Below are 144,179 nucleotides of genomic sequence, written 5' to 3'. Positions count from 1 at the left end.
TCCAAGTGTTGGGGCTGCTATGTTTCTATGTGGTAGTGTATGTAAAGTTGCTTGGTAGTCTCCAAAGTACTGATCAGTGCATTGAAGATGTATTCAGATACATAAATCTGAATTTGTGGCTGCCAACAGGTCGAGCTTTGAGGGAGATTAGGGGCTGTTGACGTGTTGAAATCAGCTACTGTTGGTTGTTGGTTGTGCCAGGCAAAATCTGGTGAGAACTCAGATCATTGCCTCTTTCTTGGTTCGTTCTACAAGCTCACGGATGCCCTTAGCGATTGAAGTTTTTTCTCTACCCTCTAATGATGACGTTCTCTATTAATTTGCATATTTGTAGAGACACGTTGACAAAATTCTCTCTTAATCTACGTTGTAGCTTGGTGACATTCTCTCTTCATCTGCATAGTTGTAGGCTGCTTGTAGAAATATAAACTCATTATGCATAAAAGAAATACAAACTCTTTCGTACATACTACGGAACATTGTCAGACATATGAAGGGGGTAATACACAATAACATTCATGTCATTCCCTGGAAAGAATGGGCATTATCCTTCCTTAAGAAATAGGTGTGTGAGCCATGGCAAAGCTTAACGATCAAGCAGGAAGCTTACCAGATGTGATTCTTAAAATCTGGAGTAGAAGGAAGCACCTTCATTGCTCAACATGCTCAGAAATCTAGAAAAAAGAAACGAGAAAAACTACTTGCAAAAAGTAGCCACTCTTAAAGTACATAGGAATAAAAGCATACATCTGCATAAGCTAGCATCGTGCAGCATCCTCTAAAGACATAAAATGGAATTCAATCTGCAGTCTTTGATGAAGAGGAACCTTTCCCAATAGACCCTTATCTATGTCTATTTGAATTTTTGTCTTTCATACACCATAGCCAGTAGCTGTAGAGGATTGACTACAGTAGGGAAAGAATTAAGGCTGACATATAGGCAGCAGATCTGCTGCCACATGGGTAGCAAGTCTTTTTTAATGTATTTATTGGTGCATTGTATAGAGTAAGTTAAAATTATTTTGGCATGCTTTATGTAGTGTAGTATTATGATTTCAAACATGAAATAAGGGCTTGGTTCAGGAAGTGGTGTCTGGTTCCTGCGCTCACAAGGCAGGGGGCTAAGAGGCACCACGACCTAGGACCAAGTTTCTTAGATCTAGTTGACAAGCTGAAGAAATGTATGCTTATGTAGTGTAGTATTATGATTTCAAACATGAAATAAGGGCTTGGTTCAGGAAGTGGTGTCTGGTTCTTGCGCTCACAAGGCAGGGGGCTAAGAGGCACCACCACCTAGGACCAAGTTTCTTAGATCTAGTTGACAAGCTGAAGAAATGTATGCTTTATGTAGTGTAGTATTATGATTTCAAACATGAAATAAGGGCTTGGTTCAGGAAGTGGTGTCTGGTTCCTGCGCTCACAAGGCAGGGGGCTAAGAGGCACCACGACCTAGGACCAAGTTTCTTAGATCTAGTTGACAAGCTGAAGAAATGTATGCTTATATATTTTTTAAAAGTTTCTGTTGTGAATATGCATATGCATCATTGCCTGTGATGTGCTCTTTCTTTTTTAATGTATTTATTGGTGCATTGTATAGAGTAAGTTGAAATTGGTTTGGCATGCTTTATGTAGTGTAGTATTATGATTTCAAACATGAAATAAGGGCTTGGTTCAGGAAGTGGTGTCTGGTTCCTGCACTCACAAGGTAGGGGGCTAAGAGGCACCACGACCTAGGACCAAGTTCCTTAGTTGTAGCTAACAACTGGTAGAAATATATGCTTATATATTTTTTAAAAGTTTCTGTTGTGAATATGCATATGCATCATTGCCTGTGATGTGCTCTTTCTTTTTTAATGTATTTATTGGTGCATTGTATAGAGTAAGTTGAAATTGGTTTGGCATGCTTTATGTAGTGTAGTATTATGATTTCAAACATGAAATAAGGGCTTGGTTCAGGAAGTGGTGTTTGGTTCCTGCGCTCACAAGGCAGGGGGCTAAGAGGCACCACGACCTAGGACCAAGTTTCTTAGATCTAGTTGACAAGCTGAAGAAATGTATGCTTATATATTTTTTAAAAGTTTTTGTTGTGAATATGCATATGCATTATTGCCTGTGATGTGCTCTTTCTTTTTTAATGTATTTATTGGTGCATTGTATAGAGTAAGTTGAAATTGGTTTGGCATGCTTTATGTAGTGTAGTATTATGATTTCAAACATGAAATAAGGGCTTGGTTCAGGAAGTGGTGTCTGGTTCCTGTGCTCACAAGGCAGGGGGCTAAGAGGCACCACGACCTAGGACCAAGTTCCTTAGTTGTAGCTGACAACTGGCAGAAATATATGCTTATTTATTTTTTAAAAGTTTCTATTGTGAATATGTAGCTAGCATTATTGTTTGGTATGCATGATGTGATGTGATTATTCCTTTTTTAATAAGTTGATATCAATTTCATGTATGGTGGGCTATGATAAAGTTGTTCCATTTCTTAGATTTAGAACTATTTTTGAATGCTCTTTTGTTTTGATCCTACATATGGTTTAGGGATGGAAGGATCTAAGCATAAGGCGATTGATTTTGAGTTATCTAAAGGACAGCAGAAGTATGTCAATCAGGTCCTTCGAGATGAGCTTCTTGCAGAGATAAATAACATGAGTGCAAAGGAGATGGAGATGACCATAGAAAGCACTTCTAGATTGCATACTCTAAAGAGTAAAGTTGTTTTGAATACAAGGCGTCAAGTAGAACTAGATCCTAACAGGAAACACCTTGTAGGGATCACAAAATGGGACACTGATGTTATGCTATGGGTAGAGAGCAACATTGGGAATGTCTTGGCCCGGTTTAATGAAGCATGCGCAAGGAACCCAACATTTGCAAAGGATATTAATGAGGAAAAGATGCATTTATGGAATTCCTTTTGGGCTAAAAATAAGACAAAGGTTATAAAGTCGGATGTAAAAACCATACTAGCTGTAAGTTGGGAGAAAAAGTCAGCAATTGCTTTCGGAAGGGCGGAGGAAGTAGCAAAAGGAGAAGAAAGTGCAAGGATTTTGAATGGAAAAACACGAGAAGTACAAGGTAGTGATTCTCAAAAGCTACAGATTAGGGCAAGTCATATAAGCAATGTGTCCTTCATGATGTACATAACTAAAAATGAGATCCAAGTTGGTGAAAAGATAGGTTCTGGCACATATGGATTTGTCTACAAAGTACAACTCACAGGTGCTCCAGGATTATTACAGCATATATGCTATGCTGGAAAGCAATATAAGGGTGACATAGGGGATCGTACACGAGAGGCAAGGAAGGAGGCACAAATGCAAATTCGGCATCCTGTGCTTGTTCATGTTATTGCAGCAACTCCAGAAGAGCCCTTATGGACTATCACACCATATTTTAATGGTGGTAGCTTGATGGAATTCATGAGAACTTTACCATATGAGCAAGGCAGGTTTAGGCGCTATGTTGACATAGTCCTAAAAAGAGGCAAAGAAACGAAGGCAAGGGCACAAGGAACATTGGAAGATGTATGCACAAGGGAGCAAATAGAGCAAATTAACTACTTTAGTTCAAATGTGCACCACATTATACATGCACTCATTGCTGGACTAGCAAGGTTACATAAGGGTCAATGGATTCATACAGACTTACATCCTAGTAACATTCTGTTAGATTTCATAGCAAATGGTGCATGTAGAGTTGGCATAATTGATTGGGGGATGGCACTAGTTTCTTCAAAGACTAGAAAAGCTTTTAAGGATATGAAGAAGACACCTCTAGAGACTGACCAACAATTTACACAAAGGAAGCATAAGAAAGAGCAAGAGCATGCACGAAAGAAGTGGTTTGCACCTGAGCTTCAATGTTTTTCTAGGAGAGGTGTGTATAGACCTCAGTCAGACATATATGCATTAGGATGGATAATTATAGAGATTATAAAGTTTTGGGAAGATGCAATTGGGTATTTTGAACAGTCTCGCCACATGCCTGATAGTGCACTATTAAAGTGTATTAAAAAACATGCCTTTGAAAAGATGATGACTGAGAATTCTTTAGAGAGAATAGCACTTATGGATACCTATAGAATCCTATCAACATTTGGATGTAATGCAAGTCTAGCAATGCAACCCCTTGATGAGATGAACGTTGCTTTGAAGCTAGCAACATAGAAAATATACTCAGTCTACCTTTAAATGTTGCTTTGGATGTAATGCAAGTCTAGCAATGCAGCCCCTTGATGAGATGAATGTTGCTTTGAAGCTAGCAATATCTTGTTGTTGTATTCATGTGGTGGACTTATATTCATTTTGTATTCATATAGTAGATTTGTATGAAAATAAATTAAAGTATTTCTTCTCTTGGAAGGTGTGTCATACTTGATTTGCAACACACTTGAAGTGCACATAATTTTATAAGGATAAGAATTATTATGCTATTTTTTCAGCATGTGTTTAGAGAAAAGAAATTATGTTCTATTTTATGCTCAACTAATAAAGACATAATTTTTTAAACAGGTACTTATCATGGGAAGAAAGAAGAAAGTTCAAGCTCTAGAGAAAAATACAAAAATGACATCTTTCTTATTACCTTCTACATCATTGGGCACTAATATAAACATGTTTACAACATCAAGTACACCAGAGAATTTACTCTCAAGTTCATCATCCATGAATCATGAAGCAATTTATGGGACTCTTGAACATGCTCCGGGCACAATGCATCATGCTAGAAATCAATGTTCTAGATCACTACTTAACGATGATAGTTTTAATAGGGATTTGAGTTTTCAAGTCTTGGAAGCAGGGAAGATAGGATCACAAAACTGTAATCAAGGGAATGCAATTGGAATTGAAAATTCATCAGCTGGCACATCATTGACAAATAATGAGGTAGTGGATTTAATTGGATTGGAAAGTGGAAAAATGTCAGAAATAGTATCATCAATGTCAACACCAACTGAAGAAGCCATTGAGAATGCATCACAAGGTTGCAACTCTTCAAGTAAGCAGAAGAGAAAGAGAGCTTGGGATATTCGTAGGAATTTTCAAGAAGATTGGGTAGCCAAATATCCTTGGTTAGACGTAGAACAAGTGGACACTGGGGATGCACCAAAGTGGGCCATTTGTAAAATATGCACATGGGCAAGGAAAAAGGAGGCACGGTTACAATTGAGAAGCATTGTGGGAAGGTTTACAAGACTGTAGAAGATACAAGTAATGAAAAGAAAGTGATCAAAGAATGGGACAAGGAAAATAACCGCCACTTAAAAAATGAGATTGAGTACAATAAGTTCTTGCTTGCACAAGAGTCTAGCAGAAATAAAAGTGAAGGATCATTGAAAAAGCGTTGGGAATGTATCGATGATCAGGTTGATAGAGAAAAGATAGTGCAATTCTCAACTATCATGCAAATATTGAAGCAAGGCCACTCACTGATAGACTTCTCGGGTTACCAATCATATCTTCAATTTTTGGATGTTCCTAATTTGGCAAGCATGCATTGGTCAAGGAGTAGTGCAACAGATATGGCTAACCACATGAACCAAGTCATAATTGATGATTTAAAGGAGACTTTAAAACTTGCAGACTTTTTTTCTGTGTCATTGGATGAGTACACAGCTGTGGATACTACATCGTGGTTGGGAATGCATTTGTACGTGGTGGAAAACAATAAGAGAAAACCATATTTTTTACATGTACACAAACTTGATTCAGAATCCAATGCTAATAACTTAGTGCAAGTTTTGATCCAAGCTTTAAAAGAGTATGGAGGTGTGATAGAGTCTGAGATGGTCAAGAAACTTGTTTGTTTTGCATGTGATGGTGCTTCAGTCTTGCAAGGTTGTCGGAATGGTGTCTCTGTACAAATAGAAACAAAATATGCTCCTTACTGTGTTGGGATACATTGTATGGCTCATCGCACAAATCTAGCTTACAAAGTTGTGTCCACATTTCCATCAGTACAACGAATCGAGACGTTGGTTAAAAAAAGCTACTCTTACTTTTGCAAGAGTCTAAAAAGATACAATCAATTTAGAGTTATTGCAGAAGCAGTGGGTACAAAAGGGAGGAAGATTTTGAAGAATGTGGATACTAGATGGATATCTTTGGTTCAGCCAGTGAAAAGATTATGGGATGAATACAAGACTTTGGTCTATTTAATGCACATGGAGGTAGAAGAAGAGGTTGAAAAGGTAGATATTTTGTATCATAAACTGGCCAACATAGATTCGATATTGGGATTGTGTGGAATTATTCCACTTTTAGACAAAATGAATATGTTGAGTAAAATGTTGCAATCGAAGGATATTTATATCAATGAATATGTCAAGGCAATAAAACTCACTAATTTGAGTATAACAACAGCATATGATAAGAAGTCAAGCTCCAGTTTTCAAGATGAGAAATTGTTCAAAGATTGGAAAAGTTTAATAGACCTAGATGGGGATTCCTCACTTTTAACATGTGACCAGGAAGGATATGTTTGCCTTTGTGCAAACAATCGGATTTTCAGGATGACAAGAGAAAACAAATGACACAAAAGACTACAATACATTAAAAAAGAGGCTTTTTTAAAGAAAGTACAAACGGTGAAAAATGCCCTTAGTGAAGTTGCAAGTGCAGTGGTAGATGAGATTAGAAGTAGGTTTCCACGAAATGACCTAATGGAAGCATTTACCATCATATTTCCACATTTTTGGGTCAATGGATCTTATGAAAATATCAAAGCAGGTCTAAAGAATCATTTGGATGCTCTCAAAAAACACTTTGGACGGGACATTGACATGGACAATATAAAGTACAATGGTTTGTTGGATTTTGGAAAGCTTTATTCACAGTCTTCCCTTTTTGGAGAAGTCATGCACCAGCAAAGTAATTTAATGGAAAATGTTCAAATGCAAGGCTCGATGGTTCGGCTTTGGAACGAGCTCTCTCGCAGTACATTCCTACAAGATAACATTTCTGAGTACTTTAAGCTTGCAAATTTATGTCAAACCTTTATTCTTGGCTCAGTTGAGGATGAAAGGTGTTTTAGTACTCTCGGTTACTTGAAGAATAAGCTTCGTAATAAGCTAGATGATAACTTAGATCTTAGCTTGAGATTATATTCTTGTTCTTATGATGTTAGTAGCTTTCCGTATGATAGAGCATTAGCACTCTAGAAGTCAGCTGTAAAAGAAAAGGCTATAATTAGCTTTTTTGGACTATTTAAACTAGACTTTGAGAATTTTCTTCCCCCATTGGATTTGAAGGATATTCATTATCCTTAAACAATTTTATGTTTTGCATACTCTACAGTATCCTAAATGCTAGCTATTTCATGTATTTTGAAATTATGTAAAACGGAAAAGACAGAGTTTTTAATATAACTAGTTTTTAATATATTTGTGAAAATTGAAAGTTTTTTAAATGTCCTAGAATATTTAGCCAAGTTTTGAAACAAAAATTATAACAAAAGATATAATTCGCCAATTCTTTGAAACTTTTAAAAATAATTTATGAAAAATTTCGCTAGTATATTATAATAATATATTTCTATACCTTCGATAAAAACATCCCTGTATTGCATATGGTCATTTGTTGCCTTCACGCTATCCTTAATGTGGCAAATCCTTGCATTCATATTTTCAAATGATCTTCCCATGCAAGGATGTGCTGCATTGAGGATTGCGTGAAGGCAAGAGAGAGAGAGAGAGAGAGAGAGAGAGAGAGAGAGAACAATTGCTATTTCATTTCAGATCTATTGGCAAATGTGCTATTTAATGGTTATGGCAGCTAGTACCTTCCCTCAACCTCATCCTCCTTGCTTCAAACATTAGTTTTTGAATTATTATGATTTTTCTATGATGTGTTGGCTATATCCTATTGAGAAATTCCACATTCATTCGCAAGACTTGTTTAACCTAGATAGATATATGATTGAACTATGGGAGAGTTAATTGCACTCCACCCCAATTTTTTTTTCATAGCCTATAAATAAAATTTCAACATTTAATTCAATTCAAGCAATTTTTAATTTTTCAAATTTTAAATAGATGGAGAGAGCGAGAGAGAGAGAGAGAGAGAGAGAGAGAGAGAGAGAGAGAGAGAGAGAGAGAGAGAGAGAGAGAGAGAGAGAGAGAGAGAGAGAGAGAGAGAATCTGCAATGAAAAAAACAAAAAGCAAGGGTTAAATTGAGTGGGCATCTATATGTGTGTTACACACACACACACACACACACACCCCATTTTTTATGCACTTAACTCCTCTATATTGGAACATCCACATGTTTCTAGATTCACTTATGAGCCATAATAACACTTCCACTTCTTTGTGCTTCATTAAATGAATCCTGGTTGCTACTGTGGTTACGTAGAGCTAATTTCACGACTTTTAATCTTATTTAACTCTATAAAATTACCCCCTTTCAAAACCCTTTGTGCATTATCCTAGATTTAATTGAAAAGTGTAAATATACTCCCTTGTGCAACTTATTAACCTGATATGTTTTCCCCGTTTCCCATGATGAAACTAATCATGCTCTCTTTATGCTCTATGGCAAGATAGAAAAATTCTCAATATCGCCCCCAACGATCATTGGCTACCCAGATCAATGGTATGAGGACCCTTTTTGTGGAAAGGAAGATCTCCAAAAGGTTTATCCATGTTTGTTTTTCCTCTAAATTTTTTGAGTTTATTACACTTAGATGGGTCTTTTTGGAAGTTGTTAAGAGTTTTTATCCCTCTAAGGTATACATGTTTAAAATATTGGCTTTGCATGGTCTTATACTCAAAATATCTCAAAATGGTTTTATCGTCCTATGGACACATTTACCACTTCTTAAAACACTTCATGCATATGTCGACAAAGCAAAAGTTTTGTGCCCTTTTTAAATGATGGATTCCTAGATGAGTCACATGTGCTTACTATGGACATATCTATATGTCATCATCCAAAGATTAAATAATTTCTTTCTAAAGGTCTGAATCATATCCCCCCACTTCTGTCTAACCTTTTCATGGCAATTGAAGAATTATTTAAGGCATGGTGTGAGGTATGTAAGATTTTGAATATCATGCCTAGCACCCATCATAAAGACAAGATTAGAATGCTATGTCTTAAGATTATTGATAAACGGTGTCCCAATTGGAATGCTTCCCAACCATGATATAAAGATAAAGGCATAATGGATGAAGTCCAATATCTCACCACACATTGTTTTGTAGTAGGATTGGATAAATCACCACAAACACCTATGTTCATATGCAAAAGGTTATGCCAACTACTAGCAGGATATTTGGGAATCCATTTGAGGCTAGTTGTTGGAATGAGGATAACATTATGGCATGTATTAAAGAAAGACTAAGATCATTTGAATTAGGGGTAATGGATGCTTTAACTTTACCTTATCTTATGTGTAGCTTTAAATGTCACAAAAAGAAATTTCGATGGATTACAAATGCTCATGCATGTGTTTTCTCACATATTAGTGCAGTTATTAACTCTGGTCTTGCAAGCATGATTGATGGACTCAAAGAAGTGGTTGCTGACATACATAGTGATGCATGGAAATTCTCTCATAATAAGATTAATGCCTTTTGGATGATTAATAGCTCTTGTGACTTCTTGATTAATCTTCCTCCATCCATTTTTTCCATGGACACCTTTGATTTCTTCCAAGCATGGAGTTGGTGTGCAAGATTCCTTACATTCTTTCATTCCAAATTCTTTTCTTTTCTTTTGAGAGCTCCGTGTAGTTGGCGGTATAGCTATACGACTTGCGTTGGATTGTTATGTACAGGGGCAGAAAGGAGTTGTGCGAAGCTTGTTTTGGAGAGGTGAATTCAGACGCGATTGGAGACGGCGGCCAACCTGAGCCTATCGACTCCAGTATACGGTCGTCTTGTATTTGTGGAGAAGGTTGGGGGGTGAGAGCTTTGTCTGCGTGAGCCAATGAGCATCCCCTGTCTGGTTGATGGCTAGTACAAACAGCGACGGTCTAATCTGTTCTTTCGAGCTTCTCAAAGTGCAAAGAGGGGATTCGTTCGTGTCCGAACACCTGCGTGGCCTTCCTCCGCAACAGCCGTATTTCATTTTCATTCTCTTGAACGAAGACACATCAGATAGTCGCACTGCTTTGCCCAAACTCTCCGCTGTAGATCGCAAACTGGCTGCGCCACTCATCCGCTTCTGATAATCTTTGCTCTCTACTCCTCCTCCTTTCTCCAGGGGCAGAAAAATCAAACCGTTGAAAGGATCTGCTTCTTTCTCAAGTGATGCTGGGACTCAGAATCCCGAATAGTGATTAATAACATGGATAAACTTACGAATAAATCTAAGCAGTCTTCGCGTAGGCGTTCTCCCTCTTAATCCGGTCGTTTCCTTTGTAGCTGTTTTTCCTTTCACTCACCACAAATCACGCGCATCGAGGTGGGGGCCTGTTCATAAGAAACGTTCTGTGAAGGTTATCAGTGGACAACTTTGCTCTTACCATACCTTCACTTGATAATGAGGCTGTCGTATGCTTTTTCTCACTAGATGATCAATTGCCTTTTGCCGGATGAAAGATAAGGCATCTTGAAAATAGGCTGCGCATCGAAATGAATCTCTAGGCAGCACGCTTGTGTGATTTGTTGAAGCGGGAGGCTGCTGAAACAATGCCCTGCTGCAACTCCAGCCTGTCTCACATTTTTAGCTAGCAACCTTCTTGTTGGCGAGTGAAAAAAAAGGGAGAATTGGATTGATCACGCTACGTCAAGGCAACAACAATTCGCCCACCACTCAGTAAAAACATATAAGGGGTCTTTTCTATCATCTCGCAATGTGGTGTTCATTTTTATGACCGTGCTCCTATATGCAGGTGGCCTAGTATCATGCGCCGCAAAATGCACTATTCAAACTGCGTCTCCTAGAGCAGTGATCAAAATACCTGCAGACCTTAGCAAAGGCAACCGCCGAGCCGATGGAAACATGCATTTTGAAGAAAAACGCCCATGCAGAAGTCTTCGAGACAGTTTTGAGAATGTTGCTACACAAGGCTACGCCGAGGGTAAGAGTTTTTGACTCCATCTAATTCTTTTCAAATTCGCATCGACCATAGAACGTTCTTTAGGCACTCTTTCCATCTAAGTTTTTGCCAGTTTTCTATACTTTGATGTGTGTGCCCCATACCAGTACGTAAAATCCTACGCAGAAAAGGTACCTGCGGTAGTATGAAATGCACCATGGCATTGTACGTTGGTCCAACAAGCGAAGCTGTTGATTTCGAAGATTATATCGAGGATAGTGTATCTTCCACGATGTAATCACTGAACGTAGGGGTGCATAGCCGTAAATAATCCACTTGTATATATCAAACTCTTGAAATAAATGCACCCACAACAAATCGTGGTTTACTTTATTGGGTTGTGTGCACACCATTAAATAGGCAAGCATTTAACCCCTCCCTCCCCCCCCTCCCCTCAAAAGAAAAAACAAAAGTGATTATATGGTTCACACAATTTCAATCAACTACGTACAAGCACATGCCGCATTAAAATATGCTAGAAATGTCTCCGATAATTTTTGAAGTACATTTTCTAGCTCTTCGGAAGATCAGTTAAGGTAAAAGTGAACAAGCCAAACTCTCAAAATGAGGCACATGGCAAAGCAGTAGTGGAGGCGGGACCATCCAATCTGAATCCAAAGGCATTGGTACTCGTAATTCCCTAGGTCGACAAATTGAATGTGCTACCTGTCCTAGAAATCGCAGAGCTGTAATAGTACATCAACCATCGTTTCGCCTTTGAGGGGCATGCTATGGCTAAGTATGGGACATTTAAGGCATGAGATGCCACCTACCCCATATACATGGGTGTTGATTTTACTGACTCTGCTTGTTACGAGACAGTTACTTTACATGTTACCCACAACTATGTTTTTCAACTGAGAGAGATCATAGAAGTCGATGAATTCTACTGCATGGAGGGACCCTTGATCGCCAAAAAATCCCTTGGCAAGGGTGGGACATGTGATGTGACATTGTGTGTGGATGCCACAACTAGTGTGGTAAAAGCAGAGCCTTTTCATGGAACACTATACTTTGTGCCTGAGAAAACCATTAGCGTGTATGTTCCGTGGGTAATTCACAGCAAATGCAAAATGGAAAAGTCCCATTCACTTTGGCTATGGACACCATCGCTTTTGTGATAGTGAAAGTAGACTTGGATAGCCCCTCGATAGCCCTTCAACGGATGGGCCTAATCCAGAAGATCATGCTATAGTAAGGCCTGCCACCTGTGTCTTTGTCTACAGTAGTAAGTGTGCAAAAACTAAATTCCTAACACTATCTGCTTCGTAGTTGTCCTATGTAGCAGATTGACGCCTGCTTTTAACACATCTGATTCAAGAGTTCCATGACAGTGGTATTGTAATGTATGTGGCACGAAACATCTCAGATGCGTGTAAGACATGCTTTTGCCATCTTTGATTTCATAGTGCTTGCTGTAGTCCCAGAAGGTAGGCTCTGAGAGAGGTTGCTCGCTGCCTTTGCATGGCAGGTGTTTGACCTCGGATATGACCAAAAGGTAACATTTGTGAATAATTATTTTTGGTGGGGCAACCCTTCGTTGGCTTCTTCTTTTTGAAAATTGATTACCTACCTCTTTCATCAACCCACTCCCTTTGCCTTGCAGGTTAATGGTGTGCTGCATTTCAATGACTTGAACGGTCCATTGGTGGAGTTTCACTGCAGTGAATGTGCAGGCTCTCGTGTCAGCCATGATCCCTCCCATCCATTTTGCTACATCTGTGACAGCATCCAAGACATTGTTCGCATTTCTTTGTTGAAAGGCCGTGTGGTATTGCGCGATGGCTCCCACATCGACATGAAGCTCCGTGGCACATTTGTGGATGATGTACTTCGACGATGGCACCATTTTATTCAATACTACACATGTAGTGTTGTAGCAACTTGAAGCCTTTTGCTTGACCGTAAGCCTTCCGGTGATTTCACTATAAGTAGTGTAGATTTTGTTATTGCTTTCGATGCAGGTCCGTAGGCTTTAAATAGTATGCCTCCCTAGCCGGATTTTTCATCACAGGCATTTCATATTGTACATAGCCCGAAATAAATTGTGATGAAGCTCTCAAATACATGAAAGCCATGGCTGGAGCATATACATTCTGGAATAAAGTTTTTGTAATATTTGAAGTACTTTCCATTTCATTGTTCTCTTCTTTTGCCACTTTGAAAAGCATCCTTTCCTTCTATTATTTGATTCGTGAGACTTTTCGCTAACCATAACAGTCGACTTGTCAATAATGGAAACACATTTTAACATCAACTCCTTCAACTTATGTGGGACATGGACTTCATGGCAAATAATCCCAATTGTACAGACGTACTAACTATAGCAGCACACTTTCTTCATGGCCAAACATGGGAATCTATCCTTGCGGCATTGTGCGAGGACTTCGAGAATACAAGCCTCAATCACCTAACCTCTTTGGATGATTCGATAGGGCCTAATGCACTCCCTCGCCCTACACCGTGCCCCACAACAAGCTTATCATCAGCTGTTGAGGTTGTACAGACTTCTAAAGGCTTGCTACATTGTTGTTTGAAGCATATTCCGAAAAAAAATTCAGCAGCATTCATGGTGATCCACTGTGTAGAATCAGCCACGACTGAGGTCACCAAAATTGGCCCTTTGTCTGCAAGCCTGCGCCACACTATTCTCGTGGACAATTCCTGCTATCCTCTAGTGATGTCGCCGTTGATCCCAGCTACGACAAAGCGCAAATACACTGCTTGGACAACCAAAGATGAGGCAGCTTTGAAATATATCATGCACATGCATCTAGAGTTTCCCACAAAAGAGATTGCTGCATGCTACCTCCATGAGCACCCTCATGGGAGATACACTTTGCGAGGCGTGTGTGACAAGGTATATAGATTGTGGGCGACTGTGCCACTACCAAGCACTTATAGCCCCTAAGTGGAGACATTCATGCCTTCAGTGGAGGTGCTCATGTAATTGATCCAGGCAAGGGAAGCATGGATTATGGCAGAAGCACTACAGCACCCCAAAAAGGAAAAGACATACTTGCAGTGCTCAAACAATGTACATGAAAAAGATAGAGGACACTCCAAGACATGCATGTGCATGCTGTGGGTCACTAAGCTTCAATGCAAACTTGCAAAAACTGATGCACAAATTGGTAGACCTTCTCAGAAGCATGGGAGTTCACTTACAGGACGGATTGGAGGGTGAGAGATGCATTTGCTCCAACTATGCATGCCAAGTGAGCCAAATATAAAAGCCAAAGCTTTGCTTCCAGAACATGCACATCGCAGCTAGAACCAAGTATACATCAACTTTGAATCGGGTGGATGAAAGACTAGTTGCAATACGAATCCCATTTGCACAAATAAGGGAGCTTACATATGAAGGGCGACATGGGCTTAATGGCAACGTTGTGAATGTCTTCGCAGATATTGATCGAGCACAAACTGTGCTCCCCAGGTTTATCCTCGTTGTGCAATCAAACGAAAGCTGCAATACTTGCATAATTACATGAGCGGTCTCGTGCAACTAACATCCACAATTCGCGCGCTCCTTGAACTACTGTAAGCTCCACTTTACAGACAAAGCAATGTTCAGGTGAATCCACTTTGGCTGTCACACATAAGTACACTACAAGAGAAGCAGTTGAAGATGGCAAGGCAACACCCACACAGTTGAAGATGGCATGGAAGAGACCGTCAACACAGATACGCTTGTACATGGGCTATACACAAGCCAACAAGAAATATTGAAACAAATGGAGACAACTTCCAATGCTTGACAACAAAAAAAACAAAGACATTGCAATCTTTAACATTTACAAGTCCCCCACAAAAAGCACAACCAGACTACAACAACATCTGCACAATGTATTACAAACAATTCCAAAAACCACAACAAAATACATGGTAGGAGATTTCAATGTGGACTACAACACACAAACCAATGCAAAAAAACAACTACAAGACTTCATGTCACACTAACCTTCAACAAGTTGTAAAAGACCCAACAATGATTTACGGATCGACTCTCGACCACATCTGGACAAACGCAACAACAAACACCAAAAACACAAGGACAAAATATACATACTAGTTAGACCACTCCTTGCTATTCAGAGACATGGAAACACATTCAAAAAATGAACTTTACCCAACCAACATGAAAAACAAAAACATCCACGGGCAGGCCAATTGAAAAAAATCCACCTTGATTTATTTTATTAAAGAAAAATTAGAGTTGCAGTTGTTGGCCCGTATTTGCAGTCCACGTGCCGCCCACGTGTTTCTAACCGATTCATCCCCCTCTAATTAACGTCGTTGCATTGGGTCTTCATCGCCTCCATGGACTAATGGTTTTCCTTCATTCCACTTTCTTCAGCTGATCGCCCTGTATCGGATGTTCCTTCGTTACTGTGGGGATCTGTTCTCTTTAGGCTGCATGTCGGAGTTTTCACTGGTTAGCCATGGATCATGGCAGTGGCAGCGAGCTCGATAAATCGCTACTTTGATTCAGAAGTTGTACTCGGCAACGGCACAAGATTGAAGGTACAGACGGACGCGAGGGTGTGATTAACATCGGTAAAGTCCAAGCTAAGGCGTTGGTTATAGGTGATCATCAGGAAAAATACGGTTAGGAGCAGCGCAATCCAGCGAGCCTTAGTTGTAGCCTTTGATTCGTTGATATTGTATGAGTGACTGACCAGAGAAATATCGTGTTGAATGCAAGGACAATCACTAAAACAATTCAGTATGAAGAATGAACTGAAAAGCCTAGTGACGGGAGGCGAAGCTACTCTTAAAGGACTTCCAGCAGCTAATGGAAGATTTGTGCTATCAATATACAGCGCCGAAAAGAAAACCAACAATCCCTCCGTTACAATTTGCGAATTCAGTCTCCCGTCATTAATTGCAATCGTGTCTAATTAAGCATCTAAATGAGGCGTGGTATCATGTTGCAGGTTCTGTCATCCAAACGGCCTAGACCCGACAGTCGTGAAGGGGAAGATCGTGGTTTGCATGCAACCCAGCGATCCACCTGCAGTAGACAATAACAAAGAAGTTCAATGAGCAGGACGGGAGGGCATGATCCTTATTGATCAGGTGTACAAGGATATGGGCATTGGGCGTTTCGTTATGCCTAGCACTCTCATAGGACACACGGAGGGATGGAAGCTTCTTGTCTACATGAATTTGACCAGGTGATCATCAACTCTCTCGCCATGCACACCCCCAATGCCTTGCAAAAGCTGTAAAACAAAACGAGTTCGTCTACCTGCTTCGCTTCTCTGTTGTAGATGTCAAACGCCTTGACGCAATCTCGCTGCTCTATGTCAAAGAAGGTGTGGAAGAGAATGACCAAGCCATTGCGAATGTCATTATAGAGCTGGAAACTCTCCCTCACAATAGGGTAGAGAGCAATGTGCACCAGGCGATTCATCTTTGCAGCCCCAGTCTCGGCATGCAGGCCAGCAGTCGCTCCACGAAATGCTGAAGAGATGAGAACTTCTCCAAGAGCTCATTCATTGGGATGTCCTTCACCGCGCTAAGCTTTTTGGTCCCTGCGTTTGTTTATAACTCGAATAACTCGAATGAAGGCCTTTGTTTCTCCCGCGTTTCAATCCTTTGTCAGTCACTATAGCTTCAAATTCATGTTGTTTCTTTAGTATTTGGTCCCTAGATGTTGACATGATTTTTATTTAGGCCATTTGATACACGGTAAAGTGTTTGAAAGCTCCAATGGGAAAGCAATAGCTGCAAATGAACCCTTTAATCCGATAGAAAGTAATATACGTTTCGCATTAGTAGTTACTTTAGCGCATCAAAGCACACGTTTTTTGAAAGTCTTTATTTTCATTCCCAACTTGTACCTAGGCCTTTCTCCTCGAATGAGAGATGTAGTTCGTGCTCTGGCACAGGAAGGTATGGTGTCCGCATCAGGTACCTGCCTGATAAAAACATCATTTTTGAAACCCTCATTGATTACAAGTATGCCTTTGCTGTGAATAAATGAGAGTTTAGTGATTACAATACATTATAAACTTGAATTATGAACAAAAACATTCGAAACGTCAACAGACGTGACCCAAATTTTGTATCACTTTAACATCCCGATTGGGATCATAACAATATAGTTCGCTTCACCTATTCAGTCTCTCTGTGTATGCTATCTCCTCACTCATTTTATATGCAAGCACAGTTGTTCTTCTCACATGGTATCAGTTTTTGAGTAGAACAAACTCATCACCTTCCGCGCTCATACTGCAGTTCCTCTGATCCGGACAGAGTGAATTGCAGTGTCAGCAATCGAAAACACCGATTCTTTTTCCCTCAAAACAATCTCCTCTTCAGTACCATGGCCACTGCTGTAGCCCGCTCATACAAATTGGACAAACTAATTGGCACAAACTACTTGGCGTGGCGCGTCAAGATGGAAATGTGCCTTACATGCCTTGATCTGTGGGGCGTTGTATCTGGCACAGAGGTCAATCCCTCTTCAATAATCCATGCTCCTGGCACACCACCGATTGCCCCTGCTGCTCACGCGGCTGCCCAAGATGCCTGGAATCTCAAAGACCTTAGCACCAGGATGGAAATTATTTTACACCTGAGCGACAAACAAGTCCAATTAGTTCGAACTCTGCCCACCTCTCACGCAATGTGGGAGCATCTCAGAAATCAATATGAGACACAGACCTTCCTTCCCAAGTCACAATCCTCAAGAAGTTGATCAACCTTGAGATGAAATCGGAACAATCGGCTGACACCTTCGTTGATGAATGGCAGACAATGCTAGATAATGCCATCATCGCCGGACTGGTAATCCCTGATACGTTGCAAGTCATGCTCTTACTTGCAGCATTACCTTCGACTTGGAGATCATTTATCACAACTCAATCAACTGTCGCAAATCAAATAGTAGCATTACTTGCTAGCAAGATAAAACAAGAACAAACTATGAATGATCATTCGTCTAAATCGGCCAGTACAGTCATCCCTATGGCCATGAATACTAGACTCAATCGGAATTTTCACAGACCTTCTAACCAGTTCAACACATCTTCAAATTCAAGTCGAGATTCTCGCCAAATAAATCTGCCCAATCCTTCGAGATCATTTCCATTTCGAGGGACATGACCCAACAATTCTGGTTACTCCGCACCTTTCAGTGCACTTACTGTCAACGGCTTGGACATTTGGAACGTGAATGTCGCACAAAACAGCGAGAGCAATGTCCTCAGATGCATTATCAATTTGAGCAGCATCCTCAGCTGCGTTATCAGCCTAGAGCACAAGCCCGAATTGCCCAAATTAATGAATCCTCAATCTCAGATTACACAGATGATTCAAACTCAGACCAACTTCACCTCTTTGCTGTGACAATTCACTCCCCAACTCCTATTGATGATGAATGGTACTTTGATATGGGTGCCATGCATCACATGACCTTTAACAAAAACTGGCTGATTCATTATACCTCCCTTTCTAGTCCTCTTGAAGTGAGACTCGGAGATGATAGTACCCAATATGCTGAAGGATTTGGTCTCCTTCAAATTCATCTACCTAATGGCCAGAATACCACCATTGACAGGGTATACTATGTACCTGCACTAACACGAAACCTTCTTTCTGTTAGTGAAGCAACAAAAAATGGCTCCTTCATTGAATTCCACCATCAGCACTGCATCTTTCACTTCGTATTGACCATAGGACAAACCATCCAACTTACCTGTCAGCAACGAGGATGCCTTTACCCACTCGGAGTTGCAACAGGACCTGCACAAGCAAACAATGCTATTGCTTAGACCAATTCCCAAATTGAAACACTCCGGTGGCACTACAGACTTGGTCATCCTCATATTAATTCTATTCGAAACATGCAAAGACACAATCTTGTTGATGGACTTAACTTCCAAATTGCTCCAATCGATCTATGTGAAGGGTGTATTTTTGGCAAAGCTTATCAAATACCTTTTCCCAGATCCCATAGTCATTCACAAAGACCACTCCAACTAATACACTCTGATCTCTGTGGACCGATGCCCACCCGGTCACTCACAGGCTCTCAATATTTCCTTACCTTTAAAGATGATTGCACTCGGTTCACCATTGTAACCTTTCTGAGACAAAAGTCTGAAGTCTTATCTCACTTCATAGCCTATAAACAGCTTGTGGAAAATCAGCTCAACCTAAGCATCAAGTGTATCCGGACTGACAATGGAGGAGAATACATTTCAAATGACTTCAAACATTATTGTCAACATCATGGCATCCTGCACCAACTCGCGATTCCATGCACACCCCAACAAAACGGAATAGTAGAAAGAAAAAACAGAAACCTTATGGAATCAGCTCGAGCCATGATGAAAATGGCCGGTCTTTCAAATTCCTATTGGGAGGAGGCAGTCTCTACAGCATGTTATGCTCAGAACCGCTTGTTCACTACAACACTGAGGCATAAAACTCCTTATGAAGCCTGGACAGGTACTCGTCTTGGGGTAACTCACATGAGAATCTTCGGTTCACCTGCATACTCATATGTACCTACAGATAGAAGAAACAAGTTAGAGGACCGAGCAATCAAATAGATTCTTGTGGGCTATGGAGATCGATTCGGCATCAAAGCATACTGATTGTACAACCCGAGCAATAGATGATTCTCCTTCAGCAGGAGCATTTTTATCAATGAACTTGCCTTGCTACCTATCTCTCATACCTAGGATGAACCATCGTCCTCTCATCAACCAGCTCAAACGACTGATCAGGACCTAGAATCTTCATGCTGTGCAAGACTGCACCACACTCTGCAACAACAACAAGTTGAAGCCCAAGAAGAATAGGATGAGATGGATGACATGATTCATTTCGCCATCCAACAGATTGCAAACCCAGCTCCACCCGCCCAACCGGCTCCAGCACAAGTGGCACAAGGTCCACCTTCACCACCTGACTCGCACTTGTTGCAAACCCCACAGCCTCGCCCAAGAGCAAACATGTCACATCGCCATCTCCCTTCACCGAGATCCCCTACTCATACAATGCTAGATCCACCTTTCTCCCCACCCATGTTACGGGATCGAGCTGAACATCACGCAGATCAGATCCTTCCTCAGCCGCGAAATGGTTGGAAAGAGTGGCGGGACACACTGCGCACCACTGAAGAAGATGCTCAGGGCCAACTCAACCGTCCACGTGGCTGATTGCCAGATCAGGCACGCATTGGCACTCGCACATGCCTCCATGTGGACAGCCATGCCAACACCCATGCAACAGCCGTGGCTTCTCAAACTGTCGCCCCGTCACGTGCAAGAACGGCTCAAATGGATGCACATGCAACTGCCCCAAATACCGCCACGTGTTCTGAGCCCATGTCACCTCAACCACCATCCTCACTAGACTCTGCATTAGATTCGATCGAGCCGGCATAGAGAACTCGATCTATCTCAGACATCCTCGCCTCTCAAATGGATGCACATGCAACTGCCCCAAATACCGCCACGTGTTCAGAGCCCATGTCACCTCAACCACCATCCTCACTAGACTCTGCATTAGATTCGATCGAGCCGGCATAGAGAACTTGATCTATCTCAGACATCCTCGCCTCTGCAAATGTCGCCTCCCTCGCTCGACACTCCATCCCTGAACAACATTGCGACAATGATCCGTCACAGGTGGATAACATTTCGGTGAAGGATGCGTTATCTGGACCTGATGCTCATCTCTGGCAAGCAGCAATGGATGCTGAATTTGCAGCTCTCCAACAAAACGGCACTTGGACGTTGGTTCCCAGACCCACAAATCATAGACTTGTCTCCTGCAAATGGTTATTACGACGGAAGTATCAAGGTGATGGCACGGTATCATGCTACAAAGCACGGCTCGTTGCAAGAGGCTTCACACAAATCCCTGGTGAAGACTTTCACGAGACGTATTCGTCGGTACTTGGTATGACCTCCCTCCGAATTTTAATTGCTACTGCTGCTCAATTGAATTTGCATATACATCAACTGGATATCAAAACAGCATTCCTCCATGGTCATCTGGAAGAAGATATCTACATGGATCAGCCCCAACACTATGTTTCACAGATCCACCCTCAGTATGTTTGCAAGCTTCATCGGTCATTATACGGATTGAAGCAATCCCCTCGGCAGTGGTATTACCGATTCCATACATTTATGATCGACCATGGCTATCAACGGCTTCCCACTGACACAAATATCTACACTCGACACAAAGCTTGCTACATACTCATCACTACAATCTATGTGGATGATATCGTTATTCTCTCCAATGATCTTTGCATCCTGGAGCGAGCCAAATCCGAATTGGCCTCCACATTTGCAATGGTTGATGGAGGGAAGCTTCATTACTGCCTCGGCATACATGTCCAACACAATGAGCAGGAGAATTCTCTCATGATTCATCAACATCGGTTTACCAAGGAGGTCCTAAAGAAGTTCTCTATGCTCGACTGCCGACCGAGTCCCATTCCAGGAAATCCTGAAGAGAAGTTCTCAGTTGATGAAGCACCTCTCACTACGAAGGAAGCACGTGATATGGAGTCTATCCCTTATCAACAGGTCCTCGGCAGCCTTCGATACCTCGTGACATGTACCCGACCTGATCTATGCTTCATCACAGGGATGCTTTCTCGCTTTATGCAGAATCCCCATCTAATACATTGGCAAGCTCTTCAATGAGTCCTGAGGTATGTGAAACACTCCTCCCAACTCGGCATCAAGTACTCCAGAGCAACCACGGCATCCTCGACACGCCTTGGCTGGTCAGACTCTGACTGGAGAGGGGATGTGGATACTCGTCACTCGACATCTGGATATGTTTTTATGCTTACTGGAGGAGCAGTTTCTTGGCAATCTAGAAAGCAGACGTCAGTGGCTCTTTCCTCCACTGAGGCCGAATTCGTAGCAGCTGCAGAAGCTGCAAAGGAGGGAATTCGGTTATAACAGCTCTTACACGACCTTGGTGTGTTTGGAAAGCTCCCTCGATCACCATTTACATTGTACATGGATAACCAATCTAGTATAACGTTGATCTGCACTATGAAGCATCATGAAAAAACAAAGCATGTGGATTACAAATACCACTATCTCAAGGAGCTACATGAAGAAGGAAAGCTACTGGTGGACTATATGCCCACAAAGGATATGTGGGCTGACTTCCTGACAAAGATAGTACCACGACCAAAGCATGAAGCAAGCTGCCAAGCTATTGGCATGCATTAGCTATATCCTTTATACTTTCAATTTCTCTGTTTCTTAAAAGAGAGGGAGTGTGTGAATAAATGAGAGTTTAGTTATTACAATACATTATAAACTTGAATTATGAACAAAAACATTCGAAACATCAACAGACGAGAACGTCAACAGATGTGACCCGAATTTTGTATCACTGTAACATCCCGATTGGGATCATAACAATATAGTTCGCTTCACCTATTCAGTCTCTCTGTGTATGCTATCTCCTCACTCATTTTGTATGCAAGCACAGTTGTTCTTCTCACATTTGCATCTTGCACCGAGGAAGAATGGAGGTACATCCGAAAGCACCCCAAGCCCACATTGAAGACAGTGTTCCAAGCAGCAAAGCAAGCATGTAGCGAGGGTAAATTCTGATTGATTTCGCCCCCCTCTAATGTTGGTTATTACAAACAAATTTTCATTTTTTTTGCATGGTCCAGTTTGCCAAATTTCACGTGACAAAGGCTACGAGGCAAAAATAAAGTGCATAATTATTATAGACATTAGGCCGCCTGTGTTCGAAGAAGAAAGCGGCTCTGAGGTTTTGGAGGCTTAAAGGAGTTGCATCGCCACTATTGTTTTAAACTGTCTCCACAAAAATATTTCGAACTTCTTTGTTCATACTTTTTTCCTTTTGCTAAATTGCTTTCGCAAGCACCTTCAAGTTCAATATAACTTACGAAAGAATAAAAGAATGCCTCGTCCTTTAAATGCTTTGCAACACCAATTACACCAAGCATAGTTCTTTAGTGCGCCCAACATGTTTCGCATAATGTTGTCATTTCTTTCTCTCACAATTGACGCAAGCTCAAACGTTTCAATGTACATTGATTTCTTTTACAAATTTTATTTCTAGGGACGACATTGCAAAACAAACCATTCCACCTTAACAAATACATTTGGTAGCACATGTACTTATAAATGATTTGGATGTTGTGAAGGGAAACAAATCGCTTTTGGCCTCTCTAAACACTTCTGGCCATGGCTCCATCGTTGTGCCAAGATTCATCTTTTGCAGAACTGACTCGCCGTGTTACGGTTGTAGTACAAATGCACTCTTAACTTAAATGTCATGCAAAGAAAAACCTAAAAGTAGCACCCTCGCTCGATGCTTTTCTACAGCAAGCGCTTCATATGTTGTTTTCCAATCACCTTACTTTATTTTGCAACAAGCAGTAGTACCTTCTTGTTGTTTGCTATTGCATGGGAGCACTTCACAACATGTTCAGTCATTCATTCTCTGTGTATTCATATGACGGCCTATTGCTGACTCCAATTTTGCAATTGGGAGAGGCAGATGGTGAACAGCGCAAATTCCTTTTGATTGACCAATCGCTCCCTCTCAGCAAGCTCATGCCATTACTGCAAGCAAAAAGGAAACGAGCATACAACATTTGGACACAGGAAGACGAGCTTTATTTGAAAGAACTACTTCAGCAAAGCCAGGACATGCCAGCTAAGGGCATTCGAGTATGTATGAGCAAGCGCGCTCGAACAGCGGTCACGGTTTGAAAGCCACCTGCAATAAGATCTACAAGCTCAGGGATGTTGCTTACCGAGTAAGTGAGCCAGCCATGGTCAATGGAATGAGGCCATACACCCCACAGACATTCCAAGCAAAAAGTAACTCCCCCCTCGCCCGCCAAGATGTGGAAATGGACCGTAGGGACTCTATTTGCAAGGAGCAAGGAAGAATTAAAAAGGCACATCGTTCCTACCTTCAAAATATAGAGGACACACCCGGCTTTGCTTTCAACTCCTGCGGTTGCCTGACTTTCAAGGCAAAGTTGAAGCGCACAACAATCAAAATCGCCAGGGCCGAGGGCAACGATGAGGGATTGACCCCTCTTACAGATTTGATCAAAGAGGTCTGCGGTTTGTGTTACAACCGATTGAAGAAAAACAAAACACCGACACAGGCGAAATCAAAGATGCACATGTCCTGCCCACGACCCAATACTGCCTCACTCAATAAAGTGGAGGAGCACCTTATTTCAATAAGAATACCATTCGCACAAATCAGGCAACTGACTTATGAAGGGCAACTCGATCTCCATGGGAGTGTAGTGAATATGTTTGCCGATGCCGATAGGTCCCAGCAAGTGCTTCCTCGCTTCTTGTCCGACATTGCGAGATAGTCCCGGTAGCAATCAAATGGCGCATGAGATATGCACACAACTACATTAGCGATTTGGTGCACTCGTTGCTGACAATATGTGTGGTTGCTGACAATATGTGGGCTGAATGAAATGTTGGACACCCCCCTTTACATCGAAAACAATGTAAAAGTGAACCACACATGGTTGGAGCATATGCACAATGTAGAGTGTCTTGACAAAGACTCAACTCCAGCGCCTTTGGACATGGACCATGCGAACGTGCTAAATGAAGATGCGATAGACACTCTTGTACATGGCATTTATACATCCCAACAAGTTGTCGACGATGAAAGCAAGCCCATTGTGGTTGCACCTTCAGAGGGTTACTGCCCACTCGACCTATTTAAGGACAAACACTGTGAGGAGCTTGCATTTCTAACTCTTTTTTATGGGTGCCCGAGAGTGTACTGCACAACCGATAGAGCAAGTTACCAAGATATAGTCAAGTGGGAGCTACGCAACGAGGACCGACGATTTGCACTCTCCATTGAGAACTTGTTCATCAAGACAATGAAAGTGCTGGTGTGGTAGGTTCTGTCCTCCACATGGGTCCGACTGAGGAAGGCACAACTACAAGGAAGGACAATCGAGGCATAGACAGCAAGGACAGACACAAACATTGAGAGGCTACTGCAATCCAGAATCAGATTCCAAGACTTTGTATGCCTCAAGACATTGGCAAATTACAAGCAACGGCAGAAACAAAACCTCTTTGCCATGATCAGGCAAATCAGATCCTTGACATTCTTTGTGATGCTTTCTGTGGTTGAGAAATGATGGGAGCCACTTGTACGTTGCCTCCATAAACTGAGGGACATTGATTACGATGTCCAAGAGTTGACCACGATGGACCCCGTCACAACGACACAGTATTACGTGCATTGATTTAGGGCTCTGAAGACTTTGCTCTGACAAGATGAGAGCACCCTAGGGAGAATTGCCGATTTCTTCTTCATGACAGAATTTCAAAACAGAGGAAGCCAGCATGAGCATGGGCTGCTATGGGTGGATGGCACACCATGCCTCAACACGACCAATGACATCAACATTGCAGAATTCATTGACCAATGGATCACAACTGATAGCAGCAATCTCGAGATCACCCAATCTGATTTGCAGATGCACTGGCATAGGCAAACTTGCAAAAAGAAGAGAAAAGAATGCAGAATCGGTTTCCCAAGGCCACCCATGCGCAAGACCAAAATCCTGAGACCTTTGCCCAATGAAGTGGACAAGGAAAGGCATAAATCAAACTTCCTGAAGATAAACAAAGCTCTACATGACAAAATGATGGATGTGTCCACAGTGGAAGCCTTCCTCCAATCTTTGCCAATAACGGACGAGGACTACGAACTCGCGCTTAGGAGCAGCCTCTCCAAACCAAAAGTCTTCTTAAAAAGACAACCTAGGGATACCTACACAAACAATTTCAACCTACATTTGATGAAGCTTTGGGGAGCAAACACAGACATCCAATTTGTACTAAACCCCTACGGGGCTGTAGCGTATTGCACATCCTACATGACAAAGAGCGACAAAGAAACAAACATAGCAGTGAAGACAGCAATGGACCAGAGCATCAAGGAAAATTATCTAGCTAACTTCCACAAGAGAGTTTATGTACATGAACACAAACCCAATCGAGGAGAGAACACTGCTACTCAAGTGCAGCGCGGGCTCAACTGGAGCTCCTACAACCAGAAAGCATCGATATCTTCTTCGATGATATTATCACAAAGTACACCAAAAGAGCACCACTACTGCATGGCATATGCCTAGCTTCATTTGCAAGCAACTACACAGTGATGAAGGGAAGCACCCAAAAAGAAAAAGAGAGAGAATAATACGATTCAATAATTACAACAAGCACTAAGAACTCGAGAACCATTATAGAGAGTTGTGCTTGCTATACCTACCATTTTGGAATGGAGAGGAATTTTTGGAACCAGCACTTCCAACTTGGAAAGACATGTATGAGAAGCACAAACAAGTAATCGCTTTCAATCAGTCATTGTTCGTACAGATAGCCTGCGACCCTGACGACCTCGGTGTCTAGAAGCGACCACTCTATAGAAAACAGTAGCAAGGGCATCCCAATGGTATCAGGCAATGAGTACGACTTCAGACATGACATGCACCAATGCAGGGTGACAAAGAATAACAAAAGAATCCAACAGTGCAAGCAAAATGCAATTGCTAGTCATCATAAGTACACCCAAATCCGAAGAGGAATGAATGCAGAGCAGCGGAACATTGTGGACAACATTATGCTAAGAAAAAGGACAAAACCTGAGGAACAACTGCATTTGTTCATTTTGGGCAACGTGGGGTCAGAAAAAATACACGTTGCGTTGGTAATAGCGAAGGCCCTGCGGCTCATTACTCGCACAAATCAACTATAGACGTGGATTTGCCAAAAGTGTTGTTGCTGGCTTACACTGGGAAAGCAGCTTGAGCAATAGACGTGAACACCATACATGCGGCCCTACACCTGCCTTTGCTAATGAGCTCATACACGTGCCTGTCAGTAGACAAACTACAGGCACTGGTCACACAATACAACAACGTTCAAGCAATATTGCTGGATGAAATATCTCTGGTAGGAATCAACACATTCCTTGTAGGTAGTAGACATGCGAATGAGGGAGATAAAGCGCAACAACGACAAACCATTTGGAGGTGTTGATGTCCTGCTATTTGGCAACCTCTGCCAGGCAAGCCCCGTAAAAGACTTGTGGATTTTTGATGAGCGTGCAGCAACAACATCCATGCTGGGATCATTATGAAGAAACCACATAAAATACTATGAGCTACAAGAGCCAATGCAATAAGTAAGTGACGGAGTTCTTGGCAGTCCTCAACAAATTAAGGACAGGAGTGTAGACAGTGGGGGACTTCTACAAACTAAATGCAAACCACTATGAAGAACCCCCTGATAAAATTAATGTCCCACACCTATTTTACACAAACATCACCAAGGATAGGCACAACATGACTGTCTTTGAAAGCAATGAAGGAACACCACACATCCTTGTCGCAACCGATTACAGGCAAAACACATGCAGCAAAAACATTACTATCCCTGAGGACCCTCGCAAAATTCCTGGCCTGCACAAAGAGTTGCGCTTGAAACCAAGCATGCTGGTCGAGATATGTTTGGGAAACCTTGACATCAGTGACGGGATCATGAATGGTACCGATGATATTTTCAAAGGATCAGACACCTCAAGAACACCATCTATCATCTCGATGGAGCTAAATGACAGAAGAGCAAGAGAGTGTGCATGCTACGAGCAGAGCCACTTCACATAAATGACACATAACCAAATTGGACACCGATTCAACGCATCACTCGCATGATCCAGATTGGCAACAACTTGAAAAACACAATCACAAGGAGGCAATTCCCAATTCAGGCAGCAGCAAGAAGAACAATCCATCGATCACAAGGCCTGACATTAGAAATGCTAGCTTTTGACCCAATAGGGGTGTAGATGCATGGCCTGGTCTACACGACATTGTCAAGAGTGCGGGATGTGAAAAAACTATACTTTCTTTTCAAACTCGAGAATAACCAGATAAAAACAGATCCAAGCGTCCAAGAAGGACTGCAAAGGTTACGCCAACAATGTAATTGGATTCTTAGGTAAATCAACTTTGGCAGCAAAGACAATTAGTACAAAACATTGCAAAGCCTAGACACAAGGTCATTCGAGCTACATTGAGAAGACATAACAAGGTCTAGAAGTATCATGGCTGCAACCATATTGTATTTTCAAGAAACTCACACACAATAAAAAATGATGGAAGGTTTGCGACTCTTCAACGAAGCTTCAACGCTTCAAGGACATGGGTTGGCAACATATTCAAAAATAGAACTAATACCAATACAACAAAACAAGGCATACAACGAAGGTTGCGAGTGCCTACTAATGATTTACCGCACACAAACAGGGGAAAAAATAGCAATCCTTAATACTTACAAGTCACCAAGGGTGAAAACCAAAAAACTAACTGAAACAATAGAAACAATGCTCACACAAATATTGCAAGAAACAAATACCGCACAAATACCGTAAAAAAGCTAACTCCTCTGGACGCCAGTTTGGGCTAAATTGTTTTTCACAATTTTTGCTAGAAATATCCAAATTTACTCATGTTTGGTATCAAAACAATCAAAATACATCAAATGGGCTCATTTCTCTTGTTAGTTTCATGAAATTCTGTCTCTAGTGTGATTTTGTGCGTGCTAGCTCTCCTCTAGAAGCCCTTTTGGGCTAAAAAATGTACCCAAAATGGTGGAAAAAAAAGACAACTAATCATGGTTGGTGTGTGTGTGTGTGTGTGTGTGTGAGAGAGAGAGAGAGAGAGAGAGAGAGCAGTGTGCATGAGAGAGGGGGTAGAGAGAGATGTGACAGAGTTAGACATAGATGGAGATAGAGGGTTGCAATGACGAGAGAAAAGAGACAAAAAGAATATTTTGTGTGTGTGTGTGTGTGTGTGTGAGAGAGAGAGAGAGAGAGAGAGAGAGAGAGATAGAATAAGTGGAATAGGTGGAACAAAACATGCTAGTTGCCGAAAAGAACTCGCTCCTAAACTTGCTCAAAAAATTTGCTTCTTGCCCTTCCCCCCATTTTCCCTTCTCCTTTTTCCCATTTTCCTTCTTCTTCTCCTTCTCTGTCTCTTCTCTTTCTCAATCCTTTCCTTCTCCTTTCCCTTGTATACATGTTTAAGTTGAATTTTTAATGCCTTAAGCATTCATGAGATGGGGCAGATAGCAATGCGTTGTTCCTTCCTTCTAGTTGATGGTCATGCATAAACCGTCATGCATTGAAGCTTCATGCATGAAGCTTTAAAAATTTAAAGTAATAAGCATAGGATCAATTCATATGAATAGAGATTTGATGCATATGTTTCATACTCGAGGGGGTCACTATGTATAAACCCTCTATATCACCTGCGTTCAAGGCTTATATTTAAAATCCCTTATCTGTAAATTTTTTCATTAATAAAATGTACCCCTTTTCTATACAAATCTGTAAATTTTTTCCAAAACTATTTTAAATAGTCCCTTATGTATATTTATTTCTGTAAATTTTAGGAATAAAAAATATCCTTCTGTTGAACTCACATGATAGGGTTACATATGATGAGTGACCCCCTCGAGGTTTCATACAACATAACTCTTTTATGCATATGTTTCATACAACATAACTCTTTTATATATGCATGTGGAAAGAGGGCATCCATGATGAAAATAAGGGATTGCATGAGGGAAATTGGGATAAAGCATGAGGGTGGGATAGGGAAAGAGGGCATGCATGATGGAAATGACCGGATTGCATGAGGGACATCAAGGGATTGCATGAGGGAAATTGAGATAAAGCATGAGGGCGGGATAGGGAAAGAGGACATGCATGATGGGATTGCATGATGGAAATAAAGGATTGCATGAGGGATTTCTCCTTTCTCTTTTCTTCTTTGCTCCTGTTATGTTCTTGTCTTCTTTCTTTCTTCTCTTTTTTTCTCTACTCTTCTTATCTTCAACCCTTCTTCTCTTCTCTTCTCTTCTAATCTTCTTCTCTTCTTCTCTGCAATGGCCAAGAAGCTCTTTAGGAGGCTCGCCTGACCCTTGAGATGCCTTCTTACAACAATTATATAACATTTTGGGGCACCCTCCCACTCCACAGGAGTTATATACATACATGATAAGCACTCAAAACACCCCTCACGAGTCAAGAGTACAGATTCCAAACCACCCCACACCCACACCACCTGAGATTACTCTTGTGGAGTCGAGATAGCCCAGTAGGCGACAGAGCCGCTAGGGGATGGGCAAGAAGCGAGTTTTTTGAGCGAGTTTTTCAGCGATTTTTTTTTTTTTGCATGCACCACATTTTGTTCCACTTATTCCACTTGTGATACCTCTCTCTCTCTCTCTCTCTCTCTCTCTCTTTATCTCTATGTGTGTGTGTGTGCGCGCACGCATAACCCCTCTCTCTATGACGTCTCTCTCTCTCTCTATACATAACCCCTCTCTCTCTCTCTCTCTCTCTCTCAGCATAACCCCTCTCTCTATGACATCTCTCTCTCTCTCTCTATGACACCTCTCTCTCTCTCTCTATCTTTATTTCATGAATGCAGACGAAGAAATCACGTGCAAGCACTAGACATAAGTCCATGCTACTTGCTTTTAAATAAAAAATTTAGTACTTTAAGTCTCAAACAATAATAATTTTACTAAATTTCAAAGCAGCATTACAATTCTATTTATTCTTCCATGGGCGGCACATGGAAGGGGTTTTTGGACACAAAATCCTCAACTGTCCTGGCATGGTTTGCCAATTGGTGATCAATCTGTGTAGATAGGGAAGAGACTTGAGTGGACAGCTGTATTCATGCAATCCCCCATAAAAGTGGGTGGGACAATGTACGTGTTTGTGGGATTTTGATCTATCTTCTCCGCATTGTCATCCACAAACAACCATGGTAAAAATTAATGAGGGAACAAGATTATGACAGTGTTGGTCAATGGACGAATCTTTCCCCATATAGAGTTATAAATATTAGCCCTCCTAACACTTTTAGGGCGAAATTATCAAGTTTGAGGCTCTAAAAATTAGCCCACATTTATTTTTGGGCTAATTTATCAAATTTAAAGCTCCAAATATTAGCCCAACCAACTTGGGAAAGACTCTAAATTAGCCCTTGGGCTAAAATTCGCCCCTAATTTTTTCCCTACAGACAACGTTGCCAAAGGGTCAAAGTGTTGCCAATCGATGTCGGCCAATCGCTTCCCAAACTTGGGCTTCGCACGTCCCTATCCTCTTCCTACATTTGTGGCCTGTGTGGTACATTTATCCTGGCTATACTTAAACACAAAGAAGGGTGTGTAGCCAGTGGCTTGGCGACATCCTCCCTTTAGCAAGCCCAACAATCTCTGCAGATTGTCTTCTTGTACCGAGCTCGAAATAGCCACATCAAACTGCCTCCCCACCTCATGTAGGAACTCGGCCACACCAGGTCTTAACATGACCCAGTGGCTTCGCAACTCTAACGCCTTGGCCAACAAGGTACCCTGAGTCTTTAGCCTCCTATGCAACAACAACCCATTTAAATAAAAAATCACGAGCTTCCTCGAAGTTGGGGGCAACTATTCATAACCACAAGCTTGATGAGATTACAAAAGTGCAATATTGCATAAAGGAAAACCCAAATTGTACGTAGTTGAATTTCAACAAACATTCATGCAAATGTCAATCTCAAATCCATACTCTACCTCTTAGAAATCGTTCTTCCTATCCCTCTATGGTGAGGCACAAGACTCTCTGCCCCTCTTGCACTGCGGGTTCTGCCAAATCTTTGCACCCTGCATTGCAATCGAGGAGCGTGTCTCCATGTTCTGAGAAGGCCTACAACAACCTCATCCAAAACAATAGTCCGTGTTGCATGCCACCTACCATAACACTAAACGTCGATGCAAGCCCAGCTTCTTGTGTTTCGAACTTTGCCAAAGCTATTACACAATTGCTAAGCAGTACCTCGCACGGGGATATCATTCACATCACACTCATTCTGCGGTGCTGATATCATCCTCCACGAAGTCATCCAACGGGGTGGTCCTATGCTCCTTACCTTGGTGCACATACACCATTACATGCATCATGTGGACCTACATATAAACATACATGAACAAATCAGAATATGTGTAACATATGCATCATTGAAAAACCCTTTGATGATTACAGCATGTACCTCTCTCTTTCCCTGCACACATATTGTGGTTTCTAAGTGCACCACCTGCGATCAAAAAAACATCCACTTTTGGCATCCTGTTTCTTCACGCAGATGCCTATCCTCCCCGATATTTATGAGAAGGGCCTCTAATCCTTTCATTGTCCCTATGAATATAAGGACACCATTGTTTGCAAGCACTTGATCTGCAAGATTGAATGCATTGCAAGCATTCTGTCCAAAACCGTTGCACCATTAAACGACATCCCCTAGTCCAAATATCAGTGATGCATCAGGCAGGCAAACCACCATGAGTTTGCATGAGCTATCTCTGCTTTGACCATCTACCTCTGAACACTTCCCATGGTTCGCCTCCTCTAGAGACTCCAATAACCAGTTAAAGTTCTCATAATTCCGCTCGTTCTGTAGCGAACTTCTTGCTTGGAACGGATTGTATAATAACCCACTATTTTGGTGGAATGTGCTCGGTGGATGTCTCCATGTGCGTAGACATCTCACATGCAACATCAAGATGCCTCTCTCGGACCTCCTCGTCGCCCCTAGCTATGTCCAAGAAACTCACAGTTACAAGTGCCTCAACAATGGATTATTGATTTGCATGGATCTTGTTGCTTCTAGACCCTACTTACAATTGGATTGTTCGTGCTCTCTTGGCAGCTCTCTTTGCATCCACTTGATGTTTGTATGTTTGTAGTTGTGGCCACACCAATTGTGGCTGCAGCAACTAATGAAAATTATGTTTTAGAATGCTGTTTAGGACAATAGTTTAAAAAAAAGGGAGCATGATACTTGCATGTTTGGGTTAGATGTGTGGATGTAGTTATACCCCCACCTACTAGTGGATTGAGGGCCAACTAGTAGTGGTCCCACTTGACTACTTTGTTTCAGTAATTCATCAAGCGCCTGCCTTGCAACATCTAGGAATTTCGCCACACAAAGCTCCTCCTCACCTTGATCTCCACATTGAGCTTTTCCCCCTGCAGCTCTTGTTTGGGTGCTTCCAACTTGTGCAACTAGTGGCTCCATTTCTGCAGAAGCTAATACATTGCCAATTATTTGAGGCTCTCTAAAAAAATAAACAACAACGTCCATGCGATTCTTTATCCAACTCGATTTTTGTCACAATCTTGTCTTGTACCTTTAGGTGTGGGACTATCCAAGTCTATTGGGTTTATCTAGCCACCCGATCTTTTTTTATGCCCTTGTTCTTTTAGCCACTTTCTTGCCAGTAGATGCAGGCGCCCCCACCTTGCTTGCTTCACTATCCTGTAGCGTAGAGTCCTTTGTAAGTACATAAAATAACCTAGAAGAGAAATATTTTGGGGGACACTTGAGTTTGTACATGCCGTCATTGCAGGCTTCTATGGTTCTTTGGGCCCGCTTAGTTTGTTGTACGTCATGTACATTTCTTTCTCCTCTCGTGGGTGCTTCCCTTCAGGCTAATCCAAGAATAGCGAGCACTTCTTGTACACTTCCCCCTGTCACTTTTGATCCAACTGGAACTCCTCATACATTGATGCGTCCAGATCATTTATTGTGGTCTAATCCTCGCACTCGCACAATGGCTCATGGCCTAGTTCGCCACTTCTACAGACATAAAATTGACACATCCAAAAGGTCGAGCCTGCTAGGTTAGTCTCTCCACTATGAAATACAAATACATCACACAAAAAAACGTGTGTCATGAAAGCATACCGATACACATCCTCCAGCTTGCGAGCTTTGCGCTTTCCTGGGCTGTCAAGGCAGTATCGGGCTTGGAATTTTTGTGGACATGCATGAAGAGGCGCTCCTTGTGTTTGTGCTTGGTTTCCCACGTGTGTCTGAAGAACTTATTCTCATTGCACTCAATTGAGTAGAAATTTCTCTCATGCCATAAAATGTGGAGTCTAGCTTCATGCATTTTGGACCACAATGCCTCCTGCCTCAGCCAAGAAAACCACACTTCCATCTATAGAAAAGCGCCCAAAACAAGTGTTCATCAATCGAGCAATGACAACACAATTCAAAAGCAAAGCAACCTATTCATCGTGGGTTTAGGGTGTGCTGAAGCATATGCTCAGGAATGCCCATCATGACATGCATCCCCTTATCGTCGCTTGTGAGAGCTTGGACCATAGACCTTACTTTATCATCCTCAGTCAATCCCGACATTGTGAGGCTATATAGCCTCTCCTCGTTGATCGCCCCTGGGGGCTTCACCCCCCAATCTAGAGTGGTGACAGTCTTGCAAACCGAAAGTGGTTTCAATAAACAATCACTTCGTAGCAAGCTTGTCATCTAATCATTGTCATTCCACATGTAATCCCCACAATTCACTTACTTGTACCATCTTGCCCCTAGTGTAGGGTCAGCCAACTTCAGGAGTCGATGCGTATGCTTCAAGAGCTTGTCATTCACACTGTAGTACGCTTCGCTCCATTTCTTTCAAAAGTCGGCATCCGACAACTCGCTGCAGCTATGCATGACTAGATGCAAGTGTTTGTCATAAGTGTCTTGCACATGCATTCATTGCCTTGTCATCAAACATATTATGAGAACTAGAGAAAGAAAGGGAAAAGTGTCCCATTATTGATCCTTACCTTCCACATCACCTGTGTGATGACTGGAAGAGGGTTTTTGTACCAATGCACTATCGTAGCCACTTCTTCTTGTGGGCGTCCAACCACTGTTTTTGCTCAGTTGACAATCTTCGGTGGATTGCCACATCTGATACAACACCCAACACTTTCGCCTCACAAATGAGGTCCAAAAAAGTGGTGGTGACAACCCCCTTCTGTGCTAGCTTGGAGTCAAAAGCAACATATTAAACGATCCTTTAGCGAGGGCAAGGTTGCTAAAGACACAGTGCCTTTATTAGGAATCATCAAACTCACTTGTTTGTCCTTGATAACGTAGACAACAACTCTCCATCTTCCAAGGGCAACTCCACTAAACAACATTGGACGCGTATATGCCGGCGCTCATCATTAGGAAAAGTTGGCACTCAAAAGAAAAACAAGAATTCATGAGTTGAAAACAAATGAAACGTGGCTACTAATGTTGAATCACCAAAGAGATTGCCAGGAGAGAGGGAGGACAACCACCAAGGGGCCAACCACACACTGCTCATATCTGCAAGTGGAAGAAAGCCATGAAGGTAGCAAAAGAGGATCCCAGTCTACAGCACATGGAGGCATGACGGATCCAGATGGAGCGATATGGAAAAGTGCATTTTGGAGTAGGGGGTATTACATCGTGGGAGGCCCAATTTGTAAGTATCGATCTCAAATTATATTGTGTTTATGTGGTTTATTAGGAGGTTGTTCCTTTGTAATAACCCCTCCTGCAAATTGTGTCACCTTGCAGCTTGATATCGTGCCCAGATATCCTACTCCTGTTGAGACAGCCTACCATCATAGACATCGCAGGCAACATACTTGGAGGCACTTCTATGACGAGGGGTTGATTACTGAGGACTAGTATAGCCGAGCTACTGGAGCGCCCTTGCAAGTATTTAAAAGTACTTAAAAAATGTCAATGTTATAGATAAAGATTTGGTCTTTCATACATTGATACATGTTGTCCCTCATTTACAGGCTCCTGAGGATATTGAGGAGGAAGAAGGCAACAAAGAAGGCTCTAAGGGTGGCAGGAGTGATGACGGGAATAAGGATGAGGATGCCTCCGATTAATCATAAAAGTAGTGCTAGCTAGCTTGTATTCTTTTTTGTACTTGGAGCCACAAGTGGCTTGGCTTCGTGCTATATGTATATACAAGCATTTTTTGGGCTATGAATTAATATACACTCCTCTTATTTTTTGGCATCAATTTCCTTGTGTGATGTTTTATCAATGAATGCTTTGTGATGTAAAAGTTTTGGAGTGGTAATGTTTTATTTGGAATCGTAATCCATGGCTTGTATATGATCGTTCAATAATATACGCACTTTCAAATTCCAGTACTTTGTCCCTTACCTCGTTTAATAATATATAACAAATTATGAGTAGCTATAGACATGCAAATTAAAATGCTGTTGGCTATAGGAATTGTATTACACACTATAGAGATGGGATTCCTGCAACCACACGGCATTCTGTTCAACCAAACAATATTCTATTTAAAAAATAAATAAATTCTGTAGAGCATCTATTAATGCAATTATAAGCTTGCGCGTCTTACTGTTTTTTTAAATTTCTATAGAGCATCTACTAGCGCATCTATATGTGCATCTCTCTGTGATATAGACACATCTTTAGACACGGGTCTGTAGATGCATTAATAGATGCCTCCGTCACTTTTTTTTATAATTCAATAAACGTGTCTGAAAACGCGTCTATGGATGCATTGTGTTGTTATGAGGCAGCAGTTGTGGAAGTTGGTTATGCCACATGGCATCAAATGGGACAAGGAAATAGATCATCCCTTTGCATGACACATGGCAAGCTCCTTGATCAACACGTCATTCCTTAAAATAAGGAATATAAGATAAGATTGCCAGAGTAGTAGATTATTATTTGGGTGCTTGAGTCAATAGGTGGGTTTGTAGGCAAATGCTTTGCCTCTCATCAATATCAAATGGCCACTCACCTAGCTGAATCATTAAGTTAAGTGAACGTAGAGCCAACCCAAGCAGTGCCTACAGTGGAGGGGGTTTTGACACTTGAAATTTTATTTCTTGAAATTAAATACATTTAGAGATCGCCTAGCAGAGTGGGTGTCTAACCCATTGTAGACCATGCTACTTGTTGATATCTTAAGGTAAGGTACCCATTGAAGCAAGATTAGAGCATGGTCAGGAGGTTCGGCATATGCATGATGAAACATCATTAGCCCCATTCGAAAATCAATTTGAATGGAGGTTTAGATGTGATTTGGAGGTGCCGAAAATCCGCCTCCATGGGACCTTCGTACCTCCATTCTCCTCAAATGGGACTTTTGGGTGGATATATGCTCCTCTATCATGCACCTTCTTGGCATTTGCCATCCTCTCCTATTCTCTGCCCATCTCAACTCTTCAATTTTAACCAGTGCTAGGCCTATGCCAAAAGCCTTGCCCTATCTTTATGTCATGTCCTTACATGAAAGCAAGGGTTGCTGTAATTACAGGTGTACTGTTGCCTATAGCACTAGAACCATCCAAACATCCATGCATGTGGTTGCGAACTAAGGCACCCATCGAGCACACATAATCAAGCATCTCAATTATTAACCCAAAATCCTCCAGAATTCAACACTCAACCATCCTGTCCCAGTGTTTTTGGCTTGCCATAGGAAGGCCTTAGTGAAGATGTGTGATAAGAAAGGAAAAATAAGTATTTTTTTAGACATTTCTTTTTATTTTAAGGCGATTGGTCTAAGTATGCTCCTTTCAATGCATGCATTTAGTGACTTCGTCTTCTTTGGTCTACACACACTCTCTCTCTCTTCTCGTTCTTCTCTCTCTCTCTCTCTCTCTCTTCTTCTCTCTCCCCTCTCCCCTTTCTCTTCTCCTTCTCTCTCCTTTCTCTTCTCCTTCCCCCCCTCCCTCTCTCTCTCTCTCTCTCTCTCTCTTCTACAGACCACATGAATGAAATTCATCTTGTTCGTCATTCACGCAACTCATGGGTGAAAGGCTACTTCATGGGTGAAAGGCCATATCATGGCCGCTGGCGCATGACTTAGAAGTTAGAGTGGTTTTTTGCCACCCTGTTCTGATTTGAGTTTCCCGTTAAGCAAGCAAGACAGAACGGTCTCTGACAGGTAAATACCTGGCGAATAATTGTACATCGCAGCATTAATGCCTCCCGGAATCTTAATCCATTTCTGGTTAAACGATCGACCCAACAAGGCTACAAGCTGCTTTTATCCCGACGGAGTAATAAACCGCCGTTTCTTGCTGCAGAATTAGAGCTGGAAGCCTGAACTTCCTAGCATAAAAACTGATGGGTGTGCTCGAAGGGCAAGGGCGCGGTTGCGTGTGCAATGAGCACTGTGGAATTTCCAATCACTGGACGTGACTGGAGCCTAGGTTGCAATGCACGCAGCTGCAAACTGCGCCGCGGTGCGCACTGAGGCTCTCGCAGTCAAAAACATGAAAAAGATAATTACATGCCGGCCATTTACCCTTAATTGCGCTGGTCGCAATAAGATGCTGAGGAGCGCCAATATGGCGGCCAGATGAAGTGGAAAGTGCGCAAAGCTGAAGATCCTTTAGCACTTTTAACTGACGGGCTTTTAGAAATTTAGAAAGGAAAGCGCACTGTTCACGAACATGTGGTGATCACAACTCCTGAGAGTTGACACTCACAGCCAGACCATAAAAGGGCCTTTCCGTGTACGCCTTTCTCTGTAACGTGTTGCAGACTTGCAGACCTACTCAGTCTCGTTGCCGGTATTTTATGGTGCGTCGCGGCTCGCGACTCTCGACGCGCGTCTTACCTAGAGTCAGAATGCTGATCGTCGTCTGCAAACGGCTGGCACAGTGCACTAAGTGCTTAGAGTGCTTCGCAGCTTTGCTAGCACACTGAGCAGAAGCATTTCTCTCTCCTCCATCCATCCCTGCCCGTCACTCATCCCTCCGTGCTCTAAGCTCTCCTTGAGTTGTGATCTCGACCTTGCTTGCCGATGCGTGTGTAACAACGAGGTCAAAATAAGTCCCATGGCAACTCTGTATTTTATAGACGCCAAATTGCTCTCGGCCTTGTGTTTGGTCTTTCTGTGTTTCAATGGTAATGCTTTTTTACTCATCTTACAAGTTCTCCTTATTAAAGACTAGGCTTTCGGTTTTCTAGCAAGGTTTGAGTTCTCGAGAGTTCGTTCGTCTGGTGCGTGGTACTTTAGTATGCGTATCGTGTGTTTGCATTGTGAGTCGTCTCTTGCATTCTTCACTGTAGTTTTGGACATTCATTTGTGAAGTTGAAAATCTATAGACTGTCATTTGCTCTCTCTATCCGCCAAATCGGTACACTCACTTGTGTGTTTTGAAGTTTGGATAGCTCTTTTTCTTGAGTTTGTGTATGTGACTGCATCTGGCTGAGCACCGAAGAAAATGCTGCGTCTGTGAATGCGGTGCGCATGCAAACGTACTTGGTTTCGTGGGCAGGGATGGAGTTCTCAATAGGTTGTTTGGGCATTGAGTGCTGAATGGGATCTAGTTTAGGCATTGCACGAGTCGGACGTACATTCACAGACAGCGAGTTTGAAGAAGTGGGTTGGTGAATTGCTATTGTGCAGGGGCAGCCAAGGCGAGCGGCGGAGGCAGGATATTCACGGTGGTGAACAAGTGCAGCGAGGCGGTCTGGGTGGGAACGCAGGGGAATGTGGTGCTGGGAGGGGGAGGGTGGGAGGTGGGAGTTGGCGGGCAGATGTCCATAGAGGCGCCTGCGGGTTGGCAGGGCCGCTTCTGGGGGAGGACCGGCTGCATCTTCAATGGCCAAGGGACGGGCAAATGCGAGACCGGAGATTGCGGCGGACTGGCCAAGTGTGCCGGCTTGGGCGGCCAGCCTCCCGCCACTCTGGCCGAGTTCGCTCTAGGAACCATTGACTTCTACGATGTCAGCCTCGTCGACGGCTATAACTTGGAGCTCCGCATCGAGGCTCAAGGCGGGCGGTCTCAAGCAACAGTCGGCGGTGCATGTCGGCCCGCCGGTTGTGATGCCAATGTGAATGCTTTATGCCCTGCACAACTTCGCGTGCAGGCGGCCAGTGGTGATGGTGCAGTCGTGGCATGTCGTAGTGCTTGCAACGCGTTTGCACAACCACGCTTTTGTTGTACGGGTTCCTATGCAAGCCCACAGACATGTCAAGCCTCTGTCTTCTCGCGCATCTTCAAGCGCGCATGTCCTCATGCCTACTCCTTCGCCTTCGACGACCCCTCTAGCATCTTTACTTGCGCTGCCCCTCGCTCCTATCTCATCACCTTCTGTCGTTGAATACTTTACATGTGTATGCATCCCATTTGATGATGAAAGGCCATCTTTTGCTAATTATTAATAAGCTTTCATCTCCTAGCCTTCTCAAAATATTTGGTATCCATGCACATCTACCATGAACATTAGCATTTTCGAAGAGTTTCTTAATGTGTACTTATTAGCTATCCATTATTTATGATGTGTGTAAAGGCCTTTTCCCCTTTTCTAGTGCATAAATTTCTCACTCTAAGTTCTTTCACCACCAAAAGAAGTGCAAAATATTCTGAACGAATAAATATTAGAGGTTCGAAGGATTGATTTTCAATATTTTGAGTCTAATTTTATCAAAAGGTTTTGGAAAATAAAACTGAGCGTGTGATTTGTTTTGGCACTAATTTGCTTTATTTTGAGGCTTGTATATTTTGGATGGCTATTTTGTAGCCTTGTTAGAAAGTCAATAGGTCTTGCACATTAAAAGCAAAAAGGTCCTCCACATTAGATGAACAACTCCCTATGGCATTCAAACTTTTTGGGATGACTCAACAAGTTGATCTTGACTCATCAACTATATCCATATCTTGCCCCAATTAGTGTGTGCTATGGTTTTCCTCATCCAAACAATCCTTAGCTCTCTAGCCTCTAGACCTACCCAAGTGCTTCATAAAGCAGATGTCCAACAGTGGCCAGAAAGCCACATGAGCATCATATACCTTCATAAGGTCACAAATACATTGTAAGACTTGCTACAAGGCCAACAAAAAATTCCCTCTATCTCATGATCTCTTGCTCCCGCATCCCCCACTTTCCTTCCTTGCCTCCTTTCCCTTCCCCTTTAAACTCACCCCCCTTGTGAGAAAGCTTTTTGTAAGGACTTAACATAAGAACAAGGTAGCTAGGATTTTGCCTACCTCGAGCCTATCTTCTAGAGATGTTACCTTCCCTTCTTCCTTTCTCTTACCCTTCCCCTTCCGCTTTAAACACACTCGTGAGAAAGCTATGTTGTAAGGACTTTTGAGGAACATAAGAGCTCTATAAGGAGGGGGATTGCAATAGTAAATCTAGGACATGGTTTGAATCCTAATGGGACCAAAGTTAGGCTTACAATCAATCACAAACTACTTGTGGATGACACATACCAAGAATACTGTTGGGACGCATGGAGTGTGTTCTTTTTTTATGAGTTTTAGTTTTGACATTAGACTCATAGGGGTGTGCTAGAACAGCTTTAAAATCCACTTTATGGGGGGTGTCTTCACCGTGGCATAGTTTTGACTTGGTGTCCCCCCCCCCTTCTCCCTTTCCTCGTTTTTCTCCTCTCCTTCTTCTCTCTTTCTATATACGTATGTATGTATAGAGCCTATGGTTTTGTGTGGTTGGACATCAAAATTTCGCTTTGAGAGATTCTTTACAAGCAACCCATGCCTTACAGTTATGTTTAGAAAGATGAAAGGCTTTCTTCTAGCTATATGTAACCAGAAATAGATACGCTCAATTGTACCTTCTAAAACCTACAAATAGCAAGTCTATAGAGATACCATAGGATTGCATCATTAAAAAAGTGAAGGCAAGCCAATGGAGGGAAAATTCTATGAGGATTCCTTATGCACATAAGTGTAGCTTTGCTTACTAAGATATTATTATTATTATTATTCTCATTTGCCATTAATTTTATCTAAAGTCACTTACAAACTCTCTGCTTTCCTTTGTTCTTTTGCTTTTTCTATAAAAAATGTTAATTTGTAAGATTGGATATATTTTAGTCTTATGAAGGTATGTATATACATATATTGCTTATGCACATCATATGAGGTAGGTCTATACTTGATGTACAGAACTAGAGATGTACCTTCTAAAACTTACACATTGGAAGTCTATAGGGAATCCATAGGGTTGCATCATTTGAGGGCAAGCAAATGGAGGAAAAGGTATGTACATCATATGAAACAAAGAGCATCGTACCAACTTGACAGTTGCCATTTTGGAATCAACAAGACCCTTTGATATATTCATAGCTATATTCATTGGCCTTATATGTAGTATGATGTTCATAGGCTTATTGTGGGCCATGGAACATGCCAACAAAACAAGTCTTTCAAGAAGCAATTCGGTTATATCATCCTCTTTCAGCCAATACCTTGGAAGTTGATTTGCATGAACTTCATCCCAAGACTTCCCTCAACTTAGAGGCGATGTGAGTGCGTTATGATAGCGGTGGATAGATTTTCAAAAATGTTTAACTCCCCAAGCAACCAAGATTTTCTTTGCCCATGTTCATTTTGGCTTGCCTTCCTCAATCATAACTTACAAGAAATATTTTTTTTTTCAATCTTTTGGTCATCACTTTATGCTAGGCCATGGACACTTGTCTCAAGTCTTGGACAACACTCTATTGTCTCAAGCCATGGAAAAATCTTTATGGTAGGCCATGGACACTTGAGACATCTCAGCATTATTTGTATTCCATTCTCATAGATGTTGCGCATGTCGTTTATCTCTGTCTCCCATAGCGTCTGCACGTATTTATGATGCTACAAGGAGCATTCGAGGTACACAAGGAAGCCGAGCAATTGGTATAATAAAGTAGTTGATCTTCTTGAAGAAACATAGAAAGAAACTCATAATAGGCTCCCTAGCTTACAAAGAGAGCATAACCAACTCCAGCTAAACCATGGTCTCTTGTTACATCAGTATAACAAGGCCATGGGTTGGCTTGAGAAACCATCGCCTCTCAATGGAAGCTAATGGTGCATCAAGGGAACGGCTCATGGCCTTGAGTGGACTGCATGTGGAGCTACAAACAAAGCTAGATGGAGAATGAGGTGTTGCTCCAAAGGACGGCCATGCTTAAGAAAATCCAAGCTCTACTTCAGGTGTACCACTAAGATAGAAGGCTCCCAATGATGAAGATGACGTTGCAGAACAAGGGGCCCAAAGTTGGATTTTGGAAACAACTACGATAGCTCGGGCAACAGATGCAACTAATAGCTCAAGTGCCACCACACTAATTCCATAACTATTGTAAGCTAGCTCAGTTAAGGGCACACACACTTAGGTGAGGTAGATGCAGATATTGAAGATCAAGCCACTGTCCAAACAAGCCTATTGTTAGATCTTGAGTGAAGGCGATAGTCATGTTGATGCCAGTTAATAGAAAATTTCCCTCATATTTGTGGATAAGGAAACATAGACTGGCAGCTATAGCTCTTTTTCTCAAGGTCACATTTTTGGGTCTAGAGTAGGGAGATTTCTCAAAACATGATAGTCTACAATGCAATATTCTCAAAACATGCCAAACTTAAGGTTGCAATTTCCTCAAGAATTTTGGATTTGCACTTTGTAATATGTTTATCAAAAATTCCACGGCAAAAAAAAGGAGCCAATCCTTATTGAAGAATATATTTGAAGGGATTTAGACTTTTCAAGAGAAAACATAAATTTTCATCCAAAGGATTAGCTAATCTATGTTAAATCTAGTTTTTGTATTAATAATTGTGCATTGGGATGATAGAGCTTGTAGCCCTTGCGTTCTGTATTGTATCCCATGAAAATGTAGAATCCTGAGGTTTAACATTTAGGTGGCCCTGGAATCAAGACTAGTAGGCTAATGTGGCTGTTGGAGCCATGAGCAATAAGATAGGGTTGATGACTGTATTAAGCTAGGAATGCTAGTTATAGAAAGATGCTTCCCTATATAAGAGTAGCTACTATGAAGGTTATTTGCGAGTATTCAAACAATATGTACACACAACTTGGGATGGTCTAGCTTAAGGGCATCGGCTCTTAACGTCTACATGGTAGATCACAAAATGTTGTGCCCATGGTTCCTTGGTGATGCAAAAGTTATAGGCATAGGTTGATGGGAAAGTTATAGGCACAGAGGCTGTGGGAGTCTCATCGCTTGCCCCATGTCTTGGGACTAGTTGGGTAGAGTAGGTGATGATACCCATTTCGTTCCTCTCATCCACCACTATCTCATTACCCTAGAATGAATGGCCTTATTACCTCACTATCTCACTGCTCTAGAATGAATTTCGTCTACACTATCTTATTGCTCTAGAATGAATGTCATTCCACACTCTCAATGCTCTAGAATAAATTTCATCCCACTATCTCGCTACCCTAGAATGAATGTTATCCATCACTATCTCACTATCCTAGAATAAATGGCCTTATTACCTCTTTTGAATTACTTAAAAAATAAGTAATATAGTAAGGTTTACCAATGTCGCTATATAGCGATGCTTCTTTTCTGATGCTAATAGCGACGTTTTTGCGCCCGTCAAAAAAAACTTTTTAGTATAAAAAAGGTCGGTATTTTTATCGGGAAAGGGCCTGTGTCTTGTAGTGATGATTTCTCAAAGTTTGATACAAGAATGTATGATTTGATCAATGATGCACCAGTCTATTTGCATCGATCACCACCACCACTGATGCCTTAGAACTTTTTTGTTAGCTTGTTCCCATATCTGAGAATTCTTCTCTACTTTGCAATAGGATAGTAGAATAATTGGAAATGGTTTGACATTCTTCTTTCTCTTACTGCCCAAAATGTTGTTTCAAACCATAACAAACCAAACCAACTCACTACCTCTTGGAAGGTCCAAACTTGTAGATTTTACGTTTAGGAGATAGACTTGCTTTGGCTTCTCAAATTTGGTGAGGCATTGCTAATTTGGTGTATATTATGTTAAGTTGCTATGTTATTGCTTCATATGTTTTTAAAGGTTTTCTTAATTAACATTTGAGAATCAAGCTTCATGGTGTGGGGGCTCTCATGGTGAGGAAAAGTGGCTCAACCAAAGATCATTTAGAGCAAAATTTGTATGTAAATAACACAATAGAATAAAACCTCCTTACTATTTTGTGTGTGTGTGTGGTGATTTGATAGCCCCATCAATAAATGAACCATACAATTAATTCCATCATTTGGATAAAAAAGTGATATATGAGACACGTTCAAAAAAATTTACGACAACTAAATTGAATATTTTGATAAAACTGTAACAAAATTGAGAGTTTTTCTTAATACAAAGTTTGCAAAAAATTCAGATAATATTGAGAGGTTTTACTACTATTGAATTTGCAACAAAACAAAAAACCATAAGATTTGTAAAAAAGGATCGAACCCACCATGTAGTCCAGGTTTTGAGGTCAGGGTACACTTACATGCCACCATTTAGAAAAAACTAGGTCTTAGAACATCATAGTTTCATTTGGGTAGATAGGTAATGCCTACATTCCTTGGCTTGGTATTGCTTTACTGTGTGGGTCTCAATTGGTGACTCACGTGTCATGGGGATGTTGAAGAGATGCCGATGGAGCCTCCACTCTGAGCTACTCCTTGTGAGAGCAATGCAAGGCACGAGTCATCCACAAGTGTCACTCGAGTGGCCTTTGAATTGTTGCAATGTGTTTCCACGAGAGAAAGAGGGGAGGCGGAGAGGGGAGAGGAGAGGGGAGAAGGGAAGGAGAAGGAGAGGAGAAGGAGAGGGGAGTGAAGGGGGATGGAGTGGCAAACACAAGGGCACTACAATGGAAACAAGGGAACACCCAAAACACTCTCTTGGAAGAGAAGAGGGAGCTTGTATTCAAACTTGTGCAAACAACAATGAAGATCAAAGTCAACACTTTGGCCTTTTATACAAGTCACCTTTTGAAGTGAGGGCCAACCCTTTTTCTTTTTAGCACTCTCCTTCTCTTTACAACCAAAGGCTCTTGGGCCCATAGGATGCCAAGGCATATTACTATTCTTTCCATCTCTCCCTACTGGTGGAAATAGCACTTGTGTTAACCATATTAGGACAAACCTAGCATTAGGAGGTGGTCCTAACCAGTTCCCAAATAGCACTTGCGTTAGCCTCGTGCGTCCTAGGCTTAGGTGATTTGGGGCTCAAACTCCCTGTGCCCTCATGCCTTAAACCATTTGTGGTTCAAACCCCACGCATGAGGCTCAAAACCTGGAGTGGCAAGGCTTAACTCTTGCAAGACACTCAACGGCAACCCTGCAAGTTGCCTGGACGCCTTTGCCTCAAGATATTTGGGGATCAAACTCCCTGAATTTGAGCTATTCTCCTTTCATGGTTATTTTCATTGGTGTGACTATTTCCATGGACGTAGACTTGAAATGTGCATGTTGCCTGCAATCTTTGGTCTTGGGTGTTATCTGGAACATAAAACCTATGCTTGGAATCCTTGGACTTTGGGTATTTGGGGATGAAACTCCCTGAGCTTGTCTATTGGAGTAGATCATGTAGGCTAATCTTAGCGAGTGTACTCTGTAGATGTTAACATGCGCCCTTTCCTATTGTGCCGATCGTCCTCGAGTCAGCCGCGTTAGAGGAGGTTGGTGGTGAGTATTGTTTGTAGGATTGCGTAGTGGTCTAATTGTTGTGGAGCGAGGCGAGGTACGAGCAATAATTCTAAAAATGGGTGGCATGCATGTCCTCGTAGGTGCGGATGTGATGTCTGTGCAGATTGTGGATGCAGAGGTAGAGGTAGAGGTCTTGGAATTGCATCCGACCAATGTCAGGATTGAATACAATCTGGTTGTTCAAATTGTGGAGGCGGTCGTTGGTCGGGCAACTGTGAGCAGGGAGATCATGGAGGAGTAAGAGGAGGCGGCAATTGAAATGTACCGCTGCTACTACGATGGTCAGATCTGGAACGGAGCCGTACATGACATGTCATTGAATGGCTGGAGACGGAAGAAAAATCCCTCTTGAGTCATGTCTTTGCGAAAGTTGTACAACATATTTGGGTCTTGCTATTGGAGTTCTCTGAATTTGGGCCAAGTCCATCGATGTTCCCTTGGCATATACAGTGGATGGATGCGTCGATCGACATGGGCTGAAGTGATGCCTTTTGGGTTGACCAATGCACTAGCTACATTTTAAAGGTTCATGAGTCAATTGCTCAAGCCTTACTTGGGAAAGTTCATAAGGGTGTTTTTCGATGATTTTTGTATTTTTTCTCGGTGCATAGATCACATGGAGAAGTTAAAGATGGCCTTAGCTAGGATTGATGAAGCAAAAGGGTGTCTAAATCCTAGCAAGTGTCATTTGGCTCAAATAAAAGTAGAATTGTTGGGGCATATTGTGTCTGAAGAAGGCCTGCAAATGGAGCTTGACAAGGTTCAAGCAATCATGGTATTGCCAAGTCCTGAGAGTGTTACTAGTGTTCGCAGAATTCTAGGAAAGAATAAGTATTATCAACGCTTTTGTGATGATTTCACAGAGATAGTGCATCCCATGAACTTGTTGACAAGAAAAGGAGTTCCTTTCCAATGGGGTGTGGAATCTCCAATTTCCACCTCTATAAGTTGTCGGCTGGCATAATAGATGGGTTGCATTCTACCTACCTCTCCTTTTTGTAGCAATACAGCACCAGCTGATTGCAAAGATACACTTGGATTTACATAAAAGTCTTGAGACCAATCAGGGGTCAATATTGGGCCCTTACTCATGGCCTCCTTAAGTTGCTGAAAAGACTCTAGCCGATCAAGCAAATAAAACAAATAAAGCAAAAGCTTTAGGCTTTATATAAAATGAATGCAGTATCCTTCCTGATTATTTGTTTGAGGTCCTATATTTAAATTTTTAGTCAAATCATCCCCATTTGATACATGAACTTGCCCTTGATCCTAGTCTCCAAAGTGATCCTCTCAACCTCAATCTCCAAGCTCAATTTTTAAAATCCTACATGCTTGACCTTTGCCTTAATGTGAGCCACTTTTATTGTCTTCCTTTGTTTTTCCCTATGAAAATTGAGAGCAATACAACAAGAGTCCTCCAACGTTTGATGCGTCTTGAGCTTCTTTGGTGATCATGCACATCTAAGAGATGCCCATAGAAAGAGGTTTGTTGGGCTTCCAATGCCCAAGTAGTAAATATATGCTTACTATCACTTGACTTTGATCATCGATTCCTTTTGTGTAAAACTTGTAGTAAGATGATGTAGAATGAAGCTTAGTTGGGTCTACAAGCTTTGTAAAAAAAATGCTCCAAGCATTGGTATGTTAGATGCAATATTGTATTTAAAAAAAATAAGTGTTGCAATAGGTGTGGTCAAGTAAGGGTGCCACTTTTGGGCTATCCAAAAAAACTACTTGATATAACTCTTACATAAGGAAGACATAGTGTCTATTGAAGATGACACTATTGTCTATGGGAAGATATGTACTCACATAAGCCCACCAATGACTATGGATTCCCAAATTCTTGCAGCCCATGGGAATCTTGCAAAATGTGAGATATGATTGCAATGGAGCCATGAACTAAGAGGCTCCACATTAGTGTTTATTGGGTGAGTAGGCTAGAATTGAGGTAGAAGTACAAGAAGTGAGGTAGAAGGCTAGAAGGCTATTGGGTGAGGAGGCTAGAAGTGAGGTAGAAGTACAAGAAGGCAAAACATCAAAAGTGGAGGTAATGGTAGCGACAGAAGGTGGGTTGGATTCATGGGCAAAGGACTTAAAAAAGATTAGGGAGGCCATGGCAAGGAAGATGAAGGTAGTATGATGGAAGATGGAAGTTGTAAGCAAATGCAAAATTGAAATGCAAAAGAAGATAGTATGAAAGATGAACATGATGAAGTGTAGAGGCTTATGCATCTACTTCCTTAGCCTCCATGCTATGATGGGTCATCTTGAAACTGGTGTTGTCATTAAGTGTGTGATTGCTGCAGTCTCGATTTGTGAACCCCACATTGATCCCATGGTCTTTCATATTTAGAGCACTAGAAATCTTTGTTGAACATTGAACCAGCTGATGTGGCTGCATGGAGGACCAAGGTGTAGTCGCCAAATAGCTACGAGCTTGGTACAATTTTACCCTTCTACCATTAAAAGGTTCTTGAATAACATGGCCTTGGAGGTCTATCAGTTGTACTATCCCATTATCATAGACTTCGACAAGCTTATAGGGGCCATTCCATCTAGTTTTGAAATTAGTTTTAATGGGACCTAGCTTGGCATTGTACAGGAGAACAAGCATCCCTTTCTTTAGATTCTTGGGTCTAATATTCCTATCATGCCAAGGTTTTCTCTAGTGTTGAATTATATATTGAGACCCAGCTACCCAAAGTCAAAGATCGTCTAGCTCAACTAGTTGGTTTGGCCTTATTAATATAGCTTCTTTATCACCTAGATGATGTTCAATCACTACCCTTAAACTTGGAACCAAAAATTCTAATGGTAGAACTGGCTTCTAGACCAAATGCCATGTGAAACAGTGTAATTTCAAATATAAAATTTTAGTCTATAGTGCATTTGGTGAATGGAAGCCTTATCCTTCACATAAGTTGAGGTGGATTGTGTGGATAGAAAATTTTGGAAGCGTTATGAATGATGTCATTTTTGCCCATAGTTGGAGATTTTTGATGCCTTAAAAGAGAGGGTAAATCTCATATTTTCATACAATTGCAAGTGTTGGATTTGGAGTGGTTTATGCCTTTGCTGTAAATTGAAATTATGGGAGAGAATTCTCATATTTCACACATTGTGGGTGAGAAGCTCACCAAAGACAATTATAGTGATTAGTCCTACCATATGGAGAACCTTATCATGGATAAAGGATTATGGGATTTGATTACGAGAGATGATGAATGCTTTGAACTACTAGATGAAGAGCCATCGGAGGAGCAAAAGGTGGCATATAAGACTTGGATTGAGAAGTCCAGAAAGGTGTTGCATTGGATATCAATATGTATTTCAGAAACTCTTCTTCCACATATCAAGAAGACCAACACTCCAAAAGAGGCTTGGGATATAATTCAAAAATGTATGGCACTAGCACCAAAGCAAGAAAATACAACTCAAGTAAAGACTGCAAGGAATGCGGAGAGGCAATAGAAGTATCGCAGATTATATTGCAGAAATTAGACAAATAACAGAAGATTTGGCCATTGTCAATTTAATGTGGAGGATGATAACCTAGTTTCCATCACATTGAATGGACTCAGGCCACAATACAAATCTCTAGATACATCTATCTTAGTGAGAGGCTCTATGCTCAATTTTGAAGAGCTGGTTACTCTATGAATGATGGAAGAAGTGAAGCATGGACTAAGAGGGGTGGTAGAGATAATTTATTCTACCATAGAAGAGGTCGAGGTGACTTTAGAGGAAGGATTAGATCCTCAAAGGCCATGGTAGGGCCTCATATTCTCATGAACATCATGTGGATAGACATGATTTTGTGTAGAGAGGTGGTATTTATATGCATGGAGGTAGGGGGAGAGTCCCCAACTGTGGTAGAGGAAGGGCTAGCCATGCACAAGGAGTTGAAAATCATCATTTTTATGGCAAGTATGGCCACTATGAGAGAGATCGTTATGCCAAACAAGATTCTAGCCATATTGGCTGAGGTAGGTACCAATACAACAATTATGTTGTTCAAAGAGAGTATGAGTATGAGCATAGACATGGTGCATATTTATTTAGTATGAAGCATGTTAGAGCCATCACAAAAGTGATGATTGGTTTATTGACTCATGTGCCACCAATCATATGACCTACCATGATGAATGGTTCACATGCCACCAATCATACGACCTACCATGGTTAGCTATCAGAGAAGAACGATGTGATGATGGGAGAACACCATGTTATAAACACACAACAATATTGAACAAAATAGAGAACCAATTGATCATTCACTTCTATAGAATCAAACTTTCTTGATACAACCAAGCAGCCTCAGCTTGCAGTGAACACTCCCTATCCTAGCAACTCAGGTCAAAGGGGGAACTTGGCACACTGGTCTCTTGTTCTCTTCTCTACCTGTCACAATCAGATAACTACCTACCTAAAGAACCACCTTCTAAATGAGTGTGTGCTCGGTGCACTAACCTCCATTATCCGATTGGATGTGTCACCGTGATCAACTGCACCTCTCCTATTAAATGGGTGCTCGGCCAACTCCACTGCTTCCAACAAAGGCTGACACTTTGTGACCACATGCAACTATTAGCCTAACTGTGATAGGCATGAAAGTATCCTACAATTCCGCCTAATAGTAAATCAGACTTAGCATTTCACATTCAAAAACAGTATGACAACATTCTGAAGCTTGAGTACTTAGATCAGAGTAAAGAACATAATAAATAAGGTTTTCATGTATTAAGTATATGATAGCTTTGCCTTCATTCCCCAAAAACAGAGAATACTACAATAGTTTCCACTATATTCATATCAGAACAGATAAACAGATAGTTCTAAACATTCAAAACTTTGAAATGTCTCCAATGTTTTTAGCATTGTACGAATATGCATCAAAACAGTTGCAACTACATGCATGAACACTGCCTTTGCAATTACTAACTTCTATATCCATATTCGGTCCTATCTATCCATATCATGATCAAAAGTAATAGTCTAAGGTTTTATTATCCTCTAGTGGGATATGTCACCACAAGAACACCCGGTGGTTCAAATGATTTGCAAAAACATTTGTGACTCAAACCCTCTATGGAACTGGGTTCGTCTCATCGATGACTGCTTCAAGCTGATTCCGTAGATTGTTGTCAGAACTAGGAGTTTCCTATATCAACAGCTGTACTGAGCTGTCCTAAATCTATTTTGTAACAATATGAGTATTGATAGTGCATGTGAATAACTCGGTGCTGGTCACCATATCTGAAAATCAGCTCCATCCTTCCCAACATTCAACTCTTCTATGATCCTCATTGCCGCTTGTACTTTGTCATCTTTCACTGCATCATCTTCTTCATCAATCAGTACGTCCATAGGATTCAATGCAATCTGCTCACTAGGTTTGCCTCCTTCTTTAGCTTTAACAACTTGCACATTCAGCAAACTAGAAACACGGTCTTTTTTATTAGTAAAAATCCTCGATGATGAACTTGGTTGCTTTCTTTTACCTGTTGGAGCACTTGAGTGAGCTTTTTATTCTTCATCTGTAAATCTTGTATAAACTCCTCTTGATCCATGAATTTATCTTTCAAAACCTGTGGATTTCTCAGAAGCATAAGCATCATATGGCCTCTGAGCTATAATAATCAACCTTTCTTGCAAATTTTCCCATGCATTTTGACTCAAAGTCACAAGATCAAGTTTTAATTTACTAACCACCTCACTCCCCATGAGAGATGCCATTAATCTCTGTGTCTTTTGATATGTGTTGCAACTCATCCTCCAAATATTTCAAAGAGTCCACTTTTTCTTTAGCAGCAAATTATTGGTTTGCAACTCTATATTCCTATAAGAAAGTATCTCTAGTACCTTGAAAAAGGAAGTTTCATTTTTAACAACCACTGTGTTATTATTGGTATGCCTTCCCTCTACTTTTCAGTTTGCTCCATTAATTGCTTTTCAACATTATGTCTCTACTCCTTGAATTTGATAGACTTTTGTTGCACCTCAGACAACTCCTCTTTTAGCTTATTAATTTCCAAACTCACTTGCATTTGTTGCACCTGCTTCTTTTTTGGCTCTACTCGAAGCAATTCATTAGCATAAGATTGCTGCATAGCCTGCATGTTTGTAGCATAATTGCGAATACCCTCAAGGGCATCCTCAAATTGAAGATAAGAAACTGTTTGCATACCTTCTTTACCTGTATATGGTCTTGCTAGTAGCATAGTAGCAACTAACCTCTGTTTTATTGCACCCATAACTACCTATCAAAGTGTGGATCGTACTAGCCTAATCTACCACTCAATGAGCATAAAGATCACAGAGGATCAAACCAAGTATGGAAAAACATGAGGAGAGACACAACAAGTAGGAAACACTCAATCTATAGCAATGTATATGTGAACAATACAAAGATAGGCTTCTTATTTAGAGAGAGCCTTTAGAATAGTCAACACTTGTGGGATCCTCTGATCCACATCTCTCCTAGTGGATGTCCTTGCTCCACATCTTCACATCATGTAGTCCACATCCTTGGGTGGCTACTTTAATACATTCCTACACCATACCTTAGCCTCTAATTCAGGTGCACATGACACCATATCTCAACACCTCCCCTTGGTTCCATGATCCATTGGCTACTGCAAGGTGGTCAGATCCGGTTACAAATCCATCACCTCCCCTTAGGGCATACATTGCTACTTAAGGTGGCCAAGTGTGGTTTTTACATGTCAATACTTCCCTTGAGTGCTTGCATGGCTACTTACAGGCGGTTAGGTTTGATTACAAGAATATAGGCCACAGGTAAAAATGTTTTTACTTCTCAATACATGTTGTTGTTGTCATTCTACTCATGACTTGATGATGACTCCACATAGTTGACCTAATGGTTCTTCAATCTACAGTTTTGTTCTTTGTGTCCCAGCTTCTTGCAATGGTGACACTTTGGTGTGTTCTTCAATCTGCAGTCACTTTAATAGTGACCCATCCTTCCGCAATGGTAACACTTCGTCGATGCTTTGCTGAACAATGCTTGTTCTTCATGATTGCTGCTGTGTGTTGATGTAGATGTTGATATCAATGCCTTCAACTCTCTTTATTTATCAAGAAGAGATGATACACATTCCTCAAACTTTGAATTTGGAAGATTCTTCAAGGTGGTTGTCAGTGCGTTGTACTCTTCAGGCAAGCTTTTAAGAAGGATTGCAAGTGCATCATTTTCTCCTACTTTTGCATTTATGCCTTCTAATTGGATCATAATGCTTTTGATCTTGTTGACAAATTGTGCAATGGATTCATTGAAGCTCATATGCGAACCATAGAATTAAATCTTCACCAAACACTGTGTTCAACTCATCAGATGCATCTTTAGCATGATCCTTAGAGTCTATGTGATGAATTATGTTTGGACCCAAGTGCAAACCAATGAGTGATAGTGGTGCTTTGTCTTTTTCTTTCCAGGCTTCATTTTGTGTAGTGGGTACATCTTCTTTTATACTCTTCCAAAGCTTCTGATGCATCAGGAGATACCTCATTTGTGTAGACAACGTGTGAAATCCTTCCCCAGTGAACTTATCAATAGTTGGAGTACATATTACCATTGCAAAGTTCTTACCAATTGAAGAAACTTTCATACAATAAAACTGACTTAACAAAGGTATAGAGCTAAAAAAACCGGTTATTTTTCCTTTTTAGAGCGCATGCAAATTCTTTTTGGATTGAAAGTTACGGCTTGTCAAAGTTTTCATGAAGATAGAGTGGGTATAATGATGTGGCACATGGATTCACATGTAGCATTCAAAACTATGCTTAGTAAGGACCTATTTTCTTAGGTGGCACTATGCCATGTGGAAATCTTCTAACCAAACTGCATTAACCAAACTTAAATAAACTCAATGATGGTCAATTTCTATCAAGTACCATGTCGCATTCTCTTGACCAACTGATCAAGATTGAAGCTAACCACAGTTAGAAAATGACCATCCATCTACCAAGTGGCCTAAGGTTATGCTGCTGAGATGTATGAAGCTTGAGAAGGGCCCTATGAGGACTTGTGAGGCCGTGGGGAGGTGGTGGCCTAGTAGATGGACTTGTGAGGCGTGTGTGCTATGAGATTCTCGGCTAGGTGGTTGGTGACCTGTCCGGTTGGAGGTCCATCATTGTGAGCAATAGGTTTGGTGCATTGAAGCTACAGTTGGAGCTACATGTAGATCTTATAGGAGCGTTGAAGGTGTTACGGAGTGATGTCTGCCTTCAGTGCTAGAGCAAGTCGATTCGGTCATTTATTGAAGCTAGAGTCGAGACTTGGTCTGAGTCACCTTCGTCTGCAGGTGAATTAGGAGCCATTTGGGTTTATTCAGGAGCTCGTCTGCAGGTGAATTAGGAGCCATTTGGGTTATCCTTGAGGGTGCTCTTTCCCTCTAAAAATAGAAAACTCTCACAGAGTGTCTCTCCTATTTCTCTCTCAAAACACCCGAATGGAAGAGATCTCTCACACACAATAGAGACTTTGCCAAATCTATCATGCTAAGAAATGAACTGAACAAAAAGCTATGGATAAAAATCTCTCTCATCAACTCAATGAAATAGCAACACTACTATACAACCCTAGGCTATTCTAAAGCTGCTCTGATACCATGTCAAAGTGTGGATTGTACTAGCCTAACCTACCACACAATGAGCATAAAGATCACAGAGGATCAAACCAAGTATGGAAAAACATGAGGAGAGAGACACCAAGTAGGAAACACTCAATCTATAGCAATTTATGCCGGTTGGGGCACATGAGCCAGAATGGAATGAAAGGGTATCTCTCTCATGACTTTTAGCATTTTTGTGATACACGTGGGATCGAGAGGGAGCTCATGTCCCCTCATATTCCAAAGCAAAATCTAGGTGCAGAACATATGAATCGCACCATTCAAGAAAGGTTGCAATGTATGCTTTCCAATGCAAGTCTTTTTGGTGGTTTTTGGGCTAAGGCAATGAAGACTGCAGTGCATGTGATCTATCTTAGTAAGAGTTTGGATGCTGGTATTCCTGAAGAAGCATGGAGTGGCAAGAAGCCCTCTTACTCTCATTTGTGTATATTTGGGTGTGATGCATATGTACATGTGACAAAAGAGCTTCGAAAGAAGCTAGATCCTAAGTGTAGGAAATGCATCTTTCTGGGTTATGGTGAAAGTGGAGAGATGGGCTATCGTCTTTGGGATCTTGAAGCAAAGAAGATCATATGAAGCCATGATATGGCCTTCAATGAGAAGAAGATGCATAAGACACCCATGAGGGATGTGGAAATGAGAAGAATCACTTTCTAGGATGTGAATCCACCTGCATATGTTGATAGACAACAAGTTGTCCATGCACCAAATGTGCAGGAAATGATGCCCCAGGTAAACAATCAAGGGCAGATGATGGATCTTGGTGGGAATGATGAGCCAAATGTGGCTGATATGCAGGTGGGATAGCAAGCTGAAATGGCCTTGAGAAGATCAGCTAGAGTGTCTAGACTGCCTGAGAGATTTGTTCCAAGAGCATACTATGTGATGAGTTCACTCATGAAGAATAAGACTTGGGACTTGGTTTCTTTACCACATGGAAAGAAAACATTGCCATGTAAATGGGTCTACAAGATGGTCATAGGTGATGATGTGTGTAAGTACAAGGCCCGTTTGGTTGCTAAATGGTTTAAGCAAGAGAAGAGTGTGGACTTTGATGAGATATTCTCTCTGGTTTGTAAAGAGATGGATCTAAATCTAATGGTTAAAAACTATATGCCAAGTAATGAAGATGAATCCTTGCATTCCATGCATGCGGGGACTATTTCAAACCATAAAGTGACTTTTGCAGCAGCTTGCAGACTTTCTATTCCATCATACTGCCACCATACAGTGGAGGTCATGTCATGTAAATGTCCTCGTCCAAAAAACCATTGAAGAAGGCATCCATCTTGTGGATGGAACAATCAAAGTGTGAAGCAAGACTGGTAGCCTTAATTGTGGGTTCACCTTTCGAGTAGTACAAAGGTCTCTTTGTAATTCGTGCCATAGCCTTAGACAAATCCCTTGGCTACCGACTTGGCTTTGTATTTGTCAATCTCACCATATAAGTTGAGCTTGACCTAGTAGACTAGATATTGATGTACACATCATGAGAGGTCTGGGCTATGGAGGGTGGAAGATATCCATCATCATAATGCATGCATCATGGTGATGAAGATTGAAGGAAAGATGTAGTAGCACAAATAAGAGATAGAGACTGTGTGCAAAGGGTTCTTGTTATAGAAGAACCATGCAAGTACATGCTTTTATAGCAAATCTTATCTTTTGACTTGGTTAAACACACTCCATGAGATTATAACTTAGGTCATATCTCATCCCTATCCATCCTAATCATAGTCTATCTTGCTCAACTAATCTCTTGAACACACCTCACACACTCTCAGCTTGCGGAACAAAAGGATCTTTGTTAGAAATTATATTGGAAGAGACAATATGAAATGAGACTATACATTGGAGTATATATCCTGATTCCATCCAAAGCCCTCCTTTTGGCCATTTCTTGAGCAATTAATTGGCTTCAAATGAGTGCTAGATGGAAATGGGATCTTTCATGTGGCATATGGGGCCAAATCCATATATAGATTGTGACAGCCTCTTAGTTGGCCCTTCTACAAGAATTAAAACCTCATCCCCTATTTATGGGTAGGGAGATTCATGTGCTTATCTCCTTTCCCAATTTATAAGGCATATAATTCCAACTAAATGCCTTGCTGGCCACCTTGTGCATGAGCTAGATGCATGTTAGTTGGCCACCCTTTGTGGAGGAATTATCAACATGGCAATGTTTGCATGCTAAAGTTTCCATAGGATTATACGCATTTCAGTTTTCATGTAAAGAGGTTTTTAAAAATTGTTTCTTCATTGTACAAAGGCTATCATGTATAAGAAGAGAGAAATTATGGTAGCTACAATCTCATGCATTGCCAAGTTTGATCTAATACCCTCAAATTTTGTTGCTAAAATACAGGTGACCTACATGGATTCCTTTTCTAGATATGCTTATGCATGCATTGAGGACAATACTAAAGGACCGAGTAGGTTCTTTAAATGTTTTAGGAAGGTTTATAGGGTGCTTTTATGAGTATGATGAAACAAATTCAATGAATATTAAAAACAATCGAAGAAATATAAGGATAAACCAATTTTTTTCATTTTGACATTAAATTGACCATGGTTTAACTACAATAGTAAAAACAAACTTTAGAAAGATTATTCTACAAAGTATGAGGGAAGTCGCATTAACTGAGTAGAGCTGAGATAGGATGAATTTCCATCATACATGCTTTGGTCACCCTCTGTATCATGTATGGTCTCTATATCTTTGGCTCCATAGCTCTGTTGCATCTCTCTCTATTGATCCACTCTACCCTCATGTGGCCTACCTCCTCCTCCCCCACTCCACTATCTCCTAGAGCTTATGCAAATGCATAGAACGCCATGACATGTCCATGTGCTCTCTCTATTCCAGTCTCTTACAACACTATCATCTTCTGCTGTTAGCTGGTCTACCTCAACAGGATCTCTCCGTGCTATCGGATCTTGACTAGGTAGAGGCCAATAAAGACTTGGTCCATTAGGAAAATTCAAAGATCATTTTGGGATCTTGAGAGAAATTGCTATATTTCTTTTTTTTTTTGCTTCAAAAATAACTTAGATCAAAAAGCAAACTGACAAGATAGGTGTTCTAAATAGATGTGCCACTTAACTTCTTTGAAAATCTAGTGCAGTTTTGACATTGCCAGCATGTTTGGAGTGGCCAAAAACTCCCAGAATGGATTTTGAAGCGCTGAGAATGGACACCGGAAGGCATGAGAAAAAATTGCACAATAGAACATGATTTGGCTAGCTGGACATTGTCTAGCTGGCCAAATTGCATTCTGCTTTACCGTTTCAGTGTCCAGCTAGTCAAATCGCATTCTATTGTACAAATTTTTTCACAGCCTGTTTTGGCCTTTTGTGGGTCTCCGGGTATCCATTCTCAACGCTTCACAAGTCATTTTGGGGGATTTAGACCGCTCTGGACGTGCTGGCAATGTCAAAAACATCAAATTATGCACCAAAAATTCACATACATCAGATATAATAAATGAAAAAGATATCCCTATTGAATGCAAGCTTGGATTTTTAAAAATTTTCCTCCTTTTTGTGAATTTTTCCTATGTGACGTAGGCCCTCTAATTGGTAAAGGGCTATTTTAATTCTGGGCTAAAAGGCCCAAAAATGAGCTCTAAATTTTTCTAATGATGGAATTGGATCAGCAAAAAAGTAGTCCAAAACTGAGCCCCTCTTGAAAGAGGTAGTGGTATCATCCCTAGGTCTCATGATAGACTAGGTGGGTACATAGGAAATACTCCTTTGTCTCCATCACCTTTAGCATGCATAGGCTACAGCTCTGCTGGTCTGTGGGTGTGCCTATAGCTATTTGTGCCTCAATCCTTAGATGATAGGATGAGACCCATATTTGTCCAATGGAAATTCTCAATCTAGGTACTACCATCCTTTGATATGCTTAAAAGGTTGTCGCGTTGGAATTGGATCTTGGTGGGGAACTCTTGGTCCCCCCCTGAGTCCATAGCATGTAGAGCTAGAGCAGATCCAACTGCATATTTGGTTGATCTCATTTGTGGGATCAGGGGGTCTGATGCATCCAACCTGTATTCATAGTGGGGGAGTTGATACGTTTGAATACTCTGACTAGCGAACCATCTGGATATCCATGCATACCATGCCATGCAGTATTGTAGCCGTACGTAATTCAAGTAGCATGAAACACTTTAGAGAAAGTTTACGTAATTGTCATGAAACTTGTAATGAAAGAAAAGATGGTACAATTCAAAGAAGCGAGTTCAAAACAGAAGAGTAAAGCAGGGATTCTTTGCATCTATTACGTAGAGAAAATCTTAAATAAAAATTACAATTGGCAAGTACTTACGTCTTCACCTCATATATCTTGGCTGTTGATGATATGCTAGTATTTTTATTAGTATGCAATGTACATTTAGAGTCTTCTCTCCATTATCCAGATCAATGGAAAGCCTAAGCTGACAGAAATGTGAAAATATTTCGGAAGGGAGATGGCTGTTCTTTGAAGTACACTACCACTTTAACTACCATCGTGTGTGCTGGACAATCAATTGATGCTCTCTATTTACCTATTAACGGTGATAATCAAGTGCCTGTTACTGCCATGAATTGACAACAAGGTCCTATCTCTGTTGGTTCAGAAAGCCTTTTAACTCCATGAAGTTACATTGAGGGTAGTCAGGTTCTCAACTTCCTAAAATCTGCTTCACAAGTTTGACGTGTAAAGATACACACCGCGGCCGCTCTTCCTTCCAAACCAGCCAGCATCAACATATTTTATAAGCAGAGGGCAGGGCCGGTATTTACTGTCCCCAAGCCCCCCATGCAACACACGCATAATGGACAAACATGTATCCAGGCCAATAAAATCTGCAAGTGCCAAGGGACCCATAGGATGGTTAGTGCCAAGCTTCATTCCACTATCAATGTCATCTGGTGTGCCTACCCCTTCCATCAAAGCATAGAACGCCTCATTGATCATTGGCATAAGTATTCGGTTGACAATAAAACCAGGATAATCCTTTGAGCAGCTTACTATCTTCCCAAACCTATGGAAAACCAGCCATCATGACATATCAAAATATAATTTCCACACTTAGCAGTATCAAGTCATAGAAAGATGCATGAGGTGATGATGTCGCAAAACCCCATGCATAAAGCAATAAGCCTTTGTCTGTATGCTATGAAATCCCCATTCCACTTCAGTATCAACTGACAAAATTTCTCAATCAAAAATTCCAAACCAAAATGTCAAAATTCTACAGGTTCTCGAGAACTATGCCATCCCAGAATCCAAACCTGTTTAAGTACTTCATTGCTGAAAGGAATAAGAGCCCAACCTTTCCGCAAGAGCTTTTGTTGTTTCAAAGACACTGTCTTCTGTAGCCATGCCCCTGACCACTTCTACAAGCTTCATAATTGGAGGAGGATTCATAAAATGCATGCCAATAACCTTCAGAAATCATCTCAACAAGGAAAAATAAACAGAGTGAGAAATTGTAAAAGCTGTCTAGCTGGAAACAGCCAGCATGCACGTGTCTGTGGAGGGAAAGCAGTGAGTAGAACAAAGAAGAGAGTTATTACCACCTCAGCTAGCCTCAAATGCCTACCTGCTGAGGGCGTTTGGTCACAGTCGCCAAACGGGTAATTGAGATAGAGCTAGTATTTGAAGCCAAAATTGCTGAAGGCTTCACCAATTTGTCCAATTGTGAAAATATATGCTTTTTTAGATTCTCATCTTCTGCAACTGCTTCGACAACAAAGTCCACAGGTTTCAACTCTTCCAAAGAAGTGGTAGTTTTTATAAGTGCGAGTGAGTTATCTGCTTGTTCCTGCAAGACTAGCAATTAGATTTAAGAAGAACTCCCAATGCTTCTTGGATAATGTCTCCTAAAACTCATGAGATAAATATAGAATTCACTTTCCATTTATACTATATTCAGAGACTGTGGCCAGAAGCAGAGCAGGACAGACCCACACAAGGTGCAAACATACAAGAGGGTGCATCGAAGGGAAACACCGCAGGGGGGACTTGTCAAATGAGACATAAAAAGCAGACAGCATAAAAAAGTCATATTTACACAAACATTTAAAGATATGAATATTTGCTACAGGACATTTAAATTTATGATTCTGAGAAGCTACAATAACATAAATTGCTGCTTTAGGCCATCCAGGATGTTTAGTTTTTTCTCTCTTGAAATCTTGAGCACGCCTAGCATGGTGATTCCATGAAATTCTACACTCAGCAAGGGCACGGAAATCTGTAAAATGGCGGTTTAGGCTGTCCGATATATTGTCTTTTTGCATTTTGACGTAGAACTTGAGCATGCTTAGCTTGGAAATCTACAAAAAGGACTCACAGATCTAACGTGGACTGACCTCTAGTGACCCAAGATGTTCACCGTACTACCAACCAGATGGCTGTAACACCTGCAGACTAATACCAAAGGGGGTCAATCGCTCTTACAACTGATGCCCTGCCCCATGCCTTTCTAGGCTTCACTGGCTAATTGACTGGTTGGAACATGAATTCCCAAGGGCCCATTTATACAGGAGAGGGCTTGCTGCCTTGCTGGACAGCAAGTCCTCAGAGGGCCAAACCCCTCTAGATGGTCGACCTCTGCACTACACCCGACCAGCTTCCTAGGCCCTGGCTGACCAGGTCCTTCTCCATGCCTGAGCCCCATGAAGATCAACTCCCCACATGTGAGCCCACATATGAATTATGGGCTTTTACCGTGGGCACATTTGCTCCATAAAGAAATGGCGCACTGCTGCATCTGCCTGTGCCCTCCTCCATGATGCCATGATGCCACAAGGACAACCCTGTACAGCTCTCCGCTACTGGAACTCAAGGGCAAGGAGAGATGCCTTGCCCTTTTCCTCCCAAGCAGTGAGTTCACACTCAGTTTGTGCCTCCACTTTTTGTTACTTTACAGAAGTGACAAATTTCACTTGCATGCTCCTCCTTTCGCTTTGTTGTATTTGGCAAGGGATCAACCTCTAGAGCATTGGTTATAAGTTATAATTGCTCTACAGGGCATCACGCAATAATAAACCAGAAAGTATCCCTTGTTTTTCTCATCTTCTCGAAATAAGAACTTAAGAAGAATTTTCTTATTGAAGAAAAGTTTTTTGTTTTTGGTGATTAAGGAGAATGACATTTTTAATAAACATTGAGTGAAGAGATAAAGTCTTATGACTAACTAACGAGCTCCAACGCTTCACACACACAGCTTTTGGCATCTCAGAGACTCGAGAGTCACTAAGACCTCAGCCAACAATGGAAAATCCAATCATGGAAACTTCTCAAGAATCTCATCAAGAAGATCCTGAACAGAGGTAGAAAACAATAAACACTGTGGTTTGTAACCGATAGTCTGGGAGCCAAAGTAGAAACAATTGAAGATAAAATGGATCACATGCAGAAGTCCATGTATACTTTTATGGACTTAGTAGAAAATTATATGATCATAGAAAGAGAAAAATAGCCCGTAGCCCAGAAGTTTCTTTTAGCTAGCAAAAGGGCTGATAATCCGTGCTCGTGGCATGATTGACCGATGTCAAGTCACATATGGTTCTCAAACAATCCTTTTAAACATGTAATTGCTGCTAGCTTTCCCTAGGCGTGAGACGGGGAAGCCTGAAGGGAACTGAAACTATGCTTGAAATGAGTGGACAGGAAGAGTAAAAACCTGCGAGATGGAACCTTTTTTGACAAAGCGAGACAAAGATGAGGAAATAGCGTTCAGACCACGAGTCAAATCTGCATCGTTCAAGTCTACCATCAGAACTTGCAAATTTGCTGCTGCAGCGAGCTGGGCAATTCCTGAACCCATCTGGCCAGCACCCACAACTCCCATAATCTTGACATTGGCCATAGCTGCTGATTCCTCGCCCGCTGATGTTTCGCGAACTTCTAGAAAGTTCAGGTTGGTCTAATGGGTGCCTTGTGCAACTCCAAAGTGAAGGTCTCATACTACGTGCATGGGCTACCTTCAGGTTGTTCTCCCTTCGTTCATAAGAACTTGTTTTTGACCCTTCTAGCTTCGAAACCTTGCTACACCTATTCGACGCCCTCCGTACCTTGAAATATCATGCGGGTTGAAAGCCCAATTGTGCTTGAAAATAAATTGATATGAGGAGAAAGGTAATCTACAAGAAATTCTTAGGTAGCAAGATGTAAAATTTCAATGGCCTGCGAGAGGGGGTTTGGGTTCCTGAGTCAATGCTAAGGCTTCAAAGTGGATGCGTAGGTGGTGGTCGGCGTGTTGATCACTTGAGAGTTCTCATATGGCTTCCCAAAAAAAGAGAGTTTTATTAAACAAGGTGAAAATTTCACTAGGCTTGCCAAAGGAGATGTGAATTCCACTCTCACATTATCCTTCCATCATAGCATTCATTTAAGGACAACCTCACCTTCACATTAGGACAACCTTTAAATCATGTCTCATGTTATCCTTCCATGATAGCATTCATTCCCCATAGAACGCTTAAGCCTTAGGCATTTGCTTTTAGCATGCCAAAGAATAAAGAATATACAAAATATAGCAGTTGCAAAGGCTCAAACAATGTCCAAAGGACCTAATGTCCATAGACCTACTGCTATAGAACCTAAGGACATATAGTATCTTGCTTTGGATCAACTGCAATAGACTTTCAAACACCAGTGAGTTTTGGTGTTTCTAGATCTGGCTTATCACAACTACATGTATGAGATTCCACACTTTGTGTTGTGATTTAGCGAGTGCATCCCAATCACCTAATAAAGCAACTTTCTAGATAAATGGAATAACAATATTAGCCCAACCTAGCCAACAGATGACCAAATAGATTGCACTGCTAAGCAACTCCCAAACAAATGTTGATGGGTCTCAAAGGCGAGTCGACATCAAGGACATACAGGAGACACTTTCTTCCATTTGCAAATCTAATCCTTAGTGGAGAACTTGCACACAAGAACTCTCCACAGTAGAAAAGTGAGACAAAAAGAGGGAGTCGCTTACCAAACGCAAAGAAGCTGACCTGCCCAAGCCCCACACATCTGTTGGGTTGTTCTTATCTATTGCTCTTAGTGTGCCATTTAGCGTTGGTATGAATTCGTTGATGCTTGTTCTAGTATCCGGCTATGGAACATTTGGTTTTTTGTTTGCTATTTTTGTGCTTGTGACTAGATGTTGTGTTTCCCTATATAGGATTGATAGTCGGTAGTCGTTGAAGCAGACATGAGAGGATTTACTATTTGGTTATTTCTCGTCTCGTGCAAGCACAAAATGTCACAATTTGAGGTTGTTGTTTTAAGAAATGTCCCATTTTGCATATGTTTAGAGGTGTGAGATTCTCTGAGTATGGTGCTATCAACTTTTATGTGATGGTTTCCTAGTTTATAGAGTAGGAATAGGAACTCTGTAGATGGGACTTGTGAAAGAGCTATATATGTGAGACCATGGCGATGTTTTGTGGGTCAAATGTTGCACTGGCTATTGTTAGTGCCTGCAATCTGGCCATTGTTAGTCCGTGCGATCTAAGTATTGTTCTTGCATTGGCTAGTTGTATTGGAAATTGCTTGTGTGTGATTATATTGAGCGAAATTTTCCCAATTTGAAATTCTTTAGTGATTGTTGCAATAGTGTTCATGTTGGTGGTATTGCTTTGTTGTATAGTTGTCGATTTTCTTAACAAGCTTTCAAACCTATGTTGCCGTTGGGTAAGTCATACCATCAGCTCCATTGACGAGCCCATCATGAATATCTATATGCATGCACATAGTTTTTCTATCATTCTTTTTTAAGCACCAATGTTTCATGTAGCCTACCTGTCACTTTTGTGCATTTTTCTTGAATCGATCCCACTATAATGCCTTTGCACCATAAAATTCTGCTCTATTTCCAGGAAGTCTGCATCCACCATTTGGTGTCATGCTTCTAAGAAGATGAATCTTTGATAGAGTTTGCTGGTAGTCTTAGCATCGATCCATCCATTGGGATTGAAACTGAGTGTAGGAAAATGGTGGTTGATGTAGGTGGAGAGATCAAGATTGTATTCCAAGGTTTTGCAAAAGATAGCACTTTGTTGGAGGATCGGTCAAAGTTGCCTCGCATTATTCTCATGTTGTTAAAGTGCACAGATCAGTGTGCCTTAGATGTTCCATTCTACACTAGAGTATGGCTCAATAATTGGCCAATTAATGGTTGGATCCTCACCAAAAGTGTGTAAGTTGGACTCCCATCTGTGCCATCATGGAATTTCATAGAACTTGGGATGGGTTCTGAGGCATAGAGGTGCATAGAGGTATTAATTCAAGAATTTTACATCAAAGAGCTTGGGGCAATGCCAGTCAGGTTTGGGATCCAAGCTTCAGTAATGTGATGCTAACGAAGGTGACATGGAAGTTATTCATTCAAGAATTTTACATCATAGAGCTTGGGGCAATGCTGAGAAAATATGAAGAGGGGAGAGGAGAAGAGTGAAGATGAGGAGAGAGGGCACAGCTAGAGAGCACACCACAAATGAGTGACTAACTGTACACTAGATTTAGTTAAAAATGTAGAATACATACAAACCCATTTAGGGTTAGGGTTAGGGCATCTAACCCTTTCCTTTATGGCACTCTATATGTGTTAGTGCTATGCACATGTAATCACATGATGTTGAGCGTGGTCTCTCAACACCTTCCCTCAAGATCAACATCATGAAGTAGGACTTCCCTCAAGATGATGATTCTGGGGAATCATAGAAGGAATGAGCATTACATTACAGCACACCCCTTTAATGGGAATGTCCTTCCAATGCGTCGAACCAAGAGCTTGTTGGTGTTTCTCGAAAAGCTCTTTACCAAGTGGTTTGCAACATTCTCTTTGCTATCACAATGTTGTAGTGTGATGTCACCAAGTAACACTCTTTCTTTGATGAAGTGCTCTTTCACATCAATGTGCTTTGTCCTGGAGTCATAAACTGGATTCTTGGCCAATGCTTGAGCTGACTGATTATCACAGTATATTGTTGTTGGCTTTGATTCATCAAAGTAATCTGTTTGTGACAATAGTCTTCTGAGCCATATAGCCTCACATGCACCTGTAGTGAGTGCTCTATATTCTACTTCAGTCGAAGACAAAGAAACAGTTGGTTGTTTGTTTAACAACCATGATATAGCACCTTGACCAAGGAAAAGTGCATATCCCTATGTAGATCTCCTGGTCTCATGATCTCCGGCATAGTTAGTGTCATAGTATCCATGAAACCTTGGATGACTTCCTTTGTATTCTATTCCAAACTATCTTGTACCTCTGATGTATCTCAAGACTCTTTTGGTTGCATTCCAGTGACACTATATTGGATTTGCCATAAAGTGTGCAAGTGAGCTTACTACATAAGAGATATCTAGCAGTGTGATAGTGTAACATCACCGTAAAGAGGGCTCAAGTTTGATTCACCACCCACCACGATTCATCGAGTGCCCCCTTCCCTTCCTCTGCGAACTCTCTCTAAGTTCCTTGTCCTTCCTTCCTTTTGTGGAGCCTCACTCTAGAATCTCCCCTGAAACCAGTGCATGACATGTGGACCCCTTTTATGCCAAGTGTCCTTTCAAAGGACCTTAATCTTTTAAACCCCTCTTGGCATCCTTAATTAATGCTAGGCATTAATTCACGTGTCCACCATTGCACTGTCAATCCCTCTAACTTCCCACTTCACCATATCCACACTCCCAGGATTATGGCTGATGTAACATTCCCTTCCCCTTAGGAATGGCTTACATCCTCGAAAACAAAATTGGGAAACCTCCTCTGGAGACTGCTTACGCTTTCCCATGTTGAACTCTCTTCAAGTCTATCTTTCCACTTAACTAGACATTCTTGCCATATAGTATGTCGTGTTTTTTTTTCTTGTTTATCTAGAATTCTTTTTGGTCCATGTGGTAAAGATTCAGGTTCAATGAGTTCAACTAGGACTTCATTTCCAATGAGATTATCATCATCTCCTAATTTTCTTTTTAGCCTACTAACATGAAAAACTGGATGTACTCTACATCCCTCAAGTAGGGCTAATTTGTAAGCAAGTTCTCCAATACTCTTAAGTATTGTGAATGGTCCACAATACCTAGGAGACAACTTCGGACATTTACCTGTTTTTAGAGATTTTGAAGATTCAGGTACCTTAAGGTAGACTTTCTCATTTACATCAAACTCCAACTTTCTATGGTGGGGGTTTGCATAACTTCGAGCTCTATCTTGAGCTCTTCTTATGCTATCTTTAGCTAACTTAAGCGTTTGATCCATATCCTCAAGAAAGTCTTTGGCCGCTTGAACCTTCTCTTTTTTGAGTCCCACTGTCATTGGGGCTCTGGGTTGAAATCCATACATCATCATGAATGGACTGAAGCCTATAGCTGAATGTTTGGCACTGTTATATGCAAATTCTAATATGGGCAAATACTGTTCCCAATTAGTTTGCCGTTTACTTACATATGCTCGAAGCATATCCTCAATGATCTGATTGACCCTTTCAATTTGAGCATCACTTTGTGAATGATCTGCGGTGCTCATATTCAATGAAGTTTCCAACATCTTAAACACAGCCCTCCAAAAATGGCTGTTAAATTTGCTAGAATAAGAAATTTAGGCAAGCGGAACCTGGCAAGTAGTTACAGTTTAGGCGAGTGGACCTAGGCGAGCGATGCAGTTTAGGCGAGTAGAATAGAGTCGCCTGAGCTCTCTTTTTGCATTAGATCTCGAAGTATAGGGTTCAATGTTATCATTTATACACATGATTTATTATAAAATTCCCCTAAAAAGCAATGGAATTACACACAACATATGGCTAAAACTCAACCTCAAGCATTTACACATATATAACTCTAACTATATCCATTTCTACTCCATTTGGTTCATGTATCTATCATGGACTTATTTAATTAATGTTTTTCACATTTGTCTGTACATTGTATTGAGCTTTGTATCCATACTGACAAAATATTCATGAAAACCAACAAAAATCTACTTAAGTTTATCAAGTCATATAATACCATCCAATCATTCACTTATGATCTATAACTAAATGCAATCTGTAAATAGTTTGTTGAAATGCAATCCACATAACTAAATAGAAGGGGCTTTGAAGCCTACATAAACCAAAAAAACAAAAAAGAAATAAAACTGCCAATGTGCTGGCATGGTCATGGCCTTCTACAAGGAAGTTCTCTCTCTTGTGAGGGCAAGCCTCACTTCTTACATCTTCAACATAGGTTGATGGGTAAACCTATGCTGCTCTGGATCAAGGCCAAAGGCTCACATAAACACAAAATAAATATGCTTGCAAGCCAAGAATGACTTTCCAGCTCCTGCCCTTTCTTCAAAGTCTGGACACATGCAACTTGGTCTCTCCTTTATTGACACTTCATATCGGGAAGAACCATCTGATTTGCTGATGTTGCTTTCTATCACAAAATCTTCATGCTCACCAAGCTCACCACCTTCCTCTCTATGACACGTGCATCAAGGGTCATTGCAAGATGAATCTTTTGCCATGCTGCCTTTGACACTTTTGACCTATAGTATGCACGGGGTGGTGACACACCTAAATCTTCTTGGGCCATGTTTCTGCTTGAACCAGCACATTCATTCCTTTCTTCATTGCCATTAGAGCCTACATTCTCCAACTTGAATCCTACAGCTGTGAGACAGGTGACCTCTTCTTATGTAAGGGATGTACCTTCCTGCACAGGCCACACATTCAGGATGGTATTTGGTACTAGACTAATGTTGGAGTCGACATTCCATGCATGCGTGCATGTTGTATTGCAGAACCACACCATTTGAGATATTGGCCAGCCATAAGGATGTTTCCTTGTAGCAAAGAAACATGGTGCTAGTATTGCCAGGCTGTGTTTTGAGATAATCTCATTGCACTTTCTTCTCTCAACAACTATCCACCCTAAACACTTTACCCGACTTCCTACATTGGTCCTTCGAATTGCCCAAAATGTGTTTATCACCGTTCACTAACTACCCTTTTCCCATCTTGTTTAGCATGAACTTATTGACCTTCTGAGCTGGTTTTTGTTCTTTAATGTTCATTACCTGTCAATATCCTCAGAGGCCATTCTCTACTTTGCCTACGTTGGTTGACATGATCATATTCTGGCCTATGGCTGGTACCCTCCTCAGATCCGCTTACCTTCGCTAGTTTTCTTCTCTTTTGGATAGTCTCCGATCACCTTCAAGGTGTGTTCTATCATTATATAGAGGGGATCCAGCTATCTCATCCCTAATGACGTGCACCACCTCTAAAGGCTTGCGTGTCTTGCCCTCTCTTGCTCTCTGTTGCGGTGTTGCTATGGATGGACCATGTCCTATGTGTCTTCCTTCATCATATGCATTTTGCTTTGCACTTTGGATAATTGTGTTGCATTGATCGCTAATGGCAGCATCATATAGACATATCTTTGTTTTGAACCCTTCTCCTGCTAGCCAACTATGGTGTTTTCTTCTGAGAGATTCACAGTCGGTATTGGGGTTGCTCCAGGGCTTTGGATTTTGCCTACAAACGATGTCAATACACAATTATAGGCACCTGCACATGAAGATTTGCGAATCATGCCTTCAAATGCAATATTGCAAGTTATAGGCTTTGTCCACAACTGGCCATCATATTTGAGCTCCATATTCTCCATTGGTCGATTTGCTCTTTTAGGGGGCAGCTCAAAGACATAGTCTCCATTATACTCTCTTGGGAGCTCATCCACCTGCACAATGCGCCCGCTCACTCACTTATGTCACTAAACTGGTTGATGCATAATGAGAAAGTATGTAATCTACAACACTGGTCCCCTTTAATCTTGCACTTTTACTTGGGGAGGGTTCATCCTCTTTAGTGAACAATATCTCATCACAAATAGTTTCAAAAGGAGCCCGTCTGGATGAGGCAACCTTGTCTACACTTGTTTTCCATGCAGGCCTAGAGGAAGATACACTTCCAATAGATGTGCGGGCTTTACTCCTAGGTGATTCCATAATATTTATTGGTGTGAGAGAACTGGACCCCGACATTGTGGATTTCCACTCTACCTTGTCATCATCCTGAACATTCACAAAACATTTATCATCACTATATTCATCATCCTCGACATCGCCATTGCCGGTGAGGATGTCCTCTCTCTAGTGGACACTATATACTTGTCAGATAAGCTTGAATCCATGATGAGATGTATACCTCCTTCCATGTCGGTGTGCTCCACCATAGGGACTAGAGTTTGGCCACAAACAGTATCAGCAATCACAGCATTGACTCCATCAAATATGAGGCCTGTAGGAAGCTTATTAACCAAGAAACTTTTGTTTACAACACACTTTCCTTCCTTCAATGGGATTTCTACATCTTGCAACAAGTGTTGAGCATCAAATGCAATGGTTGCTATGGCCATTGTATAAGTTCACAGAAGTATGCAGAGGGCGTAGTCAAGAGTTGCCAAGGTGAGAGTGGGTAGGGACAAAAAGGAAAGAGTACTGCGAGAGGAGGTATAAGCGAGGGTGTGGGAGGGGAGGCAAGGAATTGAGTTGGGAAGGGAGCGAAAGAGAAAGGCAAGGACCAAAAGAGAAGGGCGAAGTACCAAGGGAGAGGGGGGAGAGTGCAACGAGGAATGTGCAGAAGAATGTTGGAAAAGTGGCTGTGTTGGGAAGGGAGAAAAAGAGAAAGGGAGGGACCAAAAGAGGAGGGCCAAGTACCAAGGGAGAGGGGGCTCAATGTGCAGACTATTGGAAAAGTGGCTATTGAAGTGACTGTTGATTGGACACTTTAGGAAAAATTCCCCAACCCTAAACTCCTCAAATCAAGCTCCTCAATTTCTCCACTGCTCCAAGCACTCACCCTTTGCCTGCGCAACAAGCTTCCTTCCCTTGTCTCTAAATATTTGCTCATCGATTTCCTCCCGTCTCGCTCCCCTTCTCTCCACAGTTCGGTGTGTCTTCCCCCTGCTTTCGGACACCACCCCATCCCATGAATATCTTATTCGTCTTACACAGCATCATCCCGCCTGAGAAAGAGAGACAGATTCGGTGATAGGCTTCTTTCGTCCCCTTTTGAGGAGGATGATAAAGAACTTTCAGAGGATTTGGAGTCCATTTGATGTAAGATGATCGATGGCGGGACTTTGGAGAGAGTGCCAGAAGCGCTGCCCATTTGCGCTGGGCACAAATGTCTCCTGGCAGAGCCAAAAGGCCTTGTGGTAGCTCGACTCTCCATTTGCGCTGAGCGCAAATCAGGATTGGCAGAATCGAATGGCCCCTTCTCCCTTTGGAGGCTTGACAAGCCTTTGCGCTGGGCGCAAACGAGTGTTGGAAAAACCAAATGCCATATATGGATAGTTTGGCGAGGGGAAGACGGGTTTGCGCTGGGCGCAAGAGGGCCATTTGCGCAGAGCGCAAACAACTCAGCCCAGAGCCAAACGGAGCCCAGACTTGGGACAGGCTAGCCAGCATCATGCGAACATATGCATCCCTGGCCTTCGAATAAGCATCACGGGAGAAAGTGCAACAATACGAAATTTGGGAATCAGTCTGAATTTCCATGCTTTCTTCTGTTCAGCTGAATTTCTCCCGTGCCTTCCCCATCCTTGACCTGCTGGCCGATGCTACCGAGGGATGAATCAATTATACCACCTCCCAGCTCGGTTACATGGCGTGACAGAGGCTTCACCCCAAGCTGATCATAGCAAGAAATCAAGGCTGCTAGCCACAGTGCAGCTGAGGAGGTAATTGGGTACCATACGTAGGTGGGAGGTGGATGAGTCTCCTCAAAGAGGTCTGCTAGAATCAAATTGTCTGGGTAGAAAATTTCCCCCGGTGTTACCAATATCAACATACTCGACTCTCCATCACCAGCAGCACAAGGCACTCGACAGCGTCTTTTGAACTCGCTAAAGAATTCAGCAGAACAATCCTTCCACTTCGGTGCTATCACGCTCCACGCTTTTCTGCACTCTTCTCACTCACTGATATCCTGCTTCCACTCCATTCCATCCACAATCGGAAGTACTTTTCGAAGCCTGGGCTCTTTGAAATTCTCAAGTTCTGCTCGAAGAAGAAAAGGTGCTTGTCCAAGATGGTCAGCTTATCTTGAAACAATTTGACGATCTTCACTTTCTTCCCGGAAGAGACTCCACTCTTCAACCGCTCATATCTCCTCCTTGCTATAAGGTTCCGCAAGTTGAAGCGGAATCGGCTGAAATTAAACATTGCTCCAAATACAGGCGGCATTGGAAGGCACGGCATCAACAAGGAAAGTGAAATTGCCACACTGTATGTCCCCTAAGATTAAACATCACGAACACCTTCTTGCAGGTGCCAGTCGGGACTATTCGTTGGCTTCTCCCTCCTTGTCTTGTTCATTACTGGCGGATAGTGTGCAAGAGAATAAACAGGACGTAGGTTAAATGCAGAAAGTTGAAGCTAGACTTCATAGGATTGATCGCTTCAAACTCTGACACACGGCCGCATTATAAAATAGAAACAGAGATTCAAAATCCGTCAGAAAGCAACGTCCTTACTAAGTTTATGATGCCAGTTACAATACAATTTGGTACAGCAGATGCGAAGTTAAAGGGAGATGGAGGGAGAAGTCTTGTATGCAAACGAAGGTCTTTGAGAAACTAGAAGCCATATGTCGTCTTTGTAGCAAACCTGCTCCATTCCATTCTTGAGCGGTACAAGACAAACTTTCGGGTGGAGCATTGTTTTGTAAGTTGGAGGCAATTTGCATGTAAGATGACGTAAGTCGGAGGCAATTTGCCTCTAAGATGGTATAAGCTGGAGCGTAAGCACAAGAGGGGAGTATTGACTCCTGAGATTTAGTCCTTGGAGTTGCAGCCATGGATCCATGTCGCAAGGATGCAATGGGAGTGCTGAGATTAGACCTTGGCAGATAAATCATGCCAAGTGACTGTATGCACTTTGCATAGATTGAGGACCTTGAGTATAGTCCACAGGGTTGCACTTTTTGCAATCAGGAGAATCAGCTCCAACCAATCCCATGCGAGTTTGGTTATCCATAGTATCTTGCATTCATCATATGGTCTACAGTTTTGACCTTTACAATGAATATTTTCCATTTTTTTTGAGATGAATTCATATTTCTTCAAAATGTGATGAATATAAAATACAAGCAACAAAAGGGAAACCAACAGATTATATTGTTTTGCCTAATTGATGTGAAGTGAACGAGCTTTTGGTATTTCTTCGTATAAGAACTCCTGATTAATGTGTTGCAGATGTTGACCAGCAGTGGACTTGGATCCCGCTATTCCTTACGATCTCAACAGAGACTGTAGGAGACTATACTGTCAGAAGGTCCAGAGATCAACCTCTGGAGCAGTGCCTGCATCTCAGATATCTTCCTTGGTGAGGATCGAGGTTGATAATTGAACGATTTTCTAAAATTCAACATTTGCTTAAAGGTAAAGAGGCAGGAGATATCCACCTTCCTAGAGAGCTAAGTAACCGAAATGGAAAGCGCATCAAGGTGCACTTGTTGCAGCAGGTCATGGACACAATCAATAACATACTAGGTGATATGAAGAGCTCACTAGTTGCGGAGAAGCAGCCGCAAATGGCTATGTTTGTACTACGTCTAGTGTACAGGTAATGAATGTTGGATGCTCTAGTCCATACAGAAAGTCACATAATAGTATATGATGATGGATTAATAGTTACGTGAATGGCTTGCAAGTGGTTTTTCAAGCTAGTGGGAGAGCGTGCTCTAAATATGATGCCAGTGGAGTTCCATGATTGGTTGATAAATGAAAGGGCCACTATGCATGTTTCCTGACACACATGGTCGCAGCACCCTGGTGGGTTGTCAGAGTGGGAGATGTGGAGATGCCCCTGGTGGTTGGATTATCCTCTCAACAAGGTTCCCGAATCAAAGAAGGAGCTACACAAAGGCAAATATGTGTTCCTCTTGGTTCATTGCTTGTCATAACCATTCATATTTCAAGGAATGCATTGGAATTAACATCATTTTTATGCATGGTTTAGAATTTGTCATGTGGAGGCAAGGGCCAGGCAAGAGAACAAGGGACATTGGTTCCACTACCAAGGAGCTACATACCAAGAGAAGGAAAGATGGGAGAGCATCGCAGGCAAGCAGGGTATTGCAATTTGGTACTGATGGATGTAAGTTCATGCGAGGTGATGCAGAGAGACTAACTTAGATTGAGCAGGTGATTTTTATTTGGAGGTGCTTTTTTAAGTCTTTGTGTATGGTTGGTTTGTTAACAGTTGAGGATCTTGTTTCCATGTTTCTCTTGCACACTTTCACACAGGAGGGGGACGTGGTTGTGGATGCGTTTGTAGGCACGGGCAACATGGCACATGCATGTGCATAGCTAGGTAGACATTGTGTCTCTCTTGAGAAAGATGATGACATGGTGACTGTTTACTTGAGGCCCTTAGAGCGCAAGCATCCAGATGCCAAGAAAGGGGAATGAGTTTTTCCTATTTTGTGATGACAATGTACATTTTGTGCTCCAAGGCTTTGAACAGATGTTTATGTATCGCTCAACACTATCCTTCATCATCTGGACTTTGGCTCTATTCTTGATAGCTTCGATTTTCCATACATCAGAATCAGCAGATGAAGCGGGTTCAACGGTTCTCAGAGCCGACAACACAATATCCTCTGGAAGGTCCCCCCCGATCTCTTCAACATTTGTTGAGCCTACACTTGTTCGTTTGCTTTCCCGAGAACATTGTTGAGCACTCTCTTAGGTTCTTGTGAAGCCAATCAAAATCATCCGAATCAGGTGTGGAAGGAGCTTGCCCATCGTCCTTCGTTTGAAGCCCATTGTTCGAATCATTTGAAGGTGCGCTGGGGAACCAAATCGGAAGTGTTTTATTCGGTTCCCAGTTCACGTTATAACCTCGAAGCCAATCATCCAAATCATCCGTCCCATTGTCCTTCATGTGCACCGAGGTTGGTTCCCTTCCCGAGGAAGGGCATTTGATCCAATTCATGCTAGTTCATGATGGTTCTCCAGCTCTTTTCTGTTCGCATCATAGTACGAGCCGTTGGTTGCCGCGAGCATTTGATCTGTAGACCTCTCGTTTTCGGGTTCCCTTTTCTCCTTCTTCCTCTTCGAAGATGGGTTCCCAGCCGTAGGCGTAGGCTGGGGGTTCGCCACTGGTTTAGATGGTGCTTTGCTTGAATGCGTCTGAGCAGTAGACTGGAGCTTCACTTCACTGTCGACTATCTTCTTGGGCACCATATCCACCCACAACCCATTCCCGTCAAATATGGCATCACGCTTCCTTAAACTGCCACAGGGAAGCAAGAGCCCAACCTATAGCTTTCATCAACTCATCAAATTTGAAGTTATATTTGTTTAAATTTTGTGGACCATTGCTTTAAACAAATGTTTCATTTTATCTCTATGGTGTGTGTTTCACCGTTTGTTACATCCATTAGGAAAAAGAGAGTAGATAGCAATATTTGAACATAGATATCAGATGATGCATGAGGAATAGAGTAATGAAGTGAACTAGGAAGTTGTAGACCACTGAATGAGCTCTGACTTTGTTTTTGGAATCATGTCAATTGGAGGCCTTACGTTTCATTTTATCTCTATGGTTTGTGTTTTTCACTGTTTGTTACATCCATTAGGAGAAAGAGAGCAGATAGCAATTTTTGAACATATATATCAGATGATACGCGAGGAATAGAGTAATGAAGTGAACTAGGAAGTTGTAGACCATTGAATGAGCTCTAACTTTGGTTTTAGAATCATGTCAATCGGAGGCCTAGAGAGAGAGATACATTTCATTTTAACTCTATGGTTTGTGTTTTTCACTATTTGTTACATCCATTAGGAAAAAGAGAGTAGATAGCAATTTTTGAACATAGATAATCAGATGATGCATGCGTGAGGAATAGAGTAATGAAGTGAACTAGAAAGTTGTAGACCATTGAATGAGCTCTGACTTTGTTTATGGAATCATGTCAATCGGAGACCTAGAGAGAGAGATACGTTTCATTTTATCTCTATGCTTTGTGTTTTTCATTGTTTGATGCGTGAGGAATAGAGTAATGAAGTGAACTAGGAAGTTGAAGACCATTGAATGAGCTATGACTTCGTTTTTGGAATCATGTCAATCCGCTCGCCTAACTGTGACCACTTGCCTGGGGCCGCTTGCCTAAAAATTTTACCCACAATTATGGAACTCCTTATTCAAAGTTCACAAAACTAGAATACCCTACTCTCAACATAGAAACTAGAACACCCTACTCCTGATATAGAAAGTGAATTAGATTCATTTCAGTGACTCATTAAAAGCTCTAAATGAAGTAGATTTTGAGTTATCATGTTCTCAATCTATAGCTTCTACAACCAACTCCTTCACTTCAATTTGAAGCATCTACCTCTCAAATTAGAGAAACGTCAAATGTTTAGGAATACCTAAAACCACCAATTTATAATGGGAAAGAAAAAGAAATAAATAAGGATGTTGTTAATACGTTCTTACAAAAAATGCAAGACTTCCACAAACTTAGAAATAAACCTCTTGAAATGGATTCCCTTGGGTAATGAAGCATATAAATGGAGGATGAGCCTTAGAAAGATTCATAAAATCCCAAAATATTGGCGTGAGCAATGAACAAGAATTTCTATAGGAATGTTTTCCTAAAAATGAGCTTGAGAGGGCATGAGATAGTTACAATATGAGCAAACCCTTTTGGTCCAATAGAATTATAGAGAAGCAATCCTCAATCTACAAGTCATTGATAGTTTCAAAGAATAAGGGGTTTGTGAGAGTTCTAAAGACAGTGACAAGCTAGAGGTGAGAAGAAATCCTCCAAACCTTTGAAGAAGCTATCAAGTGTGTCCTAATCTATGGTGGGAACATCTAAAAGTGGATGTGAATCAGACTATCTTTCTTTCTAAATGTAATATATTTTCTAATTTAAAAAAGAAAGGGGCAACTTAAAAATGGAGTTTCCTAGGCACAGCCTAAGAAACCCGAATCTCAAAGGTATCGAGTTTCTAAAAAAGAGAAATTATACAGAAAAGCCAAGAAAGAAAATATTTGCTTGAAATGTCTAGGCAAAGACCATTCTACTTGGAACTACCCAAAAACTCAAAGGATGGGAGATAAAGCCCTAAATATACCTAAAAAAGAATAGGCACATGCAATGCAAGTGTAACTACTTAAAGATACTGAAAAGTATAGAGACGTCAAGGTTTATCATTAGAATAGCACCCATATATGTTAATTATCATCAGCAATATGGTAGCCCACTTTTGGTCCTCATGATCTGATGCATGGGAATATCATGGGGCAAAAAGTAAGAATAATGGTTGTTGATCATGCTACACATAATCTCTTGAGGTACTCATTAGATAAGAAATAGAAGTTTGTCTAAGAGTCCAAGTGCCCCATGATATTTGCAAGCATGACATTCTCAACAACCACAATGTATCTTTAGTTGCAAACATTATTTTGAGTGTATCCACACATTAACTCATGGGTCACTATGCACGCCATGCCATACACAGTTGTGTCATTAACAAAGCAATTGTCATGACAGATGGCACTTAAGAATTTCCCGTCACTATATTTCGGCTTTCCTAGAGCTTTGGCACTATGTAAATACAACCCGAATAAATGGAGTCTCCTTTGGAACTATGTAAATACAACTCATCCAGATGTTGTGTGTCAAGCTATAAAGGTTTTGTTCCATCAAGTGATGCAATCCATATGGGTGCGCTTAAGAAAAGGAATGCTCAAGAATTAAGTGCGAGAGATTTTAAGAGTAACACCAACATCGAGCAAATAATGAAATTAGGAATAGGATACAGGGACTTTGAGAACCTCTACAATTCACCCGACCACAACGAGAGACTACGCAAAGAGGCATTCACAATGATGCATCAACTAGGGCCGCCATGTTTCTTTGTTACTTTCTCATGCATTGAAAAGATGTGGGAACCTTTGGTGCATGCTCTCAAAACAGTGTATAGCACAACTACACTACCCCACTGAGGCACTCCATGAAGTGAATGTCATGCAACTAGTCTGGAAAAACCCATCTTTGTGTGGGCAATACTACACTCACAAATTGCAAAATATACTCCAACTACTAGACAAGGCTAGCTCGATACTTGGTAGTGTAGTTACTTCTTCGTCATCACAGAGTTCCAAAGTAGAGGTAGCCAACACGAGCATGGAATCTTGTGGGTTGAACAAGCACCAAAATATAATGTGAACAGTGATGATGACGGGATATCCTTAATAGACATGCATATCACATGTGACAAGAATCTCTTAAATGAAAACATGAATGAAATACAAGCTCACAAGCATACAAGAACATGCACGAAGGGGCAGTGCAACCTTTGAAAGTTCCACTACCCCAAGCCACTGTTGCATGCAACAATGATGCTCACCCCACTCAAGCGTGGTGATAGGGATAAATATAGGGAAGCTTGCATTCGAATTCAACAAGGAATTCAAAGAATCAAAACAATGGAAAGCACTACATTCTCTCAGTGGCTAGACTCTCTACTGCTAGACCTACAAATGTACATCCTATCATTAAGGGCTTCAATATCAAAACCAACATTATTCCTAAAACGTGAACCAAAGGACATCTTCAAAAATGCATTCAACAAGAGGATTACTTGCAAACTAAAAAACACAATGACATGGTGATGCAATTTTGCACCGGATAAAAGCATATACTTCTTACAAAAGACCACTTCTCCCACGCAACATGTAGCAGAACGTAGACACTAGAGGATCCAAAGAACACATGTGGCTGAGAAGGACATAGTGTGGATACTATTCCCTTCCAAAGACATTGGTTATGGGCTCGATGAAATAACATCGATGCTTATGAAGAACACATTGCACCATAATGGACTCCTATTTGTAGGATCGTGAAAGAAGTGCAAGTAGGGCTATAAAAAACAAGCATCCTTACTCAAGAACAATTTCCTGTACAGCAAGCAACATCATGGACAATACATCATGCGCAGGGTCTCACATTGGAAAGACTTGCTTTTACGCCGAAAGGAGTATGGGGGCACGAACTGGCATACATGACATTATCTCGAGTGAAGGACATTGAGAGGTTGTACCTATTGGAACCAATTCAAAATGGAAACTTCCATGTGAACAAATATGTCCAGGACAAGATGCATAGCCTCAACACCAACACGGCCTGGGTCACGATGGCTGCCTCACAATGACAAAGAAAAGAAATCTTGCTGACATCACTAAACACACAATCACTAACAAAATATATATTGGACATTGAAGGAACAACAAAACTTATGAACTCCAGCATTATTTGTCTTCAAGAAACAAAAACAAGACACCAAAAGTGAATGGCCCCGTAAGGATTCAATGTCATTGAAAATTTTTCTCACATGGGACAATGCATGCTTATACAAGAGCACTTGCCAATACACAGTGTCGAAACATACACGGAGCAAGGAGTCGAAATAACATCAATTGATACAACAATTCACAACAAAAGCTTTCAAATCTTCAATATATATGGGCCACCATCTAAAAAATATAACATGTTCCTGACTTATCTTAAAAGCATAATAATGACCAATAGAAGGACAAACTTCTCTACAATACTATAAGGTGACTTCAACAAAGACATGGCCAAAGCATCGCATGCCTCAACAAATTTAGAAAAAATCATGCAATCCTTTGGCCTTGAGCTACGATTGAATAAGCCCACAACAATTTTGTTGGAAAGTGGGGGAGCATAGATGCATTATGGCAAGAGGAGTGAGAACACATAAGATATTGAAATGGGTGTTCTCTTGATTTGAGAGGGAAGTCCCTCTTTTATAGAAATGGAGAGAGGGTGTCCTAAATCAGTGGCACCTCTCCTACATTAATGGAAATCAGCCCTATATCATAGGCACCTCCCCATGTGGGGGCCTTTGTACTACATCACCACCTGTGTCATGGTCTTGACACATCATAGCACTAAGTGTGCTCCACTACCTACACACACTCAAACATATGACTACTAGTGGATGCACACATGCACCTAACAAGCCCTTGATCACAAATGTCCCAACAAATTTATAGTTCACATCATGCGCAGGGTCTCACATTGGAAAGACTTGCTTTTACGCCGAAAGGAGTATGGGGGCACGAACTGGCATACATGACATTATCTCGAGTGAAGGACATTGAGAGGTTGTACCTATTGGAACCAATTCAAAATGGAAACTTCCATGTGAACAAATATGTCCAGGACAAGATGCATAGCCTCAACACCAACACGGCCTGGGTCACGATGGCTGCCTCACAATGACAACAATGACAAAGAAAAGAAATCTTGCTGACATCACTAAACACACAATCGCTAACAAAATATATATTGGACATTGAAGGAACAACAAAACTTATGAACTCCAGCATTATTTGTCTTCAAGAAACAAAAACAAGACACCAAAAGTGAATGGCCCCGCAAGGATTCAATGTCATTGAAAATTTTTCTCACATGGGACAATGCATGCTTATACAAGAGCACTTGCCAATACACAGTGTCGAAACATACACGGAGCAAGGAGTCGAAATAACATCAATTGATACAACAATTCACAACAAAAGCTTTCAAATCTTCAATATATATGGGCCACCATCTAAAAAATATAACATGTTCCTGACTTATCTTAAAAGCATAATAATGACCAATAGAAGGACAAACTTCTCTACAATACTATAAGGTGACTTCAACAAAGACATGGCCAAAGCATCGCATGCCTCAACAAATTTAGAAAAAATCATGCAATCCTTTGGCCCTGAGCTACGATTGAATAAGCCCACAACAATTTTGTTGGAAAGTGGGGGAGCATAGATGCATTATGGCAAGAGGAGTGAGAACACATAAGATATTGAAATGGGTGTTCTCTTGATTTGAGAGGGAAGTCCCTCTTTTATAGAAATGGAGAGAGGGTGTCCTAAATCAGTGGCACCTCTCCTACATTAATGGCAATCAGCCCTATATCATAGGCACCTCCCCATGTGGGGGCCTTTGTACTACATCACCACCTGTGTCATGGTCTTGACACATCATAGCACTAAGTGTGCTCCACTACCTACACACACTCAAACATATGACTACTAGTGGATGCACACATGCACCTAACAAGCCCTTGATCACAAATGTCCCAACAAATTTATAGTTCACACTTGGACCAAATTTGGAGCAACTTACCATCAATGCAAATTTACATGAAAATATCACATGCATATGGGATGGGCCACTGCATTGCTTGTGCATACATTGGGTAGGTAATCATCCACTGACAAACTCAGACCCAAAAGAAAGGCTTCCTTTCCACCACCACACTGCATGAGAAAGCAAGCCCCTTTATGCAAAAAAAAAATCCTTACAAGGCCCACCTTGCTTAACCGTGATTTGGTTGGCAAGTGGGGGAAGTGGATAGGCCAGTGATCTCGAAGCGCCCACCATTTTATGGGCTTAAGAGGAGCTTGATCAAATAGCTCAAATCGAGTCTCCAAGCCCCAATAACTTTGACAAAGCCCAAGTTGCTTAAAGTATGGAGGAGCTATAGCCTCTTTTAAGTATGGAGGGGAAGGGTTGAGTTAGCCATTCTTCTCTATGTTGGCCATTTCCAAGGAGTTGTCATCGTCAATCTATTTGAATTTTAATATGTTCTCCACTTCATTTCATTGAGCTCATGCATGGTTGGCAAAACATCGACGCATGAGAGGTCCTACAATTTGACTTTAGATGGCTTAAAACTGTCCATGGCCTAGTTTGGACGATTAAAGTTTTGGTTAGCTAGGTTTGATTTTTGATTGTTTGAGGTAGGGTATTAATATCAACTATCACTCCTCTCTTATGATGATGCAAGTCATGCAAAAGACATAATTGATTCAATTGGACAAAATGGCAATACACAACACCCTTCCCTTCACAAATAGCTAGAGTTGTAGAAATAAAAACTTGTGGCAATAGTCATTCTAGGTAGTTTGGTATTATTTCAAAAAAGGATAACCACTCTCAATGCAAAAAAAAGATGCAATATGGACTTTGTGCACCTTGCATAGCCAATTGACTAGCTAGCCCATCACCATAATGTGATGATGGCATCCAATATTGCTTACAAGACTTGCACTATAGTCATCGATGGCATGACGACCAACTTTTCTTGGTGTATTGCTACATCAAATACTTGCTCATGACTCTTATTGGAACTCTATGTTCCACAACCAACATGCAACCTTATTGCGATGCCACTATTTCATCATTTACAACTTGATATTCCAAATATAGGATTTACATTTTGCATGACCATGAATATGGGACTACTATATGCGACTATTGCAATTGGACAATGCAATAAGTTTTCTCACAGGGTTCCCCTTAAATAGCCTTTGTGATTTGCACAATATAGCTAGTCCAATCTCTCTCAACTCAAATTTGATTAGCAGTGATGTGGTAGGATCAAATTTGAGTTGTACAGCCTTACCTTGGTGCCATTAAGGCCTCCTATTCACACTATGTAATTAATTAAGTTGATCCTTAGCTTTACTTTATAACCTAGAGATTTGCTTTCAACTTGGAGCAATGTACAATCTATATATTTCAGCATGAAATTTAGGATAGCCATGGTCATGTACAATCCTCCATTACCCTATATCTTTCAACATGAGTTTTTATATAGCCATGGACATATAACCATTGCTCTTTATTCAATTAGAAGTGATGACCCTTTTAACAACATTAACAATGGTTGCATTTAAAGGAAAAGGGTTTGTATTTCAATGTGGTAGATTCATCCCTTTATATTAAGGGTGAATTACATTACTTACATATTTTGTTTTGGCAACAATTCCCCAACAATTCTGATAATATTGTTTTGACTGTTTGGATTGAACCTATGTTATGCCTTTACTCAGCTTGGATTTATATTAATGAATCTCAAGTACTGTGAATCATCTTTGCATCCTTTGAATTTGTCTGTAGTAAATTTATTTGGAAAGTATGTTTGACACCAACCTCTGAACCCCTTCCTCCTCGAATCTATGTATCATATGGAACTTATAAATATTCCTTACAGAACCAATGAGCCACATTAGCTACATATTCCAAGGAGATCGAGGCAAGGGTCTCCAACTCGTCTCCAATGATCAAGATAATTATAGCCTACACCCATCCCAAATCATTTTTAAACTCTAACTTCATTCATGCCATCAAGTCCATTAACTAAAGAGAAGGTAACCCTTGGAATTTAAATATTGCACTAAACTAGACTTTATCATTTGGATTCAAATCTAGGCTCATGGTCAAAGAAGGGATTGAACTACTTTCTTTCTTAACATCAAATATCCCTCTCTCTCTCTCTATGTGTGTGTGTATGTGTGTGTGTGTGTGTCTCTCTCTCTCTCTGTGTCTCTCTCTCTGTCTCTCTCTCTGTCTCTCTGTCTCTCTCTCTCTCTCAGAATATCACATCCCACTTAGACCAATTACATGGAGATCCACTTTTATCACGCACTAGCCCCCACTTATGCCTTCTCACCTCTCTATTATGCTTGAGGATCTCGCTAATATCCCCATACTAGAAGATAGAGCCACCATTATCACCAAGTCCCTACATGATGTCGCTCTCTAGACTATTCCTCATACCATCAGGTCCACCATCGCCCCCACCACTCATTGGTTCAGCCCCTTGCAATAGGTGGTATGACGTGAGTGTAAGGCCTTGCATTGTCAGCTTTGACTCAAGACCAACCAACACCTTTCAATTGAGGTAGAGGTAGAGGTCTACCCCATCATAAGAAGTGAGACTTATATATCCAAATGAGGAAGGTTACTAAACTTTCTTCTTAATGATAACTCCAAGGTCTTATGGCAAAAATATTCACACAGACGTCAACATCCCCCTCACAAACTTGATCACTTGGCATGCACCCTTTATGACATTCTGCACCAACCTAGACAATGGCATTATGAGGGGCTATGTATTGCAAATGGATCAATACCCTAGCACCAAGCTTAGCAAAGCTATTCAACGACGTTGTTTGCACCCACTTTTCCCGCACTTTGGCCCTTAACACTATTGTCTCAATAAAAAAGGCAAGGAATCCCATGAGTTTGAAAAACTACAAGACCATCATGTTCAAACATGCTATCTTTAAGATTTTTGGATCATCACTTGATACACTAAGCCCAGCTATTCCAATGACTACTTGATTTTGGATATAGCCAGACATCATTTGGGCGGACTGAATACTCTATGAGTAGGTATCAAGCAAACACAAAACATAAACTAGATGGTTAGATGACATCATGAGCGAGATTGGGGTCACACAGATGTCAACATCCCTCTCACAAACCTGATCACTTGGCATGCACCCTTTATGACATTCCCCACCAACCTAGACAATGGCCAAACTAAAGATCATGAGGGGCTATGTACTACATTGCAAATGGATCAATACCCTAGCACCAAGCTTAGCAAAGCTATTCAACGACACTGTTTGCAACCATTTTTCCCACACTTTGGCCCTTAACACTATTGTCTCAATAAAAAAGGTAAGGAATCCCATGAGTTTGAAAAACTACAAGACCATCATGATCAAACATGCTATCTTTAAGATTTTTGGATCATCACTTGATACCATAAGCTTTGCTATTCCAACGACTACTTGATTTTGGATATAGCCAAACATCATTTGGGTAGATTGAATACTCTATGAGTAGGTATCAAGCAAAGGCAAAACATCAACTAGATGGTTAGATGAAATCATGAGCAAGATTGGGGTCAAACACTGTTGTTCTTTGTCACCAAACTTGTTTGGCCTATACATCAACGAGCTTGTCATCTTCATCATGACATTGGGAGGAGCAAGTTCCCCATTAGTTGGTTCCTTGATCTTGATTCTACTATATGAAGATGATGTGGTTCTACTCTCCTCATCAATTAGGGTCTCTAGTAGCATTTTGGATGTACTTTAGCCTTTCAATGAGACACACGAGTTGAAGGTCAACCTGGATAAAACCAAGGTCATGGTCTTCAACACATCTTGGGTGGTTGCACATCTGCAGCAGTTAACCTCTAATGGGGCACCATTCGAGATTGTTTCATCCTATACATACCTGAGGGTCCCCCCTTGGGCCCAATATTCATGACATGACTAGCAATGTAGGCTTGTTTGAGTAAAGTGTATGCCACGAGCGTTAATGCTTTCACTCCCATTTCTAGGAACCAATATCAAGTCTCTCCTCTTCTATTCAATTGTCCACTACCCACCGAGATGGACGATAGTCCCTTTTCGGGGACAGGCCTATCAAAGACAAATTGGTCCTACTTACAGAGACTACAGATTCTACTTCTTGCTCGAATAATCCATTAGAGCAAGTTACTTGTTGCACATCATATTGTACTAGCACAGATTATAGTTACACCTCTATAGCTTGATGTTGTCTTTTAGGTGGTCACTTATCTCCATAGAGTTAGGAACTATAGCACCAAGACATTCAATGTATGGGGGATATACTGATTATAGAAACACTACACCGATTGGATTCTATTATAGAAGCCTAGTTCTGTAATGAAATTATCCTCCTCTACTCATACATACTGATAAATGAGTAGAGGAGGAAATTATCCTCCTCTACTCATACATACTCATAGAAGCTTAGTTCTTTAAGGAAATTATCCTGCTCTACTCATACATACTCATAAATGTACTGATAAATGTATATACATATATACATTTATCAAATGTATGGGGGGAGTATGCATACTGGATAGAGTTTATATTCTCCTGTCGCTTAATGCAAGATCAGAAGCTTCTCTATACCTAGTTCATTGCAAGACGCTACCAGCGGGATGCAGAACAGCTGAGTCTGTCGCCTGTTGCACTCTGGCCTCTCAGAGCAGTAGCGATGGTTCGTGACGCGCTCTTTGCTGACCTTCCTCCTCCCTCGGGTTCCGCGCAAGATGCTACCCACGCTTTGCCTTCGTCTGCGACAGCTGCTGCATCCGTAGAATCTTCGCTTGCTGGAGCCTATAACGTAGCGCCCAAGAGTGCTATCAAGCGTTCCACAGAGGACGAGAATGAAGAAGGTGGAGTACGCATTCTTCCTTTTTGAGTTAACTTTGATCTAGGTGTACCCAGTATTGTATGCAACGCCGCCAGTAATAAAGTTTACCTACCAGAGAAGATTATACAATACATCCTGAAGTATGCATGGTTTCTCCTGAGCAGGATGGCCTCAGTATGTTTCTTGCACACTGAATATTATATAAATCTTGTCTGATGGTTAAGGGTTACAACGACTAAAGGAAACCGTCTGTTGGAGACAAGCAATTGAGCACCGATAGAGTTTCCTTGCCTGCATTACCCTGCATTACTATTTTGTTTTCTCCCCTGAGCTATGAGGACAGTAATCTATTTGAAGAGAGGGAAAATGTTACGTCCCTGCAAAGTGCTCCCCGGAAGATCTAGGAGAAGCCCCGTTGAACCTTAGGTTGGCAATAGCCAACGTGGGGACTAGGCTAATCCAGCATCAATAATGGCCTACGGTTAGGGCGCAGTCTAATCAAGGGGCGGGAAGTGACCATTCCAACAGAGCACACATAAGCTATGAACTATACAAAATGATACACCTTTTCTACTATTCACAATAAATACGATACAATATCTACGGAACCCTAGATGTTGGTTGTCCTAAGTTTGTAGGGACTATTCACACATTAGGGTTTTGTATAGTCCTAACCACTACCCTATGTCAACACATACAAACATCTGTACATGGGTGTATGCCATGCGGATGACTGATATTGTTGGACCTATGCTCACAGTGGATAGGATTATGTCTTCATGGGTTGTAAACAAGTTCATATAAAGAATTTGACAGCAAATCAATGGGAATGTCTAGGGTTCTCAAGAGGATGGTGCAATAATAATTTTTGCACCGTATGTGTGACTGTGCCACTCATCTCGCCAAGTTTAAGGACATCACCAAGCAATTGGCAGCTATCGATGAAAAGATGGAGGATAAGACCTTATGCCAATTACTATTCTTTTGCACCATCATATAAAAGCTTTGTCTTTAACTTCACTATGGTAACTAATTTTGAGATGCTTCATATCACAAAATGCCTAGTTTGCTCTACCAAGAAGAGCAACACATGCAAAACCATAGTCAGATTCGAAATGCGTCCTCTATGTAATGGACATTAGAGGCATTTAGGGATGCCTCTTACTTGTAAGGATCTGAAAAACTATTATTAGACGTAGGATCTTGTTGTTGGTAATTGCACTTACCAGTTATAAGAACGTAGGTCAACGCATTTCATGCCTTGCATAGGCGACACTTCAATCTTTCTAGGCATGCACATTTTCCATACATTGATATGCTCATGCTCTTAGCCTCTCTAGCTCTCAGATCTCTCTCACCATGGTGTCTCCACCACTCCAAGGTTTCTCATTGCTCAAAGCTGTAGACTCTTGCTTGACGCTCATCCATGTTCAGCCTCTCATGCTCATCCATGCTCAAGTCTCCATTTATGTGATGAGTTATGAGTCACATCATGTGTGTTGGAAAGGTCACCTCCCCATCTGTAAGCCTCCATATGAGGAGAGCATGGGGGAGGGAGACCTAGGGCAGAAGATGCCCAGAGAAGAGAGAGAGGGGGGGCTGCCACATGGGCAGCACCTCATAAGAGAAGAAGGCTGCAACAGATGGTGCCAATTACAGTGCAGATGGTGGGGCATCCAAGGGATGGAGCAGGCCTGCAAGAGGGAAGATCTGGAGCTGCAGGTACAAAGAGAATCCTGGGCCAGAAGCGCCTGGGATGAGAAGGGATATGAGTAGGTTAAAAGGCCTGCAAGAGGGCCTGGCAGCAGCACAAGTGTTGCAGGGAAGGGAGGGGCTGCAGTGGGCAGCACCCTGCCCTTATATAGGGCCAGGAAACTGGTCGGCCACATAGGCCAGCCCACAGCCCCATGCATAGAGGGGAGTAGGAGGGGGCTGGCACACAAAGCAAGGGGGGCTGGGCCCCCACTTAAAGGCAGGGAGCACACGGCCCTAGAGATGGGTGTGAAGAACCAGCCTTCTCAAGAATGCAAATGTGTACAATGCATGCAGAATTTGAATGCTGATTGGCCCTCCAATGGGGAAGAGCGCCCTCGTGAGAGTACTTGTTTCTACTTCGACCTACATGCAAGGTGGGAGAGAGATGGCGGATGAATGCAAGGTGAATGTAGAATGCAAGGTGGGAGAGAGATGGCGGATGAATGCAAGGTGAATGAAGAATGCTACGTGAGATTCACAATGAAAAGGGTGATACCCTTTCATTAATGTCCCTTGAGATCACTCAAGTTCCATCTTCCCATTTACACCTACCCTTAGCCTATGACCCATGCATCTACCATTCAATGCATCTTAATGCACCCTTCCCTTCCTATTTCCCCTAGGACCTAGACACGTGTGTGCACATTTTTATTAATAGAATAAGTATCACATGTCCAAATTCGATGCCGTCTATCTACTGTCCACTGCCATAACAAATCGGTCGGTGTCCATCATAAATACAAATAGAGGTTACACCATTGGCATATAATATATAATAATGTTTTAATGTCTACTAATCACGGATTAGTGATTTCTCGTGTCATGGCACTCCCTCCTGCTTGAATGGGCAGAAGTCCTCTTTTGATCCTCTCTTGTCTCTTTCTCTTGCGTACGCTTTTCTTTTACTTTTGCATTTGCATCTCGTCTTCATAATCTGCAAATAGTCTTCTCCTAGTAGTACATGATCTCTTCTGAATCAAAACTTAAATCCCATCTTCAAGTTACGATTCCTCTTGATGCTGAATATTCAAAATGCAGAAGTACCACTGCAGTGCCTCTTCAATATCTCTTCATACTCAGAATTTTCTTCTGAATACCAAACTGCTGAAATCTCTTTACAGTAACCTGCTCAATAAGATGAAACATATTCTCAACTAACTGGTCAGTATTAAAACGATTCTCTCACCCAATTGTTTCATTGAACTAGGTAGACCTTGGCTATAGATGATTTTGCGATGGAGAGCTACTTAGTCTATAGAAACTATAGACCTTCAATCTCTTTTTCCAACTCTTCTATTTCAGCCCTATTCATCCTATCAGACGCTCTACACGGAGGATAAAAATATTTATTCTCTATCCATCCTCTACAATGAATATGCCTACTCTCTATGTAGTTCACACATCCATACACCACTGTTGGCTGAATGGATAGAATTTACTCTTGGTTCTATGTTCACCGTAGAGTCTTGGGATGAGGAGCTAGAAGCCTCACCCTCCTGCTTGGATGCTTTGCCTTTTCCTTTTACAGAATTAGTTTTGGCAATTTTGGCTAATAGAGTAGGACATTTATGCCATGGATGCCCTGGCTTATGTTTCTTACATGCGAAACATTAGCTTTTTCTTCTCATGGTCAGTAATGGAAGAATCTAGTATGTGATTGGTTGTTAACATTTTGTACAATAGCGTTCTCCTTTTCTTTGTTGAAAGGATTCAGAGGATTCAATTTCCTCTCAGCTATCTCAGCCAATTTAGTGAGGTCTTTCAAGGTGGTTGGGTTGAACATTTCAATCTCATACCTCACTTTCGGGGTTAGGCTGCTAAATACTTCTTCCTTCTATTATCCTCGCTCTTCTCAGGTAACTCTAAAGGGAGTTTCCAGAACCTAGCTGTAAATTCAGCGGTACTCCCATTTTCGAATTGCCTGAACCTTTTCCAGCGGAAGGTCAATTCTTCATCATGCCTCGGAGGCATGAAAGTGGCTTTAAGCTGCTCTACAAATTTGGACCATTGAAGAATAGGCTCTTTTCCCGTTTGTGATAAGGACCACCACATCAAAGCATCCTTCTGTAGATGCAGTGTGGCAAGAGCAAGCTTCTTGTGGTCGATCTTATTTTGATGGGCAAAACATAGCTCAAAATGGCGAATCCAATTGAGGATTTTATCCGCCTCTCTTGCTCCATCATACTTTGGGAATTCTATTCTCTCTTGGGGTTGGAATTTAGCTCTCTTTGAGGGGGTACTTAAATCTTTATCCCCAAAATTCAGCACTCTCTTAGTTCCAAATAATGGACTGTTCAATCATATGGCTAAGCTGAGAAACCAGCTTATCAACGGGAGACTCTTCTCTCCCTCTTGCACTTGGATTATAATCCATGTGTACGAGATTTTGAGTTAAAGGCGTAAAGTCAGTGCCTTGCTCTTGGATGAACTCGTTTCTCCCTTCATTTCTGAAGGAAAAGTCCCTATCGAGATTCTTGAAGGAGAGATGAAGGTAATTCTATATGTGGGTTATCATACTCAATATGTGTGTAACTCTCATCTACATTATCCTCTTTAGGAGGAGGTGATGGTGTTCTCTCCCTATCTCCTTCTGGTAGTGGAGGAAAAAGGACAAGTTCATTATTAAATATCCCTTCTCCTTCCATTCTTTCTTTTTAGTAATACAAGAGAGAAAATGACTTGCTGTAATTTCAGAAAAGGCGTGTATTTTACAGCAAAAGTCAAGTGTTGCAGAGTTGGTGGTACTTATCCGACTCCCGCTGCACTTGTGTCGAAAAACCACCTAAAATGACCTCTTCTTCCTTCTTTGTTAGGCTTTTCTTCTTGTATTTTTGCTGTAAAATGGTGTGCTCCGTTTGGGCTACTTATTTTGAGGATTGGAGCTCTAGATATCGTTATAGGGGGTGCTTGGTGGGTGGATCACCCCCTTAAAATCTTGTTCCAATCCGACTTTCCGTTAAGGAGAACGGGGGGGGGTCTCTTTTCCCCACGGTTTAAGGGTTTTAAGGGTCTATTCGCACGGGGGGAGTCACCTCGTTAGGACACCCCGTCCAAAGACCAAAAGAATCAGAGAAAGTCCTTACCTCAGGGCTTTCATTTTTTAGGAATTGTGGGGGCCTGTGGAGTCGGTTTTATGGTCGACTGGTTGACCATATTAGGGCAGGCCGGTCGGCCACTTCAAGGGGCCCTTTGGGCCTATAAAAGGAGGCATCCAGCCGCATTCTTCCAGCAGGTCAGCCATCAGAGGAGCAGATAGGAGCAGCTTACCCTTATCCTTTGGCCTACAATCAGGAGGTAAAGGAGTCTTGGAGGTGTCGCTGCAGACTTAGCTCACAAGGCTGAACCCTAGGCTGCCTACCAGGGTAGGAGGGTGTTGAGATCTGGATAGAGAGTCTACATACGCTCGAGGTGGATCATGCGGCCTCGAGTCTAGAGATAGCCGGCAGATAGGAGAAGTACCTTGCGGTTGGATCAGAGGACCACACCATTGGTGGGACTCTAGATCTATCTATTTTTGTATTGTGTCCATAGCTTTGGATGGAAATATATTATTTTGGTGGTTTCTATATCTGGTTGGTTCATTGTCTATTGACGAGTCTGCGCATCTATGTTATGTACAATAAGTTAAGAAGTCTGTGATTCCTCTCCCACACACACACAGTGTGAGCTCCTGGGCTATTCTATCAGTCTTCTGCTGTGCGTACCCTCTGTTGGTCGATTTCTAACAATGTGATGTAAGTGGCTTTCAAGAAACTAAAGGGCAGTAATATGCATCTATTCAATCATAAACCTCATAAATAGCCACAATGCAAGCTTCGGACACTTTGATCACTTAACATTACTTAGAAATAAACCTCAACAACAACAATGGGGAGGCTAGAATGCCTCTGCTCAGTGAAAACAATACACAATACACCCACTGGTCCCAAATGCTTGGTGTCCCTTTCGGTATTCATTTAATGCTTTTGAATGGAAATGCTTTACACTAGGGGCTCACCCTTGCACTGTTCCTTTCGGCAAATCCTTTGTCGGACTTTTGGGCATCTAACCCAAGTGCACCACTAGAATCCAACTGGCAAGGCTATCTTAGGCATCCACTTCTGACCTGACCCAATTGAAAGGCATCCAAGCATCCAAACCACTAGCCAACTGTACCCAAGCAGCCTTGAGGCTTTCACATGCAACACACTAACCCTTTGGCCTTTCCCTAGGTGCACCCTTTGCTTCTGAGTGCTTGCTTAAGCCTGTGGGGACCAGAAAGGACTCCAAACACAAGAAACACACTGCAACTAACTTTAAAATGAGAAATAACAAAAAAGAAAAAGACAATAACCAAATACCTACTGTCTATGGCCGAGGGGCGAGCTCAGTCCTCGCGCCTATCTCCTAACCAGGCTCCCAGCAGGGTGCGCGTGTCTCTCAGCCTTAGGGAGAAGAGAAAAAGAACATAAAGAAGGTGGAAGGAAGGCAAGAAGGAGTTGAAGAGGAACACAGGCTTGCAGATCTGCCCCAAAGCCTTGACCTTGGGATCCGGGCCTCGAACCTCGCTTCTAACCAGCCACAAATCACCTCGGGACTCGCGTGTGTCTTGGGGCGTGTGCCAAGAAGTCTGTACATCAGCCTCGAGAATCGTGCCTCAGGTTCGTACAGTCTGTACGGATCCGTAGCTGTACGGACTGCAATAAATGCACCCTACATTGCTTAGAAAATCGTGCCAGCAGCCGTACACATCCTTGGGTTGTGTGCCAGCAGATGGGCTGCCTCAATTTGTGTGCAAGAGCTGTAGGAAAAGCCAGAGCAGCAGCAAAACAGCAACAAGAGCCAACCAAAAAGTCAAAATCAGCCTAGGGTGCTTCTGCTAGGCTTGGAATGCTCTAGGAGGGTTAGGGGAGAGAGATGGTAGGTGGGAGAAGGGCATGCACCTGCATGCATGACATGGGGGCCTTCATTAAAGTCCTAACCCACTTGACCAAGCACAACGTTGGTTGTCCTTGGGCCCAACTTTTAGACTCCTCTCTAATGCCTTTGCCTTGCCTCTAGGACCTAGTAGTACACCTAGACTTTGCCCCTAGGAACTTCTAGGAAGTTTGCATTTCCTCTAGCCAGCCCCTCACGGCCAAACTATTACTAGACTTAACCACGGTTAACCTTGGGTTAAGCGTGGGTTGAGTTACAAAAATACATTACATCACTTTCACGTCCTCGTGACATACCCTTCTCTTAACACAGAAAACTACCCAGGTTGTTGCTGACAACTTACATGGGAAATAAAGAAAGTAGGCATAAATAGCCCATACCAGAATATACATCATGTGTAAAATACAACCTCGTAAGGAACATATGGTGTAGGAGAGTGTGTGAGTCCATCCATAGATCAATGCATCTGCTGTGTGGAGTGTCTAGAACACCCATCATGGAGACCTCACGGCAGAAATACTGTTAGCAAGCAGTATCTTAGGTGAGACGATCGGTGCCACCAAGCGATCTCCAGATACATGAGCAGTCTGAATCAAGGAAGTGGAGGTACTACCCTTCTCTCGAGCACCAAGCAATGCTCCAGATCTCTGCTTTGCTGAACCTGTAGGAGCCTGCACCGCAGTGGAATCAAGCTGAAATGCGTCCAGGTAGAGCGGCAAATCTGAGGTTACTCTGCCAGATCACCCTTCCTCCATCCACTTCCCATCCAGTGCAGGATAATTCCTGAACTTCACCAGGTAGTGACCAGTGTTGCAAGAAACGTTTCTAGAATTTAATAGGCGTTTCGTCTAGAAACGCCTATAAATACATATATATGTATATATAATAAACACAGTGCACACATATCTCAGATACACACATACACAGTGGGCACTCTAAAAATTCAAGAGACAACATTGAACAGGCTAACAGCCAAGAGCTGCGAGCATACAGCCTACAGGACCCAGGTGACAAGTCATAAGCCTACATAGTACAGATGCCAAGTCACCTAGTAGCATTGAGCAGCCTACAAGTTTGAAGTGACATTGGACAAGTCAGTGGTCACAAGCCAATAGGCTACACCCTACAGAAGTAGTAACTTTTAAAATTTAAGCACAGCCTTCAAATTTAATCATCATTCATTCAACTTAAAAGTTAAAGTATAAAGTATAAAGTTTAAACTTTGAAGTTTAAAGTTTAAACTTCAAATTTCAAACTTTAATGCCTATTTGAAGTTTAAACTTTAAACTTTGAAGAAGCATTGACAATTGTGAAAGATGGTCCACCGTCCATGCCAATGGCATGGCCAGTTTCAATCATCGTCAATTGAGATTGGATACAAAAGATAACAAAATGTAATACATGTAACATGTCTGATGTCATGACTCATAATGTCAAATGATATACAGATAACTGTATACATAATCCAAAATCTAGATTCCATCATCCATGAACCCATGGTCCAAGCCTCGAAGGCCTACATGCGGTAGGCTACAAGCTAGCTATACAACCTATAGGTAAATTGTAACATCCTACACCTACTATCTAGCCTCTTGAGCTAGGGGAGCCTAGGACTCTAGCTCCTCTCCAAGATCTGTTGCCTCACTACTATCCTCTGAAGATGAATCTGCATCTTCGGGAGAGGAAGAGGAAGTATCACCCTCGAACCAACCTGTGGCTCGCAATTGATCTGAGTCCTCTGAGTTTGTGCCTGTGGTGTCTGCCAATATCTCCTCCTCCTCCTTTTATGCCTCATCTCAACCTTGACGTCCTCGGAATGAGGATGCAAGAACAAGTACATGTGATCCCCCGCGTGAGGCTCGTGCTCGACGCTAATAAACACGAAGTTGAGCAGCCTGTGATGATCTCGAGGCCGTGGCAGGTGTCTCTGCATCCTCTCTAGTAGCTGCAGCTAGTACTCGCGGTGCACGAGCTCGAGCCTGTGAGTATCTCTGATGGCGAAATTGGAGTGTATTCTATTGGAGGAAGTCGTAAATCGTCGTTCTCTCGACTTCGTTGGATGATCGACAAATCGATAGGTTTCGGCTTTATCTTGTCAGAATTAACTTGTTTCGGCTTCCACTCAAGGCTACTAGTACCATCTGCAGACCTGTATGTCTCCAGTAGACGTAGGTTGGCATTTACATAGACCAATCTGTCAAGCTGCTCCATGCTCAACCTGACATATTTTATAAAGGAAAGGGAAGTCAATTGAAGGCTGAAGCTATTTTTTAAAATATAAGCTATAACTTAGAATCCACTAAGCTTAAAAGTTAAAGCGCTTAAGAACTTACTTGTTTCTCTTCCTGGTGTGTATGTCTGCACATATACTCCATATCCTCTCAGCTAGACCTAATGTCACATGCTAGCAGCTAGCAGCTAAATTGCCAATCTTGAATCTAGATTCTGAAATCATCTCAAGGCTCACCTATTTTGGACCGATGGCTCGCATACTTTGTCCAAGTACTGGGTCCATCTGCTCACAAGCATGCGATCATTCCATTTAGCAGGTTCCTTCCACAAGGGATGGAGCATATGTGCAAGAGTGTGGATTGGCCTATGAATCTTCCTCCAAATCGCTAATATATCATCTTTTCTGGTTACCAAAAGAAATCAAGTTAGAACTTAGAGCTAAGAGATTAGAGGAATCATGAGTCATGACTTAGAAGTTAAATTAAGGACAAGTTACAAGACTTGTATTTTTAGTGTATTTACCTCCTCTGCTCGAGGATAGGGCAATCCTTCGTGGCTTTTCGAAGATTCAACATGAACTCATAAAGCCCATAGTACAACCCTCGTGGTTGAATAGTCGAAGCACAAAGTACAAGGGCTCTATGGACATTTGAATGGAAAGGGCTTTCTGCCAAAACTAATTGTCGAAGACAATCCCCTCTACATTCTGTCCAACAGGCAATCTCGAATCATTCCAGTCCAACCAATCTGAATGGGTCATCATTCGACAAAGGCTCTCTTTGGTCTTAACCAGCCTATGAAAATAAAGCCGTTTGAGCCCTTGGTGAAGAAGAAATTTCAAGATAGAATTACAAACAGATTACTGCTCAAGATATAATTATGTACCTGCTAAGCACTAGGGAAATATAGCCAAAGCGTGTCTTGGAGGTGTTAGAATTATTGATAAATTCTAGGCAGTGACCAATGTAAAGTCAATAAGTGGGTTAGGGGCACTTTTCCCTCATTTAAAGGTTTTCCCCCCTAACCACAGTTAGTTTACTAACTACGGTTAGTGAAGGATAAGATTTGTCACTTAGACAAAACCTTATCCTCCCTTTGTATTGCTTCACTCTCTTCTATTGCATATTCGACATTCAGCTTACACTCTCTTGCTTCCCGCTCTCTCTCTCTCTCTCTTAGACAAAACCTTATCCTCCCTTTGTATTGCTTCACTCTCTTCTATTGCATATTCGACATTCAGCTTACACTCTCTTGCTTCCCGCTCTCTCTCTCTCTCTCTCTCTCTCTCTCTCTCTCTCTCTCTCTCTCTCCATTTCCATCATTTGGTATCAGAGCCACTAGCTCTCACGGACCTGCTCTCACACACAAGCTGCAGCCCAAGCGTGAGAAGCTCCCTGCTTGCACATCTTTCTGTACAGCCATAGTTGGCTGTTCCGTAGCGCCGTTCGTACCAGAGCCGACGTCCGTACCAACATCACTATCTCGACTAGCTCCTTTTGCCGTACAATAGACATCTGCAGCGACTGTACCATACAGAACCGTACTGTGCATATCTGTCGTACCTGCGTCAGTTGCATATCTACCGTATCTGTAGGCAGTCCGTACAGCATACGGACTTTCGTACCTGCAAGCAGCGCTCGTACATCATACAACGTATGGCGACCGTACCATTGTTGTACAGCGACCGTACACTTGTCATATGTGCAGCTCACCCTCTGCGTCCGTACAACGTATGGTGTACCTACACCTTACCTGTGCACGTGTGACTGTACAACCGTACGGTGTACGTACACATCTCCGTGTAGCAGTCCGTACAACTAGTATGAGACTGCTTCGTTTGCAAGTGTTGTGGTGGAGAAGACTCTCTGTGCAGGTTATTTTCCTTGCAGGTACATTTTGCAAGGAGCCATTGATTGGCTGTGGATTCAAGCAGGTGCATTTTGGGATTGTGGGTGTGCTCATTTGCACACATTGGCTGTAGAATTTGGTTCTTTTGCAGGTAAATTGCAAATTGGGGCTTTCAGTCAATTTGTCCCTTTTAGAGTTGCAATTTCTTGCAAAAATTTGGGGCTTTTTGCTTTACACTGCAATTTTTTGCACTTTTGGGGCTTTCAAACAAATTGCCCTCTTTTGGATGCAATTTCCCTGAAGAAATTGGGGCTTTTGGCATTCTGATGCAATTTGGCAGTGTACAAGCATTTTGGGACTGCTGCAGGCAATTTTGGACTCATTTTGAGTGACATTGCAGACATTGGCAAGTTTTGCAGTGTTTTTTTGGCAGATTGAGAGCATTTGCAAGATAATTGAAGTGCATTTTGAGCCTTTGATAGGTTGTGACAGTATTTGTCACTGTGGGTAGATTTTCTTTGTAGATTTTACTTGTGCATTTTACATCCCAAGAAGGGATTTTACTTGGTCAGTTTGCTGTATTTTTTAAGATTATCTGGTGAAAATGGCTCAAAACAAGCCCAATGAGGTGTTCGGAGTTCTCACACAGGAGGATAAGTTGGATGGCACCAACTACTCCTTGTGGAGTTTCATGGTTCGCAATATCTTGGTTGGCAGACATCTTTGGGATTATGTCAATGGAGATGAAGCAAGACCAGATACAGCGGGTAAACCTGTCACTCCTACAGCTGGAGGTAGGGGTAGAGGTGCAAATGCAGCACAAGTAGTTGGAGCAGCCGCTCTAGGAGCTCCCACAGCAGAGTAGAAAAGATGGGACTCTAGAGATGCACAAGCTCTTTCAGTAATTTCTCTTTCTGTCAAGAGGTTCATTATACCTCATATTCGGTCATGCAAGACATCTATGGCAGCTTGGGAGATACTAGAGAGTATGTTTGCAGCAAGTAATGATGCCCGAGTTTACTTTATGAAGTGAGAGCTTTCCCATACGCATATGGATGAGGGAGATTCCATGAATTCTCACCTCACAAAGCTTCAGGACTCGAGGGAACAATTGTTGAATATTGATGAAGTCATTCCAGATTCAGAGATGATCACCACCACTCTAAACTCTCTTCTTGAGTCCTATCTCGGTTTCCACACCTTGCTGAATTTGTCATTGAGGGGGGGGCAGCAATCTCCTTTTTTCACGAGTTGGTAGGACTTCTGTTGCAAGAGGAGCAGACACACAAAAATATGGCAACCCGGGCTGGTGAGCATGCCATGCTTTCCAAGTTTAAGCCCAAGGGTAAGGGCAGCAAAAGTCACATGCCAATCAGCCCACAAATCAGCATAAAGCTGATTCAGGATAGCCCTCTTATAAGGCAAAGGGTGATACAAATAAGCAGAAAAAGAAGGGCATCTGTCATTATTGCAAGAAGCCAGGTCATTATATTGGAGAATGCAAGAAGCGCATAGCCAAAGAGAAGAAAAGGGATTTCAGTATGGCTGTGTCAGATGCATCAGCTCCACATTCTCATGATGGGGGAGATGTTGCAGCCAACTTTGTGGAAGAGCACTATGCCTTTCTGTCTTGCACTCTAAATTTTTCAATGGGTAGTTCAGATGCTACAGCCACTAATGATGATGACCCATATGCTTTCTTGACTTGCAGTTATGATCCTTCAAAGGATGCATGCTCTCTTAGTGTCAATGAGACACTTCATACTCGGTATTTTGACAGTGGTGCTTCAAAGCACATCACTTCCAAGAAGAGTCTGCTTGTATCTCTGCATCCTAAAGAAGGTGACTTGTGCGAATAATTCTTCTTATTCAGTGTGTGGAGTGGGAGACATTATTCTCACATCCACTGATGGCACAGATTTCAGAATTTCAGATGTTCTCTATGTGCCAGGGATAAAGAAGAATTTGCTTTAAGTGTCCTTACTCAATAGAGGACGATTTCAGGTTGTTTTTGATGATGACAAGTGCGCAGTCAGAGACAAAGAGAATGACTATGCTTTGATGTTGTTTGGCACTTTGTATCGGGGTCTTTTTCAGCTTGATTTATATGAAAAAAGATCCGATCTTGAATTATCAGTTAGCACTCCCACTGCTGCAATGCAGAATGCGGAGTTATGGCATGCCAAATGACACTTCAAAGGCATTGATGCATTGCCTCCTTTGGAGTCGCTTCCTCCACATGCATGTGAAGGTTGCATCCTTGGCAAGATGCATAGACTTCCCTTCAAGAAGGATGGTGCAGTGAAAGCTACACGGAAATTACAGCTTATTCACAGTGATGTCTGCGGTCCCATGAGGACACGTGCTTTTGGGGGTTTATCTTTATTTTGTTACATTCATAGATGACTTCACCAACTACACTTGGGTCTATGGTCTCAAGGCAAAATCAAAAGTGTTTATGCATTTCAAACACTTTGTGGCTATGGTTGAGAATGAGATAGGACTCAAGGTGCAAACACTTCGCACAGATCGAGGAGAAGAGTATATATCTTATGAATTTGAGACATTTTTGAAGGAGAAAGGCATCACACATCAGCTTACAGTGAGGCTTACACCTCAATAGAATGGCAAAGCTGAGCGAAAGAATGGCACTGTAATGGAGATGGATAGATGCATGCTCACAAGTAAGAAGTTGCCTCACATGTTTTGGCTTGAAGGCCTCATGTGTGCCAACTATATTTTAAATCGGGCTCCTACAAAGGCTTTGAAGACAATCACTCCCTATGAGACATGGCATTGGAGAAAGCCTTCAGTGGACCATTTCAGAGTTTTTGGTTGTATTGCATATGCCCACGTGCCTGTGGAGTTTAGACACAAGTTGTCAGATAAGGCACTCAAATGCATTTTTGTGGGATATAGTTCACAAAGCAAAGGCTATCGTCTCTACAATCCTGCTACACACAAGATTTTTGTTAGTAGAGATGTTGTATTCTTTGAAAATTCAGCACATACACATGCTTAGACACAAGTTGTCAGATAAGGCACTCAAATGCATTTTTGTGGGATATAGTTCACAAAGCAAAGGCTATCGTCTCTACAATCCTGCTACACACAAGATTTTTGTTAGTAGAGATGTTGTATTCTTTGAAAATTCAGCACATACACATGCTGAATTTCAGATTCCAGCTTCTTCAGATGATGTGTTTGAGGGGATGCTTCCTATCGCATTTGGTTCCCACGCTGAAACTCAGAATTTACAGCAACCTCCTCCAGATCCACATGCCCCGATTCAGCCACTGGCTGATGTAGTACCACCTCAGAGTGTGGATGAAGTTGTCGCAAGAGATTCAAGAGATACACGCAGCCAAAACAGTCCCAAATTGGTTGCTTCAGACTCTTAGGGAGAGTAGGCTTGAGGCTCCATTGACTGGCAGGACTTGTAGTGCAGTAAGGCACGCAGGGGGGCTCTTTCAGTTGAGACAGCTTATGCAGGGACTCTTCTTGATGAAGAGGAGCCTGACTCTTTTGAAGAAGCAAAGGATAATGTGCATTGGATGCAAGCCATGCACAATGAGTCGCAGTCCATAGAGAAAAATCAGACTTGGGCTGTTGTGGATTTGCCACTAGGTAAGCATGTCATGGGAAAATGGGTTTTCAAGGTCAAACGGGGTTTTCAAGGTCAAACGGAACCCGATGGGTCCATTGACAAGTACAAAGCAAGGCTGGTTGCCAAAGGATATGCTCAGAAAAAGGGCATTGATTATGAGGAGACATTTGCTCCTACATCCAGGATGACAACCATCAGAACTGTTATTGGCATGGCTGCACATTTGGATTGGAAAGTCCATCAGTTGGACATAAAAACAGCATTTTTAAATGGAGACTTGTTGGAAGAGGTGTATGTGAAACCACCTCCAGGCTTTGCGGTATCAGATGATGCACGTAAGGTATGTAAGCTGAATAAAGCTTTATATGGGCTGACATAGGCTCCCCGTGCTTGGTATGCAAAGATAGATGCCTTTCTGTCTTGCAAGGGTTTCAGCAATAGTCCAACTGAAAGCACCCTCCACATCAAGAAGGATGAGGGGGAAATCTTGGTCATCATTCTTTATGTAGATGATCTACTGCTCACAGGGTCAAATGGTGATAAAATTGGAGATTTCAAGGCTGAATTGAGAGCCACTTTTGACATGTCAGATTTGGGCATGTTACATTATTATTTGGGGATCCAGTTCATTCAAGAGAGAAGTGGTATCATTATGTTTCAATCCAAGTATGTTAAAAAACTCTTGGATAGATTCTGGATGCAAGATTGCAAGCCTATAGCTACTCCCATGGAGCCAGGGCTGAGGCTTACAATGTATGATGTAGGAGAATCTATAGATGCCACACTCTACAGTCAGGCGGTTGGATGCCTTATATATTTGTGCAATACACGGCCCGATATTCAGTTTGCAGTATCTCAGGTGAGCAGGTATATGCACAGCCCAAAGACAACACATTGGCTGGCTGTAAAACACATCTTCCGTTACTTGCAAGGCACAAAGTCTTATGGCTTGATGTTTCCTAGGGGGGATGACTTGCAGATGCATGCTTACAGTGATTCAGATTGGGTTGGAGACTATGACACTAGGCAGTCCACAAGTGGTAATTGTTTCTTTTTGGAAAAAGCTTGCATTTCTTGGCTGAGCAAGAAGCAATCTACTGTGGCTACTTCCTCATGTGAAGCTGAGTACAGGGCAGCTTTCACAGCGACAGCTGAACGTGTTTGGCTGCGTCGTTTGCTTGCTGATCTTCATCTTTCATTGGAAGGTCCTTCTCCAATCCTCACTGATAGTCAGAGTGCTATAGCAGTGGCAAAGTTTCCTGTGTTTCATGCTCGCACGAAGCACATTGAGCTTCACTATCACAATGTCAGAGAGAAGTTGCATGCAGGAGAGATCAATATGATCTATGTGTCAACACATGACAATGTTGCAGACATCTTCACCAAAGCACTTTCACGTGAGAAGTTTGAGACATTTCGTAGTGCCCTGAACTTATCTCCTTTTGGTGATTGATCATTTCCTTGTACATGACATTGGCACTGCAAGGGGGTGTTAGAATTATTGACAAATTCTAGGCAGTGACCAATGTAAAGTCAATAAGTGGGTCAGGGGCACTTTTTCCTCATTTAGAGGTTTTCCCTTCTAACCACAGTTAGCTCACTAACTACGGTTAGTGAAGGATAAGGTTTGTCACTTAGACAAAACCTTATTCCCCCTTTGTATTGCTTCACTCTCTTCTATTACATATTCGACGTTCAACTTACACTCTCTTGCTTCTTGCTTCTTGCTCTCTCTCTCTCTCTCTCCATTTCCATCAGGAGGGTCTCACAAGCTCCCATTTGCACTCCCTTCTAAATAGGGCCAGTGCATGTGGCTTACGAGTGATGTAAGTCACTAACTGCATCGCCTTTTCGACCACAACATACACCCAAGGCAGCTTTCCAATATTCTCCATCAAGTCCAGGGAGTGTGAAGCACAAGGAGTCCATACAACCTTGGGATACTTCTCCTCAAGGAGACTTCCCATTCTCTTGCAGTTGGAGCCATTGTGGGTGATGACTTGCAGCACATTGTCTTCACCAACCTCCTTGATGGCTGCCTCAATGTGACCCCATATCCACTCTCCGGTGATGTGCAAGCCGGCATGTGCATCATCAACCACCCTCAAGAAGATGTTGCCCACACAACAAGTGACCAAAATATTAATCATCTGTCTCCTCTTTGTGTCACTCTATTCGGCGGAGACAATGGTGCATCCATACCGACTCCAGGCTTCCTTGAGTGCCTTCATGTCTTTCTGTTGCTTCTTCAAACGTGTGGTGCGGAGAGTCTCGGAACTAGCAAGTGTAAGGGATGATACTCTTGCTCTACCAACGGCTACAAGTGCATGGTAAAACTTCTTGTAGGCAGGAGTCCTTGCAACATGGAAGGGAATATTGCAAGCATAGAAGAACTGCTCCTCTGCAATTTCAGCCTCTTGCTTCAGGCATGGTGCCCAAGCAGCGTGTATAGGAGTAACTCTTGGAGTGACAGCTGTTGGACCACGTGTCCTCTTGGCAGGAGGCCGTGGAGGAGTTGATGGCATAGTGGACAGCCCAATTGACACGGATGTCGATGGAGTGATGCCAATTAGAGGCTCAGTAGAGACACTCCCATGTGCCCGTGATGTCGATGTAGATGGGCCTCTCTCCTGCTGTGAGAGAGACATACCTGAACCCTCCACACCCTGATTGGGATGATGTGGCGGTTCCCTCAAGGCCCAACTTCTGCTGCTCAATCGACACCTTTGCTTGAAGAATCTGATCTGTGACCACAGGATGGAGGATGTGTCGAATCTCATCAAATTTGGTAGAGGTATCTTCATATGCCAAGAAGATATCCTCTGGAATGGCATGGCACGGATCTTCCTCCCATAAGAAATGGGCTCGAACACGAGGGGTAGATCCTGTCAATGTGTCACCACAAAACTTGCACAATGACCTCCTTGTGCCAGATGTGCCATATCTCTTAATAAAAATGGTATCTTGCCACACATTCCGCCAGGGTGGAGCTACTAAACAAGCATCCACACCAATGCATCATGTAAAAATAATGCAGAATAATAGTTCTAAGTACTAAGTACAACATAGTCATGTCGGTGATCGCACTACAAATCAATCACATCATCATCATCATCCTCATTAGGACATCAAAGGTGGATGAGGCATTGCAAGCAGGAAATCGACGATAGAGTGCTGTCGGGCACTCAAGGGTGCGGTCCTGTGACGTCTCTTGGTCATAGCTCTACGCCTAACAAGGGCTACAGTAACCCCTGTTAGATGAGCTTTGATGGTGAACATGGAGGCGATATCCCCAAGTGTAATCTGTGCGTCTACCCTCTGTCTGAGCTATCGAGTCACTGGCTCTGAGTCTAGATCATGTCGAGGTCTCGTCTCGGGGGGGTCCAGGAGATCTGGTTGAAAGAACTCCGTGATAGAGCTCTGGGAGAGGTCTGCCAAGAAAGAAGTGTGCTCCTGTCTTTGTGATCGAAGGATCCTCTCGCGGTGCCTAACTACCTCATGAATGAAGCCTGCCAAGCATCTCTGATGTGGATAGGAGAGGAATTAGGACAGGGTCCCATAACCATCTCTGAAGAGGCCGTAGAAACGCCTGCGGATCTCATAATAGATGGGACACGTGAAGATGAAGTGCTCCTGTGTCACCTCCTGCATATTGCATAATGTGCATAAGCGCCTCTCCCTAGGTAGATGCTCTGCCCTGCTGTCACGGGGGCGTGAAATTCTAAGTACTTTAATGTACTACAAGACCGTGACAACTTTGGTTTTAAAAGTCGAAGCATGGGCTTAATAATGTGTAATTAAACGCGGCATGGTGTCTTGCACATAAGCGTAATTAATCCCTAGGCCCAAAGGCATTCCAAGGAATTAAAAGAGTGGTGGTTGGGAAATAATGATGTGGCATTTTTAATGGGCCCCCTAGAGGGCCATGTACCTTCAGTGGCCCCCCTAGAGTTCCAGGTGGCTCTAGTGCCTTCTACATGCTCCTTTGCCATTCCTGGACCTTCCTGGGCCTTCTAAACTTCACATGTGTGGTTTTCTCTCTCATCTTCTCCCTTTGTTGAGATTTTGGACTGGTTTTTCAGCCTCCTTCAGCTGAATTCCGTTTTTCTTCATAACTCCTCACCCGTTTGGATTCCTGGACTTCTGTTTGGTCCGATGGCTTCCCCTCTGCCTCCCCTTCGTAGTGATATGCTTTTCCCTCCGTGCGTTTGGTAGAACGGGCAGAGCTGAGCACTTCTTTTGCTGGTCGAATTTGCAAAAGTGGCTTTGTCTGGACCTTTTTTCTTCTACCGCCTCCTGGGCCTCTCCTCTTGCAAAGCTACAGCTTTCTGTTGAATTTCGAGTGGTCCGACGCGCTGGTTGACTGGTTTTTCTCAGTTTTGGAGGACTTTCCGGCGATGAAACTTCTCCAAAACCTTCTCAATGCATTCCTCTCTGAAGCACGCTTTTTTTGAGCCCAAGAACTCCCACTTCTTCGCGACAGAAGTGCTTCTTTTCGCATTTTTCAGTGGAATTCTTGCTGGTCGGCTCTTGTAAATGCTCTTTCTTCATGCCTTTGCACTCCTCTTTGGCCTTGAAAATCTTTGTGAATGCCATCTGGAAACCACTCAAAGAGAGTGCAGCTGGGGTGCAGTGTGATTGCATCTGGATAGCCAATGGAATTGCACTCGGAAAAGAGAATGCCTTTGGGTTGAGCCTATGGGTTAAGTGCACTTATGTGATGGTGTTCTATGCTTGAAAGCCTTGCGAAGGCTTAGTGAATTGGGGCTGCGTGCTCAGTTGCAGGGAAGGTCTCCCAGATGCAACTTGTAATCATTTCACTGTGAAATATAAAGAAATACCGAAAGGGGCGCCACGGTGTTTGGGGCCAATCGGGTGCACTTATCTATGTCTGTTGAGCAGGGGCATTCTAGCCTCCATCCCTTTTCCAGTGGTTTTGTTTGTGAACAAATGGGTAAATGCCAAATGGTGATCATGCAATGGTTAATGGTTGTGATATATGCTTTGTGAGCTGTAAATAAGTGCTGAAGTGATTAAAGGTTTAGTTCCACTGCCCTCTGAGTGATTAGAGGCCGGTTTCATTGGTTCCGTTGCCTGGACACCACACACTCTTTCTCAAGAGGTGGGCCTCGGTAGTTTGGTGGAAGGATATCTTTGCTGCACTTTTTGACAGTTGAATATTACAACCATAAACATGGTGAGTACCCATGAGCAAGAGAGCTCCACAACTCCTCAAAGGAGAAGGCAGGAAAGCCTTAATGATCCAGCTAGTGTACAGCTGCAGGGAGCACAACAAATGCCTTTTGAGCAGGCCACACATGAAGCTACAACTGAGCTCAACGGTGATACTAGTTCTAGCAGTGAGTCAGATGATGCTACTATGTTGAATGCACAGCTTGCAAGTGCAGTGACTGCTTTGACTCAGCTGGCTCAAAATTTGGCTCAGATTGTGCAAACAAATGCCAAGAAGAAGAAGAAATCAAGAAAGCACAAGCACGGAAAGAGTGAGTACACACATGCATCAGCTTCTCATGGCAGACCGCACACTCATGCATCAGTTTCCCATGAGGGACATCCATCAAAAATGACTCAGAAAGTGACTTCCAAGAGAGAGGAATCACCCAAAAGAGCACTTGAGAAAGAGGTACAAAAAGTACATCCAGTGCAACAGTATGAGCAGCCAGCACAAGGCTTTGGTTTGGGTACTTCTACTCCTCAAAATAATAATGCGCAGTCCATAAATGTGGCTCAACCACCTCAGCCATATTTGAGGCAGCAACCTGAATATTTTGGTACAGATTCTATCTTTGATGCTATGTTGATTTCACCGCCAATTGGGCATAGAAAGCAAGCCATGTATGACAATGTGGGAATGCAGCCAGGCATGCAAGCCACAGCATATGCTCCCATGCCTAATGTTCAGCCAAGCATGGCTCTCCCTAGTAAAGGGAATGCTGCAAATATACAGCCATCTTTGGGACAGCCAATATCAAATGTATATAAAGAATTTAAGGATGGTGGTTCTCATGTCAAGTTTGATACATATAATGGAGTACAGGATAGGTACAAAGCCCTCACATTCCTTTAACAGTTTGATGCTGCATTTCTTGGGGGTTTGTTTACAGAAGCATCCAAGATGAGGAAGGTCGCCACATTTTTGAAAGGCAATGCACTTAAGTGGTACACCAACCTTATGCTTCATGGAGATGCACCTGCTACTTGGCTGGAATTTAAGCAAGTGTTCTCTTCTACTTGGCTTACTCCAACTTTTGAAGTTGAAGTACTTTCACACTGGCATGACTTGTCATACAAACTTTGCAAGAATCTTGATGATTACACCCAGAGGTTTTGGGATGTTTTGCTGCCATTGAGCTCTTACAGGCATGTTTCTTTGAAAGAGCAAATAGAGAGGTACTGTTGTGGATTGCCTAGTGAGCTACGTGATTATTGCATCAAAACCAAGGTGGGTTCTATGACTCAATTAATTGAGAATGCAAGGATATCATATGCATGGATGCAGGAGAATAATTTGGGCTTTATGGACAGCAAGAAAGAAGACAACAAACGGGCTGCCAAACACTAGGATAAGGACATCAAATCTGAAAATAAAAATTATGGCAAATGATCGTTTCAAAAGGGAGGAAAAGCCCAATTCAAAGCTGGTCAAAGGCGTGGACAGCCTAATAAACAGCCCCGTACCAAGTTATCTGATGAAGAGAAAAAGTCACTCATGGAGCAAAACAAATGTTTTATATGCAAAGGAGAGGGACACCGCTCTTATGATTGCCCATTCAAGAAAAGAGATAGGTCAGATGATGATAAGAAAGGTGATAAACAGGCTGATCGGAAGGGCAAGAAGCCTAAACCTTCCGCAAGACTTCTTCCAGATGTGATTGGGAGTTTGCCACATGCACATGATGGAGAGGAAATGAAAAAGACTGAGATGTGCAGAGCATGGGGAAAAATAAAAAATCAGAATTGTTTGTTTTTCTTTGATTCTGGCGCAAAGGCAAATTTCATAACTCCTGATATGGCAGGAAGGCTTGGCATCAAGCCTGAGGAAATGGGGCCATCCGGCATGTGTGATATGGCCAACCTTGAACTCAACACACCTGTCACTCCTATCATTGGCAAGTTGAGGATGCATATCCAGGGATATCAGGATGCAGAGGACTTCTACATTATGCCTTTGCCAGAGTGTGATGCTTTGCTTGGGATGCCTTGGATGTACAGGGTGGGGGCTGATGTGCAGATGAGAAACAAGAAGATTTCTATAACTCATAGAGGCAAAAATCATGTACTTGATGTAAAGTTGAAAGGGGAGTCCATCCCTGTAGTTTCACCTTCTTGTATTTCCAATGTAATAAATCGTCATATTTCAGCGTACTTGATTTTTGTCAAAGAGGACAGCCAACCAGTTCAGGAAGGCTCTACTCTTTCTGCTTTAGATAGAGAAAGGGCTGCTTTTATTTCAGATTTTCAGGATTGTTTCTCAGATGCACTTCCTCAAGAATTACCTCCCAAGAGGCCCGAGGATCATCAAATTGATATAATTCTAGGAAGCTCACCGCCTAATATACCTCCCTATCGTGTCAGTAAGGCACAACAGGAAGAGATAATGTCACAAGTGAAGGAACTCTTGGAAAAGGAATTAATACAGCCAAGTAATTCTCCTTACTGCTTCCCTGTGTTGCTTGTGCAAAAGAAGGATGGCAGTTGGAGAATGTGTATTGATTATAGGGCTTTGAATAAAGTCACAATTAAGAATTGTTTTCCAATTCCACGCATTGATGATATATTGGATCGGTTGGAAGGTTCCTCAATGTTCAGTCGTATTGACCTTAAAAGTGGATACCATCAGATAAGGATACGGCATGAAGATGTCTACAAGACTGCCTTCCGCACTTCATTTGGCTTATATGAGTTCCTTGTGATGCCTTTTGGTTTGACTAATGCACCTGCCACTTTCAATAGAATGATGGACAGAATTTTTAGAGCACACAGAAAGTTTGTGGGCACTTTCTTCGATGACATCATTGTGTTCTCTAAAAATGAGCAGGAGCACAGGAAACATCTCACTATTGTGTTTCAAGAGTTGAAAAGACACAAGCTATTAATAAACACCAAGAAAAGTGAGTTCTTTATGCATGAGATTCATTTTCTCGGTCATATAGTGTCAAAGGATGGAGTCAAGATGGATCCTGCAAAAGTTGAGGCCATAAGGAGTTGGCCAATTTTGAAAAATCTGCATGAAGTCAGAAGCTTTCTTGGGTTGTGTTCATACTATCGGAGGTTTATAAAGTACTTTGCAGAAATTGCTTCTCCCTTTACAAAAGAAAGCTGTACCGTTTCAGTGGGGACCAAAGGAAAATGCAGCTTTTGAAGAGCTGAAGCAAAAGTTGTGTTCTGAACCCGTTATTATCTTGCCAGATCTTGCAAAACCCTTTGCTGTAACTTGTGATGCATGTGGAAACAGCATAGGAGGCACTTTGATGCAGGATGACAGAGTGGTTGCATATGAGAGTAGAGTTCTCAAAGATGCTGAATTGTACTTGCAGACATACGAGAAGGAAATGTTAGCAGTGATACATGCTTTGACCACATGGAAACATTACCTTCTTGGAGCTGATTTTTATGTGCAGACAGATCATCAGTCACTTAGATATTTTCTCACGCAGAGAAAATTATCTGAAAAGCACATGAGATGGGCTAACTTCCTCTCAATGTTTCATTTTCAAATTGTACATGTGCCGGGTAACAAAAATGTCGTGGCTGATGCACTTTCTAGGAAACCACAGCCTGAAGCAGTCTCCAAGAAACCCGGTGTTTCAGCAGTGAGCATTGCTTACAACAATGTGTTAGATGTGATGAAAGATCAGTATGTTAATGATGCTGATTTTTCAACTATTTATGATCAGCTTTCTGATGGTCAGAGGCATGATCACTATATGTTGAAAGAGGGTTTCATTTTGATGCATGGACGACTCTGTGTCACTGATCAGATGCGACAGAAAGTCATAATGGAAAGTCATGCTCCTCCATATGCAGGACATAGGGGAATTACAGCAACAATTACAGCAGTGGAGCAATACTTTTATTGGCCATCTTTGAGGAAAGATGTGGAAGAATATGTGAGAACATGCATGGTTTGTCAGAAAGTAAAGTTTGACAGGCGGAAGGCACCTGGGTTGTTACACCCTTTGCCAATTCCGGATAGACCATGGCAAAGCATAGCTATGGATTTTGTGTTTGATCTTCCACGTACTCCTACTGGACATGATGGATTGTGGACAATAATTTGCAGGTTTAGCAAACAAGCTCACTTTGTGCCAGGAAGAAAGAAAATTACAGCAGATCAAATGGCCAAATTGTTTTTGCAGCATGTCTTCAAGTATCATGGGATGCCTGAATCCATAATCAGTGATAGAGATCCGAGGATGACCAGCCTCTTTTGGAGAGGACTGTTTGAAAATATGGGCACTACGCTGAATTTTTCGTCATCTTTTCACCCTCAGTCTGATGGACAATCGGAGCAGGAAAACTCTACCATCTTGGATATGTTTAAATGCTATGTCTCAGACCACAAAAGCAAATGGGAGCATTATTTGCCTTTGTTGGAATATGCTTACAATAATACGGTGCACACATCCACAGGTAAAGCACCTTTTGAAATAGTGGCAGGCGCCAGGAAGATACCTCCCATTTTGCATACAAAAGAGAAAATCTTCGAAGCTGATCGTTTTGTGGAAAGCCTTGAAGAGGCTTACAAGAAGATCAAATATGCCTTGCAAAGAAGTCAAGACAAGCAGAAAAGAGCAGCAGATAAGCACCGCAGGGAATTGGTATTCACAGAAGGTGATTGGGTTTTGCTGCGTTTTCAGAAGGCAAGGCTGAAAAATAAGAAAGGCAAGGAAAGGTTGTACACAAAGCTGAACATGCGTTACTATGGTCCTTTCCAGGTTTCTGAAAAGATAAACGAGGTAGCTTACAGGCTGAAGTTGCCTCCGCATTGGAAGATACATAATGTTCGAGAGGGGGGTAGCACCTCCACTCCCTCAGTACAGACGGGCTCACTATGATTTCATGAGGTCGCTTGATGACACTGTATGTTTCATCCGAGATACTGAGCTGCCAATATTTCTGCTGTGAGACTTCATGATATTGATGCATCTTGACTATTGATCGCCGAGGATCACATAGATTTTGAGCAGTATATATGGATGGATGCATGCCTCTCCTAGCCATATTTTCACTGTCTCTGTATACTATAGCTGCGGCTTTCTTGTATACTCTTTTATGCTATATTTCATGCTCGCTCCTGTGTTTTGGGGCAGCAAACTGTGGTTTGTTGTTTCAAGAGAGGGGTATGTCACGGGGGCGTGAAATTCTAAGTACTTTAATGTACTACAAGACTGTGACAACTTTGGTTTTAAAAGTCCAAGCATGGGCTTCATAATGTGTGATTAAACGCGGCATGGTGTCTAGCACATAAGCGTAATTAATCCCTAGGCCCAAAGGCTTTCCAAGGAATTAAAAGGGTGGTTGTTGGGAAATAATGATGTGGCATTTTTAATGGGCCCCCTAGAGGGCCATGTACCTTCAGTGGCCCCCCTAGAGTTCCAGGTGGCTCTAGTGCCTTCTACATGCTCCTTTGCCATTCCTGGACCTTCCTGGGCCTTCTAAACTTCACATGTGTGGTTTTCTCTCTCATCTTCTCCCTTTGTTGAGATTTTGGACTGGTTTTTCAGCCTCCTTCAGCTGAATTCCGTTTTTCTTCATAACTCCTCACCCGTTTGGATTCCTCGACTTCCGTTTGGCCCGATGGCTTCCCCTCTGCCTCCCCTTCGTAGTGATATGCTTTTCCCTCCGTGCGTTTGGTAGAACGGGCAGAGCTGAGCACTTCTTTTGTTGATCGAATTTGCAAAAGTGGCTTTTTTTGGACCTTTTTTCTTCTACCGCCTCCTGGGCCTCTTCTCTTGCAAAGCTACAGCTTTCTGTTGAATTTCGAGTGGTCCGACGCGCTGGTTGACTGGTTTTTCTCAATTTTGGAGGACTTTCCGGCGATGAAACTTCTCCAAAACCTTCTCAATGCATTCCTCTCTGAAGCACGCTTTTTTTGAGCCCAAGAACTCCCACTTCTTCGCGACAGAAGTGCTTCTTTTCGCATTTTTCAATGGAATTCTTGCTAATCGGCTCTTGTAAATGCTCTTTCTTCATGCCTTTGCACTCCTCTTTGGCTGAGAATGCAATTGGGCATTGGCTACTATGTCCTCTTGGCGATTGAGGACTTGGTTCGAGGCTTCAGGGCTTGGTGAGTTGTGATTTTGCTACTGCAATTTCTTTTTGCCATAAGCTATTGGTTGGCCTCGTGTGCCGCCTCTTTCTTGGCTCACAGGTGCCCAGGCAGTGCTACATGAGTCATTCTTTGGTTGGGTACTTTGCTGATTTTATTTTGGAGCTTTGAAAAGCTTTGATGCCATCTGGAAACCACTCAAAGAGAGTGCAGCTGGGGTGCAGTGTGATTGCATCTGGACAGCCAATGGAATTGCACTCGGAAAAGAGAATGCCTTTGGGTTGAGCCTATGGGTTAAGTGTACTTATGTGATGGTGTTCTATGCTTGAAAGCCTTGCGAAGGCTTAGTGAATTGGGGCTGCGTGCTCAGTTGCAGGGAAGGTCTCCCAGATGCAACTTGTAATCATTTCACTGTGAAATATAAAGAAATACCGAAAGGGGCGCCACGGTGTTTGGGGCCAATCAGGTGCACTTGTCTATGTCTGTTGAGCAGGGGCATTCTAGCCTCCATCCCTTTTTCAGTGGTTTTGTTTGTGAACAAATGGGTAAATGCCAAATGGTGATCATGCAATGGTTAATGGTTGTGATATATGCTTTGTGAGCTGTAAATAAGTGCTGAAGTGATTAAATGTTTAGTTCCACTACCCTGTGAGTGATTAGAGGCCGGTTTCACCTGCCGCTCTCTATACGAAGTCTATGTGAAGAGACCCGGAACTGCTCAATAGAGATCCTCAATGAGTGGGGTAAGTGGATCCGCGTGTACCCTGGTAGATCAATGAAACCCTCATCTGTGATATGTAAGCAGTGATCTCTGTAGAAGCTAAGCTTCACTGGGAGTTCGCTCGGTGCCAACTAGGTCTGGAATGTGTGTAGTTGTAAGAGATCCTCACGAATCACCTGGTTGACATGATTGCGCAGGCCTTGATACAAGTTGAGGAAACAGCTTTATGTTTTTTGACTTTGTGTGGCTAAATAATAAAGATCATGACATTGATTCTAAAAAGAATAGATACACAAAAGTCGTTAAGTGTTGAAGATGTTTGCTCTTGGAAAGATTGCTTTGAGGTAATCTGCATATCACAATAGGTGATTCTTGTTTCAACAAATTATAGTAATCCCTATGGGCACTAATTGTGATTCTTTGTTTCAACAAATTATAGGAATCCCTATGGGCACTAATTGTGCTATCTTTTTAGCAAACTTTTACCTTTTCATGTATGAGTTTTGAGTTCATGCAACGTCTTAATACCTGCCCTTGTGATAAGTGCAGCGGAAATGAACAGAAAGAGAGAGAGAGCATGCCTCACACACACACACCCACTGAGAGGGAGATTAATCGTCCCAAAGTTGAGGCAGAGTCTTGGCCTCCTTCTGTGCTAGGATGCCAAGGTCTTGTGCAAGGGGATCTGGTCAGACCACAAGGATCAGATGACTGTAACAAAGACTCCATCATCACCCACGAGACGCCGTAATTGAGCCCATCCAACTGTCGGTCAACCGGAAACGTGGGAAACCCTGGAATTTTGTCTTGTTCTCAGCCATCTCATTTTGTCTTGTTCTCAACCATCTTGGACAAAGTCGCCATGTCGGAGTGAGGAGGAAGCTGAACTGAAAGAGAAGGTGGATGGGATAGAAGGAAACATAAATTTGAAGAAAGGAGAGGCCAGGAGAAGAGGATGAAGGGGCTGACAGCCCAATGTACCTTCACACCTCGTTATCTGTCCCTCAGTAACACCTCCTCTCTGATCTGAAAACACCCTTCAAAGTCACCCTTTGATGGACACCCAAACAGTCCACTCCTCACACACGCTCCTCAAAGACACCTCCGAACAGCACCCTAAACCTCCTCTCTGTGTGCTGGCACAACACTCCCTCCGCTCCTCGTGTCTCAAGCCAACCAAGGCTCTAATACCATGTGAGAAGTGCAGCCGACATGAACAGGAAAAGAGATAGAGCATGACTCACATACACACCACACTGAGAGGGAGAGAGGAAAACAGAGAAAACTGCAAGAGGATCTCAGGGGAAAACCCCCAGAACTGCAAGGGAAAGCCTCTACTATATAGATGCACAAGAGCGGTACAAGAGGTGCTCAACTGCTGCACCCTAAGTGTGGAAGTCCTGCTCCACACACCTGCTCCAAGTGATAGAAAATGAGGGGAGGGGGGAGGCACATATCTAGGATCAGCCTCCCCTAGTCGGCCAGCCTGCTAGGGCAACGACCAGCTGCTCACAGGGGCCGACCCCACTGCTGTATAGGGCCGACCAGGCCAGGTGGGCCAACCCACCCCTAGGGCTGCCCACAGCCCTATAAGAGGGGCTGGTACCAGCCCTACTGCTCCCCAAAACAGGGCCAACTAGGCCTCCTGCAGTATGCCCTCCAAGGGGGCTGCACCCAGCCATAAAAGGGGTGCCCCTCCTGCTCATGCACCCGACCAAACAGAGCCAGGTGGCCGACCAGCAGGTCTGACCACCTCTGCCCATAAAAGGGTCATGAGGGTGGGGCTGCATCACACACAGGTGGTCACACAAGCCCCCCCCAGGCAGCCAGGTAGATGCGCCTCCTCATAGGCTGCCTTGAGTCACAGCAAGAGGCCTAGGATTGCCACGCAACCGTACTGTCAGCCCTACCCTAGACTACCCTCACGGGGGCAAGCACACTCACAACACAGGCCCTCTCTCAACCTACCCTAGCCTCTTACTGGGCGGGCACACCCACAAGCAAGGCCCTCTCTCTCTAGGTGACATTAGGAGATGCTGATCTCTAACAGCCCTATCATTATACATAAGCTTAGCCAAGTTAGGCGTTTTATAGGTGATTTATTTGTACCAGTTCTTGCTTACCAGATCTGTGTGCTGTTCTGCTGCAGCCCTTTGACCCTGTCCATGGGCCATTGGATGGACTGCACACAGCCCCACAATCAGCCCACATACTGGGTTTACTCTCAGCCCAATCTGCTGAGCAGGGTGACCCCACCCCCAAACCAACACTAAAAAGGATGTCTGTCTGCTGTCCATGTGGCATCCATGTTGCTGCCCACATTGCAGCCTCATCCATCGTCCTATTGATACATCTACCCGCACTCAGGCTGAGGGATCAAACCCCTGAGCTCTCCTCATTGGGGGCGTAAAGGTGGGGCATTGTCCCTGTACTTCCAACAGTGCTACCCACGTGGTAGCTAATCTACTTTCCGCATGGCAGCCCTAAATAAACCTCCTTTATTCCATCCTTTCCATGTTCTCCTCATATGGGGGCTCACAAGTGGGGAGGCGACGTAATATTCCAACAATTGTTGTTATGAATTTCTTTGGCTTAAAGACTTTTGGATATGAAGATGTTGCAGTGTAACGGATGTGTATCTGTCCTATCTTAGTTGCATCATAGGCCAAATTGAAAATTGAAAATTTAATGATCCTCACAGGTTTAAAAAGAGTACACTGTTTGGGAGGGACTAAAATGAAATCATATAGTTTTCACAAGTAGTTGTAGCTTGAATGAAGAGAATGTGAACTACTTTTTGATTCCCACTGTTGGCACTGGTGACGTCGGTGGGGATGTCATAGTAGGTAGTCCCTGCTATGCGTGATAGAGTTTATGGTTTTCAACCTTATGAGTCGCACTGTGTGTTGTGTTTTTAGAGGATGAGTTCGGGCATGTTCCTGGATTCATCTAGATGTATATGGATTTGGTTCTATTGGATTCTTTTGGACATAAGTGCCCCAAGAGCTTTTAGTGTAACATCTTCCTTTTATAAATTTTTGTACAGATGGTTTTGTTTTAGAAATCATTTGAATGACAATAAAACTGTTGTCATGAACTTCTTTGGTTGGATGTAAGTGCCAATAGGCGTCTCTTTGAAGATGTTGCAGTGTAACAGTTGTGTATCTGTCCTATCTTATTTGCATCATAGGCTTGAAATTGAAAATTTAATGCTCCTTACAGGTGTAAAAAGGGTACGCTTCAAAACCACAGTGGAGGCAAGCTCACAGCAGATTGAGGGGGCAATGCAAAAGATTGCTGCTCACATTGGAAATTCAGCAAAGTTTAGCAAAGCTTCAAAGCTGGCTGTGCAATTGCTGCAATCAGGGAGCGTTACAAGAGAGACAGCTGATTTTTTCTTCCAGATTCTTAGGGCTTCCATGATCTCACCAGCTTTGGCAACTGAAACATCATTGAGACAAGACTATCACGAGCTTTTTTCTGCAGTATCTGAGCACCTTGATGTAACTAAACTTACCTTGGAAGCTCTTTGAAAGAAAAAACCCTTGTATCACTTTTATATATTTTTTCTCTAGCGGGGATGATTTTTACCTTAATTTCCATAAGCATGGAGCAGTTACTAATAGATTTTAATTGCATGAAGTGTTTCAGCTCACCTCAGCAAGCACAGTTGTGGGTTTGGATGCTATGGGCTCAAGTAGCAAATGACTTCTTCACGGATGACACCTTTGTGGTGCGTATAAGAAACCGATGCTGGCATTCAATTAGTTTCGTAATTGAGTAGGAGGTGGTTATTTGCGTAACTGTACAATGGGTGTAGTTCTCTTTACTGGAGAATTATAGCCATGATCTAGAGGAGCAGAAAATAAATATAGCTATCTTAGTTTTGTTTGGGCATTTTGATAAGCTCACATAAGTAAGGTATTGGAGGCAAGACTCAAGGTTTGCAGAGTCCTGTAATTTATCATTATTGATGCTGAAAGAAGGGTGTTTGGGGACCATAATTTGCCTCCAAACATGTTCAATTTTTGAAAAATCCTAAAAAGGTGTCAGAAATAGGACACAATTTTATTTCTGTCTCCTCCATAAATAATGCCTCATGTCATCTTAGATCACATGATATTCCTTTACTCAGATTACAAGATAGGCATAATTGGATATGATTTCTCACAAAGATTCCCCCATAATCCATGAGCCATACTTCATCCCTCATCAGTAATAAGCATTTGCATATTGGGTTATGACGTTTTGACATGATGTCGTGGTCTGCACTAAATCTTAGCACAGGGCTGGTCTTTTAGATTACAGCTATACAATCATAGTTTCCAAGTCTATGCACGTATCTGTTAGAATATTTAGTAAATTTCCCTACTTAGTGCAGTCCTAAGGGAATGATGGGGGCAACACTTATCCACTCATGTTATATAAACCCCATTTTCCTTTCATTTGCAACCTAGTGTACAGTTAGTATTCTTGTATGCACTCCTCTCCTCCCCCCTTCTCTCTCCTTTTCCATAATCAACACGGTATTAGAGTCTCGGGTGAGCTCTTTTCGGAGATGCTGGGTCCTGCATAGATTTCCTAAGACACTATATGATTTTGTGGCATATATTGATTGCATGTATTAATTGTGACTGCTTTTTGTAGCATGTACTTGACTGTGGTAGATGGTAACTACTTATTTTGACAGCTCATCTTGAAGGCTGATGTAACTTTGAACTTAACCTTGGATTCGGCCGTCCCGACTCTTGTTTAATGACGATCTCTTGCATGTGTTTGTGGATGCATTGTTATATTGGTTGTCCGATCGCTAGCAAGGGACCATACGACCTGTCATACCCTATGGACTATATGAATCATACTTGAGTGTTGGGTTTGGGGATGAGAGAATACCAAAATGTGTTGCATTGAGAATGCAAGAGTTGTGCTACAAAGAATAGCCAATACGAGGAGATATTATCTACAAAGGAAACTAACCCTAATCCTAGCCGTAGAGAGAAAAGCCTCCTAACTGGAGTGTTCATACCATGCTACTCATAATCTAACAAATTCGCCTCGTAGTGGTAGTGTTGTAGGATCCAAGTTTGACGTGACGGCTATGGATCATTGGAAAAAGAGAAGTACAAGGTACAAGTACCCAGACGGCTAAGACTTGTGCGACACTTTGCTATCTGCACTCTCTCTCTTATTTGATCCTACAAGTGTGAATATGTACAGAGAAATGGATCAATCACCAAAAGGAAATAAGCCTAAAGCTTTGCGGAAAGCTTCAAACTTTTGTCTGGGTAGTGCCTTGGCAAACAGATCAGCAACATTGTCGTGTGTAGAGCAGTAAGGTTGTTGTGATCTCCCCTGCATGAAGCTTCTTGTGACATATGATAGTGGATCTCAATGTGCTAGGTATGGACATGAAAAACTGGATTCCTAGCCACAGCCATAGCACTCTGGCTGTCAGTGAGAATAGTAGTGGGTGTCTTTTAAGATCTAAGTAACCTCCAACCATATATAGTCTACCATTGCAATGAAGGCTGCCTTGTACTGGGCCTCATAGGTAAAAGTTGCAAGAGTGGGTTGCCTTTTACTTAAATAGATATGCATGACATGCAAATTTTCCACTGGTGGACTGTTGGATATACCTGACCAGTCTGAATCAATGAAAGCATATAGCTGCAAGCGCCCCTTGGATAAAACAATCGAAGATTCTGTGTACCTTGTAGGTAACACAAAATATGCTTAACTGCTGCCAATGCTTACGACCAGGACTGTGCATAAGCTTGCTGCTGTGGGAAACAACAAACTGAATTTCTGGTCTCGTGTTGCACAGATAAATAAGACAGCCAACTGCCTGGCTGTACATACACATATCATAGGGCTCTCCTGCATCATAAAGACTCCGCTTTTGCCCAGGATCCACTGGAGTAGAAATTAGCTTGCAGTCCTGAAAACCAAACTTATTCACCAGCTTCTATATGTACCTGGACTGAAAGCAACAGTATGCCTCCATCTGACTGCTCAAACTCTATGCCCAAGTAATAGTGCAAAACACCCCGATTTGACATCTCAAATGCCTGCTGTAGTGGCACTTGGAACCATCCAATGTTGGAAGCTCACTATGAAGATGCTATTCATTGGCAAAGGCTTGTGAACATTGTTTCAAGCACATCACAAAACCTCTCAGGAAAATGTTCTTCAAATATAGTAGGTTTTTATCAACCGAAAGGGATCTTTTCCCTATGTTTAAATGAGAGATTGGGAGATCTCTTCTCTATTCCATGTTCCTCCTGCTCGTTTGGGTTTTTGGTAGTTAAATAAGTATTTGTATGCTGCTATTATTTCAAATTCTAGCTGTTTATCACAAAATCCATTCTGCTAATACATAAAGTGCCAATCGAGCTGGAGGTAAGCCTTCTTAAGAAGTTTTTTTTCATGGCACAATAGAGAGAATGACTACAAACTATATTTTATCTATTTTAATATACCCACTTTTAACTTGAGTTGGCCATGTCATTTCCAAAGAGCTTAAGTTGAAGGGTAGTTAATCTTTACTACTATGTCTATTAACCTTTTGGGGTGGAATATACTCCAACCACCTCATTTTGAACATCGATGGTTGCAAAGTCTCCGATGGGCATTGTTAAGGACATGCGGAGGGTATGATTCTGAAGGGGAAACCTCAGTAAATCAGAATCTAGAGTTTATAGAGATTCAATGTATCAGAAAGGTGCTTTTTAATTTTCCTAAATAAACACAGGATCTCCCTAGCTTCTGGCCTTAGGAGCAGAATTATCATTACTGCCCCTGCTTTAGAAATGGTAATATAGAGTCTGAAATATTCGGCGTTTTAGGTATTACTGTTCAGGAGTAAGAAAGCCAAAGACTGGTTCATGTTAGTGTAATCTTAAGGTCTCTCCCTCCTTTCTAGAATTGAATACCCTTGGTAACTTTGCTTTGTCTTTCTGTGCTATTCTCAATCGAATTAGCTGAAGTTTCAAACATATGTGTGTGCGTGGGCGCGAGAGAGAGAGAGAGAGAGAGAGAGAGAGAGAGAGAGAGAGAGAGATGTATTACTGTCTTTGGGACGCCTTGCGGCCTATGAGACAAAGTACAATATCAGAGTTACTCATACAAGCCACTGGGGGCAGAGAGAGAGAGAGAGAGAGAGAGAGAGAGAGAGAGAGAGAGAGAGATTGCGATTCAGATTGAGTTTTGACACGAGGTATATATTTGCTTTCTAGTTTTCCAAAGCTGCAAGTAGGGTAAGGCAAGATATTAATTTACTTCCAGAGGCAACTGCAGCTGAGGATGACTTTGAAGCTGTTAGCACAAGTCACTCACAATCATCCAACCTAAAGCCATCAGAGGAAGATCTCATTCAAGCTGCAAACATTGATAACCCGGCAAATGAGTTGGATAATGATCCTTTTGGTCTAAATGCACTACTGCCAAAACTGTCAAGAAAGGAAGAGAGGTCTAAACGAAAGAAACAGGAGGCAGCTGCTACCAAGAAGGCTCAAGAAGATGAAGGCCGATTATTGCAAGAGCGCAGGGAAGCTTTGATGGCGTGCCTTCAGATTGCTGCTGGGCGTTATCGTCTTCAATGGTGAGAACTCGATTGGTTTATTATAGTAACAAGTCAATGTTGTTTTTTCATGTGAAGAGGACTTATGGTAATCATGTCTTTGTAATGTGACTCATGGGGAATGAATTCCTCGGATCTTTGCATTTACATGTTGCAGGGCTCAAACCATAATAGATATTTTGGTAAAGCATGCATTTGATAATATATCTAAGTTTACAACTCAACAGAGGGATGCAATTGAGAAATTGTGGGGCTCAGTGAGAGAACAGCAAGTCAGACGAAAGCAGGGCAAGACTGCTACTGGGAAGCTTGATGTGACGGCCTTTGAGCGGTTGCAGAGCCAATACTCTCAAGTTAAGATGAGCATACGCCATGCAGTAGGAGCAGATGGAGACAGATCTGCAGAGCAGTGGCTTGGATAGTCAGAAGACTGGCCAGGTCCCATATGCGAGCCCAAATAGACACGTTTTGGGAGTACGTTTTTGCAAATGTAAAGAGGCAGATGGCATTTATTACCACGCCAATATGTAGTTTACTTTGAAGACCCTCTTTCTTGTGAGAACGTGCAGTCTTAATGTGGTCTTGTATGGACCTTGGGCTGATGTAGCATCCTTATCTGAAATTAATGGCATATGAAAAAGTATGCATATGAAGAAGTTGCTTGCGATTGACAAAGGTTACTCACACCCATGAGAATGGCCATATCCAAGGCCATGCTTCATTCTTCCCGACCCTGCAATTTATAGGAAAAGCTGAGAGGTTTATTCCCACTGTCATGATTCCTTTTTTTTCCGATGCCCCACTCCCAAGTAATAGAGTGATTAGATGGTTACGTTATGCCATGAATTGTGGGCTCAGTAAAATGTTATTGCAATTGCTGTGCTAGGATGCTAGCACATGGCATGTAAAATAGAGCAATTTGTTTTGTAGCTGTGCTTGCATGTTTCATCCTATCATAAAAATGGGGTGAGGGTTGAAGTAAACCATTTGTGACTCTGGTTATATTAGACGAAGTAACTTCTGAAAGACCTAAAGCCTCACTCTTGCCCTAAGTACATTTTAAACATGATCAATGTTTGTGTATTGAAGATAATGTCTTTTGATGCATTTTATGTATGTGCAAGTGAATATACACATTTTTACATGTGAATCCTCACTCGTGTTGATTCAAAAGTTTATAGTGTTGTATCAATTGTGAATAGAAGCATGGGGTATTTGAAGTACCAACATTTTGTGAGTATAATATGTGAATTGAATCTTCATAAACACACCTTTTCTTGTCACTATGCAGTTTGTTACTTACTCTTACATCATGAATAATTTAAGTCATATCTCCAAGGATTGGGTAGATAATTGAAATAATCATTGAGATGGTAGGCTAAAGGACTTCCTTGGTGCCCATATGTGGGTGAGGTAATATCCTTGGATCGATGGAATATAACACCACCCCTCTTTTTTCTTTGAAAAGGTTGTATTATAAAAAGGGATTTAATAGTTTGTTGAACAGTCTTGTGCTCGCCTTGAGCTAGGTTTCGCCCACGGTTTGGTGGAGGAATACATCTGAGCTCTCTCTCATATTCTCTCCCTTGTATTCTTGTCTATACTCTATGGGTTGAGTGAGCTTCTAGTGTGCGGTTTGCATCATTGAGTGAGACTCAGTTGTTTCTATTCCATATAGAGTTTGAGAGGTTAGAGTGATCCTATCCTTCATTGCCAACATGGTATTTGGGCACGATTCTCAGCTCTAGACGCTCTCACATCGAAGGAAGGAGTTCTTCAAGAAAGCGACTCTGATTCATAAGGTTTGCAGAGTTCCATTTCATCTACCACTTCTATTTGCATATTCTTTGCTATGTGAAATTCATATCAGACACGTTGAAGTCAAAAGCCTCTTTTGCCACTAGTTTTCATACTCCTCTTGCCAGTCAGTCATGTTCCCCTTTATACCATCCCTAACTTTGGAGAGTGTAGGAAGCTGGATGGGACAAATTACCCCATTTGGAAGGTAAAGAGCCAGAGTCACCTTCTGACCCGAAAGCTGGGGAAGCTCATGACGGGAGTGGACACAAGGCTAGAGAATGTTGTAGATAACAAGGGCATAATTTTGAGGCCGGTGGACAAAGATGAACTCGAAGCATGAGAGGATAGAGATGCCCAATAGGCCTTGGCTTTAGTCATAGGGATGACAGCAGACCCTTTGATTCCTCATATCCAGATGGCTGAAATGTTAGTGGAGGGGTGGGGCAGTCTAAAGGACTTGTACGAGACAGATAACACTTCTCGTCTCTTGAGTTTATAGCACCATCTTTTCAATATGCGCATGGATGAGGGAGTCTATACATGACCACTTGACGAAAGTCAAAGTTGTAAGGGATCAACTAGCATCGGTTGGTCAAAAGGTGGACACTTGTCAGCTTGCATTGTTGACACTCGGGAGTTTACCGCACAGCTTCAAGGGATTCGTTACCATTGTGATAGTAGGACAAAGGACCAAGCCCTTGACATTTGAAGCGCTAGGAGGAAGCTCGGTAGAAGTTGTACAACAAGGATGATGATAAAACACTTTTGGCAAAGGACAAGCTTGGGAAGGGTAAGTCCAAGGACTCAAAACGCAAGGCCAATGTTTTTGGTCATTATGCGAAAGACCGTCGAAAGAAGGCGGTGGATCGAAAGAAAAAGGAGTCCCATAGCAAGGAGGAGCCTAAGATAGACACAACCAAGATCACTACTGGAGAGCTTTTCTTGGCCATAGAGCACTGCTCCACTCATATAGTGAGTGAATACAAGGAGGCTTGGTACGTGGACAACGACGCCTCAAAACACATGTCCAACAAGGAGTGGTTCAAGACCATGGATGCAACCCATCCTAACTCAAAGGTGACCGTTGTGGTGGATAGCTCGACATGCCCAGTAAATGGGGTTGGCATAGCTCGACATGCCCAGTAAATGGGGTTGGCAGTATTTTGTTCATCACCACCATGGGAGAAGAGAAGGTAATATCCGATATGCTGTTTGTTCCAAATGCAAGAATTTGCTCTCTGTGAGTCAAATGGATAAGCATAAGATGTCAGTACACTTCAAGAGTGGGGAAGTCGCCGTCACTTCTAAGGAAGATGGACAAGTGGTGGCCCAAGGTGTTGAGGAGGATGGCTTATACCGATTACATGCTCTAGTTGTTCACAAGGACCATGGACACTCCAAAATGTGGCATGAAAGGTTTGGTCATGTCAATTACAATAGCCTTACAAAGATGCAAAAGTCCAAGATAGTGGAGGGATTTCCACCTATCAGAAGCGTAGAGAAAGTCTATCGGGCTTGCTTGGAGGGCAAGCAACACTGAGAGCGATTCCCACAAGAGGCCACATTGAGGGCTAAGGGACCATTGAAGCTAGTCCACTCCGACATTTGCGGACCAATATCAACCAACTCATTTGCAGGGTTCAGATATAGTCTTCTATTCGTGGATAAATTTAGTCAGATGACTTGGATATACTGCCTAGCCAAGAAGTCTTAGGCATTTGAGAAATTCAAAGATTGGAAGGCCAAGGTAGAGAAGGAAACAAGGAAAGAGAAGGAAATAGGGAAAGATGGCAGAATCCACATTGATCGGGGGAGGGGGGGGGGGCGGAGCTCACCTCCACAAGATTCAACACTTTCTACGGGAAGCATGGGATCAAGCGTTAGCTTACTTATGCTCACACATCTTAGTAGAATGGAGTTGCTGTCAAAAGCACCAAACGATTACAGAGACAAGATTGGCCATGATCAAAGAGAGAGATCACTTGAAATCTTATTGGTGTGAAGCATTGAATACTACAGTTCACATCCTCAATAGAACCAAGACCGTTGCAGATATGACACCCTATGAGGCATGTTATGGTAAGAAGCCCACTATCTCTCATCTGATGATGTTTGGATTTGATGCATTCATACATGTGCACAAAGATGACATAACAAAGCTAGATTCCAAGAGCAAGAAGTGCATCTTTGTCAGCACTTGTGAATCTAAGGGGTACTGCCTCTTTGACCCAGTGAAGAGACATATATTGATCAGTATGGACGTGGTCTTTGAAGAAACAACGTCCCAAGTAGAGGAAGAGGTCATCAAAGTTTCCAACGTTTTGACACCGAAGTTGACCATTGTAGAGGTACCACCAACTAAAGATCCAGAGGAACCAGAGGAAGAGCAAGATGCACTAGAGCCACCCCCAAAGTCAACTTTCGATGATAGGAAGTTACTGATGTGGTATTTGAAGACCCAGTAGACTTCTTGGATCACGGAGATTCTTAAGTTGAGTTCAGGAGTTCGACAGTCACAACACAATGTGTTTGCACCTCAACCAACTTCGCCTTAGTGGCTCAGCTCGATGAACCGCGGACCTTTGAGTAGGCGAAAGATATACCAGAGTGGCAGGCTGCCACATGAAGGTAAAGATGGATGCCATTATGAAGAATGACACCTGGGATTTGGTCCCCAAACCCTAAAAGTAGAAGGTCGTAGGTGCCAAGCGGGTGTAAGCTAAATTTCATATTTGATGGGAGCTTGGACAAGTATAAGAAATATTGGTGGTAAAAGGCTATGCTCAGATAGAAGGCCTTGACCTCGACGAGAATTTTGCCCCCACAGCCCAGATGGTCACTATTCGAACGGTGGTCGCTTTGGTTGCCGATGGACATGAAGTTAGCATCCTTGAATAGAACCCTGGATGGAGGAGGTATATATTGATCAACCACCTAGTTTTTAGGTTCTAGGGTCCACATCAAACGTATGCAGACTAAAGGAGGCATTTGCATGAGCTGAAACAAGCCTTAAGAGCATACCAGTGCATCGATATATTCTTTTCAAAGATTGGGTTGAATCAAAGCCCATTGGATGCGAACCTTGATCTCCTTTCAAAGGGGGGTAAAAGGTTGGTTCTAATCCTATATGTTGACGATTTGACCCTTACCGATGACCATACTAGAAGACCTCTCAGGTCAAGAAGCTAGTCATTGAGTTGTTTGAGATGATAAATTTGGGATCTCTTCACTACTTCCTTGGGATTGAGGTTAGGCAAAACAAAGACAAAATCTTCAACTCGCAAGAGAAATATTGCTGGGAGATACTGAAGTGGTTTAAGATGATGGACTGCAACAAGGATCTTGTGACACCGATGGAGGTCGGGCAGAAGTTGAGCATACATGACTCTTCAGATCTGGTAGATGCCAATAGGTATTGACGATTGGTACACAATCTACTTTATCTAACCCAGCACCATCCGGGACATCTCCTTTGCCGTTGGGATATTGTGTCTGTTCTTTGCGAAACCTAGGGAGAATCATTGGAAGGTAGATCTATGGGTGCTAAGGTGTCTTGAGGGTACTTGCACATATGGGATTACATACACCACATGGATTGAAGTGTGGATTATGTGACTCAGATTGGGTGGTAATACCAACACCAGGTGTTCAACTTTAGGGTACTGTTTTATGCTTGCATCAAAGGCCATTTCTTGGCTTAGCAAGAAACAACTCTCAGTCTCGCCCTTTCCTCTATAGAGGCAGAGTATTGAGCTGCATGCACTATAGCATGTGAGACATTGTGGCTTAGGTGGATACTTGAGGATATGGACATGTTTCAAGAGGAGTCGACAATGGTCATGTGCAACAACTAGAGTTGCATAGCCATCATGGAGAACCCAGTGTTTCATGCATGGATGAAGCACATCAAAGTCCATTATCACTCTGTACGAGAGCTGACCGCCGCTGACAACCTTTCCGATGTTTTGAAAAAGGCAATCCCTCGGGAGCATTTGGAGCATCTCATTCAATGCAAGGGGATCGACTTCACATTTGTGCCATTGAGAGGGGGTGTTAGAGATCAATGTACCCATCTATGAGCCCCTAATTGTGGGATAAAGGGGCATATGATTGTGAGGGGGAGGGGATAGTTTTGGGCTGCATATTAGCAGCAAAACAAGGGCAGAGGGAGGATATAACATGGAGGTCTATAATCCATAGTGAGCACCCTCGTAGCCCTTTATATAGGTTGCCCAACGGAGGCTATATGGAGCTAAGAAGGGGTCGACTAGCAGGTCAACTTGCCAGCGTTGGATTGACCAAAAAATTCAGCCAGTGGTAGCCCTTTTAGCCCCCTATAAAAGGAGCTCCTTGCCCCCATCTTTGGGCATCATTCGCAGCAACCACTGAGGCCCTTAAGAGGTAGTGGAGAGCAGGAAGAGACTTGTAGGAGAGTTCCATAGCCCCTTGCTGGATGTCTAGTTGTTGGTCTGCATCATTGAGTGAGTGAGACTAAGTTGTTCCTATTCCACATAGTAGTTGAGAGGTTGGAGTCATTCCATCCCTCAAAATCTCGGAAAAAATTGAACAGAAAAGCACATTTTGTTCGAAGTAGGTCACCAAATCTAGTTTTTTGACAGACTACCTAGAGTTGCCTAAGTGCTGGCCGTTTGGAGTCTTGGTTGCAAAATTAGCCAAATTTTTGCACTACTAAGTTGTTTCATTACATATAAATTATCACCTAAGGTGTGGCACCACAAACTACTCAAAGGTTACATTGTTGAATGAAAATCTGCAACTATCAAGGATTGACTTCAGTTAGCTTTGTTGACTTTTTGATTGATTGAACTGTTAGAATCTTGGAATATTGCTCCAATTATTTTTGCATAAGGCCCTCATGCCTCGAGGTATCATTTTGGGTTTGTTTTGTTGTAGTATTGTGCAAGAAGCACACCTTAACACTCAGTTGTTGCTGTGCATGTAGTTGACATCAGAATCAGACATTTGCACTTGTAGAGATTACCTTGGGATTTGTGGAATTTGCAATGGCAAACAATGATCTGTTTAGTATGCTTGCCCCTAAAGACAAGTTGGATGGCAAAAACTACCCATGTGGTCCTACATGATGGATCATGTGGTGGTAGCCAAGAACTTGTGGATTATTATTGCAATTTTGATGTCATTCTCCCTCCAAGCCTAAATCCAATCACTTTCCTTCAAAGATGGTGATGGTGGATGAAGCTGGCCTTCACGCGCAAGATGGTCCAGCGGAAGGTATCGAGCATGACCTTCATAAACCATTTTCCTCATCTGTTTGGAGTGTCATGCAAGCACACTCAAACCCTTCCCACAAATAGGACAAGCATGGTATCTAGTTATTGCAAGTCCTGAATGCATGCACGATGTTCAGTATAAGACATGCACTAGAAAGAGAGTCATAAAAGTATCATTATATATGTAAAGACACAACCATGTACCTATGCACTCTCCATATCCTGGGTAGTTATGCATGGTCCAGATCAAGATTCCCTTGACCAAAATTTCATTGGTATGTCTAGGAGCTCTCGAAATATCAAAGACCTGTATGCCTCTCCATAAGATCTGTAACACCTCTATCAAAGGTGCTATGTACACGTCCATATCTTGGGCATTGTACTTCTCTGGCATAACTAGTGCAAGCATGAGGTGTCCCTTCTTTATTGTTAGACATGGTGGGATATTGTAATTCTTTAAGACTATAGGCCACATAGACCAAGACGTCGAGCGTAACCCGAAAGGGTTCAGGCTACCGTCCATGGTGAGTCCAAGATGTAAGTTGCGTGGCTCCCTTGCAAAGTTCGGCCACTGATTGTCTATATGTGCTTCTACATAGCACAATCAATAGGAATCCTCAATGTGTCATCAGTGGACCGATATGTAGCATGCCAAGTCATCAACTTCACTATGGATTTGCGTCGGAACATGTGCTATATGTGAAGATAGTGGGAGAGAAGGAAGGAGTCTCACTTGCGGCTTTCTCACATACACAATGGGGGAATACACACAAAGGTGGAGGCTGAAAATAGTTTTCCTCTTCTTAGTTGTGAAAGCCAAAGAACTCTAGTACAAAGAAATAGAAGAACCCTATATGTGGGTCTCAAGCCAAACTCAACTAACTAAGGTGGCATACTAAGTGAGCCAAAAACTAGAGTACATAAGGATAGCTGTCATCCAGCTATTATTCATGGGCGGTGTACCAACCGCATCTGCAGCTAATAAGTCGGTGACATAAATGCACAATGGTCACCCTGGCATATCACGAGTTAAGCTCGATATCTCAACACTCCCCCTCGAGCTCAATCCCAATTCGTGCACACCAAGCAGGTCTTTGAACTTGCACAGCTTCTCTGCAGCCAATGCCTTTGTGAATATGTCAGCTACCTAATCCTCTGTGCTGACACAAACTAGATCAATAAGACCTAGTAAAACCTTCTCCCACACATAGTGATAATGCACCTCAATGTGCTTTGTTCTAGCATGATAGACTGGGTTATTTGCCAAGTGTATACTACTCATGTTGTCACAATAAATGACAACTGGCCCATCTGTAGACTGATGCATATCATAAAGTAGCTTATGCAACCAAGCTACCTCACATTCAGCCATTGTTGCACACCTGTACTCAGCCTCTGTGCTCGACAAGGCAACTGTAGGCTGTTTCTTGCTGCTCCAAGTGACTGCAGCACTCCCAAAAGAGAACACATATCCACTGGTAGATCGTCTATCAGAAATACTACCAGCCCAATTAGCATCAGTATATCCATGCAATTGTATCTGAACCCCAGCCTCATAAAATAGTCCATACTGCAATGTGGACTTCACATACCTAAGTATGCGTCTAGCCGCATCCAAATGCGGTTTCCTTGGAGCCTGCATAAACTGACTTACCGATCCAACAGCATAGCTCAAATTTGGCCTGGTAATAGTCATATAAGTTAAACTTCCTACTATGCGTCTGTACATAGTAGGGTCTTCCAGAAGCTCACTTGCATCTGTGCTCAGCTTCACATTCTGCTCCAAAGGAACTGAAATAGGCTTACAACCTGTTATCCCATATTTGGACAGCATGTCCAATCCATACTGCCTCTGTAAGCCATATCCCACTTGGTGATCTAATCACCTTAATGCCCAAGAAATAACGCAGCTCTCCCAAATCCTTCATCTCAAACTTCTGCTTCAATAGCATTTTCACATGAAGGATATCTTTATCACTATCACCTGTGATGATCAAATCATCAACATGAATGACAAGCAGCATAATACCTTTCTCTGTTTTTCTCACATAAAGTGAGAAATCTCCCTTGGAAATCTGAAAGCCAATAGTGACAAGATACTGTCCTATCTTGTCAGACCATGCTCTAGGTGCTTGCTTCAAGCCATATAAGACTTTCTTCAACCTGCAAACAAACTCAGGATGAACAGCATGAACATAACCTGGTGACTGCTCCATAAAGACCTCTTCTTGCAAATCACCCTGCAAGAAGGCATTCTTTACATCCATCTGATGTAAAGACCATCCCTTTGATGCAGCCATAGCAGTGACTGCTCTTACGGTTGCCATCCTTGCAATCGGACTGAATGTTTCTTTATAATCAATGCCATATGTATGTGCATACCCCTTGACAACTAATCTTGCCGTGTATCTATTCACAGAACCATCTGCATTGTGCTTCACCTTATAAACCCACTTATAGCCAATTGCATTCTTGTCTTTAGGCAAAGGCACCAATTCCCATGTAGCAGTTGCTTCCAAGGCATCCATTTATTTCTTCATCCATGGCTTTCTCCCATATTTCTTTTTCCATGGCTTGCTCAAAAGAAATGGGTTCTGGTTCCTATATCACTTTGACCATATAGGCATAGTGAATGGCTATAAATCCATCATATTTCAGCCCATCCACAGGATACCTAGCTCTGGTAGACCTACACAAAATAGGCTCACTTCTAGGTGCTTTCAAAACATCCCTGGTCTTCCTTACTCCAAGTGTAACAATAGAAGGAATACCCAACTCATCATCAATGCTTTGTTCTGAGCCACTGTATTCACCATCCACATAAGAATGACCTGCATTCACATCAAACATGGGCTGATCTACCTTCTCTTTTCCTTTTCGTGATACCTACATACCACTATCTGCATTGCTTTGAGGAGATTCTCCTAATCTCAATCTGCCTATCCATGGCGAAGTATGTGAACCACTGCTAGAGGACACTGTAGGTCCACTAAAATTTTGTGATTGCTGCTGTGAATTCTATGTAGCATTACCATTTTGTGCATCTACATCATCAATCACATTTATTGGTTTATACCAGCTGCTCATCTCATCCAAAACAACATCTCTGCTCACTGTAAACTTATGAGTAGAAGGGTTATAGCATCTATACCCTTTTTGGTGCAGATAATAACCAATAAAGATGCACTTCTCAGCTTTTGGATCCAACTTGGACCTCAACTCATCTGGCACATGAACATAGTCAATGCAACAAAAAATTTTCAAATGAGAAATATTTGGTTTCCTACCAGTATACATCTCCTCTGGCATCATGCCATGTATTGCTGTAGTGGGAGTCCTGTTCATTATGTAAACTACTGTAGCAATTGCTTCAGCCCAATAATAATCTGGTAGGTCTTTTTCATTTAGCATGGCCCGAGATACCTCTCCAATATGCCTATCCATTTTACTGTGGGGTATGACTGCATGAATATTGCTGCTTTATGCCATGCTCCTGTAGGAACCTTGCAAGCTCATTTGAGAGGTACTCTCCCCCTCCATCTGACCTTAGGCATTTTATTTGCAAGCCTGTTTCTTTTTCAACCATAGCTTTAAAAGCTTTGAAATGCCCAAACACTTTACTTTTCTTTTTCATAAAATACACCCAAACTTTTCTGCTATAGTCATCAATAAAAGTGACAAAATAATGACAGCCTCTAATAGATGCAGCTTTAGTAGTCCACGCATCAGAGTGGGTTAATTCCAATGGCTTCTTACTCTCTTGAACATGTCTAGGAAATGGTTTCCTTGCCTGTTTTCCAAATTGACAGGCTTCACATACCTTATGCATTTCTGCAACCTTGAATTTAGGCAATCTTGCAACAATATTTTGGGCCTACATTGATTTAAGTTGCTGTACATTAATATGACCAATGCGTTTATGCCAGATATCAATATCTGCAACTACATCAGTCCCATGTGCAAACATTGTTGCACTCAATTCAGGCATGTCCGCATCCAACGTAAACATCCTGCCCTTCTTCTTTCCTTTTGCTATCAAGCGACCGTTATTTTTCATATCCTCAACCTCTCCTCAACAAAGCATCCATGAGGATTAAATCTGACCTGCAAGCCCTACTCAAACATTTGACCAACAGAAACCAGGTTCTTGGTGATATTCGGGACATGCAATACATCAGACAGGTATTTCTTTTTCCCATCCTGCATAGACAAAGGAATTTTACCAATCTACACAATAGGATGTGTAGTATCATCACCAGTCTCCACAAATCCTAGTCTTTCCATTTTTCTTACATCCTGCATCCATTCTGCATGACCTGTCATGTGGTTTGATGCACCTGAGTCAACATACCACACATCATTGCTTTCTTCTGCACTTGTCACAGAATTGGTCATGTGTTGCACCATAGACAGATGACCCTGTCTACTAGAAGATGCATAATTCCCTTGCTGCAATTTCCCATTCATGATGTCATTCTGCTTTTTATAGCAGTCTTTAGCCATATGACCCATTTTACCATAGTAGTAGCATTCAACATTGTTGTTTGCATTTTGGCCTCTCTGCTATCCACCACCACGACCTCTTTGGCTCCCCCTGCCTCTAGAGTTACCACGTCCTCCTCCATAGGACTGGTTTTCTTGATTTTGCTACATATTCTGATTTCTACCACGGCCTCCAGATTGGCCTACTCTACCTCTGCCTCTACCTCTTCCAGCATTTGAGTAGAAGACAGTTTCTTTTGAAGTTCCTCTTGGAGAAGATGCACCACCATTTCTTTGCTCTTCAGAAATTAGAAGAGCAAACAACTCCTCAAAATCAAGAAAATTTTCACGGACAGCAATGGATGGTTGGAACTGCGCATAATCCTTTCATAGACCATTCAAGGTCACATAAACTAAATCATCATCTTCCACTGGTGACCCAATGGAAGCAAGTGCATCTGCAATTTTCTTCACCTTCATGTGGTAGTCATTGATGCTCATATTTTCTCTCTGCACATTGTGCAACTCCTGCTTGAGCTGCATTTTCCTGGCTTGCATATCTGTGCTGTACATTTTTGCCAAAGTATCCCATGCCTCCTTTGGCGTACGTGCATCCTGAATATGCACAATCATAGAATATGAAATACTGATAGACAGCCAATACATAACTTTTCTGGCTCTCTCATGCCATCCTTCAAATGCCTGCATTTCCTGTTGATTGGGAACATTAGGAAGAACTGGTTCTTCTTCATTTCCTATAATGAACTCCCAATAGCCTTCTCCCATAAGGAAATTCGTCATTCTAAACTTCCATGCTTGGAAGTTGTTCTTATCAAGCTTTTTAGTGACAATCTATGAAAGAGAGTCAGACGCCATTACAGAACACTGCAAAATATTCTGTCATTGTAAAAAACACAGCTTCTGCCTCACAAGGGCAAATATGCAAAACTGACGAAAGTGGTATTTGACCACATAGTCACTTCCTAGTGACGATTTTGCATGAACAGGCAATAAGGATGATTCTGTAACTCCCAATATCTCTACGCACATGCATATGATGCAATTTTTGCGGCAAATTTTCACCAACTTACAGAACAGTGGTCGCACAGCAAAAATAGGGCCTTTTTCTCAGTGCCTGCGGAGAACTTCCGCCTCCAAAACGGGCCTTGAAATGGCCTCAAATCAGAAAAATAAAGTCACTGAGGGCTTCGCTCCTGCCCGTAGCATATATTGCCCTCTCGCCACACCGCGAAGGGCATCTCAATCTGAGACAATGCACTCTTGCACTTTTCGGCTGTGCTACCTATAGAGATTTGCTTCCAAACTCGAAAAAGGAAAACAACACTGGTCCTCTTACCAGGACACTGCGAACTTGGTTTGCTTTCTTGAGCTCCTTACCACGAACCAGGCTCTAATACCATGTGAAGATAGTGAAAGAGAAGGAAGGAGTCTCACTTGCAGCTTTCTCACATACACAATGGGGGAATACACACAAAGGTGGAGGGTGAAAACAGTTTTCCTCTTCTTAGTTGTGAAAGCCAAAGAACTCTAGTACAAAGAAATAGAAGAACCCTATATGTGGGTCTCAAACCAAACTCAGCTAACTAAGGTGGCATACTAACTGAGCCACGAACTAGAGTACATAAGGATAGCTGTCATCCAGCTATTATTCATGGGTGGTGTACCAACCGCATCTGCAGCTAACAAGTTGGTGATATAAATGCACAACGGTCACCGTGGCATATCACGAGTGGAGCTCAATATCTCAACACTGTATTCTAGTAGTGATGGGAAAGTGTCTCAAGACCTTTACTAGGATCTGCTCACCCTACAAGTCATCTCTATATCATTGTTCCCCACACTCCAAACAACTAACCAAATCTCCATGCTCACGATAAAAGAGAATACAATCATTATGACAAGCATGGATGGTATCATAATCCATACCCACCATTGCCAGCATCTTCTTTGCTTCATCTCTTGATGGGGGCATGGTATTTGGTGTAGGCAACATCTTCTAGAGCAACCTATTGCAATTCAAACATACATATGCTTCCAATAATGAGAAACTATGATGATTCTCAAAACAATCAAGATCTGGAAATTGAGATAAATTATGTGCTAACCTCATTAAGGCCGAGACACTTGTATCGGACCACCCATACTTTGCTTGCAGATTTAAGATTGAGAGACAAGCTCATAGTTTTGACATCCCAGCACCCTCGTACAACTGTGTTGATTGCAACTCTTGCACCATGGCCTCATACTTAGACATCATGTGTACATGTGATGTGGTGCCCCTAAAAATATATTCCATCATGTCCACCATATAATCGTCATCATCTGGTACATCCGGGAGACTACCCTCCTCCTACCCCCTTGCCACCCTCCTCATCATGTCTCAAGGTTTTGTGTAAATACAAGATCTTGTCTCAAGGTTTCGTGTAAAGTACACATCCAATATTAATCACAAACTCAAATAGCATTGGCTTACCAATGATCCGTCACCACCACCCACGGTCGATACTGGTGGGAGCTCCTCCTCCCCATATAGTGGCAAGTGGTACATGACAATATGACATTGATGTCATACTTCTCGCTTGTAATGAGTGCAAGTAAAATACAACCTCTCGGTAAGCCACTCCATGCTCTCGGGCCTTGGCACATCATCTGATGAGCTTCCACTCATCCCTTCCGTCTGCACAACTCCAAAATCTTGACACAAAATGATTACAATCCACTCAAGATCCAAAAAATAGCTTATTGTTAGTTTTTATGCTATGTTCGGTGGTATATATCGACTTTCAAGGATACATAGAGTCGGTATATACCGACTGTTTGGAAAGAATACAGCATCAGTATACACCGATGCTGTAGCGCTAGAATGCCAAGAATCGCATCGATGCCTCTCACAATTCCATTGCAGAAAAACCCAAAACCTCTCCTCCTTCCTCACCTTCGGTAACCTCACCTTCCTCCAACCTCTTCCCCACACTCCTCACTCCTACCCAGCCCCTCTTCCAACACTTGTGCTCCCTCTCCACCCTTCTCCCTCTCTACTCGTGTGAAAGGTCATTTTTCAATCTAAGGTGTGTCTATTTAAACAATGTAGGTCTTTTCCTTCCCCCTTTTCATTTTGTGAGTGTTGAAGCATGTCTCTCCTTGCATTGATAGGCCCATGTGCTCATTTTCATGCTTTATTTTTAGAGTTGAAGGATAAAAAACGAGATTTGATGAAGGAAAGAAGACTCACCGCTTCTTTTTTTGGTATTTCTCTTGGTTTCCCTTGCCTTGCCTTACTTTGCTTGATTTGTGTGTTATTTTGTGTCTCCTTTGCTTCTCCTTTGCTCTCCTTGTCTCTCCTTTGTTCTCATGGAATGGTTTATTGTGCTCTTCCCTTGTTTTTACAGAACTAAAAGGAAATCAACCAACCCTCAACCCTAAACTTTCAAGTAAGTCAACTCACCCCTTTCGTTTGTATTTTTTCATTTTGTTTTTCCATAGGATTCTCCGTGAGGCATTTGGGGTTGCAAGTACCATCCAATCACTCTTAAGCATTTGCCCTCTTCCCTATTTCACTCATGTTGCCCTCTAATTCCCATACCCTATCACATTCATAAGCATATGTATATGCAAATTCTTATTATGTATATGCTTATGCATATGCATGATGCCTTTGCCTTACCTTGCCCTCTTCCCCTATCCTATCACTCATAAGCTTGCCCTTGCCTAAGCATATGCTTGCCTTGCTCTCTTTCCCCATCCTATCACTCCTAAGCATTTTCCCTCTTTGCATTGCTTATGCCCTCTTCCCTAATTCCCCTACCCTCTTTGCATTGCTTATGCCTTGTTTGCCTTGCTTATGCCCTCTTCCCTAATTCCCCTACCCTCTTTGCATTGTCTTTGCCTTGCTTATTCCCTCTTCCTTGATTCCCCTACCCTCTCACACTCATAAGAATATGCATTTGCGTATGCAAATGCTTATGCTTATGCATGAGCAAATGCTCATATGCTCATGCATATGCATATGAGCATAAGCATAATCATATGCTTTCCCTCTCCCCCTATTTTGCTCATAAGCTCTCTTCCCCTATCCTATATCACTCCTAAGCATTTTCTTATGCCCTTTTGTGTTGCTTATGGCCTCTTTCCTAATTCCCCTACTCTCTCACACAAGCATAAGCATATGCATTTGCGTATGCAAATGCATATGCTCATGCATATATGCATATAAGCATAAGCATAATCATATGCTTTCCCTCTCCCCTATTTCACTCATAAACTCTCTTCCCCTATCCTATCACTCCTAAGCACTTGCATTGCCCTCTTTGCATTGATTATGCTCATGTGCTCATGCATATGCATATAAGCATAAGCATAATCACATTCTTTCACTCATAAGCCCTCTTTGCTTTTAGTCATAAGCCCCCTTCCCCTATCCTATCACTCCTAAGCCCTCTTTGCATAAACATAAGCATATGCTATCACTCATAAGCCCCCTTCCCCTATCCTATCACTCCTAATCCCCCTTCCCCTATCCTATCACTCCTAAGCCCCCTTTGCATAAGCATAATCATATGCTTTCACTCATAATCCCCCTTCCCCTATCCTATTACTCCTAAGCATATGCCCTCTCCCCTGTATTCCCTTATGCCCTCTTCCCTAATTCCCCTATCCTATCACTTATAAGCTTGCCCTTGCCTAAGCATATGCATATGCAAATGCTTATTACATTTGCAAGATGCATATGCCTTGCCCTCTTTCCTTCCCTTATGCCATCTTCCCTAATTCCCCTATCCTATCACTTATAAGCTTTCCCTTGCCTAAGCATATGCAAATGCTTATTATGCATAATCATATGCATATGCCCTTGCATATGCATGATGCATATGCCCTTGCATTTGCATGATGCATTTGCAAGATGCATATGCCTTGCCCTCTTGCCTTCCGTTATGCCCTCTTCCTCTAATTCCCCTACCGATCACACTCATGATGCACGTGCTTCATATATGTGTATATATGCATTTGCATATTGTCGTCTTATCCTTTATCTCATACCCCTTTCACCCCTCCCTTTCATGTATAGATGCCGTACTAGCAATTCTTATTTGCGGTTGTGGTAGGGTTCCTCCTAGCCGCAATCCTATCATGCATGTGCAAAAAGCTGGTACGGATGGCTATTAGGAGAGGCACAAGTAGCACCAACATGGAGATGCATGTTGTCCGATTGACACCACACACCACTAGCACCTCATTCGCGGGGAGATCCACATGCTCATCTTCCATCAGAGCGAGCTCCATGTGTGGCATTGAGACATCCCTGTTGATGGTGCTCCTTGCCATGTTCCCCTTTGCTTGTACATTTGTAGATTTAAACCCAACACCTAACACCGAATACACCATAAACTCTTTTTTGACAGTTATGATGGACAATGTACAAATTAAACCTTGTTTTTTGGACACTGTATCTTAATTATGTGAATGCATATTTTCCTCTTTCTTGCACGGATGCATAATTTGATGTGTTTTTAATTTATTCATGTGCATGTAATTGGTATTAACTTGTTTAATCATACTAAATTTATTTGTGTTTACCCATCCCAACCACAGACCATGTCCCCTTCACGTAGATCCTCTCCATCTTCACAGAGGTCCTCCCCTTCCGGGGCATCTGAACCACTCATGAGTCCTGAGACTTTGTGAATTCGATGAGCGCAGCTAACCTTGAGACATTTCGAGATCTCATCGAGTTTGAGACAGCCTCCTATCATCCCTCTCCTCTAGCTGGGGCATCAGCTCTCCCCTCTGGAGGAGCATATGGGTTCACGATTATGTAGGCATTGCCTTCATACTCTTCTCCTGATCATCGACAGAGGCGTTCCAAGAAGGGTGGTAGGGGATCCTGTTTGGGCCTCATTTGGGCATGGGTGTTGTAGTAGATGTGGCTGAGTCCACCCACTCTGATCCCTACCCTTCACATAGGGAATGACGGTGGCCTCCTAAGAAGAGTGCGAAAGGCTCTAGATCCTATTATGGTCTGGGTCGACATACATGAGATGCACATGAGTCCATGGAGGTCATTCATGACCTTCCCCGCTACGATGAGGTACCGATTGCCACCATTGGACTGCAGACAATGCCCATCACTAGATGCACCACTGGTATCACCACTTCCACCCGTGCCTCCACCCCATCTGCTACTCCCACGCCTAGCCTTAGGGAAGGATCAAATCATCCCTCGCCCCGTGCCCTGCCCGAGCACCTTGTTGAGAGTTCATGCTCAACATCATGTGATCATGTGTGCATAGCACCATCACGTGATCATATGTGCATAGCACTAACCTTATAGAGTGCTATAAAGGAAAGGATTAGATCCCCTAACCCTAACCCTAGATGGGTTAATATATATTCTATTTTTTCAACTAAATCTAGTGTACAGTTAGTCATTTGTGGTGTGCTCTCTAGCTGTGCCCTCTCTCCTCATCTCTACTCTTCTCCTCTCCCCTCTTCATATTTTGTCATGGTATCAGAGCATCCTTGCCTTCCGTTGAGGCATTGCAATTCTTGAGAGTGTGAGAGAGATTGTGAGATTGAGAGTTCTCTTGAGTGTTCTCCATGAGAGTCCACTTCCGATGAGAGATCTTCATCCGTCCATTTGAGAGAAAAATTTCGTTCATTCTTCCGTGAGAGTGAGTAGTTCTTCTTGTGAGAGATTTATGAGTTTGTTCTTCTACTCTACCTTTCGAGAGAGAGTGAGAGAATCCTCAAGTACATTGTGTTGAGAGAGAGAGAGAGAGAGAGAGAGAGAGAGAGAGAGAGATTTGATTCTTCTCCTATAGGTAGAGAAAGAGATAGCTTCCTTCCATGTTGAGAGTTTTTTGAGTGAAAGGTTTGTATCCTAAACCAAGCTTCTGCAAGCACCAAACGGCTCTCCACAGCCTCCATCGTCAGTGATAGCGAAGCTCCAAGCGCCTACGATAGCCTACGGCTCCTTCTGCATAGCCACTCATAGCCTCTCAATAGAGCTCCAACCGACCGACCAACGAGCAGCAGCAGTGGTGACTCCAACACAATAGCGCAACACCTTCCGAAGCTCCTGCGACTCCTAGCCTTCTGTCCCGAACGACGGACGGCCGACTCTACAACCAACGCTTCACACAACGATCCTCCAATGACCCAACGAGCTTAGCCAACGACCAAGAGCCACTCCAGCCACCGCCATCAGCTCCAAAGCCTTCTCGGAGCATCCAGCTACATAGTCGACGTCCTCTACAACTCCTACAAGATAGCTCCTACCGCGCTCCACCACTCCAAGCCTCAAAGGCTTCACCATCCAGTCTGCAGCGCAACACCTCTTCTACAAGGTCTCTAGTGAACTCCACCACGACTCGCCATCAATAGCCCTGCTCTTGCTTCGACCGGCCCGTTTGCACACAGCAGCTCAAACGCTACACCTCCAGATGACTGACAATAACCAACGATTGAGCAAACATGGGTTCCAGCAATGATACTCGCAACCACTCCATCTCTACCCAATATAGAGGTGATGCCTCCATATGCTTCAAGCGGTCCCGCTCCACCAACTACCTCTGCCTCCGATAGATGAAATCTCCGGTAGATTTCGGTAGTGGCATAATCTGACACATGGCAGATATTGATCTCCACGAAGGAGACACGTGGAGGATAGCTTATCATCAGGTCAAGGCCACCACATCCTAAGGTTTGCTCCATGTGGCAACCCTATCTGAGGGTAGCCACTCAACTCAGGAGTGGTCAATGATTTGACATGTGGTAGATTATCTGTCATGTAAGCAAGCACGCCTAGCTGCCACATCATCACCTTACCTTTATCGACCATGTGGCAGACCTTATCTGCCACATCATTGCCTCGCTCAACTTGCCACATCAGCAACCTCTTGTACTTGCCATGTTACCTTATTTGACATCCACGTCATTTGCTGACATCATTAGTGCCACCTCAGCTGTCCAATTAGCACGGACCTCTGCAGGCACACATAGTGCTTCACAGTCACTGCATGTGACCACTTCTGCTACCTCAGCACAGGTCTCCACTGGCACACTTCTTGCTAGGCGTAGTGCCACATGATCACTGCATGTGACTCACAGTAACACATCATCATTGAGCACATTTGCACTCCTTTTGCCCCTCCACCTAGATCAAGTCGTATCTCTTGATCCAGGAAGAATTTGAGGGTGCTCCAAAAAGGAAAGTCACTCGTTTTTTTGTGCTCTATGCGCTCGACACATCATGTGCACATTTTGGCACAAGTTACACTCACATTTGAGCCTCGTTGACAAAACCACTTCCTTCACACACATTTGCCTCTACATCGACGCATTTTACCCAGCACTTAAAAAGAACAAAAGAAAAGGAATTATTTGCTATTCTTTCATTGATCGACAGTTGGTATAGATCTAGATCAGAGTAGACTAGATCACCATAGAAGGGACACTTTGAATTTCCCCAAGTTGCCAATCTAAGCCATGCCCGAAATTCCCAACTAGTACCTACTCGAAGTCAGTCCATACGCTCACATACGGTTTCACATCATTACATTACTTGAAACCTTACATTCATCAGTTCAGTGAATAGACTTCAGAGTTCAGAGGCATTGCAGATTGTTTTAGTGGGCAGATAGCATTTGATTTCACACACACATGCCACCATTGTAAAACCTATTCGGCTATCTCACGGCATCATGCACATCATTTTAGCATTGTAAAGCCTCTTCACTATTCTCAGCATCATTGCCACAAGCCTTGTAATACAGATCAGATTTTATATATTGCAATTCTATCTTCACCGACAATTCAGAGATTTCACTTGGCATAGTCAGTGTATTTGCAGTTGATTCATACAAAGATTTTCACGACACTTTTGAGTACATTTCTTGCACCATGTCTATGACTAGCAACCTCAATCTGGAGGAATCAGCAAAGTTAGACAACTCTAATTATGGTACATGGAAATACCAAATGGAGACCATTCTTGTACTTCAGGACAAATGGGAGTATGTTGATGGGTCTACACCTAGACCATTGGCCGATCCAGCCACAAGTAGCTCTACTCCATCTGTTGTCACAGTACCAGCAATGGGATCTACATCTACACAAATAGTTTTTGCACCAGTAGCAGATCCTACCATTACCCGAGCTCAGGCAGAATGGGATAAGAAAGACAAGTATGCCTATCACTTGATCAAGCAGAATGTGCAAGATGTTATGCTAGAATAGCTCAATACAGTCAAGACATCAAAAGAAGCATGGGATATGTTCGCAGCACTCTACGAGTCCAAGAACACATCCAGGATTCTCACCTTGAGAAACCAGATCAACCAGAGTTTCCACAATAGTAGTGAAACCAGTTATGATTATGTACTCCACATAAAAGACTACAACAATCAACTTGCAGCAGCAAGAGAGACTACGAACCTCGCAGAAATGGTTCAAGTCATTTTGAATGGACTAGGAGAGGGATCCAAGAATCTAGCCCAAAGTATTGCCATCCAACGGCAAATTTTGACACTGGAAGAACTTCAATCAGTCCTACTTGGTGAAGAACTCAAGACTCAGGCCATTCAAGCACGTAAAGGTCATTCTAATGATCAAGCATTCACATCTTCAGACAGAAGCAGAAGCAAAGGCAAAGAAAGAGGTAGATCATATCAAAAAAGTGGTCCAGCAACAAAATCAAAGTCAGCATCAACATCAGCATCAGCATCATCCTCAGCAACATCAGAATCAGCAAAAAAATCATTCCAATCGAGGAAGATTCCAAGGACGAGGGAATGCATCCACCAATGTGTCAAACATTCAGTGCAACTACTGTCACAAGTTTAGACACTATGAAAGAGATTGCCGCAAGAAGCAGTACGACCAAGGCGGTCAATCCAGCAGTAAACAAGGGAATTCCCTCGGAATTCCCAAGGTAGAGGAAATCATCGTGGTGGACATTCTAGTCACAGTCATTTTACAAATGAACATGGGAATATGTTTCTTGCAAGCGAGGAATTGCATCAGACTGATACAGTATACCTAGACACTGATTTCAATCCCAAAGAGGATTACAGCTATCAAGTCGACCAAGTGGAATAGGATCCTTGGTACATCGACAGTGGTGCATCATCTCATATGACAAATCATCAGGAATGGTTCACAGAGATGAAACCATTAGAAGGTCAAAAAAATGTCATCTACACAGTAGACAATACACCGAATCCAGTTCAAGGGACATGCATTATCCCTATGAACAATTTCACTGGTGCAAAAGGATTAGTGAAAGATGTGCTCTATGTTCCGAAGCTTAGCAAGAACCTTTTGTCAATAGGTCAAATGACGGAACACAATTACAAAGTCATCTTCGATGGTGATGAACAGAGATAAATCCAAAAGATGTCAGCTAGTAACAAAAGGTGTCAAGGAAGGACGCTTATACAGAATGCTAGCTATAGTACCAGATAAGCATGCCATGTCAGCTCAATCGCAATAGATGCCACTGTTTGCAAAATGGCACAAGAGATATGATCATGTCAATTTCAAGTACTTGTTAGATCTCAGGAATCAGAATATGGCAATTGGGATTCCGAAGCTATAGTTTCTTGGAAAAGTTTGCGAAGCATGCTGCTTTGGCAAACAAAAGTGAACCAAATTTGTCAAAAGTACCTCTCGTGCATGAGGTATTCTTGATTTGATACATACATATGTATGGGATTATGCCCAGACCTGCAGCATCAATGGTTCACTTTACTACTTGACTTTCATCGACGACTACAGCAGATATTATTGGGTCTACTTTTTGAAAGAGAAATCTGAAGTGTTTTCTAGATTTCAAGAATTCAAAGCCATGGTAGAAAACCAAACAGGCAAAAAGATCAAGGTCATGAGATCAGATAGAGAAGGTGAATACATGTCTTCATTATTTATGAACTTTTGCAAAAATCACGGCATTCAAAGACAATTCACATGTGCAAATACTCCTCAGCAAAATGCAAGAGCTAAAAGGAAGAATGGAACTTTAGTAAACAGTGCTAGAGTGCTGTAGTGAAAAGCATCTTTCAAATCAGTATTGGGTAGAAGCAATAGCTACAGCAAACTATTTGCTTAATCGGCTTCCTACCGAACCGATACAGGGTATGAGTCCTTATGAAGCATTCACTGGACAAAAGCCACACATTGGGCATCTCCGCATATTTGGTTGCATAGCATATGCCCACATACATGTTGATCATCGCAGGAAATTGGATGCAAAGTCACGCAAATGCATCATGGTTGGCTACAGTGAAGAAAGCAAAGCATACAAATTGTATGATCCCATCAACCACAAAGTCATTATCTCTAGAGATGTAATCTTTGATGAGGAATCAAAATGGAAAACCTCACCTACACACGAGATAGAAGCATTGACTTCACAGTCATCTACAAAACAGGCTGATGAAGAAGAGCAAGAATTAACTGCTCAGAAAGGCAAAGCAATTCAGGTTGAAACCACCAACTATGCTCTTATGACTACCATCATGGCTACAAAAGAGCCAGTGTACTTGGAAGATGTAGTAGACAAGCCAGAATGGCAAATTGCTATGAATGAAGAAATGGATGCTTTGTATAAAAATAATACTTGGGAATTATGAGACCTTCCACCAGGAAAGAAGGCCATAGCAAACAAATGGGTATACAAAGTGAAGTACAATCCAGATATTTAGAGATACAAAGCCAGATTAGTTGCAAAAGGATTTGCACAACAATATGGTCAGGACTATGATGAGACTTATGCTCCAGTAGCAAAGATGGATTCCATACGGTTCTTGATATCACTAGCGACACTCAGTAGATGGAATGTGTATCAGCTCAATGTCAAGAATGCATTTCTCAATGGTTATCTAGATGAGGAAGTCTACATGCAACAACCAACAAGTTATCTTGAACCAAGAAAGGAGAATAAGGTTTGCCATCTCAAGAAAGTCTCTACAACCTAAAACAAGCACCCAGAAGTTGGTACAGCAGAATCAACAAGTATTTTGCTGATCTGGGATACATGAAGTTCAATGCAGATCGTACTCTCTACTACAAAGTTCAAGGGGAAGACATTACTATTGCACTTTTGTACGTAGATGATCTGATTGTGACAGGAAGCAAGGATAGCTTCATCAGAAAATTGAAACAAGACTTATCTGCAGAGTTCGACATGAAAGATCCTCGAAAGATCTTGGACTTATGCACTATTGTCTTGGAATTGAGTTCTAGAGAGATTCAGATAGCACATTCATGAGTCAGCTCAAGTATGTTGACAATCTCTTGAAGAAGTTTCATATGGCAGATTGCAAGATTGCAGCCATTCCCATGGAACAAAGTTTGAAACTTACTAAAGATTCAAGAAAGTCTACAGTCAATGATAGATACTACAGGCAGCTCATCGGATCTCTTATATATATCTAATAATCACATGGCCAGATATTTGTTATGCAGTAAGCTCACTAGCACAGTTTATGGCA

The 144,179-nt window shown here is 42.2% G+C and overlaps 4 protein-coding genes and 1 long non-coding RNA gene across 5 annotated transcripts; 4 read left to right on the top strand and 1 right to left on the bottom strand.

Moving 5' to 3' along the window:
• Positions 1-10,573: 10,573 nt before the first annotated feature.
• On the top strand, positions 10,574-13,074 carry LOC147897203 (uncharacterized). Its single transcript, XM_087381027.1, has 2 exons — positions 10,574-11,027; positions 12,652-13,074. Exons 1-2 carry the CDS (start codon positions 10,941-10,943, stop codon positions 12,931-12,933), a joined length of 369 nt encoding a protein of 122 aa, XP_087237153.1. The 5' UTR covers positions 10,574-10,940; the 3' UTR covers positions 12,934-13,074.
• A 25,502-nt stretch (positions 13,075-38,576) lies between these two features.
• LOC147897202 (pathogenesis-related thaumatin-like protein 3.5) lies at positions 38,577-40,165 on the top strand. The gene is made up of 2 exons (XM_087381687.1): positions 38,577-38,889; positions 39,395-40,165. Exons 1-2 carry the CDS (start codon positions 38,820-38,822, stop codon positions 40,090-40,092), a joined length of 768 nt encoding a protein of 255 aa, XP_087237813.1. The 5' UTR covers positions 38,577-38,819; the 3' UTR covers positions 40,093-40,165.
• Positions 40,166-59,370: 19,205 nt separating this feature from the next.
• LOC147897201 (3-hydroxyacyl-CoA dehydrogenase family protein) lies at positions 59,371-63,329 on the bottom strand. The gene is made up of 4 exons (XM_087381864.1): positions 62,781-63,329; positions 60,693-60,914; positions 60,423-60,535; positions 59,371-60,131 (listed from the first exon to the last, which is right to left on the bottom strand). Exons 1-4 carry the CDS (start codon positions 62,964-62,966, stop codon positions 59,789-59,791), a joined length of 864 nt encoding a protein of 287 aa, XP_087237990.1. The 5' UTR covers positions 62,967-63,329; the 3' UTR covers positions 59,371-59,788.
• An 8,950-nt stretch (positions 63,330-72,279) lies between these two features.
• LOC147897200 (uncharacterized) lies at positions 72,280-73,711 on the top strand. Its single transcript, XR_015541811.1, has 3 exons — positions 72,280-72,419; positions 73,346-73,475; positions 73,532-73,711. It is a non-coding gene; the product is annotated as an uncharacterized LOC147897200 (long non-coding RNA).
• A 12,148-nt stretch (positions 73,712-85,859) lies between these two features.
• LOC147897199 (nucleolar/coiled-body phosphoprotein) lies at positions 85,860-120,916 on the top strand. Its single transcript, XM_087381476.1, has 5 exons — positions 85,860-86,206; positions 115,780-116,060; positions 116,201-116,290; positions 119,793-120,157; positions 120,294-120,916. Exons 1-5 carry the CDS (start codon positions 86,026-86,028, stop codon positions 120,556-120,558), a joined length of 1,182 nt encoding a protein of 393 aa, XP_087237602.1. The 5' UTR covers positions 85,860-86,025; the 3' UTR covers positions 120,559-120,916.
• Positions 120,917-144,179: the final 23,263 nt, after the last annotated feature.

Source organism: Dipteris shenzhenensis, chromosome 11 (assembly GCF_047967505.1).
Source record: "Dipteris shenzhenensis isolate YYH24624 ecotype China chromosome 11, Dip_SZ_1.0, whole genome shotgun sequence".
Lineage (NCBI taxonomy): Eukaryota > Viridiplantae > Streptophyta > Polypodiopsida > Gleicheniales > Dipteridaceae > Dipteris > Dipteris shenzhenensis.
The sequence above is the reverse complement of the archived record's forward strand: the minus strand, read 5'-3'. Positions and strand labels throughout refer to the sequence as shown.

Excerpts from the sequence above, each read along its gene's own strand:
- LOC147897201 (XM_087381864.1), bottom strand. The coding sequence starts at position 62,966 with ATGGCCAATGTCAAGATTATGGGAGTTGTGGGTGCTGGCCAGATGGGT. Across the intron at positions 60,915-62,780 it reads AAAAAGGTTCCATCTCGCAG|GAACAAGCAGATAACTCACT; the intron begins GTTTTTACTCTT and ends CTAGTCTTGCAG. Across the intron at positions 60,536-60,692 it reads TGACCAAACGCCCTCAGCAG|GTTATTGGCATGCATTTTAT; the intron begins GTAGGCATTTGA and ends TGATTTCTGAAG.
- LOC147897202 (XM_087381687.1), top strand. The coding sequence starts at position 38,820 with ATGGCAACTCTGTATTTTATAGACGCCAAATTGCTCTCGGCCTTGTGT. Across the intron at positions 38,890-39,394 it reads GGTCTTTCTGTGTTTCAATG|GGGCAGCCAAGGCGAGCGGC; the intron begins GTAATGCTTTTT and ends GCTATTGTGCAG.
- LOC147897203 (XM_087381027.1), top strand. The coding sequence starts at position 10,941 with ATGGAAACATGCATTTTGAAGAAAAACGCCCATGCAGAAGTCTTCGAG. Across the intron at positions 11,028-12,651 it reads TACACAAGGCTACGCCGAGG|GTTAATGGTGTGCTGCATTT; the intron begins GTAAGAGTTTTT and ends TTTGCCTTGCAG.
- LOC147897199 (XM_087381476.1), top strand. The coding sequence starts at position 86,026 with ATGGTTCGTGACGCGCTCTTTGCTGACCTTCCTCCTCCCTCGGGTTCC. Across the intron at positions 86,207-115,779 it reads AGAGGACGAGAATGAAGAAG|GTGTAAAAAGGGTACGCTTC; the intron begins GTGGAGTACGCA and ends TGCTCCTTACAG. Across the intron at positions 116,061-116,200 it reads CAGTATCTGAGCACCTTGAT|TGTTTCAGCTCACCTCAGCA; the intron begins GTAACTAAACTT and ends AATTGCATGAAG.